Consider the following 144,179-nt stretch of genomic DNA (forward strand, 5'->3'; position numbering starts at 1 on the left):
AAAATCTTTATTTCAGAATATTAGAATAAGCAAAACAGATTTTTAGAGCTCAGATAGCTTACTCTTTCCATTTTACAAATAAAACTGAAATAAAAGAGAAACTTTATTAATACCTATAGAATTATAAAATGAAAATGTCAAATTCTTTTTTTTTTCTTTGTAATGTTAGTTCAGCTAAGACCCTGGAATCTAGGTTTCCAAATCATTGCAAGTGATAAGGGAAGTCAGTCTATATGCATAATGCTATGGTATTATCTATCTTCTTACCATGTTCATCTGAAAAAAAAAAAAAAAAGACTCAAATATTGTATCTCAAGCTTGCTACTCACCCTCATTCTTCAGACCATGATCCCTGAGTAGAAGTTGTACTTATCAAAACAAAGACCCAACATGAAGCCAACATGCCATTAAACGTATGAGTACTCATGAAAAAATAAAATAAAATAAATCCACTCACTTTTCCAAACTTACAGAGAAAAAATATATCTAAGCTCATAATCCAGATGCATTCACCTAACCAAGGCCCCTGCTTGTACAAGCCAGATATAAAAATGAAAACTCATGTACACATGCCTACATGCTTGCCTATAAATGAAGCAAGGTATTGGATCCCAACGCAATTGAAGTAAGTATTGTTGTTGTTGCTAAGTCATGTCCAACTCTTTGCAACCCCCATGAACTGCAGCACACCAGGTTTCTCTGTCCTTCGCTATCTGCTGGAGTTTGCTTAAACTCATATCCATTGAGTCAGTGATACCATCCAACCATCTCATCCTCTGTCTTGTCTCCCTCTTCTTCTCTTGCCTTCAATCTTTCCCAGCATCAGGGTCTTTTTCAATGAGTCAGCTCTTTGCATCAGGTGGCCACAGTATTACCAGTACCTATAAAGAAACTGTATGCATATAGTGAGGGGTTCTCTGGGAAAGTGCAAGTGTAGAAATATAAAGAGCAGTGTATGTCCCTCAAGAGCATCAGGCTGGAGGATCAAGAGAAGCATGATGCTCAGCTTTCTGCCATCTGACCAGGATCCTTCTTTCTCTGTGGAAACTCAGAAACTTGCTTCATTCATGATTGCTGCTGCTGCTGCTGCTAAGTCGCTTCAGTCGTGTCCGACTCTGTACGACACCATAGAGGCAGCCCACCAGGCTCTCCCATGCCTGGGATTCTCCAGGCAAGAACACTGGAGTGGGTTGCCATGTCCATGATTAGATATTAGTAATTTTTCTCAAATATGCAGCTGCCAAATTCTCCTGTGCTCATACCATTTCTCTGATCAATCTCTATGTCTGCAATTCCAGGTCTTTGTCCCCATTCTACTGGAAGGGAAGGAGGGAATAAGTTCAAAAAACAGGAGTCTGGGGCCAGGATGCAGCTCCCTCCCATGATGTCCTAGGCACCACTTCGTCTCCTGCCTCCTGCCCTTTGTATGTCCTGGCAGTAGACTCTCCCTTACCTCTATGTTCCAAGTTTTATCTGACTTCCTTAGAGATGGGCATTTCTCCCTTCCTTCTGGTTTGTGGGAAGTGGGGGAAAGTAGGAAACAGGGAGTAAGAGACAAGAAGGGAATAAGGATAGATGGAAGCAGTAAAGAGGAAATAACTCAAGTAGTGGAGGTAAATGTAGTAATTTTCAATAAGGAAAAGTCCAAATTATATGTTTCTGAGGTGAACATAAACCCCTAGTAAATTTCTAAAACAGGTGATTTACAGATGGCTTTGTGGTACAAAGAAAGGGAATCTTCTCAATTTTATTACAGAAGCTACCAACATTTACAGTCTACTATCTCAATCTGCAGCCCCATGAAGTTTGTTAGGAACTGTAGTATGGAGGGAATTTGAGAATGAGAGTAAGCATCATTCTCTAAGCAGAGCTAGTTAGGGATACCAAGCCAGGCCACTCCACCGTAGGCAAGGACAAAATACACTATAACTTCCTCCACACCACAGAGGAAGCAATGAGCTCTGTTAGTCAGTATTATTTATGGTTATATTATATTAATACAAATCAACTGACCGTTTCCTGAAAAGCTTGGGCCACTAAGTTTCAAAATCTGTTTTTGTTTTTTTTCTTTAATTTTAGAAGGAAAACATTGCATAAGTACTATATATTATACAATACACCAAATTTGATTTGGGTCTGTAACTCATAATCAGACATACTAATTTATTCTCTAGCAAAATATATATTCACACTAAGTGATATAAAAACCATGCATAGTCTCATTCAGGCTCAGGTCTAGTTTATCAAGCCATTTTGTCATGCATTTAAGAAAACTTTTGAGTTTGGGAGCCTTTTGGATCTTGTCATCAGAGATAAGATATTGTGAACCACATGTTTATTCTTCATATTCTTTGGAATAGATGTTGAAAAAAGGGATAAAGTAATACTGTATTACAGTTTCTTTAAAGGGAGATTATCCATCTTTAAGTATCTTTTCCTTAATGCTCCTCTCTATTATCTGTTGATAATAAAAATTAAATACAGCAATAAAATGATTTATCCTGGTTTATTCTAAGACAGAGAAACAGATGGTAAATTACATATACTTGGGCTACTTGGGTAAAGTTTTACTTCTATTCCTCACCAGTTTCACAACTTTAAGCAAGTTACTTCATCCATCCATTCTTCAGTTTAATCTTTTGGATAATGGGAATAAATATTAGCACCCATATCATGTGACTATCTGAAAATTAAATATATCACATAAGAACAATGCCTGTCATATGGTGAATGCCACAAAAGTGTTAGATATTGTCATTATTCAGCTCACAGTGCTTCTCAGCATGACATCAAAATAGTGGCCATTAAGATTCAGTCTTCACATGGCATTGAATGCCCTGGAATAATTTGAGGAAACTAAGGGCCTACTATTCCTAAGAGCATCTTTCCCACTAACTGTTGAAGACTTAAAGATTAAGCTCTTTCCTTACTATAACCCTTGCTAAAATGCATAAGCCTTGGAAGAGGTCAAATTTTGATGGAAATTAAAAAGCTAAAATTAAAATGTTGTAAGTGAAAAAAAAAAAAATTCTGCTGGACCGTTAGAGGCATGTCACCATCAAGGAGGGAGAATGAGAAAGTCAATTCTCAATTTTTCTCTCTGGATAGTTCTTCCTAAGACTAAAGGCTGAGCACATGAGCATCTCTGAACTCATTTTGTATAAGCATAAAACTGGCCTCACTTTCCAGGTGATGGCACTGGAACTAAGGATGTAAACTCACTATGCAAGGGACCTTGCTTTAGATTACTGTTATCTTACGTATACCTATTGCTTTCAGATTTACCTTGTTTTATCTTATCCAATTCATACAGTTAGTAAGTGCCAGTGGTAGAATTCTAACCCAAGTCTTCTAATTCTCGGTCCCATCTTCTACTCTTTACAACACAAATTTTCCACAACAAAGCTGCCTAAGCACCCAGTAAGGAATCCCTCTACTTGAGACCATAAGAAATATGAGCACAGGAATGGCAGGAAGTAATAGGTGAATAGGGACTTCATAGTCAAAAAGATCTGGGGTTGAAGGGTCATTGACAAAGTACTCACTATGGTTTATATGCCCATAATATTGGAATAAATAATAGCTGTTATGACAACTACATGAGTTAACATATGAAAAATATTGGCAGCATATACAACCGCTGGTTATAAAAAAAAATGAGTCTTTTCTCCTGCTCTGTCTTACCTATGTTCCTTTCCAAGCACCACTCAGAGTCTGGAAAATGTTGGGAATGGTTGCCAAGAAGAAAGACGTAAAGACAACATCAAAAGACAGCATGGCTACCATCCAGCAGAGAGTGCTGAGTCCTTTCACAGATAATAAACACAAGAAAACAAATAACCCCTGTCATTTTTGGAGGGCAGTGCCAAGGCTCATGAGGAAGCAGCTGGGAGCCTTCTGTACCACTAATGAGGACACCAGAGTTTCAGGGCTCTTTATTTGTAGAACAGCAGTGACAAGAAGCATTCCCTCTCTCCTCTATGCTCTGACCCTGTCAGGGATTTCTGTCTCTTTACAACACTCTCTATGGACTCCAGAAAAATGCTGTGACAGGGGAAGGAGGTTTGGAGTTCAGAGGAACCTTTGCTCATCACGGCTAAGCCCTAATCTGTCAAGGAAACTTCTTGGGCCCTGACAACATAGATGAGAGGATGTCCTTTCTCTGGGTAGTCTGCAGAGCTAGATTAGCTGCTGTTCAGTAATCTAAAGACGTAGCAGGAAAAATATCAAGAAAGATATTGCTCAAATACTTGGCAGGTGTCTGGTTGCTTTTCTTTATTAAAACCAATAACCGGGATTCAGCCTAGCCCTGATGTGTCATTTATCAGCCTGCTCTTTCCCTCATGCTATGCCACTGATATACTCCCGACCCACACACCCATGTAGCCTTTTTTGAACTGAGAACAGAATGGCCAGGACAGTAGCATAACACTGTCAAAATCACTGAAGTATATCTAACTTATCTTTCCCCATTAACTCTCTAAATAATTCATGACAAATGAGGGATGCTTATGATAACACAGACTGGTAATTAATTTGAAAATTTTGCTGACAAATTCTTACAAATGACTATTAACAGGCAAGTCAGAGACTCAGCAGGCAGGGCTCCTCTGCCTCTAAAGGTCGACAATTTATGAACACAAGGTGCTACTTTTATACAGGCAGATTAATAATAAGGATGTATAAAAAATTATCAAATGCAAATAGAGCAATGCTGAGAATCAAAACTGTAAATCCATAAAGGGTCAATCAGGTAAATAAACTTTTGAGTGCAAATAAACAGAAAATGACCAAAAAAAATCATATAAGAATTAGTTCTTTCTCATGAACAAGTGTTGTATAAAACTTAATTTTATTCCTTAAATACCTACCCATCTAATGCCATTGGCAATGATTTAAAGGCATATGCTTTACCACCATGATAAATAGAACCTACTAAACCAACCCTGGGCTTCCCTCATAGCTCAGTTAGTCAGTAAAGAATTCACCTGCAGTGCAAGAGACCTGGGTTTGATCCCTGGGTTATGAAGATCCCCTGGAGGAGGGCATGGCAACCCACTTCAGTATTTTTACTTGGAGAATTCCCATGGACAGAGGAACCTGGTGGGCTGCAGGCCATGGGGTTGCAAAGAGTTGGACATGACTGAGCAACTTAGCACAACACACAGCACACAAACCTACCTTAGCCCTGACTGACCTCTATTAAGTTACAATTCAGTTCAGTTCAGTTCAGTCACTCAGTCATGTCCAACTCTTTGAGACCCCATGAATCGCAGCACGCCAGGCCTCCCTGTCCATCACCAGCTCCCGGAGTTCACTCAGACCCGCATCCATCGAGTCAGTGATGCCATCCAGCCATCTCATCCTCTGTCATTCCCTTCTCCTCCTGCCCCCAATCCCTCCCAGCATCAGAGTCTTTTCCAATGAGTCAACTCTTCGCATGAGGTGGCCAAAGTACTGGAGTTTCAGCTTTAGCATCAGTCCTTCCAAAGAACACCCAGGGCTGATGATCTCCTTCAGAATGGACTGGTTGGATCTCCTTGCAGTCCAAGGGACTCTCAAGAGTCTTCTCCAACACCACAGTTCAAAAGCATCAATTCTTCAGCGCGCAGCTTTCTTCACAGTCCAACTCTCACATCCATACATGACCACTGGAAAAACCATAGTTACAATTAGGATACCCTTATGAGTGATAAAGATGGGCAGGGCCCAAATGCTATGCTGGTGCATATTCTTTCCCCACCTCCCTCATGGATATACTTCTATCAAAAGTGTTCTTCCTCTTCCACTTTGTGCACTGTTTCATAAAATATAAGGATGAACTAAAAATCTCATAGATTTTTCTTAAGGTGTCTGAAAGTAGGTTGCTGTTGTTCAGTCATTCAGTCATGTTTGACTCTTTGTGACCATATGAACTGGGGCACACCAGGCTTCCCTGTCCTTCCCTATCTCCCAGAGTTTGTTCAAACTCATGTCCTTTGAGTTGATGATACCATTGAACCATCTCATCCTCTGTATGCCATCCCCCCACCTCCGCCCCACCCCCTTCTCCTCCTGCCCTCAATCTTTCCCAGCATCAGGGTATTTTCCAATGAATCATCTCTTTGGATTATGTGGCCAAAGTATTGGAGCTTCAGCTTCAGTATCAGTCTTTCCAATGAATATTCAGGGTTTATTTCCTTTAGGGTTGACTGGCTTGATCTCCTTGCAGTCCAAGGGACTCTCAAGAGTCTTCTTCAGCATCACAGTTTGAAAGCATCAATTCTTCCATGCTCAACTTTCTCTATGGTCCAATTCTCACAACCATACATGAATACTGAAAAAAGATATCTTTAACTATATGGACCTGTATCAGCAAACTGATGCTTCTGCTTTTTAATATGCTTTCTAGGTTTGTCATTGCTTTTCTTCCAAAGGTAGAAGCATCTTTGAGTTTCATAGCTATAGTCATTGTCTGCAGTGATTTTGGAGCCCAAGAAAATAAATCAGTCACTTGCCAAAATAAATCTTCATTTTCCATGAAGTGATGGGACTGGATGCCATGATCTTAGTTTTTTGGATTTTAAGCCAGCTGCTCTTTCACCTTCATCAAAAGTCTCTTTAGTTCCTCTTCACTATCTGCCATTAGGGTACTATCTGCATATCTGAAGTTATTGATATTTCTCCTGGCAATCTTGATTGTAGCTTGAGTTTCATCCAGCCTGACATTTTGCATGATGTACTCTGCATATAAGTTAAATAATCAGGGTGACAATATGCAGCCTTGACATACTTCTTTCCCAATTTGAAACGAGTCTTGTTGTTCCATGTCTGGTTCTAACTGTTGCTTCTTGACCTGCATACAGATTTCTCGGGAGGCAGATAAGGTGGTCTGGTACTTCCATCTCTCAAAGAATTTTCCACAGTTTGCTGTGATCCACACAGTCAAAGGCTTTAGCATAGTCAATAAAACAGAAGTAGATGTTTTCCTGGAATTCCCTTGCTTTTACTCTGACCCAGCTGATGCTGGCAATTTGAACTCTGGTTCCTCTGCCTTTTCTAAATCCAGTCTGTTCATCTGGAATTTCTTGATTCACATACTGTTGAAACACAAAGTAATTCTTAAGGTCAAAATGAGAGAATACAGGACTTGAGGGAGAGAATAGGACTTTAGTGAAGAATATCTAAGAGCTCCAGGACTACCCCCAGTGTTGTCAAAATATGGCCCTTGGAGAAGACCCAAATATAACCATAAATTTTGCCTGGACATATAAGGGTAGAGTACCTAACATCAGTGACCTAGACACAGAATAATAGATCCTGGCCCTGGGAGACAAAAATCATTGTCTAAGGAAAGAAGGTGTTACTGGATGATACACAAGGACAGTGGTCAACTGTTCAAATCACTGTTCAAAGCATACATACTACTCACTGAACACTCTTGTCTTCTCAGGAAGCCTCTAACTTTTTTTCAGGCCTGCTATGATGACTGCTTGCTCCTTTCCTGATTAGAAAATAAATCCTGACTCTGGCTGTGACAAGTTCTGACATTTGGCCATCTGTTGAGATTAGGTCCTCCCAGAAGGTGACACAAAGCCAAGAGTTTAAGTGGGAGTGATATAGTAAGTAAGTGTTCCCAAGAGCAGACAGTAAATGAATGGGAGAATCAAGAAAAGAAAGAGGAAGAAGTCAAACACATCTCAGTCTAATCCTGATCCCATGGGCACCTCATTCAAAAGTGTAATTTCATGAACATTTATTCACTAAAACCATCAAGTTGTGCAGACAAAAAGGACAAATTTTAATATAGATAGGTATAAGTTGTGCCTCAATGAGAGAGAAATAGATAAACAGAAGAACAATTGGAGACAGAAAGTCTGGGCTACTCTTTAGAAAATGTTAACATGAATGAGGATGAGAAATAGATGCTCTATGAAGTGGTAAGTACAGTTTAAGTGAAAGCCACTTTAAGATGGAAGAAATAATGTCATTCTGTATGTTAGTTTAAATAACTCAGTACCATAGGAAGAAATTCTGATGCATGAATGAAAGGGGAGGATTGTCAAGTAATTAATCTAAAATGGCAACTATTCACTAAGCCCCTACAATATGTCAGTTGATAGATGACATATTACATATACTATTTCATGCACTCCCTAATTACTGCTTCCTTGGGAGATGGATTATTATATATCTTCAATTACTTGATAAGAAAAGTAAGGTTCAAAGAGGTTAAATACATTACCAAGGGACACACAGCCAGAAGGTATTAGAATTAGACTTCAAACTTATCTTTTACTCCAAAAATGCTGTTTCCCTAAGAGTCCAATCCATCTAACTTTGTTAATGACTTTAGTAATCCGCACAATTGACCTAGTGTACTGCCTAGGGCAGAATATGATCCAACCATAAAAAATCAATGACTTTCTTTAAGAAGCTAAGCCAGCAAGTGGTCTTCAGATCCCACCCAAACCAATCACTAAGGTACATCTAATATACATATGAAATATTTAAGCTGTAAAACTCTGAGATGAAATATTCAGAACAAGGGCTGAATTCTGTTTTTCAGAAAGTATAGCATTTTCAGATCCTAATGAAGATGCTAATCTGCTCCCCCCGCCCCCAGAAAGGAGGTGAATTTTAAACATTCCCACTGTCACAGATTATAAAATAAAACTAAATGCTGACTATCTTGGATGATTTGGTACCCCAACATAGAGCTTGCACTATAGGATAGAATCTCACATATAAAGAAAGAGCATTTGCTCTGCAACCAGTGGTAGGCATTTGCCGAGCTTGTGGAAATAACCAAGAGATCTCTAAAAATATCACTGGAAGGAACTCTATTCAGAAATTTTGGCAATTAGATTCACAAATTGTAATCTAGAATTTTATACCAAAAATTAAAGTTTCAGCATATTTTGGTATGGTAATCACAAAAACAGCTCCCCAGAGATGTCTACATTCTGATCCTCAGAACCTCTGAATATGGTACTTTAGATGATGAAAGACTTTTAATGTATGGTTACATTAAGGATCTTAAAATAGGGAATTTATTCTGTACTATATGGGTGTAATTAATGTAAACACACTCCCCTATAAGAAGAGTCTTTATAGGAGTGAGGCAAAAGGGTATTTTGCAGAAAGTTTCACTTTCATCTCAGGTTCAAGGATTTGTTAAAGTCATTCATTATATACAAATAAATAGTACCAATATTTATTAGAGAACTATCTAGCTTATTTTCAATATACTGACATTAACTGAAAAGGGAAATAGAAATAGCAGAGGCTACATTACCAAACTGGGTTTGAGCAACATCCAGACTTTAACAGTGGTTGGAAGTCCTGTGACACAGTACTTCTAGAGTCCCAATTGGGAAAATGTGCCAGACTGTGCATCCACTCCATTGGTGAGAGTTCAAAAATAGCAGTTCAGGGCTCCTGCTTATAATCCCAGGATACAAATTAATATGGTCATCAATCTGTGGGCAAATTGCAGCTCTGATTTCATGTTAATGCATAAAAATTGGAATGTTAAGCCCAGGACTTGGTTGGTCAGATCCCCTCCGGGGGCTCAATAATCAGTCCCCTATCATATCGATGGTGCCACAAGGCTTGCACTCAAAGAAGGCAGCCATGCATAATCACTCACAGTCAGGGTAGTGTCCAGGCAGGTTAGAAGCAAGGCCTGCTCTGCTTTGTCTCTGAAGTCTAAACAAGACTATCTTATTTCCCTAACAAAGGATCAGAGTTAAAGATTAGGAAATGTTATGCCATTGATTTTGAACATGAAGTTAGGAGCCATCAGCCCAAAAATGCAGGTAATAGATTCTCTCCTCAAGTCTCCAGAAGGGAATACAGCTCTGCCAACACACATTTTAGTGAGACACCTTTTGGGCTTCTGACCTCCTGAATTGTATGATATCAAATATCTGTTGGTTTGAACCAACTTGTTCTATGGTAATATGCTAAGGCATCAAGAAGAAACTAGGAGATGAATATCTGGAGGCCTAGAGAAAAAATATTGATGGATCTGAAGAGCTAATTTATATTAAAAAAAGAAATTATCTTGGCCCAAGCTGCAGAGATATTTAAAACTAATACCAAAGTCTAGAAGTCCCTTAGACACAGAGCCTCATGTAAAGATTGAGGGCAGGTGGTATACGTAGGAGATGACGACAGGAATAAAGAGTGAAAGAGCGGGCAAGAGTAAAACAGAAAAGGAAGAGGAAACAAAGAATGGTACATTATCAGTGTCACTGCTGAAGGCCATGGTAGCCACTGGTTCCTCTAAGAAGAATGCAACATGTTTCCCAGAATTGGACTTCCCTTGTGGCTCAGCTGGTAAAGAATCCATCTACAATGCAGAAGAGACCTGGGTTTGATCCCTGGGTTGGGAAGATCCCCTGGAGAAGGAAAAGGCTACCCACTCCAGTATTCTGGCCTGGAGAATTCCATGGACTCTATAGTCCATGTGGTTGCAGAGTCAGACACGACTGAGCGACTGTCATTTTCACTTACTTTTTTCCAGAATTAACCATCCAGTGTAGGGAGCCTAGAGCGTTACTCCATTGCCTCCAGTCCCCTACTGTATGAGGATTAACCCACATCATCCAACTAGACTGCAAGACTGGAGAATTCCCTAAAATGGGAAGCAGACATGATGGATATGTCAGAAAATATGACCTTGTACAGAACCCTTATCCACAGTTATGGATTAATCATAGGTAGGTCAAGAGTATGTGATGAAGGGCATCAAAAGAATTTGTTATAGTTAGTGTTTTATAAAAATAGTGACTCCGAAGAGATAAAAAAAAAAATCACAAACCCACCAAAAGGCAAAAGGAATAAAATATAGGTAGGCATTATGCCAAAGAATTAATACAAATTAACAATAGGCACACGAAAAATAGTAGCATTCATAAAGAGTGGTAAGTGCAAATGAAAGCAATGAATAACCTCTTGACTATCAAATTAATACTTCTACACTAATGAAGAGAGTGTAAACTATACCAGTTTCTCTGGGAGTTATTTTTGTCTTTTGTATTAAAGGAATGAAAACATGAATTTTCTTTTACTCATCATTCTCAGTTCTAATAATAAGGAAATTAATAACATATTTAATAATGTAAATATATTGTAACAGGAGACTGCTTAAACAAATCTTAGGATAAAAATATAATGAGATATTAGCCATTATTATATTGTAACTATTTTTAGATATGACAATATATTCATGACAACTTATTAAATATGTAAATAGGCACCCATAGGGTGATTCAGTTTTCTATAAAAATATTTTATATCTGAAACTATACAGTTCAGTTTTTTAAAAGTAATTATCTTTGGAGTTTGGTTTATTTGTCAATATTTCTACAAAGAGTATGTATTTCTTTTGTAATACACTTTAAATTAGGATTCCTCAAAAAGAACCCCACACTATAATAATAGTGGTCAGTTTTATCAAATAATTCTTTAACTGAATAGTAAAACTGCAGATAGTAGAATATAACTACTTGATATTCTCAAACGATTTGTCCTGAGACATTGGAGGATTCATTTTTTAAAAAATAGAATTCTAATCACTTGAATTTTCTCTTATAATACAGTAGAGTATTACACACCAAAAAATAAGTGAAATAAGGATTTCAGATCCTTAATAATCCTACAAGACTTTAAAATTAGTTCATGAAATTAAGATTTATCATGAGCAAAACAAGCCATATTGCATCAGCACTCTGATATTCAAAATATATGTTTATGATCAAAAAACTCAAGCAGAGATAACTTAGAGCATACAGTAGGACAAATTAGATTTCTGGAGTAGATCTAAGTTCACTCCAGTCTACTGTATACAAAAAAGAAAAAAGCCACCCATTTGCAATGAAATGCAGATAGTTGATGGTCAACTCTACTTTCTTAAATATGCATGCACACAAGACAAATTATCCATCCTATAAATTCATTCAAATGCATGCAAAAAATCCAGGTTATACTATAGTGTTCATAGATTAATTCATTCTCAACAAATAATGTTACTGTTTTCATTAGGTCCTAAAATAAAGCACCTGCCCTATATGTAGTGATCATGCCTTTAAAAAAAAAAAAAAATGGAGCACAGTTGCTTTACAATGTTGCATTAATTTCTCCTGTACAATGAAATGAATCAGCTATATGTATACATATATTCCATCCCTCTTGGACTTTCTTCCATCACCACCCCCATCCCACCCATCTAGGTTATCACAGAGCACAGAGCTGAGCTCCCCATGCTGTACAGCAGGTTCCCATTAGCTGTATAATTTACACACGGTAGTGTGTATACATCAATCCTAATCTCCCAGTTTGTCCCAGTCTTCCCTTATCCCCTGTGTCCACATGTCCATTCTCTATATCTACAACACTACCTGTGCTCTTCAAATAGGTTCATGAGTACTATTTTTCTAAATTCCACAGATATGCATTAATATATATTTGCTTTTCTCTTTCTGACTTACTTCAGTCTGTATGACAGATTTTAGATTTATCCACATCTCTATAAATTATGTGATTTCATTCCCTTTTATGGCTTAGTATTATTTCATTGTAAATATGTACCATATCTTATTTATCCAATCATCTGTTGATGGACATTTAGGTTGCTTCCATGTCCTGCACTATACTTTGCCACTCAGTCATGTCTGACTCTTTGTGACCCCATGGACTATAACCTGCCAGGTTCTTCTGTCCATGGTGATTCTCCAGGTAAGAATACTGGAGTAGATTGCCATGCCCTCCTTCAGGGCATCTTCCCAACCCAGGGAATGAACCCTGGTCTCTCGCATTGCAGGCAGATTCTTTACCATCTGAGCCACCAGAGAAGTCCAAGTCCATGTCCTGGCTATTGTAAATAGTGCTGCAATGAACACTGGGATACACATGTCTTTTTGTATTATGATTTTCTCAGGGTATATGGCCAGTAGTGGAATTTCTGGGTCATAGACAACCCTCAGAATAAGAGAAAATATTTGCAAGCAAAGCAACTTACAAGGCATTAATCTCCAAAATGTACAAACAGCTCAAGCAACTCAAAATCAAAACAAAAACAACCTAATAAAAAAAAATGGGCAGAATACCTTAACAGACATTACTCCAAATAAGAGATATAGATGACCAAGAGACACATGAAAAGATGCGCAACATCACTAATTATTAGAGAAATGCAAGTCAAAGCTATAATGACGTATCACTTCACACCAGTCAGAATGTCCACCACCAAAAGATCTACAAACAATAAAAGTTATAGAGGATATTGAGAAAAAGGAACACTCTTGCACTGTTGGTGGGACTGCAAATTGATACAGTCACTATGGAGAACAGTATGGAGGATCCTTAAAAAACTGAAAATAATCATGCATTTTTATTTTTTGTATTTTCTGATGTTTTGACATCTGGAACCCTGGTGATCCTGGAGAGACTGCTCCTTCTGGGGCTACCAGAGGTAGTAAACTGGCACTCAGAGCATGCTTTTAATATGCACACTATTCAATCCAGAGCTAGCACCATCTTCCTCTATGGGTTTCTTATATGCTAGACCAATATTTTCCCACTCTAGTCACCCTTGTGCCAGGTATCTGGCAATCAGGAGTATGTCCTATGCCCTAGAGTCAGATGAAATTATTTATTTAGTCAACCCTAAACAGTCAGCTTACCTGTCTCACTCATTCAGTTCAGTCACTCAGTCGTGTCCAATTCTTTGCGTCCCCATGAATTGCAGCACGCCAGGCCTCCCTGTCCATCACCAACTCCTGGAGTTCACTCAAACTCACGTCCATCGAGTTGGAGACGCCATCCAGCCATCTCATCCTCTGTCGTCCCCTTTTCCTCCTGCCCCCAATCCCTCCTAACATCAGAGTCTTTTCCAATGAGTCAACTCTTCGCATGAGGTGGCCAAAGTACTGGAGTTTCAGCTTTAGCATCATTCCTTCCAAACACCCGGGACTGGTCTCCTTTAGAGTGGACTGGTTGGATCTCCTTGCAGTCCAAGGGATTCTCAAGAGTCTTCTCCAACACCACAGTTCAAAAGCCTCAATTCCTCAGCGCTCAGCTTTCTTCACAGTCCAACTCTCACATCCATTTATGACCACTGGAAAAACCATAGCCTTGACTAGATGGACCTTTGTCGGCAAAGTAATGTCTCTGTTTTTCAATATGCTATCTAGCTTGGTCATAACTTTTCTTCCAAGGAGTAAACGTCTTTTAATTTCATGGCTGCAGTCACCATCTGCAGTGATTTTTGAGCCCCAAAAAATAAAGTCTGACACTGTTTCCAGTGTTTCCCCATCTATTTGCTATGAAGTGATGGGACTGGATGCCATGATCTTAGTTTTCTGAATGTTGAGCTTTAAGCCAACTTTTTCATGAGGCAGGTCAGGTGGTCTGGTATTCCCATCTCTTTCAGCATTTTCCACCGTTTATTGTGATCCACACAGTCAAAGGCTTTGGCATAGTCAATAAAGCAGAAATAGATGCTTTTTGGAACTTCCTTGCTTTTCCCATGATCCAGCGGATGTTGGCAATTTGGTCTCTGTTTCCTCTGCCTTTTCTAAAACCAGCTTGAACATCTGGAAGTTCACAGGTCACATACTGTTGAAACCTGGCTTGGAGAATTTTGAGCATTACTTTACTAGCATGTGAGATGAGTGCAATTGTGCAGTAGTTTGAGCATTCTTTGGCATTGCCTTTCTTGGGACTGGAATGAAAACTGACCTTTTCCAGTCCTGTGGCCACTGCTGAGGTTTCCAAATTTGCTGGCATATTGAGTGCACCACTTTCACAGCATCATCTTTCAGGATTTGAAATAGCTCAACTGGAATTCCATCACCTCCACTAGCTTTGTTCGTAGTGATGCTTTCTAAGGCCCACTTGACTTCACATTCCAGGATGTCTGGCTCTAGGTGAGTGAGCACACCATCGTGATTATTTTGGTCGTGAAGATCTTTTTTGTACAGTTCTTCTGTGTATTCTTGCCACCTATTCTTAATATCTTCTGCTTCTGTTAAGTCCATACCATTTCTGTCCTTCATCGAGCCCATCTTTGCATGAAATGTTTCCTTGGTATCTCTAATTTTCTTGAAAAGATCTCTAGTCTTTCCCATTCTGTTGTTTCCCTCTATTTCTTTGCATTGATCACTGAAGAAGGCTTTCTTATCTCTTCTTGCTATTCTTTGGAACTCTGCATTCAGATGCTTATATCTTTCCTTTTCTCCTTTGCCTTTCACTTCTCTTCTTTTCACAGCTATTTGTAAGGCCTCCTCAGACAGCCATTTTGCTTTTTTGCATTTCTTTTCCATGGGGATGGTCTTGATCCCTGTCTCCTGTACTATGTCACGAACCTCCGTCCATAGTTTATCAGGCACTCTATCCATCAGATCTAGTCCCTTAAATCTATTTCTCACTTCCACTGTATAATCATAAGCGATTTGATTTAGGTCATAACTGAATGGTATGACCTAAATCATTGCTTCTGTCATAAACCACTATGAAGACTCTTACCCACAGTTCCCCTGGCTTCCTCTACCTCTTGATCCATCCCAGTGCCACCTGTGTGGTATGATGTAACCCCTCCTCTTGGGAACTGTGAGTAACTGTCTTTCAATAGCAATTTTCTCCTGATCTGTTGGCTTCACCATACTAGAATAATAATAAGACCTATATTTTAAAACAATATATGACTGCTAATAGCACCTGTTAATGGGTCCAGTTTAGATATGATATATATAAATAGCAATGCCAAATACCACATTATCTATCTAGTTTTTGTCTGATGTGCTTCATATTTCATATGGACTTTATAACAGTTGTTTTTTTCAGTGTCTATAAGAGTGTATTTCAGATGCCAATGAGAATATCCAAGTAAAAGAAATAGTCCTCGCAAATCACCAAATTAAAGGAGGTTTCAATGTGCCTGGCAACTTTGTCCATCTGATTGATTCTGTCTCACTTTGGTGCATTTGTCTGTTCAGAGATTACTTCCAGTGCTGCAGGCTGCTTCACAGCACAGGAAGAAAGCAGGGCTGATACAGCTGGCTCTGTATCAGCAGCACTTCTGCCACCAGCTTTAGTTCTGCCCCACTTACCATCCTCAAGACTGCTGCTGCCCTGCATGTGCCAGCCTTTCATCATTTCCCATGATCTTGCCCAGAATTCCACAAAAATATAATACTTGTTCAAGCTGAAAATACCTCCCAAATGTTAACTGTGCCCTCTGAAGAAAAGATTGTGTTCTTTACTGTAAGTCTACCTGATTCCAGCCTCAAAAGAGAGAGGAAAGGGTGGTTAATTATGTTGCTCTGTTTTTGTGCTTACATCTGGTTTCTCCCTCTGGAATCCATCGTAACAGTATCAAATAGGTCCTATGGATCATACAGGTAATAGCAGCCTCTTGATAATCTATAGTCTTATTAAATATTCCTTTGACTCAGGGATCCTTTACAACAGATCTGCTAACCTCTTCAACCCTGGGAAGCTTGACTTCAGGATCAGGGCATAAAATTAAAACTTTTAATCATGTCTTCTCCATCCTCAAGTGACACCCCAGGGTGAGCTGTGTACCTAGGGACTGAACCATAACTTTCAAGTAAAAGTGCTTACTTTCCAGGACATTCATGAATTTTGTTTACATTTTGTTTACATGTAATTCATTCATGTGCCCATATGTGCTCTTCCTTTTTATTTAGAGAAAAAGTGGTTTAGTGTGTAGGGTCTGGAGCAGACTGCCTGACCCTAGATCTTGACTCTGACATTTACCAGCCATGTGACCTTGGGCAAGCTGCTTAGGTTCCCTATGCCTCAGTTTCTTTGTCTGCCAAATAGAGATAATAATAAAAGTACGTAACTGATATTCTTTAGGTAGGGAGTGCGATTAAGTGAGGTAATACTCTTAAATAATTAGAAACTATCTAGAATTCAATAAATTTTAACTGCTATTATATAACTCCAACCTGTCTTAAGGCCTAGCTCATATTGATTCTATTATATGAACAGCACCCAGGCTTTGTGTACATAATAAACACTTGAAGACTCTGTTTTTAAAGGCAGAGTCTTATGCCCCAGTCCAGAGGGAATGATTGAGTAGGGCTAGATGTGCCTTAGGAATCTACATTCTTAACAAGCATTTTAGGTGTTCTTATACAGGTAACTTGAACTGTATAAGATAGCACTGTTCTAAGTCATCTCTAATTACCTTTTGTCCACCTATTAACTTTGCTGTTCTAAATTTACATAGCAGTTGCCACTCGGCATTTGCTAACTTATGTTTCATGTTTGAGTTATATCATCAAGTAAGATTATAAATTACTCCAAGACAGGAATTTAATTTTCTTCATTTTGGTATTCTCCATAGCACAGAATATTGTCTTTCTTACACACCAATGTAGGATATAAATTAGTTTCTTGATAGGTTGATTATTGAAGCTTCCAGCTTCAAATGCACAAACCCAAGTCTTCTAACTGCATTTAGTTTTAAATAAGCAGCACTAGACTCTGCCCTTAAATGCAGTCTCAGGATATTACTTCAGTCTTTCTAAAAATGTAATTATTTAATATGCTATATCTGCATTTTGATTTTATGAGATGGTAGTGGGTTAAATTATGAATTTTATTAGACTCCAAATACTTTACAGAGAAAATTTTAAGGCACTGAGAAATTATGTAACATTCTCAAGATGATTTGTATAAGTTTGGATATGCCCAGAAGAAACTATAACTTGAAGAAGACCTTGGACAACCACTGTTATCCATAATCTAAATGTCATATTTTACTGTAGTATTTTGATTGAATTATGTGAAATTATAAATTCTCAGTAATGAAAAAAGAAAATTTCTTGACATTTTTCCAAACTTATCCACAAACAGTGGTCATATGGTTAGCTTCAATATAGCTCAGTAGCTACAGAGTAGAATCCCCTGGGAAAATTTAAAAAGTACTGATACCCAGAAAAAAAAATCCCAAACCAATGAAATGATAATCTCTAGAGGTATGACTAAAGGCTCAGCATCTATAAAGCTTCTCAAATGACTGCAATATGGAGCAAGTTTGAGGACCACTGGGACCACTTGATGAGAATCCATTCATTCAAGTTTAATAAGCATAAATGCCCAGATCTCAGTCCTAATAATATGCAAAAAGCAGAGAAATGTAAAAAGTCTCCAAAGTGATTCTGTTTCATAGTAAGCCATAAAAGACGCTCATCTAATTATGTTTTCTATTTTATAGGTGAGAACTGGGGACAAAGAAATATTGTTCTAGATCTCTCATTAGCTGGGAATTATGTCACAAGATACTATTTCCTGATGCTATTACCACTACAGTTGACCTAAAATATCCTCTCTACCCAACCTAAGTTTGAAAGAAGAGGATAAAATAAGTTCACTGGACTGCTGAGGCAGGAGATGAAGGATTTTTGAGGAATCAGAGATTAGATGAGTGAACCTACCAACAATGGGCAAAATTTATACTTTACTAAAGTTTCATTGAATAAATACATCTGATCCACTTACAACTGTACCTGCATATAAAAAGGACCACTTAAGTGTTTTCTATTTTAGAATGAATATGTGAAGAATACCTCTATCTGTAATATGCTCCAGGGAAAGAGATGCACTGATACAGTCAGATATACTCTAACACAAGAAAAATTAAAATACTTTCACAAAACAGCAAGTTAAAATGGCAGAAATCACAGACCCTTTCTTTTTTATGAGACTCCTAAGTAGACTATGACATATTTGAGGGTTACAATTTTATGAAGTTACTAAAAATGATGTTTCTTTAAGGTTAAAATAATACAAGAACATCCTTATGTTACAATGTTAAATGAAAAAGTCAGAATTAAACATGATGCAAAGTATGATCACAGCCATGTAAAACAAACAAACTACACATTTTCACAGGAAATCGCTAAAGAAAAACACATCAGAATGTGTTGGCTTTGAGTGAGAGAAACATGACTTTTTGTCTATTTTTAATGTAGCAAATGCTCTATCATAAGCAGGCATTATTTTTATAGTAAAATTAACTTGATTTTTTAAATATGGAATATAAATGAATTATGTTTGTATTTAAATCTGAGACTGATCATTTCTAGTACATATATGTTAGACATGGCACGTGTCCTCACAAACTACAATGGTACTACTACTACTAATGTGTTTATACATGTACAACTATTCAATGTACACAAAGGTTTTTTCAGACAATAGAGGAAGGTCAAGCCTGAAATCTGTGGGCATTAAGTAGCCCCAACATGGAGGGTATGGAGAAGGAAATGGCAACCTACTCCAGTATTCTTTCCGGAAGAATCCCATGAACAGAGGACCCTGGCAGGCTACAGTCCATGGGGTCACAAGAGTCAGACACGACTTAGCACCTAAACCACCACCACCACCACCACCACCACCACAATGGAGGGTGAAAGCTGAGGCAGACCTTGTCTTATTTAGTTCTTACTAAATAAAATATTTAAGGACTGCAACTGACAAAACTAGAATACAAAATCAGACCTTGTGGCAAATGTAGAGCACTACAAAATTCCACCACGATTAACCTATTCATAGCAACTTATTCCTCTCTCTTGATAACATAAAAAATCTAATGTTTAGTTAGTGAGGAGTTTTATGAAGTTCTGGGGATTCTCAACAAGGTGTAAGGTACATGTGGAGTTTCTTAAATTCTGTTTGCTCATATTTCTATAAAAATGTAAGTTATACCAACACCCCCAAATAATCCTTTAAGGCCCAGTATGAAGAGAAATCACAGTTAAGGCAAGCTGGGCCATTGTACTCTCTAAGTGCCCAAACATTGTGATGGACTTCCAGTGGGGTGATCTCGTGAGGCTTAATGGGCCAATCATGCTTCAGAGGAGCTGACAAGATTCAATACACTAATATATAGATTTCCCAAGAACTTGTTAGGCAATGTAGCATCTTACAAACTAGCTCTTTAAAAATATTTTTAAGAGATGAATTTTATCCTTCAAGTCCTACAGGTTTTCCTTCCAGGTCCCTCTCTCGTATCCCTGCCACACCGCTAGCCTTGTTCCTTGTCACCTTTGCTGCTCCAGGCAGTTAGTTGTCCCACCCACCAGCCTCAAGAACCTTGTTCTCAGCTGCTGCTAAAAAGAGCTTCCTGATATACCCCAAGAGGATTTGCCTCTTGCCTGGTGGGCTGCAGTCCATGGGGTCACGAAGAGTCAGACACGACTGAGCGACTTCACTTTCACTTTTCACTTTCCTGCATTGGAGAAGGAAATGGCAACCCACTCCAGTGTTCTTGCCTGGAGAATCCCAGGGATGGAGGAGCCTGGTGGGCTGCCGTCTATGGGGTCACACAGAGTCAGACACGACTGAAGCGACTTAGAAGCACCAGCAGAGGGATACTAAAGAGTATAAAAACACATCTATTATCATAATCTATCATCATGATCTCAAAATTCATCTTTATCTTTATTCGGCCTCACCTCTTTCCTTCCTGTGTCATCTCTATTTTCATAGCAGAACTATATTGCATTTCCTCAGGCATTCTGTTCCCCAAAGAACGCCGCCTATAATTCCTCCATTTCTTTCTAGAGGCCTTTTTTTCTTCCTTTAGCTAAAAACAAAACTTGTTGAATCACTATATTCAAATCATGCACAAGCTAGACTCTATCTGCTTTGTGAACTTCCCCTGCTCACCACCCCATTCTCTTTAATTTCCATCTCCACAAAGGACCATTCAACATTTACTGAATATTCCTTAATTGTGTCACATCTGCTGCTCTTGCCTTGATGATGTCTTCCAAGGGAATTGTCTTGCCTTGAACTCCCCACCCTTTTCCAAGGAGTCTTCTAATCTTTCCTAGGGAAAGTGAGCTAATTCTTCCTCTGTATGTGTGTTCTCAGTCACTCAGTAATGCCCTACTCTTTGCAACTCCATGTGCTGTAGCCTTCCAGGCTCCTCTGGCCATGGGAATTCTCCAGGCAAAAATACTGGAGTGGGTTGACATTTCCTACTCCAGGGGATCTTCCCAACCCAGAAATCAATCATGCATCTCCTGTTTCTCCTCCCTTAGCAGGTGGATTATTTACCTTCTGTACCACTGGAGAACCCTAATTCTTCATCTACACTACCATTATTATCATCACATAAATTTCTTGTAAAACTCATTGTATTCTATGATAAATGGAAATTTGTGTTTCTATGATGCTATCTGATTTGAGCTGCTCAATGTCAAGGTTTCTCTCTTATCCATGTTGTATGCTATTCCACTCTCACTGTATCAAATTACTGGTAAAGAATTGGGCACATACAATGACCAAAATAATAATTTAATTACTATGGAAAAATAAAAAAAAATTGCTAGCATTTAAGTCATCCTAAGAAGCAATGTAGGAGGGAATTTCTGGTTAGGTAACTAGAACTTCCTGGAAATTATATCAACCAGTTGCCTTGCTATGCAATTACAATTGCTACAAGAGAAGCCAATTGCACAATAAACACTTTCTCTCCCTTTTAAATTAAAATCAAACAGGCTTTCACTTTGAAGAACCAACTATAAAATTTAAGTGCTGTAATTAAACAAACATTACAACCAAATTAATTTGGACTAAGCAGAATACTTACCGGAATGTATTTAATAAGGCATTAATATTACTAGCAGATTATGTAGAGGAAAATAGAGCTCAGGAGTCTAAAACATTGCAATTTATCATATTTCAGATTTACCTTCTATGAGAGAAAATTATAAATATAGGAAATTTAACATGAAATTAAACAGGTGGAATATATTTTTTAAACAAGAAAGAGTTGCATCATAGTTAACAGTATGATTTGATCAAGTTAGAAAACTATGTGAATGTTTATTTATATCTCCACAGAAAATGTAAATATAACTAAATCCTATTTATTAACCTATGATAAATAGGTTGATAAATAGAAATTATGATGGGTATAAAGAAATATATATATATATGTGTATATATATATATATATGTGTGTGTCTGTGTGTGTGTGTGTGTACTCCTTACTCGTAACATTTACCAAGTCTCTAAATATAGTGGAGGGACAAGACACATGTTTCCTGACAATTCCAGACACTGATTAATGATGAAAATAAGTTATATGATCTAAAAGTCATTTAATAACCTTTTCTGTTTGAAAATTGTAATATTACTTTGTTTCCAATAGTTTTTTGTTTTGTTTTGTTTTTCCTAATTCAGTCTAAGAAACAACAGAACCATGAATCACTAGGCTGGACAAGGAGAGGATAAACAACATTGCTATGTTGCTGTGGTTGCTAGGTTGCTAAAGGCTTGAAAGTGGTAATTTTCCTTATTTGATATAGATAAGTTGCTAAATGAGTGTTAAGGCAATCGTTGATGCCTGGAGTAGTTGAAGTGACCGGCATATTGACCACCATGAGATCTCTTCCATTCTTCCCAAGAGTACAGTCTATTTCACTGTTCTCACTGCAGATTTTCATTACTCAAGCACATCCGATTTACTCATTTCAGTACCATTTTCATCAAACTATTTATCTGTTTAAGCAAAGGCACAAAATGGTTCCTAACCATCTAAAAATAAAGTTTATTCTCCAAAATATATCTTTCAAGTAATAGCACAATCTATCTACAATCATCTTTCTAGTATTATAGTAACAGGTCTCCTAAAACAACCCTGTGACCTGTACAAACTTACTTCTGATCATAGCGTCTATATTCACACGTCCATACTCAATCTACCCAATAGTTCCCATTTCTCTTTTCCTTACCATTCATTTTTTCCTCATTCTTTCTGACTTGTCCTGCTCTTTGTAATTATCCCAACCTCTTAATCAAATATCATGCATTCTCCAAAATGCTCAAAATACAGTAGATGGTCATATATAAAAACATGAAAATATAAAAATATGAAAATGTTGACTGCTGAATCAGAGTATAAGAATTTTAAGACAGAAAGCTTGTTGTACACTCCTTTTTGAAACTCCACACAATCTATTGGAACACTTTACATAGTAGATCCTTGGTAAATCCTTATTCTAACATCTAAGGTTTTAGGGTGAAATGTAAAAGACACCTTTCCTCAAAAGACATCTCTATTACTCCAGTCACGCCAGGCATTCTGGCCTTTATTTAAAGCACTTAAACATTCTCCTGTAGGTAATCCACTTTTTAAAATCTTTCTTATTTATACTAAGACAAATTCCATTTTACAGTACCTTCCAACTGAGGGCCTTAGTTTTGTTCTCTGAAGTGACACATACTAAGTCCAACTCATTTTAATTAATACTATTGCATTTACTTGAAGGCAGTTTACCATGGTTCTCTCTTAAAGGTGCTTTTCTCCCTAGTCAATAATTCTACACATTATTCTTCATGTAACATAGCTTCCAGAAATCCTAGTCATGCTTTTGGCCTCTTCCTGGACTCCAAAATATTTTTCAAATTTTCTGTTTAATGTGGTCATCAGACCAAAACATAAAACTTTAAATGTCATCTCACTGATGTACATTTCAGTGGAAGACCTGATTTGCTTAATCTTGACACTGAATTGCTAGTAGCAAAGTCTAAGTTAATGCTACTTATTTTAATATCACATAATAATCTTGGCTCAAATTAATGTTTATAAATATTTTTCATGCAAATTACCCTTTACTAAGGTGTTTGCATCTTGAACTTGCATGAATATTTGTTGCTGTTAAACTCCTAATCTTACAGTAAACTTTCAAAGGGGGAAATAGTGTTAGCTTGAAACAATTTTTCCTCCTTAGAGAAAACTTGTTGGAAAATTTGGATGTGGAAGTAATGATTTTCTTCTAATGATTGTAACCTGTCCTCATATATCTAAGACACTACCAGTTAGAAAAGAAACTAATCTGTGTATCTTCAGGTAACCAAATAAGCAATTAGTTGGATATAAATGGCAAAAACTTATTGTAAAGATAAATGAATTCTAGCAATTAAAACTGTCCAATAAAACGGGTTGCCCTCAAAAAGATTATCTCATCATTGATTGTTTTTAAGCCATCCCTTTTCTAAAACTTAAACTAGAGTGAAAATCTGTCAGGTGCAATGGGTTGTCAAGTGGAAGTCCCATGTAGAGCTCCCACAGCTCAGAATCTTGTAGTGCAAGAAGATTTGAAAGTAATTTGAAGTGATGCTCAATGTCAATAACCTCAGATATGCAGACGACACCACCCTTATGGTTTAAAGTAAAGAGGAACTAAAGAGCCTCTTGATGAAAGTGAAAGAGGAGAGTGAAAAGCTGGCTTAAAACTCAGCCTTCAAAAAAACTAAAATCATGGCATCCGGGCCCATCACTTCATGGCAAATAGATGGGGAAACAATGGAAACAGTGAGAGACTTTTTCTTGGGCTTCAAAATCACTGTGGATGGTGACTGGAGCCATGAAATTAAAAGATGATTACTCCTTGGAAGAAAAGCTATGACCAACCTAGATAGCATATTAAAAAGCAGGGACATTACTTTGCTGACAAAGGTCCATCTTGTCAAAGCTATGGTTTTTCCAGTAGTCATGTATGGATGTGAGAGTTGGACTATACAGAAAGCTGAGCACCGAAGAATTGATGCTTTTGAACTGTGGTGTTGGAGAAGACTCTTGAGAGTCCCTTGGACTGCAAGGAGATCCAACCAGTCCATCCTAAAGGAAATAAGTCCAGAATATTCATTGCAAGGACTGATGCTGAAGCTGAAATTCCAATACTTTGGCCACCTGATGCAATGAACTGACTCATTGGGAAAAACTCTGATGCTGGGAAAGATTGAAGGTGGGATGAGAAGGGGATGACAGAGGATGAGATGGTTGGATGGCATCACCAACTCGATGGTCATGAGTTTGAGCAAACTCCAGGAGTTGCTGATGGACAGGGAAGCCTGGCATGCTGCAATCCATGGGATTGCAAAGATGTGGACACTGAGCAATTGAACTGAACTGAACTTCACCAGACAAAAAGATGCTTACTGTGTAAACAGTGCCTGACAATCATTATAAATGGCCCATAGTAACTCACTTGACCTTGCTGGATATTGGCTGTCTTGGCTCTAAAATAAGAAAGACTCACCTGGAGACTTACCATGTCTCATTTTGAACAGAAGACTCTACAGTCTTCCTGAGTATATTCACATGATACATTAAAGAATTTGTTCTGAATATAGATGTGAGAGAGTTAATTCTTAGGTAGATTAATAAGGAGTCTGGAGCTCTGGAGGAGAAAGGGGTCTGGGGCCCTCAAAGAGGAGAAAAGGACAAACATTTTGTTTTGTTTTGTTTTGTTTTTTTACATTCCTTTAATCTTAGTCACATAAAATGTTTTGTTTTTTTTTTCTTTAAGCCCAGAGATAATGATTACACAAAAAGTAACTCATCTTAAACTCTATACCAATGCTTATATAACAATAATGTATCCTGCTTGAGGACATGTTTCTCCTTAGGAGCCTTCTGACTAATCCCTGTCATAATAAAGTGTATGTTGTGGGAGTGGGTCTGGTAAGATCTTTCTTTCTATTGTTAGTTCTACTCCTGTTAAAATGTAAATTTTGGGAGTGGGTCAGGTAAATTTTTTACAACTTTGAGATATTCTTTAATTTACTGTAATAACCAACTGAAAAAGTATATAGGTCCCTTGGTAAGACTAGCAAGTGGGGCACATTCTGTCTCCCTTCTGATGTCTATATCAGACGCTGTCTCTGTCCTTTTCACTGTAATAAAAATTCTGCCACACAAAAGCAATTGAATGATCAAGCATGGTCACTGGCCCTGAAGCTAAATCTTCTTTTTTGGAGATCATGAATCTGACACCATTCACTGTAAGCTATTAGATGGATATTGGTGTTAAATAAATCAGTCTAAGGTTTAAAATAGCCAAATTTTCCTCCATTGGGAAACTGGAGCACATTTTTTTTTTATATATTGTATTATGCAATGATGGAAAAGCTGAAATTGAATGTCTTTACGATGACCTACAAGGCGTTCTAGAACTAACACCAAAAAAAGATGTCCTTTCATCAGGGGGCCTGGAATGCAAAAGGAAGAAGTCAAGAGATACCTGGAATAATAGGCAAGTTTAGCCTTGGAATACAAAATGAAGCAGGGCAAAAGCTAACAGAGTTTTGCCAAGAGAACGTACTGGTGATAGCAAACACCCTCTTCCAACAACACAAGAGACACCTCTATAAATGGACATCACCAGATGGTCAATACTGAAATCAGATTGATTATATTCTTTGCAGCCAAAAATGGAGAAACTCTATACAGTCAGCAAAAACAAGACTAGGAGCTGACTGTGGCTCAGATCATCAACTTCTTATTGGAAAATTCAGACTGAAATTGAGGAAAATAAGGAAAACCACTAGACCATTCACGTATGACCTTAATCAAATCCCTTAAAGATTATACAGTGGAAGTGAGAAATAGATTCAAGGGATTAGAGCTGATAGAGTGCCTGAAGAACTATGGACAGAGGTTCCTGACATTGTATATAGGAGGCAGTGATCAAGATCATCCTCAAGAAAAAGGAATGCAAAAAAGCAAATTGGTTATCTGAGGAGGCCTTACAAACAGCTGAGAAAATAAGAAAAGCTAAAGGCAAAGGAGGAAAGGAAAGATTCACCCATATGAATGCAGAGTTTCAAAGAATATCAAGGAGAGAAAAGAAAACCCTCCTCAGTGATCAATGAAATATAGGAAAACAATAGAATGGGATAGACTAGAGATCTCTTTAAGAAAATTAGAGATACTAAGGGAACACTCCATGCAAAGATGGGCACAATTAAGGACAGAAATGGTATGGACCTAGCAGAAGCAGAAGATATTAAGAAAAGGTAGCAAGAAATACAAAGAACTGTACAAAAAAATAGATCTTAATGACCCAGATAACCATGATTATATGATCACTCACCTAGAGCCAGACCTCCTAGAATGTGAAGTCAAGTGGACATTAGGCAGCATCACTACAAATAAAGCCAGTGGAGGTGATGGAATTTCAGTTGAGCTAGTTCAAATCCTAAAAAATCATGCTGCAAAAATTCTGCCCTCAATATCCCAGTAAATATAGAAAAATCAGCATGGTCACAAAACTGAAAAAGATCAGTTTGCATTCCAATTTCAAAGAAAGACATTGCCAAAGAATCTTCAAACTACCGCCCAATTGCACTCATCAGACATGCAAGCAAAGTAATGCTCAAATTTCTCCAAGCAAGGTTTCAACAGTATGTAACCTGTGAACTTCCAGATGTTCAAGTTGGATTTTAAAAAGGCAGAGGAACCAGAGATCAAACTGCCAAAGTATCCAAATTGCCAATGGATCCAACATCCATTGGGCCATAGAAAAAGCAAGAGTTTCAGAAAATCATCTACTTCTGCTTCATTGATGATCCCAAAGTCTTTGACTGTGTGGATCACAACAAACTGTGGAAAATTCTGAAAGAGATGGGAATACCAGACCACCTGATCTACCCCCTGAGTTCTGTATCGAGGTCAAGGAACAACAGTTAGAACCAGACATAGAAAAACAGACTGGTTCCAAACTGGGAAAGGAGTATGACAAGGCTATATATTGTCACCCTGTTTATTTAACTTATATGCAGTGTTCATCATGCAAAATGCTGGGCTGGAAGAAGCATAAGCTGGAATCAAGATTGCCAGGAGAAATATAAAAAACCTCAAGTATGCAGATGACACCATCCTTATGGCTTAAAGTGAAAAGGGTCTAAGGAGCCTCTTAATGAAAGTGAAAGAGGAGAGTGAAAAAGCTGGCTTAAAACTCAACATTCAAAAAACTAAGATGGTGGCATCCAGTCTCATCACTTCATGGGAAATTGATGGGGAAACAATGGAAACAGTGAGAGACTATTTTCTTGGGCTCCAAAATCACTGCAGATGGTGACTGCAGCCATGAAATTAAAAGATTCTTGCTACTTGGAGGAAAATCCATGACCAACCTAGACAGCATATGAAAAAGCACAGACATTACTTCGCCAACAAAGGTCCATCTAGTCAAAGCTATTGTTTTTCCAGTAGTCATACATGGATGTGACAGTTGGACCATAAAGAAAGCTGAGCATGGAAGATTGATACTTTTGAACTGTGTTGCCTGAGAAGATTCTTGAGAGTCCCTTGGACTGCGAGGAGATCCAACCAGCCCATCCTAAAGGAAATCAGTCCTATATTCATTGGAAGGACTGATGCTGAAACTGAAACTCCAATACTTTGGCCACCTGAAACAAAGAACTGACTCATTGGAAAAGACCCTGGTGTTGTGGTAGATTGAAGGCAGGAGAAGAAGGTGATGACCAAGGATGAGATGGTTGAATGGCATCACTGATCTGATGGACATGAGTTTGAGCAAGCTCCAGAAGTTGATGATGGACAGGGAAGCCTGGCATGCTGCAGTCCATTGGGTTGCAAGGAGTTGGAAATGACTGATTGACTGAACTGACTGAATGATGATTTAACAATTAAATAATTTGAACAACAGCTTCTAAGATTAAAAAAAAAAAAGTCGATTTTTTAAACAAATTAATACCTAGCAAAACCATGAATATCTGCCTCAGTGTATCTTCTCTTAGCCATTCTGACTTTATATTCCTGAACCAAATTGTTCCAGGTCCCAGTCAAATTGACATAGAGTTATCTTTGTCTGTGTGTGTGTGTGTGTGTGTGTGTGTTTGCCAATGTGTATCTGTTCGTCAATCACATTTAATTATCAGAAAGCATGATTTCACTTTCCTGTCCCTATCTCAGTTCAGACTTTGGGTCTGTAAGTGACAAAGTGTTAACAACCAGCTGATGGACTAGACGGGCAGATGGGGCTCCAAAAAGCAGCTCAAAAGTGGTTAAAATTACCAAAGACGGCACACATTATTCCTCCTTTCAAAGGATGCTATATTTTTCTTAATGTTAAATCTGATTAAAATAGCAAAGCAAACAATAGAAGAGAAGCAATTCCTGTTATTCTCTCTCTCTCTCTTTTTTTTTTTTTTTAAGGAAGCCAAGGTAGTGGAAAATACTTCAAAATAGAATTTACAGAAACCACCCTCCAATGCTGGAGACATAAGAGATGTAGATTAGATTCCTGGGTTAAGAAGATCCCCTAGAGAAGCAAATGGCAACCCCATCTAGTACTCTTGCCTGGAGAATCCCATGGACAGAGGAACGTGGTAGGCTATATAGTTCATAGGGTCACAAATAGTCAGACACTACTGAAGTGACAATGCACATCATGACCTTCCCTAAAATATTGGGTTGTGTATTAAGATACTTTTCATTTTTACATAATTTTAGATCTGTCAACTCATTTGCACATATATTTGGGTATCTATGCCATTTTCTTATCTATGCACTTAGCATTGCTGGCTAAAAAAATTAATCACAGCCTGAAAGTAGAGAGATACTTTATTTGGTGGGAATGTAAAGGACTCTTAGCCCAGAAGACAGCATCTCAGTAGCCCTAAGAAAACTGCTCTGAGGAGGCAGGAAAGGGAGTCAGGCTATACACAAGTTTGCAACAAAGTGGGCAGGCAATCTGAACATCAAAGCTTATCATTAAGTAAGGAAAACCAGGTATCAAGTTAAGAAATTTAGCATTCTTCCATGTATGCAAGCCTCTGGGCGACCTGAATTCATTCCTTTGGTATGCACCACAGCTATCTGGGGCCAAATCTTATTTCGTGATTGCTTACATCCTTAATTCCTTGTTTACTGTAAGGAATGGCAGATGTGGTGAATGGCTGCTACAGCATTCTACTCCCCACCTGAGCTCCTCAGCATCACTGTAGGAGGTGGCGGTATCTGCTGGATCACAGGCCTTGTGTTCCCTTTTGGGAGCCTCACTCACATTTGGAGACCCAAAAATCCCTGGTGGCTGTGACATTTCTTGCCGAGGAAGATGGCAGGAAATATTTCATTTCACAACATGTATGTAGGAATCAGGACATTTTCTGACATTACAGTGAAGAGCAGTATAACCGCCCTAAATTTGCACTCTGACTGGACTATTAATAGTCACATCCACATGACTTTGCAATTCAGAACATCTGTTTTGGAATTTTGTACACTTATCTTAATAGCATTTTTCCTTTCTGCATTTCTGGGACATCTCCTTATCAATCTTGATAAATGTAAATATACTGATTCTGTTATTGGTCACAATTCCTCTCACCTTCTTTGCCCATTGGCAATACCTCAGTTCAGTTCAGTTCACTCAGTTGTGTCCGATTTTTTGTGACCCCATGGACTACAGCATGTCAAGCTTCCCTGTCCATCATGAAATCCTGCAGCTTGCTCAAACTCATGACCATCCAGTCAGTGATGCCATCCAACCATCTCATCCTCTGTTGGCCCTTCTCATCCTGCCCTCAACCTTTCCCAGCATCAGAGTCTTTTCCAATGAGTCAGTTCTTTGCATCAGATGGCCAAAGTATTGGAGTTTCAGTTTCAGCATCAGTCCTTCCAATGAATATTTAGGACTGATTTCCTTTAGGATGAACTGGCTGGATCTCCTTACAGTCCAGGGGACTCTCAACACCACAGTTCAAAAGTATCAATTCTTCCATGTTCAGATTTCTTTATAGTCCAACTCTCACATCCATACATGACTACTAGAAAAACCACAGCTTTGACTACACCTTTGCTGGCAAAGTAATGTCTCTGCTTTTTAATATGCTGTCTAAGTTGGTCATAGCTTTTCTTCCAAGCAGCAAGAATCTTTTAATTTCATGGCTGCAGTCACCATCTGCAGTGATTTTGGAGCCCAAGAAAATAAAGTCTCTCACTGTTTCCATTGTTTCCCCATCAATTTGCCATGAAGTGATGGGACCACATGCCATGATCTTAGTTTTTTTAGCATTGACTTTTAAGCCAACTTTTTCACTCTCCTCTTTCCCCTTCATCAAGAGGCTCTTCAGTTCCTCTTCACTTTCTGCAGTAAGGGTGGTGTCATCTGCATATCTGAGGTTATTGACATTTCTCCCGGCAATCCTGATTCCAGTTTGTGCTTCATTCAGCCTGGTATTTTGCATGGTGTACTCTGCATATACGTTAAATAAGCAGGGTGACAATGGAAATGCCTACATCCACTAAAATGCTGATAGCTTTCAAGCCCGGCAGCAGGGCTAGGGCATGTAACTCAATAATATCTAACAGGAATTCTGCTGGATATTCCTTGGAAATCTATTCCACTCTGATAGAGATTGAAATATATGGAGACCCTCTTCTTACTCTTCTTCCTAAAACCTAGATAAAATCATGTCTTGCAAAAACACTTCCTTACAACCCCATTCTACACCTCTCTGCTTTGAATTTCTGTGCTATTGGTGGACATTTAACCCAATGACCTTTCTCTGCCTCTGTGTGTGTGTGTGTGTGTGTGTGTATCTTCCCTCTTTATTCCATTCTGGAAGGGCAAAAACATTGAGTTGTGAATGTATAAGAATATTATATATATATATATATATATACACACACACAAACACTAAACGCTAAATTTTATTCATATAGAATGCAAGTTGGTATGTTTTGTTGCTACCATTACAATTTTTTCCAAATTAATTCTGGTAGCATAATCTGATCAAAAATGGAATTTTACCTTAGTGCTAGCAATACTCATCAAAGGATTGCAAAAACCTTGATCCTTTGTTGGGTTAGGGGAGGGGAATCTTAAAATGCCCATTCTAAGACATGTGAGGTGTCCACAGGAGAGATTCTGCACCACAGTAAAGTAGAATCATACTATGAAGACAACACTATTTCAAGTGCAATAAACAATATGCAAACCCAAGGCAGCCAGACAGTCTTACTATATGCTAACGGTAGAGACTAGACACGCTGACCTGGCTCCCGTGAAGCTCCCTCACTCAGATAGTTCTTACGTAGGCATATCTTACAGTTTCTGTTATAAAGAAGTGTTTGCGACCCCAAATTTATATGTTGAAGCCCCTAATGGGATGACATTTAGACGTTGGGCATTTGGAAAGTATTTAGATTGAGAAAGTCATGAAGGTAAGGCCCCCACAGAGGATTACACTGTGCAGTGTGCTTAGTTGCTCAGTCATGTCTGACTCTTTGTGACTCCATGGACTGTAGCCCACCAGGCTCCTCTGTTCATGGGAATTCTTCAGGCAAGAATACTGGAGTGGGTTGCCATGCCCTCCTCCAGGGAATCTTCCCAACCCAGGGATCAAATCCGGGTTTCATGTATTGTAGGCAAATTATTTACCAACTGAGCCCCCAGGGAAGCCCCACAGAGAACTAGTGCCCTTATAAAAGAGGTACCAGGAAAAGGAGAAAAAAAAAAAAGCAGGCACTAAAAGGTGCTTTCTTTCTCTCCCTACCATGTGAGGCACAGCAAGAAGATAGCTAAGTAGAGTTAAGAAAAGTGTCATCACCAGGAATTAAATCAACTGACACCTTGATCTTGGACTTCCCAGCCACCAGAACTGTAAGAAACATGCATCTGTTGTTAAAAATATTCCGTTTATGGTATATCATTATGGGATGCCAAGCTAAGGTAGATTTCTCAATCCCACCCCCTGCTATACATAACAATGCTGTTTTATTTTTACTTCAGTCTTGGTGCCTTTTTCTCTGGTAAATACTCATCTGAAGCTTTTCCTGTCATATTTAAGGCCCGAGATGGCTTATTTAATATAAAAGTATTGCAGCTGTGGATGTGACTGGTGATGGAAGTAAAGTCCAATGCTGTAAAGAACAATATTGCATAGGAACCTGGAATGTTAGGTCCATGAATCAAGGCAAATTGGAAGTGGTCAAATGGGAGATGGAAAGAGTGAACATTGGCATTTTATGAATCAGTGAACTAAAATGGACTGGAATGGGTGAATTTAACTCAGATGACCATTAAATCTACTCTGTGGGCAAGAATCCCTTAGAAGAAGAGAAGTAGCACTCATAGTCACCAAAAGAGTCCAAAATGCAGTATTTGGATGCAATCTCAAAAACGAAAGAATGATCTCCATTCGTTTTCAAGGCAAACCACTCAATATTACTGTAATCCAAGTCTATACCCCGACCAGTAATGCTGAAGAAGCTGAAGTTGAATGGTTCTGTGAAGACCTACAAGACCTTCTAGAACTAACACCCAAAAAAGATATCCTTTTCATTATAGGGGACTGGAAAGCAAAAGTAGGAAGTCACGAAACACCTGGAGTAATAGGCAAACTGGGCCTTGGAGTACAGAATGAAACAGGGAAAAGGCTAATAGAGTTTTGCCAAGAGAATGCACTGGCCATAGCAGACATCCTCTTCCAACAACGCAAGAGAAGACTCGACACATGGGCATCACCAAATGGTCAATATTGAAATCAGATTGATTACATTCTTTGGAGCCAATAATGGAGAATCTATACAGTCAACAAAAACAAGGCTGGGAGCTAACTGTGGCTCAGATCATGAACTCCTTATTGCCAAATTCAGATTTAAGTTGAAGAAAGTAAGGAAAACCTCTAGACCATTCAGGTATGACCTAAATCAAATCCCTTATACAGTTGAAGTGATAAATAGATTCAATGGATTAGATCTGATAGACAGAGTGCCTGAAGAACTATGGACAGAGGTTCATGACATTGTACAGGAGGCAGTTATCAACATCATCTCCAAGAAAAAGAAATGCTAAAAGGAAAAGTGGTCTTCTGAAGATGCCTTACAAATAGCTGAGAAAAGAAAAGAAACTAAAGGCAAAGGAGAAAAGGAAAGATATACTCATTTGAATGCCGAGTTCCAAAGAATAGCAAGGAGAGATAAGAAAGCCTTCCTCAGTGATCAATGCAAAGAAATAGAGGAAAACAATAGAATGGGAAAATCTAGAGATCTCTTTAAGAAAATTAGAGATACCAAGGGATCATTTCATGCAAAGATAGGCACAATTAAGGACAGAAATGTTATAGACCTAATAGAAGCAGAAGATACTAAGAAGAGCTGGCAGGAATACACAGCAGAATTACACAAAAAAGATTTTCATGACCCAGAAAACCAAGATAGTGTGATCACTCACCTAGAGCCAAACATCCTTGGATGCAAAGTCAAGTGGGCCTTAGGAAGCATCACTACGAACAAAGCTGGTGGAAGTGATTGGAATTCCAGTTGAGCTATTTCAAATCCTAAAAGATGATGCCGTGAAAGTGCTTCACTCAACATGCCAGCAAATTTGGAAAACTCATCAGTGGCCACAGGATTGGAAAAGGTCAGCTTTCATTCCAACCCCAAAGAAAGAGAATGCCAAAGAATGTTCAAACTGCCACACGATTGCACTCATCTCACATGCTAGCAAAGTAATGCTCAAATCTCCAAGCCAGGCTTCAATAGTAGGTGAACTGTGAACTTCCAGATGTTCAAGCTGGATTTAGAAAAGGCAGAGGAGCCAGAGATCAAATTGCCAACATCTGTTGGATCATCAAAAAGGCAAGAGAGTTCCAGAAAAACATCTACTTTTGCTTTATTGACTATGGCAAAGTCTTTGACTGTGTGGATCACAACACATTATGGAAAATTATTAAACTGAAAGTCGCTCAGTCATAGCCAACTCTTTGCAACCCCAAGGACTTAGTCCATGTAATTCTCCAGGCCAGAATACTGGAAGTGGGTAGCCTTTCCTTTCTCTAGGGGGTCTTTTCAACCCAGGGATTGAACCCAGTTATCCCACATTGCAGGTGGATTCTTTACCAGGTTAGCCCAAGGAAAGCCCAAGAATACTGGAGTGGGTAACCTAACCCTTCTCCTGGGGATCTTTCTGACCCAGGAATTGAGCCAGGGTCTCCTGCAATGCAGGTGGCTTCTTTACCAACTGAGCTATGATTGAAGCCTGAAAATTCTTATAGAGATGGGAATACCAGACCACCTGACCTGTCTCCTGAGAAATCTGTATGAAAGTCAAGAAGCAACAGTTAGAACTGGACATGGAACAACAGACTGGTTCCAAATAGGAAAAGGAGTACGTCAAGGCTGTATATTGTCACCCTGCTTATTTAACTTAATTGCAGAGAACATCATGGGAAATGCCGGACAGGATGAACTACAAGCTGGAAGCAAGATTGGTGGAAGAAATATCAATAACCTCAGATATGCAGATAACACCACCCTTATGGCAGAAAGTGAAGAGGAACTAAAGAGCCTCTTGATGAAAGTGAAAGAGGAGAGTAAAACATTGGCTTAAAAGTCAACATTCAGAAAACTAAAATCATGGCATCCAGTCCCATCACTTCATGGCAAATAGATGGGAAAATAATGGAAACAGTGAGAGACTTTATTTTTTTGGATTCCAAAATCACTGCAGATGGTGACTATGCTTGCTCCTTGGAAGAAAAGCTATGACCAACTTAGACAGCATATTAAAAAGCAGAGACATTACTTTACCAGCAAAGGTCCATCTAGTCAAAGCTATAGTTTCTCCAGGAGTCATGTATGGATGTGAGAGTTGGATTATAAAGAAAGCTGAGCACCAAAGAATTGATGCTTTTGAACTGTGGTGTTGGAGAAGACTCTTGAGAGTCCCTTGGACTGCAAGGATATCATACCAGTCCATCCTAAAGGAAATTAGTCCTGAATATTCATTGGAAGGACTGATGCTGAAGCTGAAAATCCAATACTTTGGCCATCTGATGTAAAGAACCGACTCATTGGAAAAGACCCTGATGCTGGGAAAGATTGAAGGCAGGGGGAGAAGGGGACAACAGAGGGTGAGATGGTTGGATGGCATCACCAACACAATTGACATGAGTCTGAGTCAGCTCCAGGAGTTGGTGATGCTCAGGGAAGCCTGGCGTGCTGCAGTCCACGGGGTCGCAAAGGGTTGGACACGACTGAGCAACAGAACTGAACTGAACTGATTTACAGCTCTTGTTTATAGTTTATAGAGGGTAACAGAGGTCTAACAACTTGGTCTGGTGTATAAAAGAGAATTTCAGGAGATGCTAATGAAAAGGTAGAGAGGGAGTAAGGAACACTTAGAAATGTTATTTTATCCCACATGTTTTATCTCCCATCACACTGAGTACTTATTTAATGATGCATTTGGATACACTCTTGAACTTTAATGGTGAGCATAAGAACAGATGCAAGCCCATAAATGAGTTAACAGCCTGAGAGTTTAAGTCCTTTGTTCCCTCCCCTACTCTACTCTAGGAGATTTGATTTGTTGATTAATGCAGTTTTAATTGTAGAATTTGCTTCTTTTCAAGAGACACTGAGAAAGTTTTCAGAAACAAACAAACAAAACATAAGATGATGCAATGTCAAAAAATGTCAAAAAATAAATAATTGGGAACTTCCATTTTTGGTAATAGTGGATCAGATAATTTTTACCAATCCTATCTCTGAGGACAATTGGAAAAACTAAACACTTAAAATTTGCAAACATTTCCCAAAAGGTTTTGAAAAGCTAAGACAGTAAAGAATTATTAGGACCAAATGCAAAGCCTGATATTTATGGCCACTTTTCCCCTGAGTGGCTGAGGGCTGAGTAAAGCAAAAGAAAATGAAAAGATAAGATATATCAATAAAAAAAAAAAAGATAGTATGGTATCAATAAGGCCATATATGGTTCTTTGAAAAGACCAACAAATTTGATAGAATCCTAGTGACTAAAGGGCAAAAATAACCAGTGTTAGAATTGTAGAGACATTTTTTATTACTAATATAATAAAAGGGTTCTTATGAATTGCTTAGCTAATAAAATTAAAAATTTTAATAAAGTGAAAACATTGCTTAAATAGTAACATTTGACAAAAGTGATGCAAAAAGAATAAAAAGTATGAATATTCATACAAATATTAAAGAAATTGAATCTGTAATTGAAAATATTCCCATATAAAAAGTTAAAATAATTTGAGAAAGGTCATTAGGTTAAATGCCCATCACTAACACATAAGTTCAGGGATTTCCCTGGTGGTCCAGTGGATTAAGAATCTGCCTTTTAATGAACATGATGTGGGCAAGGCAGGTAAGCTCACGCACTCTAGAACCCACATGCCCACATCTAGAGGGCCAAAGTGCTCTAGAGCCCACAAACTAGAACTAGAGAAAGCCCAACTGCCATCAACAAAGACCCAGCATAGCAAAATAAAAATAAATTGATTAATTTTTAAAATAGCACATAAATTCAAAGCAGATAGTTATGGACTGGAGTTATAATCAAGTGTCTTTCCAAGACATAAAATTACCTAGATCTTAGAGAATGAGTAGGTTATACAAATATGGGAACGTAAGCCAGAAGGAAAAACATAAATACAGTATACTAACGCATATATATGGAATTTAGAAAGATGGTAACAATAACCCGGTGTACGAGACAGCAAAAGAGACACTGATGTATAGAACAGTCTTATGGACTCTGTGAGAGAGGGAGAGGGTGGGAAGATTTGGGAGAATGACATTGAAACATGTAAAATATCATGTAAGAAACGAGTTGCCAGTCCAGGTTCGATACACGATACTGGATGCTTGGGGCTAGTGCACTGGGACGACCCAGAGGGATGGTATGGGGAGGGAGGAGGGAGGAGGGTTCAGGATGGGGAACACATGTATACCTGTGGCGGATTCATTTTGATATTTGGCAAAACTAATACAATTATGTAAAGTTTAAAAATAAAATAAAATTAAAGATTAAAAAAAAAAAGAAACAAATATGGGAACGCGATATTTAAGAGCTCAAAAGAAGATCAGCATTTTAATGTTTACTTCATAAACAATTACCTTTTATTCCAAAATAGATTGTGTCTTTTGTTTTACCATAAATATGATTCTGCTGCTGCTGCTAAGTCACTTCAGTCGTGTTTGACTCTGTGCGACCCCATAGACAGCAGCCCACCAGGCTCCCCCGTCCCTGGGATTCTCCAGGCAAGAACACTGGAGTGGGTTGCCATTTCCTTCTCCAAGGCATGAAAGTGAAAAGTGAAAGTGAAGTCATTCAGTCGTGCCCAACTCTCAGCGACCCCATGGACTGCAGCCTACCAGGCTCCTCCATCCATGGGATTTTCCAGGCAAGAACACTGGAGTAGGTTGCCACAGCCTTGTCTGAAGTATGGTTCTAACTCGTCACAATTAGAAACAAAGTGAACTCATGCATCTCAGTTTATATCTTTCCTTGCAAGCAAGAAGCATTTAACAGCAAGTTCTTCCAAACATTTAAGAAAGGAAAAATGGCAAAAAATACTAATTCTTCAGTGTAATACAAAAAGAAGAAACATTTCCCAATTGCTTAAGAAAAGCATCACAACTTTCATAAAAGAACTTGAGCTAAATTAAGAGAAAAAAAATAGTCTCATATAGAATACAAATGCAAAACTCCTAAACTAATATGAGCAAAATGAACTCTGTAATATTTAGTAGCCAAAACAAGGCAGGTTTATTCCAGGAATGCAAGGTTAGTTGGAGCATTTAAAAATTAATCAATGTAGCTCACCACATTGACAGAGAAAATGAGAAAAAATCATACCATTATCACTGTCATTTCAATGTGTTAGTCACTCAGTAGTGCCTGACTCTTTGCAGCCTCATGGATTATAGCCCACCAGGCTCCTCTGTCCATGGGATTTTCCAGGCAAGAATATTGGAGTGGGTTGCCGTTCCCTTCTCCAAGGGATTTCCTGATCCAGGAATTTGAACCCAGGTCTCCTACATTGTAGGCGGATTCTTTACCATGTGAGCTACCAGGGAAGCCCTATTATCATATTAGATGAAGGAAATATTTGATATAATTTAATATCCATTTGTGATTTAAAAAAAAAAATCATGGGTAGAAGATCAGATCAGATCAGTCACTCAGTCGTGTCCGACTCTTTGCGACCCCATGAATCGCAGCACAACAGGCCTCCCTGTCCATCACCAACTCCCGGAGTTCACTCAGACTCATGTCCATCGAGTCAGTGATGCCATCCAGCCATCTTATCCTCTGTCATCCCCTTCTCTGAGAGCTTCCTTAATTTGATCAAGGGTATTTATACTAAATCTATTATAAATATAGCAAACATTGTAGTGAATGCTAAAATAGTAAAAGCCTTCTTTTTGAGACTGAGATCCATGCAAGAATAACTACTATCATTTCTTCTATCTAATATGGACTAGAGATTCTAGCTAGTATGCTCAAGCAAGAGGAAGAAATTCTATAAGAGTTAGAAAGTTTGTAAGTGCTATGGTACTTTGTCTATACCATCTCACTTCTAGCACTTCAGTGAACACCAGCCTATTACTAGCACTTTCATTCCTCTGTTTTCTTGCACTGTTGGGGTTATTTGATCTGCTCAGGTGGTAGGCTAAAAGTAATTTGCTCCTAGAAATTAATTTATCCCTGGGAGTTATCTCAAGCACAGGTGTACAGAATTTTTTAAAAATACTTTTATTTACTTACTCTTTGGATGTGATAGCTCTAATGCATACTTTCTACACTGATTCATTAATTCCTTGGTGAGATTAAACTTTCAAGGGAACTTGACTGATAGGAAACTTCTGATTAGCGTCTTATTTCACTTTTTCACTCCTGATATAAACTCTAAAATAAACCACTTGCACTTGAACCCTTGTCTAAAGTCCTGCATATAGGGATCTCTAAACTTCAACAGGCAAGGTGAGTAGTGATAGATAATGTCAGAAACCTTTAAAAGATGGAAAATGTGTCTGCCCACTGGGAGAATATATTTGTAACATATATATCTGAAGAAAGGTTCATATTCAGAATACAAATAGTACTGCTACAAATCAATAAGAAAAATAGAATCAATAGAAAAATAGGCAAGAGACTTGAATAGGTTCAGCCTCTATTTCAGCAGTCAAAGGTATTCAGCCTCCTCCATAATCAGAGAAACATCAATTAAAACCACAGTGAAATTCAACAGCACACTCACCAGGATGGAAAAACTTAAACATTAACAGTGTTAGTATTAGCAAGGATTTGAAGCAAAGGAAATTTTATACTGCTGGTGGAAAGTAAATTTGTACAACCACTTTGATGTACTATTTGGCAGTAACCACCAAAGTTTAACATGTGAATAATCCATCACATCACAATTTCACTTTAGTTATATGCCCAAGAAAATTGTGAAAACATACATAAAAAGTCATAAGAACAATAGTATTTCTAATAGTCAAAAATGGAAAACAACCAAAATGTCCATCAACATTCAAATGCATATATAGGGTACAGATTCTACTGCAATGAAAATGAGGAAATTACAACTATATTTAAGAGCATGGGTGAATCTTACAAAATGATTCTGAATGACAGAATGCAGACATAAAACCATATACTTCATTATCCCAATGATATGCCAAAACAAAACAACAAAAATCATGTGAAAACTATAAAGAAAGGCAAGAAAGTGATACTTATAAATTCAGAATAGATGTTGGTCATGTTCTTGTTCTTGATCCAGATGTCCATACATCAGTGCTGCTCCAAGTATAACCTGAAAAGCAGTGCAAGTCTATGAACTGTTTGATATGTTACACTGTGAAGTTTAATTCCAGTAAGTTTGGAATTGGCCTGTTTTGCTAATATACTTGCAAGGCACTTGACCATTGGCAAAGAAATGAAATGTACTGACTAATAGTAGTGCTTTGTCAGGACTAATCTGCAAATATACAAGAGGCTCATGTATCTCAGCATCAGAGAAACAAACAACCCGATCAAATAATCAGCAGAAGACCTAAACAGACATTTCTGTTAAAAAAAAAAATTACTATAATTGTTCAGAATTTAAATCATGTTTGACTTTGTGAACCCATAAAATGCAGCACTCCAGTTTGCAGGGAAGGAAGTCTCACCTATCCTTCACTATCTTCCACAGTTTGCTCAAACTCATGTCCATTGAGTCCATGATACCATCCAACCATCTCATCTTTGGTCACCCCCTTCTCCTACCACCCTCAATCTTTCCCAGCATCAGGGTCTTTTCCAATGAATTGGCTCTTCCCATCATATGGCCAAAGTATTAGAGCTTTAGCTTCAGCATCAGTGCTTCCAATGAGTATTCAGGATTGATTTTTTTTTTAAGGATTGATTGGTTTGATCTCCTTGCAGTCCGACTCTTGCAACCCCATGGACTGAACCCACCAGGCTCCTCTGTCCATGAGATTTTCCAGGCAAGAATACTGAAGAGAGTAGCTATTTACTTCCCCAGGGGATCTTCCCAACCCAGGGATTGAACCTGGGTCTCCTGCAATGCAGGCAGATTCTTTACTAATTGAGCTAAAGGGAAGAACCCCCCTACCCCCCCCCCAAAAAAATATTCTCCAGACAAGAATACTGGAGTCGGTTGCCATGCCCTCCTCCAGGAGATATTTCCAACCCAGGTCTCCCACATTGCAGGTGAAATATTTACCATCTGAACCACCAGGGAAGCCTAAGAATACTGGAGTGGGTAGCCTATCCCTATCCAGGGGATCTTCATGAAATAAGAATTGAACTGCGCTCTCTGGCATTGCAGGTGGATTCTTTACCAGTGGAGCTACCAGGGAAGTCCCCTTGCAGTCCAAGGAACTCTTGGAGTCTTCTCTAGCAACATGACTCAAAAGCATCAATTCTTCAGCACTCAGCCTTCATTATGGTTCAACTCTCACATCTGTACATGACTATAGGAAGAACCAGAGCTTTGCCTAGATGGGACTTTGTCAGCAAAATGATGTCTCTGCTTTTTAATACACAGTCTAGGTTTGTAATAGCTTTTCTTGCAAGGTACAAGTGTCTTTTAATTTCATGGCTGCAGTCACCATCTACAGTGATTTTGGAGCCCAAGAAAATAAAATTTGTCATTATTTCCACAATTTCCCTATTTGCCATGAAGTGATGGGACTAGATGCCATGATCATAGTTTTTTGAATGCTGAATTGTAAACCAACTTTTTCATTCTCTTATTTCACCTTTATCAAGAGGCTCCCTGATTCTTCTTTGCTTTCTGCCATTAGAGTGATATCATCTGCATATCTGGGGTTGTTGATATTTTCTCCTGGCAATCTTGAATCCAGCTTGTAATTATCCAACCTGGTATTTTACCTGATGTACTCTGCATATGAGTTAAATAAGCAGGGTGGCAATACATGGCCTTGACATACTCCTTTCCCAATTTTGAACCAGTCCGTTGTTCCATGTCCAGTTCTAGCAGTGGCTTCTTGACTTGCATACAGGTTTCTCAGGAGACAAGTAAGCTAGTCTGTATTCCCAACACTTCAAGAATTTTTCACAGTTTGTTATGACACATACAGTCAAAAGTTTTAGCATAGTCAATGAAGCAGAAGCTTTTCTGGAATCCCCTTGCTTTTTCTATGATCCAATGGATGCTGGCAATTTAATCTCTGGATCCTCTACCTTTTCTAAACCCAGCTTATATATCTGGAAGTTCTCAGTTCATGTAATGTTGAACCCTAGCTTGAAGGATTTTGAGCATTACCTTGCTAGCATGTGAAATAAACACAATTGTACAGTAGTTTGAACGTTTTTTGACTGTGACTTCTTTGGGATTGGAATGAAAACTGATCTTGTCCAGTCCTGTGGTCACTGCTGCTGCTTATTTGCTTAAGTCATGTCAGACTCTGTGTGACCCTGTGGACTGCACACCATCAGGTTCCTCTCTCCATGGGATTCTCTAACAATAGTACCATAGTGGGTTACCATGCCCTTTTCCAGGGGATTTTCCCAACCCAAGGATCGAACCCAGGTTTCCTGCATTGCAGGCAGTCTTTACTGCTGAGCCACCAGGGAAGCCTGGTGCGTTTTCCAAATTTTCTGGCATATTGAGTTGAGCACTTTAAGAGCATCATCTTTTAAGATTTGAAATAGCTCAGCTGGAATTCCATCATCTCCACTAGCTTTGTTCATAGTGATACTTTCTATGGCCCACTTGACTTTACACTCCTGGATGTCTGGCTCTAGGTGAGTGACTACACCATTACAGTTATCCAGATTATTAATGCCTTTTTTGTATAATTCTTCTGTGTATTCTTGCCACTCCTTCTTAATCTCTTCTACTTCTGTTAGGTCCTTTCAGTTTCTCTCCTTTATTGTGCCCATCTTTTCATGAAATATTCCCTTCAGTTCAGTTCAGTTCAGTCACTCAGTCATGTCCAATTCTTTGAGACTCCGTGGACTGCAACACGCCAGGTTTCCCTGTCCATCACCAACTCCCAAAGCTTGTTCAAACTTATGTCCATTGAGTTGGTGATAGCATCCAACCATCTCATCCTCTGTTGTCCCCTTCTCATCCTGCCTTCAATCTTTCCCAGCATCAGGGTCTTTTCCAATGAGTCAATTATTTGCATCAGGTGGCCAAAAGTACTGGAGTTTCAGCTTCAGCATCAGTCCTTCCAATGAATATCTGGACTGGTTTCCTTTGGGATGGACTGGTTGGATCTCCTTGCAGTCCAAAGGACTCTCAAGAGTCTTCTCCAACACCACAGTTCAAAAGTATCAATTCTTTGATGTCCAGTTTTCTATATCGTCCAACTCTCACATCCATACATGACTACTGGAAAAGTCATAGCTTTGACTAGATGGACTTTTGTTGGCAAAGTAATGTATCTGCTTTTTAGTATGCTGTCTGGGTTGGTTATAGCTTTTCTTCCAAAGAGCAAGAATCTTTTAATTTCATGGCTGGAGTCAGTATCTGCAGTGATTTGGTACCTCCAATTTTCTTGAAGAGATCTCTAGGCTTTCCCTTTCTATTGTTTTCCTTATTTGTCTGCATTACTCATTTAAGAAGGCTTTCTGAGCTCTCTTGCTAGTCTTTGGAACTCTGCATTCAGTTGGTATATCTTTCCCTTTCTCCTTTGCCTTTTGCTTCTCTTCTTTTATCGGCTATTTGTAAGGCCTCCTCCGACAACCACTTTGCCTTCTTGCATTTCTTTTTCTTGGAGATAGTTTGGTCACCACTTCCCATACAATGTTACAAACCTCCGCCCATAGTTCTTAAGCACTCTGTCTACCAGATCTAATCCCTTGAATCTATTTGTTACTTCCACTGTATAATCATAAGGGATTTCATTTAGTTCATACCTGACTGGTCCAATGGTTTTCCCTAATTTCTTCATTTCAAGCTTGAATTTTCCAATAAGAAGCTTATGATCTGAGCCACAGTCAGATCCAGGTCTTGTTTTTGCTGACTGTATACACCTTCTCCATCTTCACCTGCAAAGAATATAATCAGCCTGATTTTGGTGTTGGCCATCTTGTGATGCCCATGTATAGAGACATATCCTGTGTTGTTGGAAGAGAGTGTTTTCTATGACCAGTACGTTCTCTTCAGAAAACAAAGCTAGCCTTTGCTCTTCATTTTGTTCTCCAAAGAAAAACTTTCTTGTTACTCCAGTTATCTCTTGACTTCCTATTTTTGCATTCCAGTCCCCTATAATGAAAAAGACTTTTTTTTTTTTTTTGGTGGGGGTGAGGGGCGGGTATTAGTTCTAAAAAGTCTTATAGGTCTTCATAGAACCATTCAACTTCAGTTTCTTAGGTTAGGACATAGACCTGATTACTGTGATATTGAATAGTTACTTTGCCTTGCTAACAAACAGATTATTCTGTCATTTTTTGAGATTGTATCCAAGTATCACATTTTGGACTCCCTTGTTGACTGTGAGTGCTACTCCTTTTCTTCTAAGGGTTTCTTGCCCACAGTGGTAGATATAATGATCATCTGAATTAAATTCACCTATTGTCGTCCATTTTTGTTCACTGATGCCTAAAATATCAATGTTCACTCTTGCCATCTCCTGCTTGACCATGTCCAATTTACCTTGATGCATGGACCTAATAGTCTGGGTTTGTGTGCAATATTGTTCTTTACATCCTCGAACTTTACTTTTACCACCAGACACATTCACAATGGAGCATCATTTCCCCATAGGTCCAGCCTCTTCATTCTTTCTGGAGCTATTTCTCTGCTCTTCTCCAGCAGCATTCTAGACACCTACCTACCTGAGGGGCTCATTTTGTAGTGTCATATCTTTCTGCCTTTTCATAGTGCCAGTAGCACTACCATGCCTCCTGTAGACTCCAAGTCTTGATTGCCTTAGGCCAAACAACTAATAGGGAGGAAGAGCAGCCCCACCCATCAGAAGACAATTGTATTAAAGATTTACTGAGCATGGCGCTCTGCACCAGAGCATGACTTTGTTTCCCCCCATAACCAGTCTCTCCCATCAGAAAGCTTGCACAAGCCTCTTATCCTCATCCTTCAGGGAGCAACCAGAAGAAGGAAGAATTACAATCCCACAGCCTCCAAAACAAAAATCACAATCACAGAAGGCTAACCCAAATGATTATATGAATTACAGCTTTGTATAAGTCAATGAAGCTATGAGCCATGCCATGCAGGACCAGCCAAGATGGACAGGTCATGATGAAGTGTTCTGACAAAACATGGTCCACTGGAGGAAGGAATGGCAAACCACTTCAGTATTCTTTCCTTGAGAACCCCGTGAACAGTGTGAAAAGAAGACATACAGGTGGCCAATATATACATAAAAAATGCTAAACATCGCTCATTACTAAAGAAATGCAAATCAAAACTACAGTGAGGTATCACCTCATATAAGTCAGAATGGCCATCATCAAAATGCTGGAGAGGATGTGGAGAAAAGGGAACCCTCATGCACTGTTGGTGGGAACATAAATTGATATGGTCACTATGGCGAACAGTATGGAGATTCCTATAAAAACTAAGAATAATGCTACCATATGACCCTGCAATCCTACTATGGGGTATATAATTGAGATAACCATAATTCAAGAAGATACACGTACCCCAACGTTCATTGCAACACTATTTACTCCTGGTACTCCTTAGACACTCCCTGGACTACAAAGAGATCAAATCAGTCAATTCTAAAGGAAATCAACCCTAAATATTCATTGGAGGACTGATGCTGAAGCTCCAATACTTTGGACATCTGATGTGAAGAGCCAACTCCTTGGAAAAGACCCTGATGCTGGGAAAGATGAAAGGCAAAAGAAAAGGGCAGCAGAGGATGAGATGGTTAGATAGCATTATTGACTCAATAGACATGAATCTGGAGCATCAGAGACTCCTGGACATGAATCTGGGAGATAATAAAGGACAAAGAAGACTGGCATGCTTTAGTCCATGGGGTTGCAAAGAGTCAGACATGATTAAGTGACTGAACAACAGCAACAACCCCAATGTTCATTGCAGTACTATTTGCAACAGAGGTCATGGAAGCAATCTAGAGGTCCACTGATAGATGAAATGATAAAGAAGTTCTGGTACATATATACAATGGAATATTACTCAACCACAAAAAGGAATCAATTTGAGTAAGTTGAGCTGAAATGGATGAACCTAGAGGCTGTTATACAGTGAAATCAAAAAGAGAAAAACAAATTTTGTATATTAATGCAAAAATATAGAATCTAGAAAAATGGTACTGATAAACCTATATGCAAGGCAGGAGTAAAGACACAGATGTAGAGAATGGACTTGTGGACACAGCAGTGGAAGGAGAGGATGGGACAAACTGAGAGAGTAACATTGAAAAATATACATTACCACGTATAAAATACATAGCAAGTGGAAAGTTGCTATATAACACAGGGAGCTCAACCTGGTGCTATATGATGACCTTAAGGGGTGGAACGGGAGGCAGAGTGGTAGGGACGTTCAAGAGGGAGAGGATATATGTATACTTACGGCTAATCCACATCATCGTACAGCTGTGCTGTGCTTAGTCACTCAGTCATGTCCAACTCTTTCTGACCCCATGGACTATAGTCTGCCAGGCTCCTCTGTCCAAGAGATTCTCCAGGCAAGAATACTGGAGTGGGCTGACATTTCCATCTCCAGGGGATCTTCCCAACCCAGGGATCAAACCCAGGTCTCCCACATTGCAGGTAGATTCTTTATCATCTGAGCCACTAGGCTAGGGATACAGCTGAAACTAACACAACATTGTAAAGCATCTATACTCTATGAAAAAGGAATTTAAAAAATAATAGTGCTTTGTCAACATGGGTTTGAGGAATTTAGAGGTAGTTTATACCATCTTGTCAGTCTTACATTTTATAATATTGAGATCGATGATTTGTACCTGATCTCAGTGTGATACCTGGAATTCTCTGCCACTGGGGAAGATTGTATAGCAAGAATACAGCTACACAACTAGCCAGTATAAGAAGCACCAGATGAAACTCCATTTTGGCCTCTCTGATTCAAAATTTGTTGTTGCTCAGTCACTAAGTCATGTCCATCTCTTTGTGACCATATGGACTGCAGTATGCTGGGCTTCCCTGTTGTTCACTGTCTCCTGGAGTTTGCTCAAACTCATGTTTTTTGAGTTGGTAATGCTATCCAATAATCTGTGTATGTATTGATGGTTCAAAAGAGAAAGTATGTCCAATAAGGCTCTGCACTGATAAAACAACTGGAGCCTGTATCTGACCTCTCTGGATGCCTTGCTGGGAAAGAACTTTACTTTGAAGCTGCTGTTGTATTATATCCTTGTATTCTTTTCTCTAACAGAATGTATATTTGCAAGCATTGTGATTTGGGGTCCTATGATTTTTTTTTCAGTACTTGAACTCTAATTGCCAACATTAGTGTTTGAATCCAAGTGAGACAAGTAGAGACATTGAGAATAAACTTTCAAAATCTTTATTTGACCAGAAAATGTTTATGATTTTTGAAGGGGATCAAAAGAGGCAAATTTCCAGTTATAAAATAAATAGCCATGGAGATGCTATGGTGGCTATAGTTAATGCTATATTACATATTTGAAAATTACTGAGAGTAGATCCTAAAAGTTGTAATCACAAAAAAAAAAAAAAAAGGAATTATGTATGGTAACAGATGTTACCTAGACTAATTATAGTGATCATTTCATAATATATATGCATATTAAATCAATATTGTATACCTGAAACTAACATATGTAAATCATACATCAATAAAAAATTAAAAAGCAACAACAACAACAAAAAACCCCAAATTCTTAATTCCTTCCTACCTAAGAATAAATAAATTCAGTTGATGCTTGAAGAATGGGTTCGAACTGCATGAATCCCCTTACACCTAGATTTTTTCAATAAATACATACTACAGTACTACACCATTCAAAGTTGGTTGACTACATGCATGCAGAACTTTTAGTGTGGAGGACTGACTATGAAGTTATATTGGGATTTTTGACTATACAGATGTTAGTGCCCCTAGCCCCCTTAATTGTTCAAGGGTAAACCATAAATATAATTTTAACAAACAGATGGGGATTTTATTCTTTTTTCTTACTATTCAATAATCCATTTTTAGTGGTTCCCCAAACCATTTTATAAATCTGCATTTTTACCATTCCTTTTTAGTATTTTACTTTAAATAAATAAATTAAATTATGTTACTTTATGACATAAAAAGAAAACAGTCCACCACAGATAGCTTGAGAAGCATTGCTTTACCTTGAATGTTCAATTTGTGATAAGCCATTATGTGATACATCTTTGTTCTACACAATTTTAAGTGTATTATATTACACATAAAAACATTTATAATAAAATTTAACAATTCCATGCAACTTGTTTTGCTTCAAGGTTGAGAGCACCTGTCTCCCAACACAAGACTTCTAACCGCAACTTCAAGGAGTTACGGTACAGCTACAAAGTTAGAGGAAAGAGACCATGCAAGATCACTCTCACTTCTGAGAGCAATTGGAGGTTCAGAGATTGCAGATTATATTCCCAATTATATTTTATTATAGGGAAAGTATACAGATTCAAACTATCCAAAGGAAGAGATGCATAAGGCAAAGTCTATGAGGGTTCTAAAAGCAAAGTTTCTATTATTCTCAGGTTGCTTTACTCTCCTGGCATCAATATGCAGAGTATTTCCAATCTGAGAAGCTCACTCGAGCTTTAGTGTCCAGAATTTGTATTGTATCTTTGATATGCAGACATGATCAGTTGATTGCCCATGTGATTGTTGCACATGGATTGATAATACCCTATGACCTGAAGTCCCATCCTAAATTACACAGTAGATCTTTTATAGCGCAGCCAGCTCTTGCCCTAAACAGAAACATTCCTATCAGGTATGACATCCCTGGATTTGGAAGGTCTGCTGGAGGAGGGCATGGCAACCCACTCCAGTATTCTTGCCTTGAGAATCCCCATGGACAGAGGAGCCTGGCAGGCTACAGTTCACGGGGTCACAAAGAGTTTGACATAACTGAGCGATAAAGCACACATCAGGTATTGTTGCAGGAAAGGGGACCCCTTCCAGAGCCCGAAACTGGGCTCTTGTCTAACACTCTGAAATGAATTGTCCGAAGAGACACATGTACTGACAAAGCAAGATATTTTATTAGGAAATGACACCCGGGCAGAGAGCAGTAGGGTAAAGGAACCCAGGAAAACTGTTCTGCCTTGTGGCTAGAAGTCTCCGGCTTCATGGTGATGGGATTAGTCTCCGGGTTGTCTTTAGCCAATCATCTGACTCAGAGTCCTTCCTGGTGGTGCACACCTCATTCAGCCAAGATGGATGACAATGAGAAGGATTCTGAGAGGTGGTCGGACATGTGGTGTCTCCTTTTGACCTTTCCTGAACTCTTCTGGTTGGTGGAGGCTTGCTAGTTCCATGTTTCTTACCAGGACCTCCTGTTGTAAAACAATTCATGCAAATGGTTACTGTGGTGCCTGGCCAGGGTAGGTGGCTTCAGTCAGTCTGCTTCCCATAACAACTCCCTTCTGAGAGACTTCATACTCAAGATACTTCTTGGGAATGGGGGCAGATGTCTCTTTGTTCTGTAACTTCTTCCTGCTGTGCATGGGCCTAGGCCTGCCTAGCAGAGCAGAAGTCTCTCTCTACCTGATCTAAGTCGAGGTATTCTTTGCGTGAAACCAGCATTCACCCTTGTAATAAAAGCAATTTAGCTTGAAACTGTTGGTCCCTGTCAGAGATGAAATAGGGCCAAACAGGAGGCCTAAACAGATGGTCATCACCATGCCCCCTGAAACAGAAGGTGACATTTGGGGTGAGGGCTGCAGGGTGTGTGACTTTTTCTGATTGGTTGGTGGTGAGGCAACAGAGCAGTGCTCCAGCAATCTTGTGTTCAGCCTGAAGTTACCATCCTCCACCTGGGTGTGGGTCCCAGTTCTGTAGAAGAACTCAAAGACATTGCTATGCATTTTTTTTTTTTTTTTTTTGAGTAGGAACCAGAACCCTGTCTCAAGGCTGTACCACCATTTGATTGTTCCTCTGTTTCTGTATCCCCTCCCTTCCCTGATTAGCAACTGTTTGAATCTGCTCTTTGAGACAATAGGGGCTTCCCTTGTGGCTCAGCTGGTAAAGAATCCACCTGCAATGCAGGAGACCTGGGTTCAACCCCTGGATTGGGAAGATCCCCTGGAGAAGGGAATGGCTACCCACTCCAGAATTCCGGCCTGAAGAATTCCATGTATAGTCCATGGGGTAGCAAAGAGTTGAACACGACTAAATGACTTTCACTTCACTTCACTTTGGGACTCAGGGAAGGTCAAGGAGGCTGAATGAATGTTTTTATCGTAAGAATAAGAAACAGAGAACACAGAAGAGATCTGTACTCCAGAACCCCATGGAGTCCTGCTCAGTTTTTATTTAAGGAACTGTGCAATTATGACTTTGATAACTTCCTGTCAAAATGGGGCATAGGACTGCCTCAGTTTGGAGAATAGACACTGAATTTCAAGTATTTCTGAGTTCCAAGTCCTAGATCTGAGTCTTGTATGATTAAAATTTCAATGCCTTGGTCTGACATTTTAGTGTAACAGGCCCAATTAGAAGTAGTTGGAGGAGTGACCACTGAAATTTTAATAGACAAAATAAATCTCATTTATTTTTTAGAAGAATAGGCCCGAAACCCAGTCTGGACCTGGCACTTTGGGGAGACTTGTAGCCAGGTAGCCAGTTTTCTAGTTTTATAAAAAGTAAAGTTGTAGTTGTTAGCTGCCAGCAGACAATGTTTTGAGAATGTCTGGTGGCATCCAAGCCTGACACAACTTAGAAAACTCAAGTGTTTAGAAATACAATATCTAGCCTGAAATTACATCCATAGTATCCCCTAGTTATTTTCCTGGATATCTGAACCATAGCTATTCTATTTTGACTTTTAATTGTAAAATTCTCCTTAATAGCCAAAGCAGATGTCACCATTAACAATGTCAGTATTTCTCTAGGTATGAGAAGATGCAAGAATTGGGACTCATAAAATCTTTTCCTGAAAAGATCTAACTACCTGAAGGCCTGTTCTGCCAGTTTTGCCCAGAGCACAGAGTGCCTTATTCCTGATTTCCATCCTGAATCCCTTTCAAGGATGTTGAAGATTAGCAGCTGCAGTGGCCATGATTTAATCTTTGTAGAGGTAGATGGCAAGTGTCAGGTTTTAGTTGGCAGAGCCACTTCTTGGTCATAAACTTGACCATGATTTTGAGAGGACATTTCATGATCATTTTATCCCATGGTGCTGAGAATGTCCATTCTCAGGTTCTGGCAAAGATTTTGTTAACAGGACACTCAATGTGCTGTTACTGGACTAGGCCATAAAACAGTATACAAAATTCTCTGGACCACCTGTCTTACTAGCCTCTTGGTCCAGGAAAATATTCCCTCTTGTTGCTTCTTCCCATATTTAGAGTTACACTGTTACCATCATCATCTCATATGGAATTATATATTATTTTATCAGAGGCCTCAGTCACACATTTGGTAGTGTAAAAAAGAGCAAGTTTATAAGCAGGTGAAATACAAATAACACAGTCAGCAGTATCAGTAAAATCATAAGTAAGACTTAAGAGCTTCCATTAGACGTAGCCCAGTATATCCCAGGTCATCGAACTTAGTCTACTCTGTATGAATCTTTATCTTCCAGGGAAATTATGTATTGGCACAGTCTATAAGGCACACAGCCCAGTTTTCTAGTGTTACTAAATTGATTATCCTTTGTCTGATTTTATTGTTTCCAACATAGAGGAGACTTTAAACCTAAATTATCATAGCCTGGTGTTATCTATATAAATCCATCCCATAATCGTGGGAGATTTTTTTCCTTTGCTAAAACTTTGCTTGTTGCTCTGATTGAGCTTTAGTAATAGAAGAAAACTCAAATTTATGGCCAGAGTCAGAGCAGGCATTATTAAGTGGCTGGGTGAGGGGATCCCATCTAGTAATATCAATAGTGATTTGAATATGACTGTAATTTTTTTTTAAGTAAATTTTCTCAGGGCCAACCAGTTAGTCTCGGAGTAGAGAAAGTAACCCAGAACTAGGCACAGGTAATTGGCCACAAACCCAACACTTGGATTGATTTCTAAAACTAGCATAGGATCAGGCCTATCATCAGGCATTTGATTTATATGCAAAGGTCTATGAAGTCAAGAAAACATTTTAAATGATCATATGAATCAGGTCCAGCATCTTGGGCAAGCTGTTTACCTCTGATGTCATCTTCTTCTTGTCCTGGTGTAGTGTAGTTTCTTCTCTGTTTGAGCATCATTTTAAGGTGAGATGAGGTCAGCTGTCCTCTCTATAGACCAATCCAGTGTAGGAGCCTTTGGAAGTGGGAATCTAAGTCGGTTTCCCTTCAGTTTCACAGTGCATGAGCCAGTTAAGAATACCTGATAAAAAGGTCCTTCCATCCAGGTTGGAGACAGTCCCTTAAATTATGTCTTTTTCCAGTCCTGGTTGCAGCTCATGAGGCATCTGATCTTTATCCAAAGATAGATGACTGAGATGTGCTTCAAAAACAAACTTAGAGTGTTCTTTAAGAATTCGATTAAATTTTACATTAATATCACAAAACAGCAAAGAACTATCCAAGTAATGAGTCTTACTAGAAGCAGACTTCCATTAATAAGCTGGGATTTAACATTTAATGAAACACCTTTTTCTCCCTAAAATTACCTTCATTTTTATCAAATATAACCAAATTAAGGCTAGTTTGCTTGCAAAATAGGTCTGTTCTCAGTAATTTTGGCCTGGTGATTTATATAAACATAATTGATCATAGACTTTTTGCTTTGCTGAAACATTTATAGAGTCTCAGACTGAAATTTTAAAATAAAACAGGGCTGGGAAATTCACCAAAGGCTTATCACAGATTTAGCCTAACAAATCTAGGTGAATTCTTCCCTTTCCAAGGTCTCAGAAATTCCTTAAGATTTTTGTACCTGTTTGTGAGATAACCTTCCTAACTCATCTGATAAAGTTACTGGAAACCTAAGAGTTTCCAATCTCTGGAGGAGTTGATAGAGAGAAAATGTAATTGTTTTGTTTATAACGTATAATTTCACCAAATTACTGTCATAATTAGTTTGAGAGGAAGGTTTTCCCTACTCCCAGAAAACACAAGATTCAAACCTGTAATTTTTCATATAGAAATCATAAAAGTTATAAGCATATTTGCTGGTTCAATCAGTCCTTTTTTTAACTTTTTGAAGTCATCAGGTTTTCCATTAGAATACCAGGACATAACAGAATGTTAAGAATTCCATAGAATTTCTAGGATACCTATATTGGTAATATTTACCATACATTATAACATGAGAGGATTTATTACTCATTTGATAATATTTTTAATGTAATTTAACCAACCAAATAAACACAATTAGTTTAATATCTCTGTTTTGAATGTTTCAGAGGCCCTCTGAAGCACCCCAAAGTTAGCTAGGGGTCAAAGGGACTTCAGCAGAATTCGACTTAGGAAGTTTTGTCAAAAAAAAAAAATCAATTCAAAGGGTTTAGAAGAGGAAACCAGAATTGAAAGAGACATGTGTACCCCGATATTCATTGTAGCACTGTTTACAATAGCCAGGACATGAAAGCAACCTAGAGGTCCATCAGCAGATGAATGGATAAGAAAGCTGTGGTACATATACACAATGGAATATTACTCAGCTATTAAAAAGAATGCATTTGAATCAATTCTAATAATGTGAATGAAACTGGAGCCTATTATACAGAATGAAGTAGTCAGAAAGGAAAACACCAATACAGTATATTAATTCATATATATGGAATTTAGAAAGAGGGTAACAATAACTCTATATGTGAGACAGAAAAAAAGACATAGATGTAAAGAATAGACTTTTGGACTCTGTGGGAGAAGGTGAGGGTGGGATGATTTGAGAGAATAGCATTGAAACATGTATATTATCATATGTGAAATAGATCACCAGTCCAGGTTTGATGCATGAGACAGGGTGCTCAGGGCTGGTGCACTGGGGTGTCCCTAAGGGATGAAATGGGGAGGGAAGTGGGAGGGGGTTTCAGGATGGGGAACACATGTACACCCATGGCTGATTCATGTGAATGTATGGCAAAAATCACTGCAATATTGTAAAGTAATTAGCCTCCAATTAAAATAAATAAATTTTAAAAAATCTATTTTATCTGATATTAAAAAATAATAATAAATAAATAAAAGGGTTTAGAACATTTGGTCAGATTTGGTCAATGCTGATGGTTGTATCATTTAGCTTGTTGATACATCACAATGGTCCTATACATCGAGGCTCAAGGTCTAGTGAAAGTCAACTCTGCCATCTTAGACCCAGCTGGCTCTAACCAGTTTTCCTATGGCTGTGTCAATCTTAACAAAATCCATTTATCTAACTAATTGTAATCCAATTTTAGAAAATCCTGATCATGCATAACTCTTTTTAGTATTTTTTCGTACCTTCTTTTACTGAAAACAATCTTCCTACTTTCCTTAAGCAGCCAAGAACTAATTTTTATATTAGCATTTTATAGATTGGTGAGCATAAATATGTGTGTGTTTTATACTCTGTGTTCTGTGTAGAGATTTGTGATGGCCATTTTGCTTTGTCTGGCCACCATTTGGTTTAGACCTGCCATCATTTTGTTAGAACTTGATTTTCTTTCCCTATACCTTGAGACCAGGGCTCTCAGAAACACTTATCTAGACCATCTCTAACTCCCAAGGCTGAGAAAAAAACAGGAAATTTTTATCTATTTTTTTAAATTTAAATTAAAAAAAATTTGTTTATTTTAAATTTTATTTATTTAAAAATTTTATTTATAAACTAGTGAATTTTATATTGTTATATCTAATTCATGACTAAGCTTTGAAAATGAAGCTAGATCTTGTGTTGTGTCTGTCTGAATATGCCTCCATATGTCTTTGTCTCGCATAATATTTTTGAGATTAATTTGTAAATGAGCTCTATTTAATTGGCTTAAAAAAAAGTAAGCACTTACAAATGAAATCATTCTAAATTGAATAATGAATTCCAGGTTCATGTGAACTGGGAAATATTCAATATTAAATACCTGATATTAATGTTTGTTTGTTGAACTATTAATATAGACATGTCTTAGAGTAATTAACATTAAGTAGAATATTCTCATTGTACCTAAGTTAAATATGTTAAATATTATTGTATCTGTTACAAGTTTGTCAACAAGGAAATTATATCGAGTGAAGAAACTTCTAAAAATTGTAAATGAGATATGATCTTTTAGATAAGCTCTATTAAGAATAATTATGTTTTAGGAATGTCTGTCTAAAATAGTGTCTCCATATTGGAGTAACTTAAATATCTAAGGGTTGTGCTAAACTAAGTGTTGAAAGTCTATTGAATAGCTAGGTCATTTCCAAATAAAATGATATTTTGAAACATTTACTACTAAACACTAATTTCCCTTTACAAAGAAACTAAAGGGATTTGGGAGTATAAATGAATAATGTTTAATGCCATCCTAAAATGTTCAAAGAAAGCAAAGGTTTTAGAAAAAATCACTAGTATTTATGCTCTGCTGCTGCTGCTGCTAAGTCGCTTCAGTCGTGTCTGACTCTGTGCGACCCCATAGATGGCAGCCCACCAGGCTTCCCCGTCCCTGGGATTCTCCAGGCAAGAACACTGGAGTGGGTTGCCATTTCCTTCTCCAATGCAGGAAAGTGAAAAGTGAAAATGAAGTCGCTCAGTCGTGTCTGACTCTAGCAACCCCATGGACTGCAGCCTACCAGGCTCCTCCGTCCATGGGATTTTCCAGGCAAAAGTACTGGAGTGGGGTTCAGGAAATACGCTTATACCCAGTTACAAATATGGGCTTCCCCAGTAGCTCAGCTCTAAAGAATCTGCCTGCAATGCAAGAGATACAGGTTTGATCCTCAGGTCGGGAAAATTCCCCTGGAGAAGGAAATGACAACCCACTGCAATATTCTTGCCTGGAGAATCCCATGGACAGAGGAGTCTAGCAGGTTACAGTCCACAGGATTGCAAAGAGTCAGACAAGATGGAAGCGACTGAACACACAAACACAAATATATAACTTGTTTTGTGTCTTTCTTCAGCCAAAATAACCTCAGCTAGAATATGGGCATAACACAATTCCCCTACCTAAAATGGGAAACCATATAAGAAAGTAGTTTGACACCTTAAGTAATGCATGGCTGTGAAATCATGGTATAGTACTAGTAGGGATCTCGGGGCTATAGCAACTACAGAAAGACTTGATTTTGAGTTATAGCCAATCTGTTTTTATCAGTATCTTTAATATGCAGGCCCCGTGCCAGATAATGGGAACATGATGATATTGAGGGTAATGATCTGATTGATACAGACCTCTGAGGAAGCCCTTCTCTCTCACCAAAACATCCTAAAAGCCTTTTGCTCAAACTGTACCAAAACCATGGAGTTTTGCTGTAATTCTCCATTTATGCACGAAATATCTGGTTTTTCCTAATTCAACAGCTTGTATTATTTTGCTCCAAATATATAAAAACACCGTAAACTTGAAAAATCAGTTTAGGCTGCTTAGACTTCCAGCTCACATCCTGAACCCTCTATATCTTCCAGGGGCTTTCTTGTTATGCACACTGGGTACTAGGCATTATTGACAGTGCCATATTAGTGTTAAATGTGATTCAGACCCGCTTCCTGATGGATTGAGGTTGAGAAAGAAAACACCAAAAGTCTGAAGCTCACCACATAAATCAGAAACTGCTTCATGTTGTGACCATGATAAATAGATCTGAAAATATCTACCAGGAAAAGTTAAGTCTTGGGACTTTGTGTTATACCTGAATTAACAAGCAGTTTTGCAAAAAAAATGAACTTTTCTCAAGGCCAGTATGCTTGTTGTTTTATGTTTATAAATGGAATATAGCAAAAACTCTATAAGGCATTAAAGCAATCTTGCAGTTCAAACCCAGGATGCATTTTGCTAAGGGGTGGCCATTGTGTTAGGCAGAAGGAAAAGATGGGTTATTTTTCTTAGAGCTAATAGATAAAGGCCCTGAGTGTCTGTCAACTTCTTGCTTTCATGAACTTTGCCAATTTTCTTTTTTCTTTTCATTTTGACTGATATCCCTTCTCTGTCAGATTCCAATAATAACCTACTAAGGATTATTACTCAGTATTATTCAATATCTGGAAGTTTAAACATTGTATTCTTCGAAATTATTTGGAAGTGCCAAGATCCTTGGAATAGGTTCTGACAACCTAAAATTATGATGACAAAAAAACAGGTTAACTAAAATGACATAATAGTTGAATTTCACTGTCACAAAATCATAGGTCTGTTTCTCCATCAATATTATTTTGAAATCATTTCATATTTTGGTTTCAAATTGGTCACTTTTTTAGATAAGCTGAATTCATTGTGTTCTTCAAATTACTCATTTTAACTTCATGGATGGACCTGGTAGGTTAGGATGTCTGTAAAGAACAAAATAGTTCCTTCTGTGATAACAGAGAAAGAATGTATCATGTTAGAAACACACATATCCTGGACTGTAAACATTTCCTTACCAAACTTAAGGAGTATTTTTAACTCTCTTATTTGTTAATACTAGCATAACAGTAATAGAAAAAAACACAGGCCTTCAGACAATGAAGTTATGTTCTTAATTACCATGCAGTACTGACTCAGCTTCCTGTACATAAAAAGTGGAGCTGTGCTATTTTGAATTCTTTGAAAATAAGGTTAGTAACTAAATAGAAACTCTTACAAGTATAGCAATGTGGCTAAAAGGTCCAGCTATGGAGTCAATGTAATCAAGGCTAAGCTCTTTCAACTTACTAATCCTCTTTCTTTTCTGGAAACAGAGATGCAAATAGGAATTTTTTCAATATGGTTTTAGGAGTCAAATAATGTATATAAAATTATTTTAATTCTTTGTATAATGTTAGAGCTCAGAAAGTGGCATATTACATTAACATTATTATAGCATGTACAGCATGTAGAAAAAAAGGTAAAAGCATAACACAGAAGGGTCAAGTTAATACTCAATGGTGGCATGATTGAAGACTCTCACTCATCCTTTCTGGTTCTAGCTCCTGAAAACATTGAGAAGAATGTGCCATTCTATAGTTGGGAAAACGCCAAAGCAAAACTGAGAAGTCAAGCAGTCTGAAGGTAGATGCCAAGAAATTACACCTCCTGTCTATTAGGTGTTAATTACAACACACACACACACACACACGCACATACTGAAAAACATTTAATAAAATAAAATTTTACACAAATTGCTTAAATAATTCAGAGACTTTTAATGTTTATGTCACTTTGGGGCAAGGAGAGACACATCAAGATAGAAAATCAAGACAAGGGAATGCCTAAATTTGTGAGAAGACTTGAATTCAAGATGCACGATTACAGAGGAGAAAACGTATCTTGACTAAGCGAATTAAAAAGCACAAATTTGCTCCAAAAGACAGGTGCAAATGCAGGTAATGTTAGGCAATAAACTAAATTCACTTGGAAAAGTGTTGGAAAATTAAAATATTTTTTAAATATAAACACTTCAATGTTGTTTAATTTTGTTTATTCTGTATATGTGCTTGGAGAAACACCCTATCCTTCCCAACACACTACCACTACCGTACTATCTTCATTCCTATTGAATTTTGAAAAGAAAAGCCTCAAAAAATCATGATGCTAAGGGTTTGAGCTCTGTTTTAATTGGTTATTAACTGTCTTTGAAGTCATTTGACATCACTTGTGGAATAAAGACAGATGCTAGTCTTGAGTGAAAAGATCCAGAAGTCTGGAAACCAATCCAGGAGAGTTTTCCTGGGATAAAGTCCACAGCTTGGTAAGTGCCTAGACAAGTAGATGGAGTGGATGTCACTTATACTGCTACTATTGTTAAGTCATGTCAGTCATGTCTGACTCTGTGTGACCCCATAGACCGCAGCCCACCAGGCTCCTCCATCCCTGGGATTCTCCAGGCAAGAACACTGGAGTGGGTTGCCATTTCCTTCTCCAATGCCTGAAAGTGAAAAGTGAAAGTGAAGTCGCTCAGTCACGTCCGACTCTTAGAGATCCCATGGACTGCAGCCTACCAGGCTCCTCTGTCCATGGGATTTTCCAGGCAAGAGTACTGGAGTGGGTCACCAGTGCATTCCCCATGTCACATATGAGGGACATTTTAAAAGTGCCCATGGAAGGGATCAAATTGAGGACAGCTTGCTAGCCAGTACGGCCATTTTCACTTAGGTGGGAATTAGTGCCTCCACCCAGAATTTTCCCGAGTCAGCCAAGAGTCCCATTTCGGTGGGAGTAAGAAAAGTGCCTACTCCGACCTGAATTGTTTCTTACCACCTTATTTCATCATATAATGAAGATGTTTCCTCACAGAGCCCCAAAGTTACATGTTAAATAGCTGGGAAAATTGTTAATTAAAAATAAAATTTTCTCCCAACCCAGAAAACCTCTCCAGAATAGTTACAGAGAAAGAAAATAGCTTATTGAATAATCATTAAACCAGACTGTCATGGACATCACAGGCAGTCCACTGTGAGACTGCAAAACAGAAAGAAGTCTTATCCATTTATAACCAGGTAGATAATACCCACTACCTACATGTTCTCTAAATAAACAGTAGTTAGTCCTCAAATAGGAGAAAGCAATGACTACATTGACTATGCCAAAGCCTTTGACTGTGTGGATCACAATAAACTGTGGAAAATTCTGAAAGAGATAGGAATACCAGACCACCTGGCCTGCCTCTTGAGAAACCTGTATGCAAGTCAGGAAGTAACAGTTAGAACTGGACATGGAACAACAGACTGGTTCCAAATAGGAAAAGGAGTACATCAAGGCTGCATATTGTCACCCTGCTTATTTAACTTCTATGCAGAGTACATCATGAGAAACACTGGGCTGGAACAAGCACAAGCTGGAATCAAGATTGCCAGGAGAAATATCAATAACCTCAGATATGCAGATGACACTGCCCTTATGGCAGAAAGTGAAGAGGAACTCAAAAGCCTCTTGATGAAAGTGAAAGAGAAGAGTGGAAAAGTTGGCTTAAAGCTCAACATTCAGAAAACGAAGATCATGGCATCTGGTCCCATCACTTCATGGGAAATAGATGGGGAAACAGTGGAAACAGTGGCAGACTTCATTTTAGGGGGCTCCAAAATCACTGCAGATGGTGATTGCGGCCATGAAATTAAAAGACGCTTATTCCTTGGAAGAAAAGTTATGATCAACCTAGATAGCATATTCAAAAGCAGAGACATTACTTTGCCAACAAAGGTCCGTCTAGTCAAGGCTATGGTTTTTCCAGTGGTCATGTATGGATGTGAGAGTTGGGACTGTGAAGAAAGCTGAGCGCCGAAGAATTGATGCTTTTAAACTGTGGTGTTGGAGAAGACTTGAGAGTCCCTTGGACTGCAAGGAGATCCAACCAGTCCTTTTTAAAGGAGACCAGTCCTGGGTGTTCTTGGGAAGGACTGATGCTAAAGCTGAAACTTCAGTACTTTGGCCACCTCATGTGAAGAGTTGACTCATTGGAAAAGACTCTGATTCTGGGAGGGATTGGGGGCAGGAGGAGAAGGGGATGACAGAGGATGAGATGTCTGGATGGCATCACTGACTCGATGGATGTGAGTCTGAGTGAACTCCAGGAGCTGGTGATGGACAGGGAGGCCTGGCATGCTGTGATTCATGGGGTCGCAAAGAGTCGGACACAACTGAGCGACTGAACTGAACTGAATGGCAACCCACTTCAGTACTCTTGCCTGGAAAATCCCATGTACGGAGGAGCCTGGTAGGCTGCTGTCCATGGGGTTGCACAGAGTCGGACACAACTGAAGCAACTTAGCAGCAGCAGTCCTCAAATAAGAGAACACAATAGCACCATTTATTACACACATGCTTACCGTATATTTACCTGGTAATTGGAGTGACCATCCATGTTATTTAATTGGTTTATACAAAGGAAAAGCAAATTTCTCATATCTTTTGGGCAAGAGGTATTTTTTCAACTTGGAGCCAGGTACCCACTGAAGTTAGGCTCTTACTGTTCCACAAAAATTGCAAAATAGGAATACTATTTCAATTGATGTTTACTTTTCAAAGAGATATCTCCCAGACCCTTAAGAAAAGCATCCCTAAGTTATAAAGCTGGAAAGAGGCTTATTTAGTTTTACTTTTTAAAGAGAAAGTGAAAGAACTTCAAGTTTTCTAAAGTAAATATTCTAATAAAAGAGAAGAATGAGAAGACTCTTATTTACAACAGGGAGAATAAAGCCTCTTTAAAAAAAAAAGAAAAGTATTTAAATGGGGCCTTGGACTCCAGTGCAGTGGTGGAGAGGTGTCCCCATGCTGTTTGCTGTGAGTGAAATGATCTGCCAATGCAGGGCTCTCCCACTTGGAAGTGCAGCACGGCAGTGGCCATTTCAGTGAGGAGAGTATTAACTATAATAATTACCAAAGTGTTGTTGAAAAATGATAACATAAAGAAAACCTAACATGTAACTTAAAGAAGAAGACATGTATAACTCATTTTAATGCCCAAATGCCATTGTTCTAGGTCACTTAGAATGGTAATGCTGTAACTATTTCTCTCTGACTAGCCAAAACATGCCTTTTTCTCACCTGGTGGATGTTTAAACACTTCTTTCTTGTCTATGCTGAATTTAGAGACTCTTTTTTTGTTTATTTGTTTGATTTTTCACCAGTGCATGGGAATTATAACTGTATCCCACAGTACCTCAAGTTATCTTATAAAATCTCATGAAAGCAAGGATGGGAAAATGCTCCTAAAGTTAGAATGAAATATTGTCATTGTTGGAAGTTAAATGACTTGGAATAAATCAAAGAATGGTCACTCCAAAAGACATATTAGGCTTTTGAATATATTATACAGAACTTGTATTTAAACTGAATATCTGAATAAGTTCCCTGAAAATGATTTTTGTATGAGGCACGAGGGAAGAAAGCAGGAGAAGAATTTCCTGTTGTAAGGCCTCTCTCTTCCTTATTGCTAATATACAAAACAACAATTCTTTTCATTGGTTTCTGTCTTTGGAAAAAATTATGTTTATTATCTTTCATAAACACATGTGACCATCAAAGAATACAGTTTCTCATATTTTGTTGTAGGGCTTCCAAATCATCTATATCTTAAGATAAACCCGAATTTTTCTCACAGCAATATATCTACTTGAACTAGAGTTGAGATATCTGATTTTGTTCTTATATAACTTAGCTTTTACAATCAAGTCCCAAACTTGATCTGACAAATGCATTAAGGGAAATAGAAAACTTTCAGAATATGTCGTAAAATAAATAAATACAACCCAACTCCCATAACTTTCTTATTTCTATCTAATAGTCTGTGTAATTAAATTTATCCTTAGAATGATCCTAAAGCTTTGGAAAAGTCTTCAGATTGCTAAACATGTTAATGATATTCCATAGCATTTTAGTATTTTAGTGGACATTGATTTTAGTGGACATTGATTTCAGAACTGATAATCTAAGTATAAAATGGTTAATTTTGATTAAGCAGACTATTCATGTGATTGTAGACAACATATGTAGGGGTCTTGTTTTTGTATCCATTCAGCCAGTCTTTGTCTTTTGGTTGGGGCATTCAACCCATTTACGTTTAAGGTAATTACTGATAAGTATGATCCCATTGCCATTTACTTTATTGTTTTGGGTTTGAGTTTATACACTGTTTTTGTCTATTCATGTGATTGGACTATTGCTTTGTAAACACATTTCTGGAAAAATAGAGATTGACTATTCTTAATATGCTTTTGTTAAAATAAGAAAATATATAGATGTTGATGGCTGACTCTTCATCAAACTGATGTCTGGGCATCATATGGGTGGATCCAAAAAGGTCCCTAGGGCCCAGACACTATACATAAATGCTAAAGTGCTGTGATTACACTCAGTTTGGCTATTGCATACAAACTGTAAATACTTATATATCAGCCACCAGGAGCAACTTAAATATTTTTTCTATTGATTCTTTACACCAAATGTTTACCAAAATTATTATTACCCAAAATGTTTCATAAAAATAATCAAGAAAAGATATATATATATATATATTATTATTATTATTAAAATATATACGGTGATAAAGAATGTATGAGGTAGTTTGTAAACACATTGGCAGTGATCCTTCTTCTAACAGATGGTGCAAACTGGGCTGTACTTAGCTCCATTTTAATAATAAGCTCTTTGAAAACAGAAGGCTGGCTTCAGAAAGGAGCAGCTGGCAAAGGCAAAAGAAATAGAATATATTCAAGGTTGGCCTAAATAGGTTTTCTAGAGCATTACTGCATGAATTGCTTTGTGGATTCCCACTAGACCTTATCCCACAGATAAACTGTAATGTTTCACATAATCCATCACATTCCTGAGATGAATGCATAGACAATGTCCTGGGAATAAAAGTCCTCTTGTGACAGCTGCCCTTTCCAACTTATGTTTCAAATATGAAGGGGAAAAAAATAAATGCATTCCACTGAATATTGTATTCATTCCTTGTTAACAAAAATATGCTCAGAAGAGAAAGGCACTTGTCTTAATTCAGGAAGGGCTCCTGTGGAAAAAGAATGATATTCAGGCTCATGATTATTTTTAAATAAGCTTATTGTATACCTGTTATCAACTGCCAACTTAAAAAAAAATGCACAATGTGAGAGTTGAGAGTTAAGTTTTATTTGAGAGCAGAATGAGAACTATTGCCCAAGAGACAGCATTTCAGTTAATTCTAAGAAACTGTTCCAAGGAGGAAAGGTAAGCATATCTGTGAATTTGGTGAAGGGGGAGTACATGCAATTAAACATATATTTTTCCAGAAGATTTCTGCTATTCATGAGGAACAGTCATCACTATGAAGGATTTTATTGTTTTTCTGGATATGAGGAGATAAAAAAATTGGACTCATAAAATCAGTTCATAAAAATATATATCTGAAGACCTGTCCTGCCAATTTTCCCCAGAGCACAAAGTGCCTCATTTCTGCTCTCCATCCTGAACTCCTTTCAGGGTTTGTTGAAAATCAGCAGCTGCAGCAGCATGTGATTTAATCCATGTAGAAGTAGATGGCAAGTGCCAATGGCAAGTGCCAATTTGAAGTTGACAGATAACAGTGCTTTTATGTTTAGTTTACTTTTGATATTCAATTTAAATGTAAACATAAGCAGATTGATCAAGTCAAATGTCACTGGGAGAATTATGGAGCAATCCCTGTAATGTTTCTACTGATACCTGGGAGTGCTACAATCCTAGATATCAACTCTAACTAAAGATCAGACAACACTGGTAAAGAAAGAGATTCCTACACCTACTTTGATGTTTTTTCCTCTAAAGAATGCTACGTCTTAATGAAAGGCTGTTGTTGAATCACACAAAGACGCTGGGATCCTTGGCCTCCAGAGGAGAAGAATTCAATCCAGGGCCAGAGATGAGGCTTGATTGCTCAGAGCTTTTGTGTAATAAAGTTTTATTAAAGTATAAAGGAGATAGAGAAAGCTTCTGACATAGACATCAGAAAGAGGTAGAAAGAGTCCCTCTTGCTAGTGTTAGCAATGGAGTTATATACTCTCCAATGAATTCAAAGAAAGTCTGGAGGTTTTAAAGATCTCACCAGACCTACTCTCATAATTTACATTTTAAGATAACAGAATTAGCCAGAAAGTTTAATCCAGAGACTGCTTTCATGCAGGATACATTATTGTTATATAATCCTTGTAAACTGAAAGTGAAGTCGCTCAGTCGTGTCTCTTTGTGACCCCATGGACTGTAGCCCACCAATCTCCTCCATCCATGGGATTCTCCAGGCAAGAATACTAGAGTGGGTGGCCATTTCCTTCTCCAGGGGATCTTCCTGACCCAGGGATTGAACCCAGGTCTCCCACATTGCAGGCAGAAGCTTTAACCTCAGAGCCACCAGGGAAGCCCCTTGTAAAGATCAGACCTACTCCCATAATTGGGAAAGACTAGAGATTTCTTCACTTTCTACCATAAAAGATCTCTTCAAGAAAATAAGAGATATCAAGGGAACATTTCATGCAAAGATGGGCTCGATAAAGGACAGAAATGGTATGGACCTAACAGAAGCAGAAGATATTAAGAAGAGGTGGCAAGAATATACAGAAGAACTGTACAAAAAAAGATCTTCACAACCAAGATAATCATGATGGAATGATCACTCATCTAGAGCCAGACATTCTGGAATGTGAAGTCAAGTGGGCCTTAGAAAGCATCACTAAAAACAAAGCCAGTGGAGGTAGTGAAATTCCAGTTGAGCTATTTCAAATCCTGAAAGATGATGCTGTGAAAGTGCTGCACTCAATATGCCAGCAAATTTGGAAAACTCAGCAGTGGCCACAGGACTGGAAAAAGTCAGTTTTCATTCCAATCCCAAAGAAAGGCAATGCCAAAGAATGCTCAAACTACCGCACAATTGCCCTCATCTCACATGCTAGTAAAGTAATGTTCAAAATTCTCCAAGCCAGGCTTCAGCAATACGTGAACCGTGAAATTCCTGATGTTCAAGCTGGTTTTAGAAAAGGCAGAGGAACCAGAGATCAAATTGCCAACATCTGCTGGATCATCAAAAAAGCAAGAGAGTTCCAGAAAAACATCTATTTCTGCTTTATTGACTATGCCAAAGCCTTTGACTGTGTGGATCACAATAAACTGTGGAAAATTCTGAAAGAGATGGGAATACCAGACCATCTGACCTGCCTCTTGAGAAATCCGTAAGCAGGTCAGGAAGCAACAGTTAGAACTGGACATGGAACAACAGACTGTTTCCAAATAGGAAAACAAGTACATCGAGGCTGTATATTGTCACTCTGCTTATTGAACTTATATGTAGAGTACATCATGAGAAATGCTGGACTGGAAGAAACACAAGCTGGAATTGCCAGGAGAAATATCAATAACCTCAGATATGCAGATGACACCACCCTTATGGCAGAAAGTGAAGAGGAACTCAAAAGGCTCTTGATGAAAGTGAAAGTGGAGAGTGAAAAAGTTGGCTTAAAGCTCAACATTCAGAAAACAAAAATCATGGCATCTGGTTCCATCACTTCATGAGAAGTAGATGGGGAAACAGTGGAAACAGTGTCAGACTTTATTTTTTTGGGCTCCAAAATCACTGCAGATGGTGACTGTAGCCATGAAATTTAAAGACACTTACTCCTTGGAAGGAAAGTTATGACCACCCTAGATAGCATATTCAAAAGCAGAGACATTACTTTGCCAACAAAAGTCCATCTAGTCAAGACTATGGTTTTTCCAGTGGTCATGTATGGATGTGAGAGTTGGATTGTGAAGAAGGCTGAGCGCCGAAGAATTGATGCTTTTGAACTGTGGTGTTGGAGAAGACTCTTGAGAGTCCCTTGGACTGCAAGGAGATCCAACCAGTCCATTCTGAAGGAGATCAGCCCTGGGATTTCTTTGGAAGCACTGATGCTAAAGCTGAAACTCCAGTACTCCAGCCATCTCATGTGAAGAGTTGACTCATTGGAAAAGACTCTGATGCTGAGAGGGATTGGGGGCAGGAGGAGAAGGGGACGACAGAGGATGAGATGGCTGGATGGCATCACTGACTCGATGCACATGAGTCTGAGTGAACTCCGGGTGTTGGTGATGGACAGGGAGGCCTGGCATGCTGCGATTTATGGGGTCGCAAAGAGTTGGACATGACTGAGCAACTGAACTGAACTGAACTGAACATACTGCTAGAGAATGGAAGCTTGTTCAGTGAATTAAAAGCCTATTGTGTCCAAGGGAACTGCATGTGAATCCTAGCCACATACTAGATGGCTAATGCTGCATAAATAATTAGTATGACTGAGCCACAAATTTTTTCATTTGTGAGATTGCTATAGTAATTATAATTATGTTCATGATTAACATTTCAATGAATTTATGATGTGACCACATCTTTATATACTGTATCCTCCAGAAATGTGGGAATACTTACTATTATTATGCAAATATTTTAAAAGGAGAGTCTAGAGTTAGAAATAGCTGTGAAAAAAACGTAAAGAAACCTTGAACCATTGGGGCCTGAATAACATTTATATTGTATATTCATTTACTGTCACAGAAAAGAGGGGATGTTACTGAGTCCCAGCTCCCTCTGCTTACCACACAACAGGCCAATGAATCCGAGACAAGGTCCTGAGGCCAGGAATTTGACTTTATTCAAAGTCAGCTGACTGAGAAAATGGCAGACTGGTGTCTCAGAGTAACCATCTTGTCAGAGTCTGGATTCCAAGTTCTTTTGTAGAGTCGGAAAGAAGCAATGAGGAACTAAAGTCAAAAGGCAGAATAGAGAGTAGAGGCAATGGAGGAAATACAGTAAAAGAATCTTCAATCTTGCAAAACATCTCTAAGGGAATGGCCAGCCTTGGGAAGGTGTGTGTTAATCTCTTGTATTCACAGGTGGGCAGGGTCACATTATCTCTCTATGAACTGAACAAAAGCACTTTAGTTTACAGTCAGGCAGAGGAGTAGGGTCCTCTGAGTCAAGTTATTAAGTATGATTATAATAACAAAAGCAATGAAAAGCAAGTCAAACAGTTTCCAACATGGAGTCAGAATTGGTTTCTTCTCTCCAATGGGGATAGTCACTCCTGCTGTTATTTCCACTTCATAGAAAGGCTGCTTAGAAACAAAGAGTTCTCAAGTCAACTATTCCACAAGTTAGGGATATTTGCTTTTGCCTGCTTCCAAATTACTACCATTGTAAAACATCTTACCATGAGTCAATTATTTAACATTTTAACAGGGCAATTAAATGTCATTATGATAAAATCTCTTTAGCTCTTAACCCTGAGACATCTGGAATAAATGAGGACAACAATGAGAAAGAATTGGTCAATTTTAAGGCAAGAGTGAAGATTCTAGGGTTGATGTTTTTAGTAGTATTTTCCTCTATAATAAATCCATTTTACTAGATAGTTCTGTGAGATCTGCTTTCCAAAATAGTTTTAGAAAAAAATCTATAAAAGCACCTTGGTGTTTTTATTTCTCTCATTATCCTCAGAAAAATAATCAGAAAATCCTGAGCCTGTAGTGGCCTGCTACTAAATCCAACTTTATCTACTGATGATAGTTTCTTCTTTATTTTCATCGTTTTTTTTAATTTTATTTTTTTAACACCAAAAACATTTTGCATTGGGGTATAGGAGATTAACAATATTGTAGTAGCTTCAGGTGAACAGTGAAGGTACTCAGCCATACATATACATGTAACCATCTCCCCCAAGGAGCCCTCCCATTCAGACAGACACTTAACATTAAGCAGAGTTCCAGGTGCTACACAATAGGTCTTTGTTGGCTATCCATTTTAAATACAGAAGTGTGTATATCACCTGAGGGCTTCCCTGGTGGCTCAAATGGTAAAGAATCCACCTGCAAAGGAGGAGCTTCAGGAGGTAACAGCTTAAATCCCTGTATCAGGAAGATCCCCTGGAGGAGGGCACAGCAATCCACTCCAGTATTCTTCCTAGAGAATCCCATGGACAGAGGAGCCTGATGAGTTACAGTCCATGGGGTTGCAAAGAGTCGAACATGGCTGAAGCAACTTGGCAAGCATGGCACATACATCACCTTCCTGAAGTCCCTAACTATCCCTTCCCCCTGGCAATGATAAGTTTTCTAAGTCTGTGAGTATCTTTCTGCTTTGTAATATCAATTGTATCCTTTCTTTTTAGATTTCATATATAAGGAATGTCATATAAATTTCTTCTTCTCTGTCTGACTTATTCACTCAGTATGACACTCTATGGATCCATCTGTGTTGCTGCAAATGGCATTACTTAATTCTTTTTAATGGCTGAGTAACATTCCATTGTATTTAAGTACCATATCTCCCTTATCTATTCCTCTGTTGATGGACATTTAGGATGCTTCGATGTCTTAGCTACTGTAAACAATGCTGTGATGAACATTGGGGTGCATGGATCTTTTTGGACTGTCGGGAGCCACGTTAGGCATTACTGACAAAATGGAGGCACAGCCCCAACCCTCTCTCCTCATCTCGCAGGCACAGCCCCAGGATGAAGGAGTTAAGCCTTGTGATTCTGATTTGTTCTTTCCTTTCTTCGGTTGAGTTGGCTGGAAAGAATGTTAAGGTGCTTGAGAGAAGCATGAGAAAGCACAAAGCCTTCTGCAGTTGTGCCCAGAAAATAATCTATAGAATAACCATTGACAGTTTTTCAAGGATCTTTACAAAGAATGTCCCAGGACGAGCACATAGACCACAGCTTGAGGCCATGGGAAGGATTGTTATCTGAGACCTGTTTGCGGGGGAAATATTTATAGCAAAAGCAGTTTGCTGAGTTTAGGGTTTAGGAATAATTAAGAATAGCTAGCAATGGCACCCCACTCCAGTACTCTTGCCTGGAAAATCCCATGGACAGGGGAGCCTGATAGGCTGCAGTCCATGGGGTCGCTAAGAGTCAGACACGACTGAACGACTTCCCTTTGACTTTTCACTTTCATGCATTGGAGAAGGAAATGGCAACCCACTCCAGTGTTCTTGCCTGGAGAATCCCAGGGATGGGGGAGCCTGGTGGGCTTCTATCTATGGGGTCACACAGAGTCAGACATGACTGAAGCGACTTAGCAGCAACAGCAGCAGAAGCCTTTTTAGGAGATAGTGACCTTAAGATGCTAGGGGCAAACAGGATTTAGAAAGATAAGAAATAAACTGAGGAATGTAGCATGAGTTATAATGTAATCACAAGTATAGAACACATAAGAGAAAGTAGATAATAGATAGTAAAGCCGATTCTGAAAGAATCGCTGAAGCAGGAACTCTATTTGAAGGACAGCAATGATTTTTGGAGACAGTAAATCTGGGTGGGGGAAACAAAAAATGTCAAACCTCTGACCTAATCCTTTTGTCAAAGTATAAAAGAAAACCTGAAGCTTGAAACAAACATGTAGTTCTGCACTGAGTTAGAGGCTACATCATGCTCCGCTGACACCGCTCACCTCTTCAGGCTGATTCCCTGGCTGCTGGAGCTGGACTCTGGCATTGGACCATATTTTTCTCTGGATATATGCACAGGAGTATGATTGCAGGGTTATATGGTAGCTCTATTTTAGCCTTTTAAGGAACCCCCATATTGTTCCCCATTAAGTTTGGTCTTGGAATACAAAATGAAGCAGGGCAAAGGTTAACAGTTTTCCCAAGAGAATGAGCTTGTCATAGCAAACACTGTGTTCCAATGACACAAGAGATGACTCTACACATGGACATCACCATATGGTCAATGCTAGAATCAGACTGATTATATTCTTTGCCACCAGAGATGGAGAAGCTCTATACAGTCAGCATAAACTAGACTGGGAGCTGACTGTGGCTCAGATCATGAACTCCTTAGTGCAAAATTCTGACTTAAATTGAAGAAATTAGGGGAAACCACTAGGTAATTCAGGCATGACCTAAATCAAACCCCTAAATCAAAGCCCATGGGGTCCAAAGAGTCATAGACAACTTCCTAATTGAACAATATACTGTTCTCCATAGTGGCTGTACCAATCTACATTCCTACCAACAATGCAAGAGGATTCCATTCTTTCCACACCCTCTCCAGCATTTGTTGTTTGTGGATTTTTTGATGATAGCCATTCTGACCGGTGTGAGTTGATATCTCATTGTAGTGTGATTTGCATTTCTCTAATAACTAGTGATGTTGAACATCTTTTCATGTGCCTATTGGCCATCTGCCCATTTTTTGAGTGAGCTGTTTGTTTTGATGTTATTAAACATCACAAGCTGTTTGTAAATTTTGGAGACTAATCCCTTATTGGTCATATCATTTACAAATATTTTCCCCCAATCTCTGGGTTGTCTTTTAGATTTGTTTATTGTTTTCTTTGCTGTGCAAAAACTTTGAGTTGGAGTGAATGACTGAGTGAAGTCGCTCAGTCGTGTCTGACTCTTTGCAACACCATGGACTGTAGTCTATCAGGCTCCTCCATCCACCGGATTTTCCAGGCAATAGTACTGGAATGGGTTGCCATTTCCTTCTCCAGGGTACCTTCCCAACCCAGGGATCGAACCTGGATCTCCCTCATTGTAGACAGATGCTTTACCATCTGAGCCAACAGGGAAGTCCTTGAAATAGGTCTATTTATTTATTTTTTCCTTTATTTCCATTATTCTTGGAGATGAATCCAAAAAAATGTTGGTGTGATTTACATCAGAGAGGGTTCTGCCTATGTTTTCCTCTAGGAGTTTTCTATTGTCCAGTCCCACTTGTAGGTCTTGAATCAATTTTGAGCTTGTTTTTGTGTATGGAGTTAAGGAATAATCTAATTTCATGTTTTTTGTATGTGGCTGTCCAGTTTTCCCACTACCATTTGTTGAAGAGACTGTCTTTCCAACATTGTGTAGTCTTGCCTCCTTAGTCATAGATTACTTGACCATAGATGCATGGGTTTATTTATGGGTTTTATATTCTGCTCCATTGATCTATATTTCTGTATGAGTACCATGCTGTTTTGATGACTGTAGCTTTGAAGCATAGTCTGAAGTCAGGGAGCCTGATCCCTCCAGTTCTGTTTTTCTTTTTCAAATTGCTTTGCTTGTACAGGGTTTTTTGTGTCTCCATAGAAATTTTAAGTTTGTTTTTTTTTTCTTGTTGTTGTTCTTGTTATGTGAAAAAGTATTGGTAATTAGATAAGAATTGCATTGAATTTGTAGATTGACTTGGATAGTAAAGTCATTTTGACAATATTGATTCTTTGAACCACAAACATAGTATACCTTTCCATCTGTTTATATCTTCTTCAATTTCTTTCATTAATATCTTATAGTTTTCAGAGTACAGCTCTTTGTCTCCTTCAGTTCAGTTCAGTTCAGCTGCTCAGTTGTGTCCGACTCTTTGCAACCCCATGAAGTGCAGCACTCCAGGCCTCCCTGCCCATCACCAACTCCCGGAGTTCACTCAGACTCATGTGCATCGAGTCAGTTATGCCATCCAGCCATCTCATCCTCTGTCATCCCCTTCTCCTCCTGCCCCCAATCCCTCCCAGCATCAGAGTCTTTTCCAATGAGTTAACTCTTCGCATGAGGTAGCCAAACTACTGGAGTTTCAGCTTTAGCATCATTCCTTCCAAAGAAATCCCAGGGCTGATCTCCTTCAGAATGGACTGGTTGGATCTCCTTGCAGTCCAAGGGACTCTCAAGAGTCTTCTCCAACACCACAGTTCAAAAGCATCAATTCTTTGGTGCTCAGCTTTCTTCACAGTCCAACTCTCACATCCATACATGACCACTGGAAAAACCATAGCCTTGACTAAAGAGACCTTTGTTGGCAAAGTAATGTCTCTGCTTTTCAATATGCTATATAGGTTGGTCATAACTTTTCTTCCAAGGAGTAAGCGTCTTTTAATTTCATGGCTGCAATCATCATCTGCAGTGATTTTGGAGGCCAAAAAAAAATAAAGTCTGACACTGTTTCCCCATCTATTTCCCATGAAGTGATGGGACCAGATGCCATGATCTTCATTTTCTGAATGCTGAACTTTAAGTCAACTTTTTCACTCTCCTCTTTCACCTTCATCAAGAGGCTTTCTAGTTCTTCTTTACTTTCTGCCATAAGGGTGGTGTCATCTGCATATCTGAGGTTATTGATATTTCTCCCGGCAATCTTGATTCCAGCTTGTGCTTCTTCCAGCCCAGTGTTTCTCATGATGTACTCTGCATAGAAGTTAAATAAGCAGGGTGACAATATATAGCCTTGACATACTCCTTTTCCAATTGGAACCAGTCCGTTTGTCTCCTTAGGTAGGTTAATTTCTAGGTATTTTATTTATCACCATGCAATGGTAAATGGAATTGCTTCTTAAATTTCTCTTTCTAATCTTTCATTGTTAGTGTACAGAAATCCAACCGATTTCTGTGTATTCATTTTGCAACCTGTACCTTTACAAAATTCATTGATGAGTTCTCTGGTGGCATCTTCAGGTTCTTCCATGTGTGGTATCATGTCATATTCAGTCAATGGCAGCTTGACTTCTTCTTCTCCAGTTTGAATTTGCTTTACTTCTGTTTCTTCTCTGATTGCTGTAGCTAGGACTTCCAAAACTATGTTGAATAAAAGTGTGAGAGTAGATATATTATCCTGTTCTAGGTCTTACAGGAAATGCTTTCAGCTTTTCATCAGTGAGCATGATGCTAGTTGTAGGTCTGTCATATATGTTCCTTATTAGGTTTAGGTGAAGCTGAGAGGACCCCATGCCCAAGGGACGGCAGCCAAGAGGAGCAACCCCACGTCTGAGATCAGGGACAGCGGCCGAGAGTGCCAGGCTGCGACAGCACAGGAACGGCCAAGAGGAGCCATGCCATGCCCGAGGCCAGGGGCGGTGGTCAAGAGGAGCAACCCCACGTCCAAGGAGCGGTGGCTGTGCGGGCGCAGGAGGGCCTAGAGGAGCTACTCCACGTTCAAGGTCAGGAGGGGCAGCCATGAGGAGATACCCCTTGTCCAAGGTAAGGAGCAGTGGCTGCGCTTTGCTGGAACAGCTGTGAAGAGATACCCCACGTCCAAGGTAAAGAAACCCAAGTAAGATGGTAGGTGTTCAGAGGGCAGACACAGTGAAACCATACTTACAGAAAACTAGTTAATCTAATTACACTAGGACCACAGCCTTGTCTAACTCAATGAAACTAAGCCATGCCCTGTGGGGCCACGCAAGACGGGCGGGCATGGTGGACAGGTCTGACACATGTGGTTCACTAGAGAAGGAAATGGCAAACCACTTCAGTATTCTTGCCTTGAGAACCCCATGAACAGTATGAAAAGGCAAAATGATAGGATACTGAAAGAGGAACTCCCCAGGTCAGTGGGTGCCCAATAAGCTATTGGAGATCAATGGAGAAATAATTCCAGAAAAAATGAAGGGATGGAGCCAAAGCAAAAACAATACGCAGTTGTGGATGTGACTGGTGATAGAAGCAAGGTCAGATGCTATAAAGAGCAATATTGCATAGGAATCTGGAATGTCAGGTCCATGAATCAAGGCAAATTGGAATTGGTCAAACAGGAGATGGCAAGAGTGAACGTCAATGTTCTAGGAATCAGCGAACTGCAATGGACTGGAATGGGTGAATTTAACTCAGATGACCATTATATCTACTACTGCGGGCAGGAATCCCTCAGAAGAAATGGAGTAGCCATCAAGGTCAACAAAAGAGTTCGAAATGCAGTACTTGGATGCAATCTCAAAAACGACAGAATGATCTCTGTTTGTTTCCAAGGCAAACCATTCAATATCACAGTAATCCAAGTCTATGCCCCAATCAGTAACACTGAAGAAGTTTAAGTTGAACGGTTCTATGAAGACCTACAAGACCTTTTAGAACTAACACCCAAAAAAGATGCCCTTTCCCTTAGAGGGGGCTAGAATGCAAAAGTAGGAAGTCAAGAAACACCTGGAGTAACGGGCAAATTTGCCCTTGGAATATGGAATGAAGCAGGGCAAAAGCTAATAGAATTTTGCCAGGAGAACGCACTGATCATGGCAAACACCCTCTTCCAACAACACAAGAGAAGACTCTACACATGGACATCACCATATTGTCAACACCGAAATCAGATTGATTATATTCTTTGCAGCCAAAGATGGAGAAGTTCTATAGAGTCAGCACAAACAAGACCAGGAGTTGACTGTGGCTCAGATCATGAGCTCCTTACTGCCAAATTCAGACTTAAATTGAAGAAAGTAGGGAAAACCACAAGACCATTCAGGTATGAATGAAATCAAATCCCTTATGATTATACAGTAGAAGTGAGAACTAGATTTACGGGACTAAATCTGATAGAGTGCCTGATGAACTATGGATGGAGGTTCGTGACATTGTACAGGAGACAGGGATCAAGACCATCTCCAAGGGAAAAAAATGCAAAGAGGCAAAATGGCTGTTTGGGGAGGCCTTACAAACAGCTGTGAAAAGAAGAGAAGTGAAAAGCAAAGGAGAAAAAAAAAAAGATATAAGCATCTGAATGCAGAGTTCCAAAGAATAGTAAGAAGAGATAAGAAAGCCTTCCTCAGCGATCAATGCAAAGAAATAGAGGAAAACAACAGAATGGGAAAGACTAGAGATCTCTCCAAGAAAATTAGAGATACTAAGGGAATATTTCATGCAAAGATGGACTTGATAAAGGACAGAATTGGTATGGACCTAACAGAAGCAGAAGATATTAAGAAGAGGTGACAAGAATACACAAAAGACCTGTACAAAAAATATCTTCATGACCAAGATAATCATGATGGTATGATCACTCATCTAGAGCCAGACATCCTGGAATGTGAAGACAAGTGGGCCTTAGAAAACATCACTACAAACAAAGCTAGAAGAGGTGATGGCATTCCAGTTAAGCCATTTCAAATCCTGAAAGAGGATGCTGTTGAAAGTGCTGCACTCAATATGCCAGCAACTTTGGAAAACTGAGCAGTGGCCACAGGACTGGAAAAGGTCAGTTTTCATTCTGATCCCAAAGAAAGGCAATGACAAAGAATGCTCAAACTACTGCACAATTGCACTCATCTCACACGCCTGTAAAGTAATGCTCAAAATTCTCCAAGCCAGGCCTCAGCAATACATGAACTGTGAACTTCCAGATGTTCAAGCTGGTTCTAGAAAGGCAGAGGAACCAGAGATCAAATTGCCAACATCCACTGGATCATGGAAAAAAGCAAAAGAGTTCCAGAAAAACATCTATTTCTGCTTTATTGACTATGCCAAAGCCTTTGACTGTGTGGATCACAATAAACTGTGGAAAATTCTGAAAGAGATGGGAATACCAGACCACCTGACCTACCTCTTGAGAAACCTGTATGCAAGTCAGGAAGCAACAGTTAGAACTGAACATGGAACAACAGACTGGTTCCAAATAGGAAAAGGAATACATCAAGGCTGTATATTGTCACCCTGCTCATTTAACTTATACGCAGAGTACATCATGGGAAACCCTGGGCTGGAGGAAGTACAAGCTGGAATCAAGATTGCTGGGAGAAATATCAATAACCTCAGATATGCAGATGACACCAACCTTATGGCAGAAAGTGAAGAGGAACTCAAAAGCCTCTTGATGAAAGTGAAAGAGGAGAGTGAAAAAGGTGGCTTAAAGCTCAACATTCAGAAAACGAAGATCATGGCATCTGGTCCCATCACTTCATGGGAAATAGTTGGAGAAACAGTGGAAACAGTGTCAGACTTTATCTTTTTGGGCTCCAAAATCACTGCAGATGGTGACTGCAGCCATGAAATTAAAAGACGCTTACTCCTTGGAAGAAAAGTTTTGACCAACCTATATAGCATATTGAAAAGCAGAGACATTACTTTGCCAACAAAGGTCTCTTTAGTCAAGGCTATGGTTTTTCCAGTGGTCATGTATGGAAGTGAGAGTTGAACTGTGAAGAAAGCTGAGTGCCGAAGAATTGATGCTTTTGAACTGTGGTGTTGGATAAGACTCTTGAGAGTCTCTGAGTTTGAGTGAACTCCGGGAGATGGTGATGGACAGGGAGGCCTGGCATGCCTGGGGTCACAGAGTTGGACACGACTGAGAGATTGAACTAAACTGAACTAATGTACCCTCTTTGCTCATTTTCCGAAGAGCTTTTTTTTTTTTTTCCCATCAATGGGCTCTATATTTTATTAAAAGCTTTTTCTGTATCTATTGAAATGATCATATGGTTTTTATTCTTAAATTTGTTGATATGGTATATCACATTTATTGATTTGTATATATTGAAGCATCCTTGGGATGAGTCTCACTTGATCATGGTGTGTGATCTTTCTAATATATTCCTAGGTATGGAATAGTGGTATTTTGTTGAAGATTTTTGCATCTATGTTCATTAGTGATATTGGCTTGTATTTTTTTTGTGTGTGTGGACTGGTTTTGGTGTCAGCGTGATGGTGGCCTCATAAAATGAATTGGGAAGTTGTCCTTCCTCTGTGACATTTTGAAACAGTTTCAGAAGAATAGGCACTAACTCTTTCTCTAAATGTTCAGTAAAATTCACCTTTGAAGTCTTCAAGTCCTGGAGTTTTGTTTGTTGGGAGATTTTTAGTCAAGATTTCAATTTCAGTGTTTGTGTTTGATCTGTACATATTTTCTTTTCTTCCTACTTCAGTCTAGGGAGATTGTACCTTTCTATGAATTGCTTTGAGGTTGCCCATTTTATTGTTATACAGTTGTTCATTGTAATCTCTTATGATTATTGGTACTTTGGTGAGGTCAGTTGTAACTTCTCTTTTTTCATTTCTAATTTTACTGATTTGAGTCCTCTCCCTTATTTCTTGATGAGTCTGGCTAAAGGTTTATCAGTTTTGTTTATCTTTCCAAAGAACCAGTTTTTAGTTTCCTTGATCTTTGTCATTGTTTTCTTTGTTTCTTGTTCATTTATTTCTGCTCCGATCTTTATGATTTCTTTCCTTCTACTGACTTTAGGTTTTGTTTGTTCTTTCTCTGGTTGTTTTAGTGTAAGGTAAGGTGGTTTATTTGAGATTTTTCTTGTTTCTTGAGGTAAGATTGTATTGTTCTAAACTTCCCTCTTAGAACTGCTTTTTCTGCATACCATAAGTTTTGGACCATTGTGCTTTCATTTTCATTTGCCTCTAGGTATATTTTTTTTCTTCTTTGATTTCTTCAATGATCCAATGGTTGTTTAGTAGCATACTGTTTAGCTGTCAAATGTTTGGGTTTCCAAAAATATTTTCCTTGTTGCTTATATCTAATCTCATAGATTTGAGGCCAAGTTTCTTCTGTTTTACAATAGAAGAGAGAGCTTTGATGATCATGATCACACAGTACAAACATAAAGGCCACATGCTGTCTCCTGCCACACTCAGGAGTTCATTTTTTCATAGCTGACATCTTTGCAACATCTGATTATTTCAACTATTGGCAGTGATTCTCAGACAGAGGTGTTCTTCTATTAACATCTGAAGGAAGTAGCTTGCTGATAAGCTCCATCCATATATCAATCATAATGATCCAGATATCTTTTCAAAAGCATTCCTGCAGTGAGAATTCATTCACGTGTCAAAGCACAGTTGTAATTAAAAAGTTGATTTTTACCCCAGTGGTTTTCAAATCTAAGAATTAAACTTGGTTATCCAGATCCTAATAAAATGTAAAAGGTCAGAATGTTTCATGAATTGTAGAGCAATCCCCTAGATGGGCTGGGAGTTGGGGTAGTGTCTAACATATTAGAAGATCCCCAAGTCAGTCATAAAAGAATCTTAAAAAAATCCTTGATACACTGTCAGGGAACGTTTAATTTTAAGGAATCCTATATGTTGTTTTCTGTTTCTCAAAGGCCCTCTGTTCCTTATCAGTTCCTGGAAAACAGGAACAAGCTGAGCTGCAGGCAGTTCTCAGGACTGAGGTCATGAGACAAAACGCATACGTGGATTCCTTTCAATAACCTTTTACTTTTCTGTAAAACTACTTAGTCATGTTCCTATTTCTCAAGATATGGATTGTCTTCTGGCCCCGTGACGTTATTCCCCTAGTTATTGTTGTTATGGCCATAAGACGATTGTTATTTCCTTAGTTACTGTAGTTATGAGTCTGGTTTCGGTGTTTTTGCTCAACTTTATTTTCTGCCTAAAGCTTCCTTGTATAACAATATATAAGCACACGCTGCCTAAAATAAAGCATCCTTGTTTCACTCGAGACTTGGTTCCCCTGCATCCTTCTTTTCGTTGCTTTCTCTTCATTGACTCTCGTCCCCAGGTCCTGGTTTGCAAAGACCATAACAATACACTTTCAAAGAGAGGGATTAGAGAATTAATTATAGGGAATGTGGCTGACAATAACAGTAGAATTGTCCTCTGTACCCCCAAGAATGATAAGTATGGAGCCCTATACCAAGGTCACTTTTTCACTCTCCTCTTTCACTTTCATCAAGAGGCTTTTTAGTTCCTCTTCACTTTCTGCCACAAGGTTGGTGTCATCTGCATATCTGAGGTTATTGATATTTCTCCCGGCAATCTTGATTCCAGCTTGTGCTTCCTCCAGCCCAGGGTTCCCCATGATGTACTCTGCATATAAGTTAAATAAGCAGGGTGACAATATACAGCCTTGATGTACTCCTTTTCCTATTTGGAACCAGTCTGTTGTTCCATGTCCAGTTCTAACTGTTGCTTCCTGATTTGCATACAGGTTTCTCAAGAGGCAGGTCAGGTGGTCTGGTATTCCCATCTCTTTCAGAATTTTCCACAGTTCTTGTGATCCACACAGTCAAAGGCTTTGGCATATTCAATAAAGCAGAAATAGATGTTTTTCTGGAACTCCTTTGCTTTTTCCATGATCCAGCAGATGTTGACAATTTGATCTCTGGTTCCTCTGCCTTTTCTAAAACCAGCTTGAACATCTGGAAGTTTACGGTTCATGTATATTTAAGATGGAGAAAAACAGGATACGGGCCCTAGATAGTTAAGATGCTTTGACCAATGACAATTTGTGAACATTTTGCTCAGTTGCCCAGTCATATCCAGCTTTTTGTGGCCCCATGAACTCTAGCCCACTAGGCTCCTCTATCCATGAAATTTTCCAAGCAATAATTCTGGAGTAGAGTGCCATGCCCTACTCCAGGGGATCCTCTGACCCAGGGATAAAACCCACATCTCTTGTGTCTCCTGCATTAGCTTTACTACTAGTCCTAGTTAAGATGCATATCAAAAGAATAATTTCAATGAGCCCAGGATCTTGGATCTTCCTATGCATAGAAAACCACTAAAATTATGAAGTTGAGATGTTTATTGTTTTGATTAGCAGTATTAATTTCATGTTTGACTTTTTTTTTTCCCAGTAAATTCCTATATATCCTGATATCTCCCATACATCTTTGGAAGAATTCCTCAGAGGTATCTGAGAAGCTGGGCTATGGTCCTCAGTAAAGTCCAGGAATAAACATAACTCTCAACTTTAAGATTACACTTTGTTGTCTGGTGAATTGTTTTGGTGGCCAACATAGAGATGCAGAGCAGACTTTTCTCCTTCAGCTGAACTCTACAAGGAACCAGACCTTTGGTACCAGCAGAGGCTTCTTGTGCCTGTCCACCTTCTTGGATAGTGGATAGTCCACTCATTTGGGTGAGTGTCTTCTGGGTCTTGGATCTCCCATTACTGGCAGATAATCCTAAATTTTATTTGGTTATGTTAAACTACTCTTTTGAGGAGTGATTTTCCTTGAAACATACTTTCAAGAAGAGCTGCTTGGGTTTTCCTCAGTTGAAAGACACTGGAAAGATTTTGTTCAGTTGAAAGACATTCTGTTAGGGGAACCACTGACCAAAACTTCCCTCTCTGGCCAGGTAAGATAGCAATCACTTGAATGATTTATCTTATGACTCGAGTCCTGGTAAGGAACATAGAACTAAAAACCTACCACAAACTAGAAGAATTTGAGAAAGGTCAAAATGAAAGAGGGGCTTCCCAGGTGGCTCAGTGGTAAGAATCTACCTGCCAATGCAGGGCACCTTGGTTGGGGAGATCCCATGGAGCAGGAAATGGCAAGCCAATCCAGTATTCGTCCCTGGAAAATTCCATGGACAGAGAAGCCTGGTGGGCTAGTCCATGGGGTTGCAAAGAGTCATAAATGACTGAGCACATATGCATGCAAAATGAGAGATGAAATGCCATTCCATATGTCCTACCAACCTTCCAGAATCCTCACTGGAATCCATCTTGACTGCATGATGTGTGCACCATCAGGAAGGATCCTGAGTCAGAATGATTGTCCAGAGACAATCTGGAAACTAATCCCATTATGATAAAACTTGCAAGCCACTTGGCAAAGCATTTCCTAGATTCACTTACTCTGCTGCTTTCTGCCTGGGCACCCCTTCCCAGTGCAGCAACAAAAATAAAAATGAGCTTTAAAAAAAAAAAAAAAAACTAGGAAAATAAAAGGAACAATGAACAGGCTAGAGAAGAAACATAAACTGGCCTAAAAGAAGAGCTAAGCAATCCTAGTTTTACTTTAACTGTTACTAGTCTGTAATGTCTATCCTTCACAAAGCTTACCTATCACCCTCTACTACTGTGTAAATTACCTCCTGAACCAGGTATTTACTCTCCCTGCACTCTTTTATAGCATATCATCCCTTATAGCTGCTTGCATTTCAGAAAGAAGCTCAAAGGCCAATAACTCAGAAATGAGTGGACCCAATTACTGAGCTGTTGGACCCACTCCTGCCTGATGCCAGCAGTGACTTTTATGATAATGCAAGCAGGAGAAAAATGCAAATCCTTCACCACTTTGATCCTCATCATTTACTCTGGACTATGCATTTCACTTATAAAACACCCCATAGTTCCCCAAGAAATGGGGTACAGTTCTTAAGGATTTAGTCTACTGTGTTTCCTTTTTGCCAAGAAAATAAAGCTACTATTTTCTATTTTCTCCAAACTCTGTCTGTGTATTTCCATTTGACATCAGTAGACAAGGATCTAAGATTTTTAGCAGTACCAATAAAGTCTCTAGCTGCATCAGCATGTATATCTCCATGGACAATTCATTTCTGAGTGATAGATAAGAGCCCAGTCTTGGTCCCCTTCCTGCAACAACTCAGTGGTTTATTCTTAGTTGAAAGACACAAAGAAGAGAGTTTGGGGGAATAAATTTTATATTGATAGATCTTGTGAAGGCTATATTCTTCATACTATCTTGTGGGAACACCTCTTGTGTCTTCTTGGTTTGATTTACTATTAAGATACTACTCACCAATAGCCAGACAAATCCTTTAAATTAGAGAAACTTTTAAATTGGTAAATTTTTAGAGAACTCTCATTGTTAACAGGCTTCTCTGGTGGCTCATTTGTAAAGAATTTGCCTGACAAAGCAGGAGATGCGGGTTCAATTCTTGGGTCAGGAAGATTCCCCTAGATGAAGAAATGGGAACCCACTCTAGTATCTTGCCTGAAAAATCCCATGGACAGAGTAGCCTGGAAGGCTTACAGTCTGTGGAGTCACAAAGAGTCAGACATGACTGAGAGACTGAACACACATACACATTATTAAAAACTGTTTTATTGGTACTTATTAAAAAACCAAAATAGTAATAGAGTGTGGATATATATATATATATATATATGAACTCTCTTAGTTTAAAACAAGCAAATGAAACATGGATTGAGAAGGCTTATTTGTGATCATCGTTTCCCTCAATGGGTTTTACACATCATAATAAAACATTAGATTGTTAATTAGGTTGACTGGTTTTTCCAGTGGTCATGTATGGATGTGAGAGGTGGACTGTGAAGAAAGCTGAGCACCAAAGAATTGATGCTTTTAAACTGTGGTGTTGGAGAAGACTCTTGAGAGTCCCTTGGACTGCAAGGAGATCCAAGCAGTCCATTCTGAAGGAGATCAGCCCTGGGATTTCTTTGGAAGGACTGATGCTAAAGCTGAAACTCCAGTACTTTGGCCACCTCATGCGAAGAGTTGACTCATTGGAAAAGACTCTGATGCTGAGAGGGATTGGGGGAAGGAGGAGAAGGGGATGACAGAGGATGAGATGGCTGGATGGCATCACTGACTCGATGGACGTGAGTCTGAGTGAACTCCGGGAGTTGGTGATGGACAGGGAGGCCTGGTGTGCTGCGATTCATGGGGTCGCAAAGAGTTGGACACGACTGAGAGACTGAACTGAACTGAACTGAAGAAAAAGCTGAGGGAAAAATCAAGAAACGTCTTCCCAAAAAGGTAAAAATTTTAGAGACTCATGTCAACTGGATAGAAATCTTTAGATAATTATTAAGAAATGAAATGAATAAAACCGATATTAACAGGAGTAAAACAAAAGGTTTTGATGGAATACTACATAAGGTTGGATGGGCTAAAGGGATTCCCTTATCAATCCATAACATTAAAGGACCTCAAACAAGTCTGCTCTATGTATCCCATTATATGTGTTTCTGTATATATATAATTTGACATTATATATATAGTCAATTACATAAAAGACATTATATATATATATAAAATCTACATATGTTAAGCTGGAAGAAAATTATACTAAAGTACCTAACCAGAAGTGGTTTGGGGAAACAGTTAGGCCAATTAAACAACTTGAAAGATTTAGCAAAAGGCCTGGGTTCCTTGGCTCAAACCCTCACTGAGGACCCCAAAGCATTTATACAAAAAATAGATAAAATGGTGGGGGAATACAAAGGAAATATTCTGGGACTTCTTAACATGAAGCCATGATGAGGAGGTTCTAAAGGGAAGGAAAGTTAAAGGTATAAAGGTTGATAGAATTGAGATTAAAGTCTATAAACATTGGTATATTTAAATGGACTTTTTGTAAGATGGCTATATCATTTTTGCCTAATTATACTGTGAAATAGACATAGCTCACTGGGGAATGTTTGTGTGCCTGGTATTATAAGACAGAGTATATAAATCTGCCCCTCAGGAAATGTTAATTCAATATACTAAAAGAATGATCAGAATGATGTCAGTTCATTTCCAAGGCAAAGCATTCAACAACACAGTAATCCATGTCTATGCCCCAAACACTAATGCCAAAAAAGCTGGAGCTGTACAGGTCTATGAAGACCTACAAGAACTTCTAGAACTAACACCGAAAAAAAAAAGATGTCCTTTTCATTATACAGGATTGGAATGCAAAAGTAGGAAGTCAAGAGATACCTAGAGTAAGACAAGATTGGCCTTGAGTATAAAATGAAGCAGGACAAAGGCTAACAAAGTTCTGCCAAGAGAATGCATTGGTCATGGTATGGTCATCCATTTCCAATAACACAAGAGATGACTCTACGCATAGACATCACCAACTGGTCAACACCGAAATCTGACTGATTATATTCTTCACAGCCAAAGATGGAGAAGCTTTATACAGTCAGAAAAAAATAAGACCTGGAGCTGACTGTGGCTCAGACCCTGAGAGCCTTACTGTAAAATTCATGATTAAGTGGAAGAAAGTAGGAAAAACCACTAGGCCATTCAGGTATGATACAAACCAAATCCCTTATGATACAGTGGAGGTGATGAATAGATTCATGGGATTAGATCAGAGGCCTGAAGAACTATGGACAGAGATTCGTAACATGCAGGAGATGGTGACCAAAATTATTCCAAAGAAAAAGAAATGCAAAGTGGTTGTCTGAAGAGGCCTTACAAATAGCTGAGAAATGAAGAGAAGCAAAAAGAAAAGGAAAAAAAGAAAGATACACACAACTGAATGCAGAGTTCCAGAAAATAGCAAGAAGAGATAAGAAAGCCTTCTTAAGTGAATGATGCAAAAAATAGAGGAAAACAATAGAATGGGATAGAGATAGAAAGATTAGAGATCTCTTCTAGAAAATTAGACATACCAAGGGAATATTTCATGCAAAGATGGTCATAATAAAGGACAGAAAAAGCAAGGACCTATCAGAAGCAGACGAGACTAAGAAGAGGTGGCAAGAATACACAGAAGAGCTATACAAAAAATGTCTTAATGACCCAGATAACCATAATGGTATGGTCACTCACCTAGAGCCATACATCCTGGAGTGTGAAGTCAAGTGGGCCTTAGGAAGCATTACTATGAACAAAGTAAGTGGAGGTGGTCCTAAAAAATGACACTGTGGAAGTGCTGCACTCAATATGTCAACAAATTTGCAAAACTAACAGTGGCCAAAGGACTGGGAAAAGTCAGTTTTCATTTCAATCCCAAAGAAGGGCAATGCCAAGGAAAGTTCAAACTACTTCACAATTGCACTCATTTCACGTGCTAGCAAAGCAATGTTCAAAATCTTTCAAGATAGGCTTCAACAATTCAGCTGAGAATTTCCAGATGTACAAGCTGGATTTAGAAAAGGCAGAGGAACCAGAAATCAAATTGCCAACATCTATTGGATCATAGAAAACACAAGGGAATTCCAGAAAAATATCTAGTTTTGCCTCATTGACCATGCTAAAGCCTTTGAGTGGATCACAGCAAACTGGAAAATTCTTCAAGAGGTGGGACCACCAGACCACCTTACCTGCCTCCTGAGAAACCTGTATGCAGGTCAAGAAGCATCAGTTAGAATCGGACATGGAACAGTGGACTTATTCACAATGGGGAAAGGAGTACATCATGGCTTTATATTATCATCCTGCTTATTTAACTATGTATAGTACATCATGTGAAATGCTGGACAGATGACTTGCGAGCTGGAATCAAGATTGTTGGGAGAAATATCAACAACCTCAGTTATGAAGATTATACCACTTTAATGGCAGAAAGTGAAGAGGAGGAACTAAAAGAGCCTCTTGATGAAGGTGAAAGGGGAGGGTGAAAAAGTTGGCTTAAAACTTAACATTCAAAACACTAAGATTGATTTGTGGGAGAAGCTGGCAGAGGAATAAGAGACGGAACTCGCTTGCCTGCCCACAAATATACCAAAGACTCATCAAAATACAGAATAATTCCAACAGAGCTATTTCTAAATGACAGAAGAAAACCCAGGAATCCAAAAAGGTAAGCTAATCTTCCTCAAATGATATAGGACAAAGATAAGGACGTTAAAAAAAAAAATACAGCAGACTTCAGAAAGCAAGTTTGTGCACAAACAGGGAGGGAGTAATGAAGGAGGAAAAGGTTGTGGGCACTAGGAAACCCTCTCACATGCGGGACCAAGGGGTAGTTGTGGAGCCTCAGACTACACTGCAACAGTGGGGACTCAGAAGGTGATATACAGAGAAAGCTCTGGAACAGCACTTCTCAGTCCATAAGTAGCTCACAAACCTCAGCCAAGACCAGAGGGTGTGGGTGGGGAGGGAAGCAAAGTGGCTACAAGCCCCAGCCTGTCCAGAAGGAGAGGACAAGAAGCTGAGGAAAGCAGCACATAAGCCTCCATCAAGCAGAGGCTGGGACTAGGCGCTGAGAGAAGCAGCTAGAAGTGACAGTCTGGCCCAGAAAGAGGGGACAGGGAGCCAGGAAAAGTGGCACACAAGCATCCACCCCAGCAGTGTGGGCACATGGAACTGAGAGAAGTGAGTATTAAGATTCAGCCTGCAGTAGAGGAAGTGATCTGGGGGCAGAGGGTCCAGCAAAGATCCTAGGGACAGGTAGGGGGCTGGCGGCTATGCGGATGTGCTGAGAGGCCTCTTCCACAGGGCTGCAGAAATAGACATGACTACCACTAGTGGAGGTGACGGAATTCCAGTTGAGCTATTTCAAATCCTAAAAGATGATGCTGTGAAAGTGCTGCACTCAATATGTCAGTGAATTTGGAAAACTCAGCAGTGGCCACAGGACTGGAAAATGTCAGTTTTCATTCCAATCCCAAAGAAAGGCAATGCCAAAGAATGCTCAAACTACCGCACAATTGCATTCATCTCACATGCTAGTAAAGTAATGCTCAAAAGTCTCCAAGCCAGGCTTCAGCAATACATGAACCGTGAAATTCCAGATGTTCAAGCTGGTTTTAGAAAAGGCAGAGGAACCAGAGATCAAATTGCCAACATCCACTGAATCATCGAAAAAGCAAAAGAGTTCCAGAAAAACATCTATTTCTGCTTTATTGACTATGCCAAAGCCTTTGACTGTGTGGATCACAATAAACTGTGGAAAATACTTCAAGAGATGGGCATACCAGAGCACCTGACCTGTCTCTTGAGAAACCTGTATGCAGGTCAGGAGGCAACAGTTGGAACTGGACATGGAACAACAAACTGGTTCCAAATAGGAAAAGGAGTACGTCAAGGCTGTATATTGTCACCCTGCTTATTTAACTTATATGCAGAGTACATCATGAGAAATGCTGGGCTGGAAGAAGCACAAGCTGGATTCAAGATTGCTGGGAGAAATATTGATCACCTCAGATATGCAGATGACACCACCCTTATGGCAGAAAGGGAAGAAGAACTAAAGAGCCTCTTGATGAAAATGAAAGAGGAGAGTGAAAATGTTGGCTTAAAGCTCAACATTCAGAGAACTAGGATCATGGCATCTGGTCCCATCAGTTCATGGGAAATAGATGGGGAAACAGTGGAAACTGTGTCAGAGTTTATTTTAGGGGGGCTCCAAAATCACTGCAGATGTTGACTGCAGCCATGAAATTAAAAGATGCTTACTCCTTGGAAGGAAAGTTATGACCAACCTAGATGGCATATTCAAAAGCAGAGACATTACTTTGCCAACAAAGGTCCGTCTAGTCAAGGCTATGGTTTTTCCAGTGGTCATGTATGGATGTGAGAGTTGGACTGTGAAGAAAGCTGAGCACCAAAGAATTGATGCTTTTGAACTGTGGTGTTCGAGAAGACTCTTGAAAGCCCCTTGGACTGCAAGGAGTTCCAACCAGTCCATTCTAAAGGAGATCAGTCCTGACTGTTCATTGGAAGGACTGATGCTAAAGCTGAAACTCCAGTACTCTGGCCACCTCATGCGAAGAGTTGACTCATTGGAAAAGATTCTAGTGCTTGGAGGGATTGGGGGTAGGCGGAGAAGGGGATGACAGAGGTTGATGTGGCTAGATGGCATCACCAACTCGATGGACATGTGTTTGAGTAATCTCCGGGAGTTGGCGATGAACAGGGAAGCCTGGTGTGCTGCAATTCATGGGGTCGCAAAGAGTCGGACACGACTGAGTGACTGAACTGAACTGAACTGCTAGGCAGAAAACACAAGAGAAGAAAAAGATCTCAAAACAAACCCCAAACAAATAAGAAAATGGTAACAGAATCATACATATGAATAATTACTTTAAATGTAAATGGATCAAATGCTCCACCCAAAAGATACAGACTGGCTAAATGGATACAAAAACAAGATCCCATATACATGCTGTCTACAAGAGACCCACTTCAGATCTACCCACTACGAGAGACACATGCAGGCTGAAAGTAAAAGAATGGAAAAAGATATTCCATGCAAATGGAAATCAAAGGAAAGCCAGAAAGGCCATTCTCATTCCAGACAAAATAGACTATTAAATAAAGAATATTACAGTAGATAAGAAGGATAGTACATAATGAGCAAGGGATCAATCCAAGAAGATATAATAATTGTAAATATATATGCACCAAGCATAAGAACACCTCAATACAAAAGGCAAGCACTAACAAACATAAAAGGGGAAACTGACACTAACACAATAATGATGGGGGACTTTAGTACCACATTTACACCAATGGACAGATCATCAAAACAGAAAAGTAATTAGGAAACACAAACCTTAAATGACATATTAGATCAGATGGACATGATTGATATCTTCAGGACTTTCCACCCAAATGCAGAAGAATACACTTTCTTCTCAAGTGCACATGGAACATTCTCCAGGATAGACCATGTCTTAGGTCACAAATCAAGCCTCAGTAAAGTTAAGAAAATTGAAATCATATCAAGCACGTTTTCTGACCAAAGCACTATAAGAGTAGATATCAATATAGGAAGAAAATGTAAAATATACAATCACATAGGGATTAAACAATACATTTCTAAGTAATGAAAATATTATTGAAGAAATAAGAAGGAAATCAAAAATTTCCTAGAGACAAATGACAACAAAAACACAACAACCAAAACCTATGAGAAGCAGTTCTATGAGGGAAGTTTACAGCATTACAATTCTACCTCAAGAAACAGTAATCAAATAGACAACCTAACTGTACACCTAAAACAGCTGGAAATAGAAGAACAAAAACCCCCAAAGTTAGTAGAAGGAAAGAAGTCATAAAGTTCAGAGCAGAAATAAATTAAAAAGAAATAAAGGAAACAATTACAAGGTTAAAAAACTGAAAACTGGTTATTTGAGAAAATAAACAAAATGACAAACCATTAGCCAAACTCATAAAGAAAAAAAAGGGGGGGGGAGGGGGGAGAAAAATCAAACAAATTAGGAATGAGAAAGGAGAGGTTACAACAGACAACACAGAAATACAAAGGATTGTAAGAGACTATTACAAGCAACTATCTGTTAATAAAAAGGACAACCTAGAGGAAGCGAACATATTTTTAGAAAAGTTCAACCTTCCAAGAATAAATCAGAAAGAAATAGAAATTATGAACAACCCAATTACAAACAATGAAATTACAAATGTGATTAAAAAAAAAAAAAGCCCAGGGCAAGACGGCTTCACAAGTGAATTCTACCAAATATTTGGAGAAGAGCTAATGCCTATCCTTCTGAAACATTTACCAAAAACATTGGCAGAGGAAGGAACACTTCCAAACTCATTCTAGGGAGCCATCACCACCCTGACACGAAAACCAGACAAAGGCAACACACACAAAAAAAGAAAATTTCAGGTCAATATAACTGATGAACACAGATGTGAAATCCTCAAAAAAATTTCAGCAAATTGATTTCAACAGCACATTGAAAAGATCATACACCATAATCAAGTCAGGTGTATCTCAGGAATGTAAGATTTCTTCAATACACATAAATCAATCTGTTTGATACATCATATTAACAAATTGAAAGATAAAAACCATATAATCATCTCAATAGAGGCAGAAAAATCTTTTGACAAAATTCAATACCCATTTATGATAAAACTCTTCACAAAGTGGTCATAGAAGGAACCTACCTTAACATAATAATGACCATGTACAACAAACCCACAGCAAACATTATTCTCACTTGTGAGAATTTGAAAGAATCCCCTCTAAGATCAGGAATAATAAAAGGGTGCCCATTCTCACCATTATTCAACATAGTTTTGGAAGTTTTAGCTATGGCAGAGAGAAAAAAAAAAAAAAGAAAGAAAGAAAGGAAGAAAAGGAATCCAGATTGGAAAAGATGCAATAAAAATCTCACTGTTACAGATGACATGACACTATACATTGAAATGGAGAAGGCAATGGCACCCCACCCCAGTACTCTTGCCTGGAAAATCCGATGGACGGAGGAGCCTCATAGGCTCCAGTCCATGGGATCACTAAGAGTTGGGCACGACTAAGCGATTTCACTTTCACTTTTCACTTTCATGCATTGGAGAAGGAAATGGCAACCCACTCCAGTGTTCTTGCCTGGAGAATCCCAGGGACAGAGGAGCCTAGTGGGCTGCTGTCTATGGGGTTGCACAGAGTCGGACATGACTGAAGCAACTTAGCAGCAGCAGCAGCAGCAGCATACATTGAAAACCCTAAAGATATTATCAGAAAATTACTAGAGCTAATCAGTGAATTTAGTAAAGTTGCAAGATACAAAATCAAGACACAGAAATCACTTGCATTCCTATACACTAACAATGAAAAATCATAAATGCAAATTAAAGGAAAAAAACAGAATATGAACCTAAGATGAACATACAGCCTTTTATACAGAGTGAAGTAAGTCAGAAAGAGAAAGATAAATATGGAATACTAACATAAATATATGGAATCTGGAAAGATGGTACCGAAGAATTTATTTGCAGGGCAGCAATGGAGAAGCAGACATAGATTATAGACATATGGACATGGGGAGAGAGGAGGAAAGGGTGAGATGTATGGAGAGAATAACATGGAAACTTATATTACCATATGTAAAATAGAAACCCAGGAAATTCAAACAGGGGTTCTGTATCAACTTAGAGGGGTGGGATGGGAGGGAGATGGGAGGCAGGTTCAAGAGGGAAGGGATAAACGTATACCTATGACTGATTCATGCTGAGGTTTGACAGAAAACAACAAAATTCTGTAAAGCAAATATCCGTCAATTTAAAAAAACAAACCTAGGAATAAACCTAGCTAAGAGACAAAAGTTTTGTATACAGAAAACTATAAGACACTGATGAAATAAATCAAAGATGACATAAACAGATGGAGAGATATTCCATGCTCCTGGGTTGGCAGAATCAATATTGTGAAAATGACTATATTACCAAAGGCAATCTACAGATTCAATGCAATGTCTATCAAATTACCACTGCATTTTTTTTTTCCCACAGAACTAGAAAAAAAAAAAAAAAACCTCAAATTTGTATGGAAACACAGAAAATCCCAAATAGCCAAAGCAATCTTGGAAAAGAAGATTGCAGCTGGAAGAATCAACTTACCTGATTAAATACTATACTACAAAACTGCAGTCTTCCAGACAATATAGTACTTGCACAAAAACAGAAATATAGACCAATGGAGCAAGACAGAAAGCCCAGAGATAAATACACACACCAGTGGGCACCCTATCTTTCAAAAAGGAGGCAAGCATATACAATGGGGCAAGGACAATCTCTTTAATAAGTGGTGCTGGGAGAACTGCACAACCGTGTGTAAAAGAATAAAATCAGAACACTTCCTAATCCCACACACAAAGATAAATTCAAAATGGATTAAAGACCTAAAAGTAAGACCAGAAACTATGAAAGTTAGAAGAACACATAGTCAGAACATAGAAGAGAACATATAAATCTTGGAAAAATCCTCTATGATCCACCTCCTGGAATAATGGAAATAAAACCAAAAATAAACAAGTGGAACCTAATTAAACTTAAAAGCTTTTACACAGCAAAGGAAACTATAAACACTGTGAAAAGGCAGAACTCTGAATGGGAGAAAATAACAACATAACAAATGAAACAACCAACCAAGGGTTCATTTCCAAAATATATAGTCAGCTCATACAACACAATACCAGAAAAACAAACAACCCAATCAAAAAGTGGTCAAAGACCCAAACAGATATTTCTCAAAAAAAGACATCAATTCAGTTCAGTTCAGTCATGTCTGGCTCTTTGTGACCCCCATGGACTGCAGCACCCCAGGCTTCCCTTGTCCTTCACCATCTCCTGGAGCTTGCTTAAACACATGTCCACTGAGTCAGTGATACCATTCCATCTCATCCTAGGTCATCTGCTTCTCCTCCTGCCTTCAATCTTTCCCAGAATCAGGGTCTTTTCAAATGAGTCTGTTCTTCGCAGCAGGTGGCCAAAGTACTGGAACTTCAGCTTCAGAATCAGTTTTTCCAATGAATATTTAGGGTTGATTTCCTTTAGGGTTGACTGGCTTGATCTCCTTGCAGCCCAAGGGACTCTCAAGAGTCTTCTCCAACACCACAGTTCAAAAGCATCAATTCTTTGGCGTTCAGCTTTCTTCACAGTCCAACTCTCACATCCAAACATGACTACTGAAAAAGCCATAGCTTTGACCATACGCAACTTTGTTGATAAACTAATGTTTGCTTTTAATATGCTGTCTAGTTTGGTCATAACTTTTCTTCCAAGGAGCAAGCATCTTTTAATTTTATGGCTGCAATCACCATCTGCAGTGATTCTGAAGCTCAAGTCTGTTGCTGTTTCCATTGTTTCCCCATCTATTTGCCATGAAGTGATGGGGCTGGATGTCATGGTCTTAGGTTTTTGAATGTTGAGCTTTGAGCCAACTTTTTCACTCTCCTTTTACACTATAATCAAGAGGCTCTTTAGTTTTTATTTGCTTTAGGCCATAACGGTATCATCTGAGTATCTGAGGTTATTGATATTTCTCCGTGCAACCTTGATTCCAGCCTGTGCTTCATGAAGTCTGTCATTTCACATGATATACTCTGCATATAAGTTAAATAAGCAAGGTGAATTGCCAAATTCAGACTTAAAGAAAATAGGAAAAACTACTAGACCATTCAGTTGTGACCTAAATCAAATCCCTTATGACTCTACAGTTGAAGTGACAAATAGATTCAAGGGATTAGATCTGGTAGAGAGCCTGAAGAACTATGGATGGAAGTTCAAAACATTGTACAGGAGGCAGTGATCAACCATCCCAAGAAAAATATTGGCAAAAAGCCAAAAATGGTTGTCTGAGGAAGCCTTACAAATAGCTGATTTAAAAAAAAAGAGAGAGAGAAGCTAAAAGCAAGGAGAAAAGGAGATATATACTCATCTGAATGCAGAGTTCCAAGGAAGAGCAAAGAGAGATAAGAAAGCCTTCATCAGTGATTAATGCAAAGACATAGTAGAAAACAATAGAATGGGAAAGACTAAAGATCTCATCAAGAAAATTATATATATCAAGGACTGATGCTGAAGCTGAAACTCCAATACTTGGCCACCTAATGCAAATAACTGAATCATTGGGAAAGACCCTGATGCTGGGAAAGAGTGAAGGCAGGAGAAGGGGACAACAGAGGATGAGATGGTTGAATGGCATCACCAACTCTATGACCATGAGTTTGAGCAAGCTCAAGGAGCTCATGATGGACAGGGAAACCTGGCATGCTACAGTCCATGGGGTCAGACACAACTGAGCCACTGAACTGAATTGAACTGAAGGAAACATTTCATGCAAAGATGGGTAAAATAAAGGACAGAAATGGTATGGACCTAACAGAAGCAGAAGATATTAAGAAGAGGTGGCAAGAAGATACAGAAGAACTATACAAAAAAAAATACATTCATAACCCAGATAACCACGATGGTGTGATCACTCACCTAGAGCCAGATATCCTGGAATGTGAATTTGAGTGAGCCTTAGAAAGCATCACTACAAAAAAAAAAGCTAGTGGAGGTAATGGAATTCCAGTTGAGCTGTTTCAAATTCTAAACGATGATGCTGTGAAAGTGCTGCACTCAATACTCAGAAAATTTGGAAAACTGAGCAGTGGCCACAGTACTGGAAACTGTAAGTTTTCATTCCAATCCCAAAGAAAGGCAATGTCAATGAATGTTTAAACTACCGCACAATTGCACTCATCTCACATGCTAGCAAAGTAATGCTCAAAATTCTCCAACCCAGGCTTCAACAGTATGTGAAGTATGAACTTCTAAATGTCCAAGCTGGATTTAGAAAAGCCAGAGGAACCACAGAACAAATTGCCAATGTGCATTGGATCATAGAAAAAGCAAGAGAGTTCCAGAAAAACATCTATTTCTGCTTTATTGACTATGCCAAAGTTTGACAGTGTTGATCACAACAAACTGTAGAAACTTCTTCAAGAGATGGCAATACCAGGACACCTTACCTGCCTCCTGAGAAATCTGTTTTCAGGTCAAGAAGCAGCAGTTACAACTGGGCATGGAACAACAGACTGGTTTTAAATTGGGAAAGGAGTAGATCAAGGTTGGGTATTGTCACCCTATTTAACTTATACACAGAGTACATCATGAGAAATGCTGGGCTGGATGAAGGACAAGCTGGAAACCAGATTGCTGGGAGAAATAATAAACTCAGATTCGCAGATGACACCAGCCTTATGGCAGAAAGTGAAGAAGAACTAAAGAACTTCTTGATGAAAGTGAAAGAGGAGAGTGAAAAAGTTGGTTTAAAGCTCAACATTCAGAAAACTGAGATCATGGCATCCAGTCCCATCACTTCAAGGCAAATAGATAGGGAAACAATGGAAACATTGAGAGCCTTTCTATTTTTGAGCTACAAAATCACTGCAAATGGTGACCAAAGCCATGATATTAAGAGACCCTTGCTCTTTGGAACAAAAGTTATGACCAACCTAGACAGAATATTAAAAAGCAGAGATATTACTTTGCCAACAAAGGTTCATCTAGTCAGCTATGATTTTTCCAGTGGTCATGTATAGATGTGAGTGTTGGACTAAAAAGAAAGCTGAGCGCCAAAGAATTGATGCTTTTGAACTGTGGTGTTGGAGAAGACTCTTGAGAGTCCCTTGGACTGCAAGGAGATCCAACCAGTCCATTCTGAAGGAGATCAGTCCTGGGTGTTCATTGGAAGGACTGACGCTGAAGCTGAAACTCCAATACTTTGGCCACCTCATGTGAAGAGTTGACTCATTGGAAAAGACCCTGAGGCTCAGAGGGATTGGGGTCAGGAGGAGAATGGGACGACAGAGGATGAGATGGCTGGATGTCATCACTGACTGGATGGACATGAGTTTGAGTGAACTCCAGGAGTTGGTGATGGACAGGGAGGCCTGGCCTGCTGTGATTCATGGGGCTGCAAAGAGTCAGATACGACTTAGAGACTGAACTGAACTGATGCAATATTGTTCTTTACAGCGTTGGACTTTTCTTTCATTACCAGTCACATCCACAACTGGGCATTAAGTTTTGTTTTTGCTCTACCTCTTCATTCTTTCTGGAGCTATTTCTCCATTCTTCTCAGTAGCATATTGGGCATCTACCAAGGAGATCCAACCAGTCCATTCTAAAGGAGATCAGTCCTGGGTGTTCTTTGGAAGGAATGATGCTGAAGCTGAAACTCCAGTACTTTGGCCACCTCATGCGAAGAGTTGACTCTTTGGAAAAGACTCTGATGCTGGGAGGGATTGGGGGCAGGAGGAAAAGGGGACGACAAGAGGATGAGATGGCTGGATGGCATCACCGACTCAATGGACGTGAGTTTGAGTGAACTCCGGGAGTTGCTGATGGACAGGGAAGCCTGGCGTGCTGCAATTCATGGGGTCGCAAAGAGTCAGACACAACTGAGCGACTGAACTGAACCAACCTGGGGAGTTCATCTTTCAGTGTTATATCTTTTTGATATAAGTTTGGACATGAATTTGTTCAAATTCTGGGAGATAGCGAAGGACAGTTTAGCCTGGATTACTGCATTCAATGGGGTCACCAACAGTTGGACACCACTGAGCAACTGAACAGCCACCTGGGAAGAAAAGATATGACAAACCTAGACAGAGTATTAAAAAGCAGAGACATCACTTGGCTGACAAATGTCTGTTTAGCCAAAGCTGTGTTTTGTTTTGTTTTGTTTTGTTTTAGTAGTCATGTAAGGATGTGATAGTTGGGCCATAAAGAAAACTGAGCATTGAATAACTGATGCTCTCAAATTGTGGTGCTGGAGAAGTCTCTTGAGAATCCCTTGGACAGCAAGGTGATCAAGCCCATCAATCCAATATGAAATCAACACTGAATATTCACTGGAAGGACAGATGCTGAAGCTGAAGTTCCATTACTTTGCCTACTTGATGTAAAAGGCCAATTCTCTGAATATACCCTGATACTAGGAAAAACTTAGGGCAGGAGGAGAAGGTGGCAACAAAGGATGAGATGGTTGAATGGTATCATAAACTCAATGGACATGAGTTTGAGCAAAATCTGGGAAAATGTAAACTATAGGGAAGTCTGGTATGCTGCAGTCCATGGGGTCACAAAGAGTAGGGCATAACTTAACTGAGCAACAAAGGAAAACAATAGGTTCAAATAAGCCCCAAAACATGAAATACAACCTGGGAGCTAATATTCAGGAATGATAAAACAAAACAAAGATTTTTCTGCACCTCCAGAAAGAGGGCCTCTATGGAATGACTTTTGCTATGTGTTGAAAGTGAATGTCGCTAAGTCGTGTCCAACTCTTTGCATCCTAATGGACTATACAGTTCATGGAATTCTCCAGGCCAGAAAACTGGAGTGGGCAGCCTGTCCCTTCTCCAGTGGATCTTCCCAACTCAGGAATTGAACCAGGGTCTCCTGTATTGCATGCTGATTCTTTACCAACTGAGCTATCAGGGAAGCCCACTAAGTTTTGAAGGTGTGATAAATTGAACCCTAAGGTTCTAGAATCTAGAACTGTTGATTTTTAGTTTAGTTGCAAATCTTCTCACTGATGCAAAAGAACAAATTAAAGAAAATGTAGGTGAGCAGATCAATCTTTTAATCTTATTTAGTCAGCAAATCATTTATTTGGGGAATTAAAAGCATTTGTCTTGTCTTGCAAATCTCTACGTATCAGAAATATAAATATCACTCACAATACCTGAGATTTAGCTAAATCTAAACCTAATTAGCTAAATCTGTTCCAACCTGAAACAAAAGGAAATAAAGAGAGGTGGGACTTTTTAAGTAGAAACCCTGGTAAGGGTCCCTCACCGAAAATCTAATTCAATACCTCTTTAAGAGTTTATCAAGAACAAGCAGAAAACTTAAAAGACTTTCCCACAAGTAATAAAGTGTTTAGTCATCTGAGCAAATGAATATAACTTATTCCCATGTTATTTATAAACTAGTATTAAGTATTTATATTATAATATTTAAGTTTTAAGTGAAGCTACAAGATCTCTAGTTATGTATGTTTTATGTCTGCATGAACATTATACATATGATATGGCTCTACATTCAGATAGATGTAAATTATTTTTAATTTTAGTTTTGAATTAAATTATAAAACAGCTTTATTTAATTGACTTAAATAAAGAAATAAACACTTACAAATAAAATATTAATAATTATAAACTGGCCAGAATGAATTTCAGGTTTACATGATCTGGAAATTTATATTTGGTATTAAACTTAGCTTAGACTTCAGCTCGATTTCCCAGTTTGTCTAGTGATAAAGAGCATGCCTGCCAACACCAGAGACATAAGAAACACGGGTTCGATCCTTGGGTTGAGAAGATCCCCTGGAGAAGGTAATGACGACCCACTCACTCCAGTATTCTTCCTGGAGGATCCCATGGACGGAGGAGCCTGGTGGTTTACAGTCCATAGGGTTGCAAAGAGTCAGACACAACTGAAGCGACTTGACATGCACATACGGTTAGGATGTGTCTTTGGAGTCATCAATATTATGTTATCTGTATTATACCTAGGTTTACTGAAGGTCGATAAGTTAATATTATTTCTGTTGCAGAATTCATCAGTGGAAAAAAATTGTTATGATTATATTCCCATAAGTTATAAAAACAGGATACTGGCCCTAGATAGTTAAGATGAACATCAAAGGAATAATTTCAGTGAACCCAGATTCTTATATCTTCTCACACAAGGAAAAGAACTAAATGAAGTTGAGATTTCTGTATTTTGTCATTGTTCTTGTTGTTGATTAGTCACTAAATTGTGTTGGACTCTTTGTGACACCATGGACTGCAGCAGGCCAGGCTTCTCTGCCTTTCACTGTCTCCTGCAGTTTGCTTAAACTCCTGTCCATTGAGTTGGTGATGCTATCCAAACATCTCATTCTCTGTCACCTCCTTCTCCTCTTGGCCTCGTCTTTCCCAGCATCAGGCCTTTTCCAATGTCAGTTTTGTTTTCAACAAAAATTCCTATATATCCTGACTCCTCACTTACTTCTTTGGAATAGTTCCTAAGAGATATCTGAAAGGCTTTCTCCCAGGCCATAGTCATAGTAAGGTCCCCAAATAAAACATAAATTTCAACATATGTGTTCTTTACTTTTTCTTTAGTAGATACTTTTGTCTGAAGACAAAGGGATACAGAGAAAAATCTGAACAAACAGGCCTTGCTAAGTTTCCCTGAGTGTATTACACTTGCTCATACACTTTGCCCTATTATATCTTTTTACAACTTTCCACTATTCCTCAAACCTAACATAAAACACACATGTTTAACCATTTCTTTGGGTCTTCATTTCCTTATGAAGTCTCTTGTGTTAATGTAAAACATATATTATAAATGTTCATGCATTTGTTCTTGTAAATCTGTCCTTATCAGTTTAATTTTCAGACCCAGTTAGGAACTGTAAGCAGATCAGAGTAAAGAAAACCTTTCCCTCCTTTCATGATCATCTTCCCTATCAACTCCCTAGCCCCTGTGACCACTCCCTGATTTCTGCTATAATCCCGAGCACTGCTTGTTGCTTCCTAGCTAAATAGGTCACTTCATACTCTGCCTTTTGAGTCACAATAGTCCCCCAGTTCTACATCTCTGGCATATTTTATGCTACCCTTCTTCCCTTAGCAAACTATTTTTTAAGCTTCCACACACAAATTTACCAACATCTCCTTACACCTGAACACCATGGTTAGATCTCTGTGCATAGCCAATAAAACAGAAGTAAATGTTTTTCTGGAACTCTCTAGCTTTTTCAATAATCCAACAGATGTTGGCAATTTGATCTCTGGCTCCCCTGCCTTTTCTAAATCCAGCAGAAGTTCACAGTTCATGTTCTGTTGAAACCTTGCTTGGAGAATTTTGAGTGTTACTTTGCTAACATGAGATGAGTGCAATTGTGCAGTAGTTTGAACATTCTTTGGCATTGCCTTTCTTTGAGATTTGAATGAAAAAGGACCTTTATGAGTCCTGTGGCCACTGCTGAGTTTTCCAAATTTGCTGGCATATTGAGTGTAGCACTTTCACAGTATCATCTTTTAGGATTTGAAATAGCTCAACTGGAATTCCATCACTTCCACTAGCGTTGTTCATAGTGATGCTTCCTAAGGCCCACTTGACTTTGCATTCCAGGATGTATGGCTTTAGGTGAGTGATCACACCATCATGGTTATCTGGGCCATGAAGATATTTTTTGTACAATTCTTCTATGTATTCTTAATATCTTCTTCTGTTAGGTCCATAACATTTCTGCCCTTTATTGTGGCCATCTTTGCATGAAATGTTCCTTTTGTATCTCTAATTTTCTTGAAGAAATCTCTAGTCTTTCCCATTCTACTGTTTTCCTCTATTTCTTTGCACTGATCACTGAGGAAGGCTCTCTTATCTCTCATTGCTATTCTTTGGAACTCTGCATTCAAATGGGTATACCTTTCCTTTTCTCCTTTGTCTTCAGCTTCTCTTCTTTTATGGACACTTATTTTTCCACAAACCCTTTCTAATACAACTTGGGAACTGTGTCAGGGGCAACGTGGTTACTGTCCATAGAAATGCCCGCCAAGACTGGCTTCTGGTTCGTGAAGCCAGCCCAACTGCTTGCTAAGCATTTGTGTGCACTACAGTTAGTGATTTCTATGAATAGTATTTAGGTTTATTTTAAATATATTTTAAATTATACTGCTTGGAATTCTTGGGATGATGATATTGTCACATCTAAACACATCATTTGTTCAAGTACAAGCACATGTACACACACAAGCTCAGGCTACTTATGTATAATACTACTCTGTGTGCACCATATCACCAGATACTGATGTGATTATTGGTTACAATGTAAGAAGTGAAAACATTTTTTAAAAGTCTTCATGAAAGTGACAGTTTTTTGATGAGCCTTGAGGTAAGCACTCTCCAGAAAAATGAGGGGAAAGTGTTGGTAGAACTGCAAGAAATGTAACATAGAAAGAATAACACACTGGAGGACAAAGATAATAAAGGTAAAAACTAGAAAGTGTGGTGAGAATCAGATACTGAAGACCCTTTAATTAAAGCTGCTAAGAATTTGGACTTTAACCTGTGGATAACTGAAGCCTTTTAAACAGAAGTTACATAAAGACTAATATTATTGTAGCAAGGTATATATTTTAGAGTATAAGGAAACTGCAAACAGAGTTGACCAACTTAAGAAAATCAATATTTAAACTACAGTGGTAACAATGGGAACACCAGAGGGAGGAGAGTGGAGAACAGCTCTAAACTGTACCGGCCATTCTAGCAAACATTAAAGAGCTGGCTAACTCTTCTGTGCAACACAGTCTGGGGCAGGGATTGTTTGCTAACTTTTCCTTTAATTTCCACAGCTAGCACAAGATCGATCACAAAAGAGATGCTCCATAAATAACTATCGATTGGTTAACATGAAAAGAAACTCTCCTGTATTAGCCTTTTCAATGAGCAACAACAAAGAATTCCCTGAATCCACCCAAGTCAGAGAATGGGCTAGAGCCACAGTCTCATTTGTCACATCAAGAGTCAGAACCAAAAACGTCCCTCCATGAAAAATCCAAAGCAGTGGCCCATGTAAACAGCATCCATTACCCCTGCTTCCTCCTCTGTGTGAAAGTAGAATGTCAGGATTGTCTGCAGCATAGAAAACTTCTAAATTAACTTTCAGAGCAAACTATGGTATCCCATTCATGACTGTCCTCACATAGCACCAACATTTTCAGATATCCCATGAACAACTTGCAAGAGGAAGAATTTCATCTCTGAATTATTGAAAATACTGCTTTAGGCCACATTTGTGAAAGTGATTCTAGCCTGAGCTTCCATGAAAATATGCAATAACCCCACTTCATGTTCATTTCCTCTTTGGGTTTCATTACTCTCCTGAAATATGATTTGTAAACCCATTTTATAGATTTTCCTTACAAGATAAAAACATTGCTAAAGGTTTCAGGAAAATTTGCTGTGAAAGACAAGACTACACTGAGGGAAGTTTTAAAGACTGTCAAAATCTAGTGTTCACAGTGTCATAGGAATGGTATCATAAATTGATACAGCTTTTCAGGAGGTAATACAATATTATTTATCAATGTTACTTATGAACTTATTATTTGACCCTGAAATTCTACTTCTAGAAATCTACCAAAATACTTGTACATATACCCAAAGACAAATGTGTGAGAATGTCCATTACCGCATTGTTTGTTGAGCTCAATGGTTTAAATCATGTTTCATCTGCACTATGTAATATTACCCATTTTTAATGGAGAAAAGATAGTAACTTTTTTATTGTATATATCTTTTCAGTAGCTTATTTTCTTATAATGAGTATGTATTCATATATTAATTAAAAAATTTTAATGTAAAAAGAATCTGGGCTACAATCCCAAACTCTGTACTCATAGTGCCTACTGTCTGTCACCCATAAGATGAATAAGATACTATCCTTTTTTTTTTTTTTTTATTCTTCCAATTTTATTTTATTTTTAAACTTTACATAATTGTATTAGTTTTGCCAAATATCAAAATGAATCCGCCACAGGTATACATGTGTTCCCCATCCCGAACCCTCCTCCCTCCTCCCTCCCCATACCCTCCCTCTGGGCCGTCCCAGTGCACCAGCCCCAAGCATCCAGCATCATGCATTCAACCTGGACTGGCAGGTTTCCTACATGATATTTTACATGTTTCATTGCCATTCTCCCAAATCTTCCCACCCTCTCCCTCTCCCACAGAGTCCATAAGACTGTTCTATACATCAGTGTCTCTTTTGCTGTCTCGTACACCGGGTTATTGTTACCATCTTTCTAAGTTCCATATATGGCGTTAGTATACTGTATTTATGTTTTTCCTTCTGGCTTACTTCACTCTGTATAATTCCAGTTTCATCCACCTCATTAAATTCAAATGTATTCTTTTTAATGGCTGAGTAATACTCCATTGTGTATATGTACCACTGCTTTCTTATCCATTCATCTGCTGATGGACATCTAGGTTGCTTCCATGTCTTGGCTATTATAAACAGTTGCTGCGATGAACATTGAATACACGTGTCTCTTTCCCTTCTGGTTTCCTCAGTGTGTGCCCAGCAGTGGGGTTGTTGGATCATAAGGCAGTTCTATTTCCAGTTTTTAAGGAATCTCACACTGTTCTCCATAGTGGCTGTACTAGTTTGCATTCCCACCAACAGTGTAAGAGGGTTCCCTTTTCTCCACACCCTCTCCAGCATTTATTATTTGTAGACTTTTGGATCGCAGCCATTCTGACTGGTGTGAAATGGTACCTCATAGTGGTTTGTCTTTTCCTTTTTTCTCTGGGGAACATGGAACAGGATATAGCATTGAATAAGCAATTATTCAATGAAGGCAGTGATAGGAGCCTATGTTTCCTTTCCTTCCATCATGGTCCCCAGACCGATTTCAGTTATAAATTGACAGTCTATACCTGTACAAAGGCAGAAGACATGTGACAGAATAAGAAGCTAGTCTGGGGAATCAGAAGCTGGGTACACTAGGCAGTTTCCAATGATGTACCTATTTAATTTCTGAGACTCAATTTCTTTATTGCTATTTATAAGGAAACATTCTGCCTCCCACAGTGATTTTATTCAGAGAAAATAGTCACTATACTTGAGGCTTCCCCAATGGCTCAGCAAGTAAAGAATCCATCTGTAATGAAGGAGACACAGGAGATGTGGGTTCAATCCCTGGGTCAGGAAGATCCCTGGAGAGGGAAATGTCAATCCATTCCAGTATTGTTACCTAGGAAACCCCAGGGATAGAGGAGGCTGGTGGGCTACAGTCCTTGGATTGCAAAGTATAGGACACAACTAACAGACTAAACAACAAAACAGTGAATCTCTTTCCAAATCCCTATGTCATTTGCTTGCTCTGCCCTCTGTATTCTCTGATGTTCAGGCATAACTTCTACCATTCTGGGTCATGTGTATGTGTATGTGTGTGTGTTTAGTAGCTTCAGTCATGTCTGACTCTTTGTGACCCTATGGACTGTAGCCCACCAGGCTCCTCTGTCCATGTGATTTTCCAGGCAAGAATGCTAGAGTGGGTCGCCATTCCCTTCTCCAGGGGATCTATTACTTCTTAATCTGGATGTGACAATAGTCCAATGGGTTGCAAAGAGTTGGACATGACTGAGCCACTAAGTACTTACTAGCACTAGTCACTATACTATACATGAAAGCACTGTGTAAGCTAGAAGTTATATATATATAAATAAATTCATTTAAATAAAGTCTTTTTCTGTGGTTTAGAGGACTATGTGAAAAAAATCTTCAAGTTGTACAGACTTTCGCTTCCTCTGCCATGACACATTTTAAGGATGCCACCTCTGAGTCAAGAGTGCAATAGAAATAACACAGAGTAATATATGTAGAATTTTAAGATGTAAAACTATTTGTGTTATTAGTCAGAATCTGTTTATTACATGTAACTATGTGTGTGCATCTCTGAAATAAGGATCACCTCTATAAACAACCAAAATTACATAAGAAGATGCTAGCCAAAATGTTAAGCTGAGATTAGACCCCAAGACAAAATTATCTGTGGTATTAAATACAAACTACCTGTGAATTCAAAGAACCCATAACACCAACCAAAAAGAATGAAGATGGGTCTTCAAAGACAGATGGGAGAAGGAAAAGCACCTGGTCAGGCTTTGTCAGCTGGAAGTGATCATTCAAGCTCCTGGTTATTGCTTTATACAGCGATCAACACTAAGAGGAGGAGATAAAGTTTTCAGCAAGCCACTCAGATGGAACACCACAAAAGAGACTTTCTCTCTTTTTGAGCCCCCAAATATCTTCTTGTTTCTGCCTATTATATTATCAGTTCAATAATCAAAATTACAAGTGACACAACACTGCCTCCTCCTCCCAATCTCTGTTGCCCTGTTCTAGATAAAAAGAGCAGAAATAACCATCTGGAAGTTTTTTTCTGTCTCTTGTTACTGGAAACTATGTACTATAGGGGGAAAAACTATCCATATTAATAAAACTGAAAATTAAAAAATAAAATTAAACAAAAATTTCAGTGCTTTAAAATCCAAACCTAAGATATTTCCAAAGCTGAGATCATATGACCTACAACACATTCTAGAACTAACACCAAAAAAATGTGTCCTTTTCACTATAGGGGACTGGAATGAAAAAGTAGGAAATCAAGAGATACCTGGAGTAACAGGCAAATTTGGCCTTGAACTACAAAATGAAGCAGGTTAAATGCTAACAGAGTTTTATCAAAAGAACACACATAACACATAACAAACACCCTCTTCAAACACACAAGAGAAGACTCTACACATAAACATCACCAGATGGTCAATATAGAAATCAGACTGATTATATTCTTTGCAGACAAAAATAGAGCTCTATACAGTCAGCACAAAGAAGACCAGGAGCTGACTGTGACTAAGCTCATGAATTCCTTATTGCCAAATTCAGACTTAAATTGAAAAAAAAGTAGGGAAAACCACTAGAAAATTTAGGTATGACCTAAATCAAATCCCTTATGATTATACAGTGGAAGTGACAAATAGATTCAAGGGATTAGATCTCATAGACAGTGCCTGAAGAACTATGGATGGAAGTTTGAGACATTGTACAAGAGGCAGGGATCAAGACCATACCTAAGAAAAAGAAGTGGAAAAAGGCAAAATGGTGGTCTGAAGAGGCCTTACAAACACCTGAGAAAAGAAGATAAGTGAAAAGCAAAGGGAAAAAGAAAAGATATAAGCATCTGAATACAGTTAAGAGATAAGAAAGCCTTCCTCAGTGATCAATGCAAAGAAATAGAGGAAAACAGTAGAATGGGAAAGACTAGAGATCGCTTAAAGAAAATCAGAAATACTAAGGGAACATTTCATGAAAAGATGGGCACAATAAAGAGCAAAAATGTTATGGATCTAACAGAAGCAGATATTAAGAAGAGGTGGCAAAAATACACAGAAGAATTATACAAAAAAAGATCTTCATGACCCAGATAACCATGATGGTGCAATCACTCACCTAGAGCCAGACATCCTGAAATGCAAAGTCAAGTGGATCTTCCGAAGCATCCCTATGAACAAAGCTAGTGGAGGTGATGGAATTCCAGTTGAGCTCTTTCAAATCCTAGAAGATTTTAAATAACTGGTTATTTGAATAACTCAAATAACCAGCAAATTTGGAAAACTCAGCAGTGGCCACAGGACTGGAAAAGGCCAGTTTTCATTCCAGTCCCAAAGAAAGCTAATGTCAAAGAATGTTCAAACTTCCACAAAATCACACTCATCTCACACACTAGCAAAGTATTGCTCAAAATTCTCCAAGCCAGACTTCAACAGTACGTGAATCTCCAGATATTTGAGCTGGATTTAGAAAAAGCAGAGGAACAAGAGATCAAATTGCCAGCATCTGGTGGATCATAAAAAAAGCAAGAGAGTTCCAGAAAAACACCTACTTCTGCTTTAATGACTACGTCAAAGCCTTTGACTGTGTGGATCACAACAAACTTTGGAAACTTCTTCAAGCGATGGGAATACCAGACCACATTACCTGCCTCCTGAGAAATCTGTATGCAGGTCAAGAAGCAACAGTTAGAACTGGACATGAAACAACAGACTGGTTCCAATTTGGAAAGTACATCAAGGCTGTATATTGTCACCCTGCTTATTTAACTAATATGCAGAGTACATCATTAGAAATGCCAGACTAGATGAAGCACAAGATGGAATCAAGATTGCCAGGAGAAATACCAATAACCTCAGATATGCAGATGATACCACCCTTATGGCAGAAAGTGAAGAGGAACTAAAGAGCCTTTTGATGAAAATGAAAGAAGAGAGTGAAAATGTTGGCTTAACACTCAACATTCAGAAAACTAAGATCATGGCACCTGTTCCCATCACTTCATGGCAAATAGATGGGGAAACAATGGAAACAGTGATAGACTTTATTTTGGGGGGCTCCAAAATGACTGCATATGATGACTACAGCAATGAAATTAAAAGGCACTTGCTCCTTGGAAGAAAAGCTATGACCAACCTAGAGAGCATATTAAAAAGCAGAGACATAACTTTGCCAACAAAAATCCGTCTAGTCAAAGCTATGCTTTTTCCAGTAGTCATGTATGGATGTGAGAGTTGGACTATAAAGAAAGTTGAGTACTGAAAAATTTATCCTTTTGTACTGTTGTGTTGTAGAAGACTCTTTAGAGTCCCTCGGCCTGCAAGGAGATCAAACCAGTCAATCCTAAACCAATGAATATTGATTGGAAGGAGTGATGCTGAAGCTGAAACTCCAGGACTTTGGCCACCTGATGGAAAGAACTGACTCATTGGAAAAGACTCTGATACTAGGAAAGATTGAAGGCAGGAGAAGAGGGTGACAGAGGTTTAGATGGTTGGATGGCATCACTGACTCAATGGACATGAGTTTGAGTAAGCTGTGGGATTTGGTGATGGACATGGAAGCCTGAAGAGCTGCAGTCCATGGGGTCTCACAGAGTCAGACACAACTGAGAGACTGAACTGATGATGCATTTCCTTTGTCCTGCCATGAGAAAGGTGTATTAAGGAGTCGGAGGAAGCCCTGCAGATGTGTCTGCAGCCCTACAACACCTCAGAGAGGTCCCCTTCCTCTCTGCTTCTGGAACTGGTACAGTGACCATCCCCAGAGCACCATGTCCTTGCTCTTCAAAACCTAGAGTCAATCTTGATGATCCTTCAGTTTAAAATAGAGAACAAAGACATACATACAAATTAAGCACAAATCCCTCATCACCATATGAATTTGATTTTACCTACATAAGTTATATTGTTTTATTTGCTTATTTATCTTATGGATTTTCTTTTCTTTTTCTTAAGCATAGGAAGCTGAAGGAACTCTGTCTCCTGATAAGAAAGAAGTATACCATAAACGCATTAATTTCCAGTCAGGCTGCCCAAGGCTGTCTCTCTTCTTAGAGGAAAAGACAATGAAAGCAGATTTCCATTTATCATGTAATGAACTAGAGACAGGACAGGGTGCTGGGTTTCGTACTTCAAGAGAATGAGCAGATGTGTGCTTCAGGGCTGGCTGTGAGGTACTCCACTGCCATCACTTTATTTTCTCAGTAGGAGAACTCTTGGAAGCCTGAGGTAACAGTTCAATATTTGAAGAAGAAATATCACACTGAGTGACTGTCACTTCTTCAAAGAGTGAAGCTGTTTTGTCTTCTTTTTAAACCTAGGAGATGCAACTGACCTAAAGGCTGAAGTGATCACAGAGTGATGTTACCTGCACAAGGGATGAGGCAGAGTGAAGGAATAGAATAATTTACAGATTCTGTGTTTATCTATTGATTTATTACTTTAAATGTTTTAATTGAAATATAGTTTAGATATCAGGTGCACTACATAATAATTTGATACTTACATAATGAAGTGATTACCAAGTCTGGTGATCATCTGTCCACATCCAGAGTTATTACAATATTATTGACCATATTCTTTATGCTATATATTATATCCCTGTGATTTATTAATTGTATACCTAGAGGTGTATACCTCTTAATCCCCTCAACTTACTTCCATCATTTCTCAGCCCCTTCTTCTGGAAACCACCAATTTGTTCTCTATGAGTGTGTTTTCATTTAGTTTTGTTTGTTTTTAGATTTCACATATAAGTGCGATCATACAGTATTTTTCTTTTTCTGACTTTTCCCCTTAGCATAAATTCCATCCAGTGTGTCATGAATGACAAGGTCTCATTCTTTTTTTTATATACATGAGTAATACTCCATTGCATGTTTAATAACACAACTTTACCATACTAGCAAAGTAATGATAATCCCCCAAACTAGGCTTTAACATTACATGAACTGAGAACTTCCAGATGTACAAGCTGGATTTAGAAAAGGCAGAGGGACCAGTGATCAAATAGCCAACAACTATTGGATCAAAGAAACAGTGAAAGAATTTCAGAAAAATATCTACTTCTGCTTCATTGACTATGCTAAAGCTTTTGACTGTGTGGATCACAACAAATTGTGGAAAATTCTTCAAGAGATGGGTGTACCAGACCACCTTTCCTGCCTCCTCAGAAACTTGTATGTAGGTCAAGAAGCAACAGTTAGAACCAGACTTGAAACAAGGAACAGATTCAAAACGGGGAAAGGAGTACATCAAGGCTGTATACTGTCACCCTGCTAATTTAAATTCTATGAAGAGTACATCATGCAAAATGCCGGGCTGGATGAAGCAGAAGCTGGAATCAAGATTGCTGGGAGAAATATCAATAACCTCAGATATGCAGTAGATACCACCATAATGACAGAAATGGAAGAAGAACTAAAGACTCTCTTGATGAAGGCGAAAGAGGAGATTGGAACAGCTGGCTTAAAACTCAACATTCAAAAAACTAAGATCATGGCATCTGGTCCCATCACTTCATGACAAACAGATGTGGGAAAAATGGAAACAGTGTGAGACTATTTTCTTGGGTTCCAAAATCACTACAGATGGTGACTGCAGCTGACGTTGTCTGCTTTTTGTGTTAGGGCAGTGCTTTCTTAATGCAATGAATTTAGAAGCTAGAAGCATTCCTTGAAAAGGATATGTTAACTTTTAAAAAAATATTTGGTAGTATTCATGTATGAAGGCTTCTTTTCCTGGACTTTTGCTTGTTGGGAATTATCATTATTATTGTTATTATTATTATATTACTGATTGCATTTCATTATTGGTAACCTATCTGTTTATATGTCCTATTTCTGATTCAATCTTGGAAGACTATACATTTCTTGGATTTATCCATCTCTTCCAGGTTGTTCATTTTGTTGGCATATAATTGTTTGTAGTCCTTTGTGTTTCTGGGACACCATTTGTAACTTCTCATCTTTCATTTCTGATTTTATTTATTTGGGTCTCTTTTTTCTTGATGAATCTGGCTAAAGTTTTATCAATTTTGCTCATCTTATCAAAAACCAGCTTAGTTTCACTGATTTTTTCTGCTGTTTTGTTTGGCTAAGCATTTATTTAGTTTATTTCTGCTCTGATCTTTTTTCATTTCTTTCCTTGTACTAACTTTGATCATCCTTATTTTTTTCCCTAGTTTCTTCAAGTTAAGGTTAGGTGGTTTGAGATTTCTTTTGTTTCCTGAGATAAGCTTATACTGTTCTAAACTTCTTCTTACAACTGCTTTTGCTATGTCCCGTAGATTTTCGGAACATTGTGCTTCCATTTTCATTTTTCTCTAAGTGTTTTTTATTTTTTATTTGATTTCTTTGGTGATCTGTTGGTTGGTTAGCATGTTGTTTACCCTCCATGTGTTTGTGTTTTGGACAGTTTATTTTCTCCTTGTAGTTGATTTGTAGTTTCATACCATTTTAGTCAGAAAAGATGTTTGATATTTTATCTTCTTTATTCTATTGAGTGTTGCTTGTGGCCTAATATGTGTCTTATCCTAGGAAATGTTTCACATGTACTTTAAAAGAATGTGTATTCTACTCCTTTGGGATGGAATGTTCCTTATATGTCTATTAAGTTCACATGATCTAATGTGTTATTTAGAGCCAGTGTCTCCTTATGGATTTTCTGTTTGGATGACCTGCCAGTTTATACACATGGGTGTTAAAATGCCCTATTTTGTTATGTTGCTGTCAATTTTTCTCTTATGTTTCTTAACATTTGCTTTATGTATTTATTTGTTGCCATATTGGATGCATGTGCATGCATGCTCATTCACTCAGTGGTGTCAGACTCCGCTGCATATGGAGTGGTGCATCCCCATGGACTGTAGCCCACCAGGCTTCTCCATCTGTGGAATTTTCCATGCAAGAAAACTGGAGTGGATTTCCATTTCCTCCTACAGGGAATCATCCTGACTCAGGAATCATATCCACACCTCCTGCTTCTCCTGCATTGGCAGGCAGATTCTTTACCACTTAGCCACCTGGGAAGCCATTGGGTGCATATACATTTAAAACTATCACATATTCTTGCTGAATTAATATGTTTATCATTATATAATATCCTTTTTTGTCACTTATTCTTTCCTCTTGCATTAAAGACTTTTTTTTCCATCCCCTCACTTTCACTTTGTGTGTGTATTTATATCTGAAGTGAGTCTCTTGTAGACAGCATACATATGGATCTTGTTTTTGTATCCATTCATCCACTTCGAACCTTTTAATTGGAGCATTTAGTCATAACTACATTTCAAGTAATTATTGATAGGTATGTACTTATTGCCATTCTGAATTGCCAAATTGCCAGATATTCTTATTTTTTTTTTTGTTTTTCTTTTTACTTTCAACACTTTGAATATATCAATATATCATGACACTCCTGGTCTGCAAAGTTTCTGAGGAAAAGTCCACTCCTAATCTTTTGGGAGTTCCTTAATATATAACCAGTTGCTTTTCCCTGCAGCTTTTAAGAGTCTTTACCTTTAATTGTTGCTATTTTAATTATGGGCTTCCCTGATAGCTCAGTTGGTAAAGAATCCACCTGCAATGCAAGAGACCCCAGTTTGCTTCCTGGGTCAGGAAGATCAGAAGAAGGGATAGGCTACACTGCAGTATTCTTGAGCTTCCCATGTGTCTCAGCTGATAAAGAATCCATTTGTAATGCGGGAGACCTGGGTTCGATCCCTAGGTTGGGAATATCCCCTGGAGAAGGGAAAGGCATTTTAATTATAATGTGTCTTGGTGTGGACCTCTTTCAGTCAGTTCAGTTCAATCTCTCAGTCATGTCTGACTCTTTGCAACCCCATGAATCGCAGCACGCCAGGCCTCCCTGTCCATCACCAACTCCCGGAGTTCACTCAAACTTATGTCCATTGAGTCGGTGATGCCATTCAGCCGTCTCATCCTCTGTCTTCCCCTTCTCCTCCTGCCCCCAATCCCTCCCAGCATCAGAGTCTTTTCCAATGAGTCAACCCTTCACATGAGGTGGCCAAAGTACTGGAGTTTCAGCTTTAGCATCAATCCTTCCAAAGAACACCCAGGGCTGATCTCCTTTAGAATTGACTGGTTGGATCTCCTTGCAGTCCAAGGGACTCTCAAGAGTCTTCTCCAACACCACAGTTCAAAAGCATCAATTCTTCAGCGCTCAGCTTTCTTCATAGTCCAACTCTCACATCTATACATGACTACTGGAAAAACCATAGCTTTGACTAGATGGACCTTTGTTGGCAAAGTAATGTCTCTGCTTTTGAATATGCTATCTAGGTTGGTCATAACTTTCCTTCCAAGGAATAAGCGTCTTTTAATTTCATGGCTGCAATCACCATCTGCGGTGATTTTGGAGCCCAAACAAATAAACTCTGACACTATTTCCACTGTTTCCCCATCTATTTCCCATGAAGTGATGGGACCAGATGCCATGATCTTAGTTTTCTGAATGTTGAGCTTTAAGCCAACTTTTTCACTCTCCTCTTTCACTTTCATCGTCTTATTTATGACCATGCTTCCTGGAAATGGGTGGCTGTTTCCTTCTTAGAAATGGATTCCTTTCCTTTCTCAGTTCTTATTTCTTCAAATAACTTCTCAGCCCCATTCTCGTTCTCTCTCTTTTCCTTCTTGGACCCCTATTATGTAAATGTTAGTGTTCTTGGTATTGTCTCAGAGGACTGAAATTATCCTAATTAAAAAAAAAAATTTTTTTTTCTATTTCTGTTCAACTTGGATGATTTCCACTACTCTGGTCTCCAGCCTACTGATCTATTTCATTGTATAATATAATCTACTGCCAATTTCTTCTAGTATATTTTTTATTTTGAGTTGAAGTTATTCTTCAGATCTGTTTGGTTACTCTTTATATTGCCCTAAATTTCTCACTGTGTTTGTCTATTCTTCTTCCAAATTTGTTGAGGATATTTATGATCATTACTTTGAACTCTTTATTGGGCAAATTGCTTATCTCCACTTCACATAGTTCTTTTGGGGTTTTGTCTCATTCCCTTATTTGGAATATATTTCTCTGCTTCTTCATTTTGCCTAATTTTCTGTGTTTATTTATTTGTATTTGATATATTAGTTATTCTTCCTAATCTTGAAGAAATGGCCTTTATGTTGGAATTATCCTATGGTGCTCAGAGCACTCATCCCCTAAACTATATGCTTTAGGGTACTCTCTATCTAAGATTGGGTCCTTCTGTTGTGGTGGGGCTGACTACTATGGGAACACCAGTAGGTGGAGTCAGGTCTCTGCCCGGCTGACTGCCATAGCAGTGGATGCCTGGTGGTGGATAGGGATGGGTCCTGGATTGGTTAGTTGCAGGGTCCCATGATTGGTGCCAGTCTGCTGGTAGCTGTGAAAGCCTTCAGAATTAGTAAGCTATAGGAAGGACTTTCATAACGGGAATTTTCCAGCACCAATGACTTTATGATAGAAGTAGCCTGCCAAAATGGCTGTTATGGTATCTATGCCCCTAAGGGGATTCTTAGTTACTTGCTGCTTCTCCAGGAAGCTCTCCAAGATCAGAAAATTGGTCTCACCTAGGCTCTTTTCAGATCATCGCCTCTGTACTAGGACCTGGAGTGTGTGAACCTCTTAAGATCAGACTCTCTGTTGTCACATTCCTCCAGCTCTGCCACATGTACATCCCACTAGCTTTCAAAGCAAGATGTTTTGGGGTCTTGTCTTCCTGGTTCAGGATCCCTGGGAAAGGAACCTAGTGAAATGGACTTCTCACTCCTGCAATTGTGATTATTCTCTTGTTTGTGTTTCACCTGCCCAGAGGTGTCAGTCTTGACTATACTGTGTTTCTGCCTCTCCAACCCATCTTGTTGTGCTATCTTCTTCATATCTTTAACTATGGAAAATCTTTTATTACAGTCTTTGGGTTTTTCTTATAGATAGTTACATAAATAGCTGTGACTTTTGTGTGCTCATGGGAGGAAGTGAACTCAGGGTCCTCTTATTCCACCATTGAATCAACACCTTCTGCCTGTGGATATCTTTAAAAATGGACTTCTTATAAGTCTCTAGCAAAAACAAAATAAAACACTTATGAAGCATAAGCTTGGCTGTTGTTCAGTCGCGTTTGACTCCTTGTGACCACATGGACTGCAGTACACCAGGCTTCTTTGCCGGGGTCCAGCCCTGGCTGATCCAGGGTATTCGAAGCGGGGATGGCATTGGCGAGGATCAGGATACAATAGCTTCAATTAGATATTAATTAGAGATATAAAGAGTAATAGAATGAGGATAGCTCAGTAGGAAAATTCAGTGGAGAAAAGAGGCTGAGTAGCTTGGTTTACGCGGGAGACCAATAAAACTTCAAGACAAGAAGTTTGCACCACTTACGTAGGCCGCAGGCGTCCTTCAGTTCTCCCGAAGGAGAGGAGACACTGAGGCCTCCCCGGTCGGATCTTAGAAGCCCAGGCATAATTAGTAAGCATGGCGGGTTCCGTGCTCCAGATGGAGACTCAGCCAGAGTGAGAGAGAGCACGACATGGGGAGACCAGTATTTCGAGAAACTGATCCCAATTCTTTATTTTCCATGGTCTACTTTTATACACTGAGATGTTATGCAAAAGTCATGTGGGGTCAGCAGTCCTGACTTTTATCAAAGTCAGGTGCTTCATACAAATGTATACAGAGGTCTTAGGGGTGTTACATCATCTTCTGGCCAGGGGGCCTGCTGACAATTTATGACCCTCTCCTTGTGACAGCAGTCAGTCAACCAGGACACTTATTTCTCCAGGGGTGATTATTCTTAAAACAGATGCCACCCAAATAAAGTTACATTCCTATAGGGTGAGGGTGTAGTGGGTTTTAGTTAAGGAAAGAATTTACTTAGCCTAAGGTCTAATGTGATTAATATCAAAGGTTAATACTTATTTCTTCTATATAGTCATTAATGTGTGTAAGGGCAGGGGATATGGAGACTTAGCAACAAACATTGGCTCAACAAATGAAAAACCCTTCACCAATACAATTTCTAATCAGCCCATTATACTTATACTAATAGTTTTCTAACTTTTCTAAAGAACCTGTTTTTAGAAGGTTTAAAGCATCTCATGCCTCTCACGATTGGGAGGCTGTGAGCAATCACATGTGGCCGGACAAGCCTGTCAGGCAGGCTAGAGAAGCTTCAGAGGAGTTTGTAAGTTAAAACACTCTTGTCACGCCCAGGAGTTTTTATTAACTGGAGCTCTAGGTTAACTCCTTCTCCGAAAGAGATGGTGGGGGATAGCCCCCCGTAAAGTCAGAGGTGTAGGTGAGAGCACAAAGTAGTAAAGTAGGCAGGCTCTGGTTATGGGGGTAGATGCTCGAGGATTTCCAGGGGGATTCCTGAGGCTCGATCCCGCCTTTGCGTATGTCGAGCCTCCTTCCTCATGACCTTTGCCACGGGCGGAGTGCCTCACTCCAGTCCCCAACACTTCTTTGTCCTTCACTATCTTCTGAAGTTTCTTCAAGCTCAGGTCCATTGAGTCAGTGATGCCATCCAACCATCTCATCCTCTCTCACCCGCTTTTCCACCTGCCTTCAAGCTTTCCTAGCATCAAGGCCTTTTCCAATGAGTCAACTCTCTTCATTATGTGGCCTAAGTATCGGACCTTCAGTTTCAGTGTCAGTCACTCTAATGAATACTTAGGGTTTATTTCCTTTAGCTTAGACTGGTTTGACCTCTTTGCTGTCCAAAGGACTCTCAGAAGTCTTCTCAAACATTACAGTTAGAAAGAATCAGTTTCTCATTGCTCAACCTTCTTTATGGTTGAACTCTCACATCTGTACATGACTACTGGAAAAACCATAGCATTTACTATACGGAATTTGCCAGCAAAGTGATGTCTCTACTTTTTATACACTGTCTAGGTTTGTCATAGAATGTCTCCCAAGGAACAAGTATCCTTTAATTTCATGGCTGCAGTCACTGTTCACAGTGATTTTTGGAGCCCAAGAAAATAAAGTCTGTCACTATTTCCATTGTTTCCCTATCTATTTGCCAAGAAGTGATGGGACCAGATGCCATGATCTTAGTTTTTGGAATTCTGAGTTTTAAGCCAGCTTTTCCAATCTCCTCTTTCACCTTCATCAAGAGAGTCTTCAGTTCCTCTTCCATTTCTGTCATTATGGTGGTATCATCTGCATATCTCAAATGTTGATCTCAGATGTTGATATTTCCCCCAGAAATCCTGATTCATACTTGTGCTTCATCCAGCCTGGCATTTCACATGATGTACTCTGCATATAAGTTAAACAAGCAAAGGGGAAATATACTGCCTTGAGGTACCCATTTCCAAACTTTGAACAAGTCCATTGTTCCATGTCCTGTTGTAACTGTTACATCTTGACCTGCATACAAGTTTCTCAGGAGACAGATAAAGTGGTCCGCCATTCCCAAATCTTTAAGAATTTTCCACACTTTGTTGTGATTCACAGTCAAATCATTTAGCATACTCCATGAATCAGAAGGAGATGTTTTTCTGGAATTCCCTTCTTTTTCTATGATCCAGCAGATGTTGGCAATTTGATCTCTGGTTCCTCTGCCTTTTTAAAATCCACTTGTACATCTGGAAGTTCTTGGTTCATGTACTATTGAAACCTCGCTTGAAGGATTTTGAGAATTACCTTACTAGCATATGACATGAGTGCAATTGTGTGGTAGTTTGAACATTCTTAGGCATTACCCTTCTTTGGGATTGGAATGAAAAATGGCCTTTCCAGTACTGTGGCCATTACTGACTTTTTCAAATTTGCTAGTGTATTGAGTACAGCACTTTCAGAACATGACCTTTTAGGGTTTTAGATAACTCAGCTGGAATTCCATCACTTCCACTAGCTTATTCATAGTAATGCTTCCTAAAACCCACTGGACTTCACACTCCAGGAAGTCTGGCTGTAGGTGAATGACCACATCATTCTGGTTATCTGGGTCATTAAGACCTCTTTTGTGCAGTTCTTCTGTGTATTCTTGCCACCTCTTCTTAATCTCTTCTGCTTCTATTAGGTCTTTGCCTTTTCTGTCCTTTATTGTACCCATCTTTGCATGAAATGTTTAGTCTTTCCTAGTCTATTTTTTTCCCTCTGTTTCTTTGCATTGTTTGCTCAACAAGGCTTTCTTTCCTCTCCTTGCTATCTTCAGAAACTGCATTCAGTTGCATATATCTTTCTCTTTCTCATTTGCCTATCACTTCTCTTTTCTCAGCTATTTGAAAGGCCTCTTCAGACACCATTTTAGCTTCTTTCAATCTTTTTTTTTTAAATGAACCAGTCCATTGTTCCATGTAAATTTCTAACTGTTGCTTTTTGACCCATATATGGATTTCTCTGGAGACAGGTAAAATGGCCTAGTAATCCCATATGTTTACAGGTTTTCCACAGTTTGTCATGACCTACACAGTTAAAGGCTTTAGTGTAGCCAATGAGGCAGAAGTCTTTTCTGGAATCCCCTTGCTTTCTCCATGATCCAAAAAATATTGGCAATTTGTTGTTCCTTGTTCCTCTGCCTCTTCAAAATACAATTTGTATATCTAGAAGTTTTCAGTTCACATACTTCTAAGGCCTAGTTTGAAGAACTTTGAGCATTACCTTAATTGAGAATTACCTCACTGGAGAGGGAATGGCAAACCACTTCAGTATTCTTGCCTTGAGAACCCCATGAACAGTATGAAAAGGCAAAAATATAGGACACTGAAAGATGAACTCCCCAGGTTGGTAGGTGCCCAATATGCTACTGGAGATCAGTGGAGAAATAACTCCAGAAAGAATGAAGAGACAGAGCCAAAGCAAAAACAATGCACAGTTGTAGATGTGATTGGTGATGAAAGTAAAGTCTGATGCTATAAAGAGCAATATTGCATAGGAAACTGGAATGTAAGGTCCATGAATCAAGGCAGATTGGAAGTGGTCAAACAGGAGATGGCAAGAGTGAACAACATTTCAATATTTCAGGAATCAGCAAACTAAGATGGACTGGGATGGGTGAATTTAACTCAGATGACCATTGTATCTACTATTGTGGCAAGAATACCTTAGAAGAAATGGAGTAGCCATCATAGTCAACAAAAGAGTCAAAAATGCAGTACTTGGATGCAATCTCAAAAACAACAGAATGATCTCTGTTCATTTCCAAGGCAAACCATTCAATATCACAGTAATCCAAGTCTAATGCCCCAACCAATAATCTGAAGAATCTGAAGTTGAATGGATACTTGAAGAGCTATGAAGATCTTCAAGACCTTTTAGAACTAGCACCCAAAACAAGATGTCCTTTTCATTATAGGGGACTGGAATGCAAAAGTAGGAAGTCAAGAAACACCTGGAATAACAGGCAAATTTAGCCTTGGAGTACAGAATGAAGCAGAGCAAAGGTTAATAGAGTTTTGCCAAGGGAACACATTGGTCATAGCAAACATCCTCTTCTAACAACACAAGAGAAGACTCTACACATGGACATCACCAGATGGTCAATACCAAAATCAGATTGATTACATTCTTTGCAGCCAAAGTTGGGCAAGCGCTATGCAGTCAACAACACAAGACCTGGAGCTGACTGTGGCTCAGATCATGAACTTCTTATTGCCAAATTCAGACTTAAGTTGAAGAAAGTAGGGAAAACCACTGGACAATTCAGGTATGACCTAAATCAAATTCCTTATGATTATACAGTGGAAGTGACAAATAGATTCAAGGGATTGGATCTGATAGAATGCCTGAAGAACTATGGATGGAAGTTCATGACATTATACAGGAGGAAGGGATCAAGATCATACCCAAGAAAAAGAAATGCAAAAAGACAAAATGGTTGTCTGAGGAAGCCTTACAAATAGCTGTGAAAAGAAGAGAAGAAAAAGGCAAAGGAGAAAAGGAAAGATGTACCAATTTAAATACAGAGTTCCAAAGAATAGCAAGGAGAGATAAGAAACCCTTTCTCAGTGATCAATGCAAAGAAATAGAGGAAAACAATAGAATGGGAAAGACTAGAAATCTCTTCAAGAAAATTAGAGATACCAAGGGTTCATTTCATGCAAAGATGGGCACAATAAAGGACAGAAATGGTATGGATGTAACAGAAGCAGAAGATATTAAGAAGAGGTGGCAAGAATACACAGAAGAATTATTCAAAAAAGATCTTCATGACCCAGGTAATCACGATGGTGTGATTAGACTCACTTAGACCCAGACATCCTTGAATGCAAAGTCAAGTGGACCTTAGGAAGCATCACTATGAACGAGGGTCATAGAGGTGATGGAATTCCAGTTGAGCTCTTTCAAATCCTAAAAGATGATACTGTGAAAGTGCTGCACTCAATATGCTAGAAAATATGGAAAACTCATCAGTGGCCACAGGACTGGAAAAGGTCAGTGTTCATTCCAACCCCAAAGAAAGGCAATGCCAAAGAATGCCCAAACTACCACACAATTGCACTCATCTCACATGCCAGTAAAGTAATACTCAAAAATCTCCAAGCCACGCTTCAGCAGTACATGAACCATGAACTTCCAGATGTTCAAGTTGCATTTAGAAAGGCAGAGGAAACAGAGATCAAATTGCCAATATCCTCTGGATCATCAAAAATGCAAGAGAGTTCCAGAAAAACACCTACTTCTGCTTTATTGACTATACCAAAGCCTTTGACTGTGTGGACCACAACAGACTGGAAAATTCTTAAAGAGATGGAAATACCAGACCACCTGACCTGCCTCCTGAGAAATCTGTATACAGGTAAAGAAGCAATAGTTAGAACTGGAAAGGGAACAACAGATTGGTTCTAAACTGGGAAAGGAGTATGTCAGGGCTATATATTGTCACCCTGATTATTTAACTTATATGCAGAGTACATCATGGGAAATGTGAGGCTGGATGAAGCACAAGCTAGAATCAAGATCACCAGGAGAAATAACAATAACCTCAGATATGCAGATGACACCACATTCATGGCAGAAAATGAAGAAGAATTAAAGAGCTTCTTGATGAAAGTGAAAGAGGAGATTGAAAATGTTGGCTTAAAACTCGGCATTCAGAAAACTAAGATCATGGCATCTGGTCCCATCACTTCATGGAAAATAGGTGGGAAACAATGGAACCAATTTCAGACATTTTTTGGGCTCCAAAATCACTGCAGATGGTGACTGTAGCCATGAAATTAAAAGATGCTTGCTCCTTGGAAGAAAAGTTATGAGCAACCTAGACTGCATATTAAAAAGCAGAGACATTACTTTGGCAGCAAAGGTCTATCTAGTCAAAGCTATGGTTTTTCCAGTAGTCATGTATGGATGTGAGAGTTGAACTAAAAGAAAGCTGAGAGCAGAAGAATTGATGCTTTTGAACTGTGGTGTTGGAGAAGACTCTTGAGAGTCCCTTGGACTGCATGGAGATCCAACCAACCCATCCTAACAGAAATCATTCCTGAATATTCTTTGTAAGGACTGATGCTGAAGCTTAAACTCCAATACTTTGGACACCTCCTGAGAAGAACAGACTCATTTGAAAAGACCCTGGTTCTGGGAAAGAGTGAAGGCAGGAGGAGAAGATGATGACAGAGGATGAGATGGTTGAATGGCATTACCGACTCCATGGACATGAGTTAGAGTAATGGAGTTGGTGATGGTTAGGGGAGCCTGGCATGCTTCAGTCCATGGGGTTGCAAAGAATCAGACATAACTGAGTGACTGAACTGAACATTAATGACATGTGAAATAAGAGCAAACGAATGGTAATTTGAACATTTTTTGGCATTGCCCTTGTTTTAGAAAGAAAATTATCTTTTTCCAGTCTTGTGGGTGGTGCTGTTTTTCAAGTTTGCTGGCACACTGATGGCAACACTTTAATAGCATCATCTCTAAGACTTTAAATAGCTCAGCTGGAATTCAGTCCTCTCCAAAAGCTTTGTTTGAAGTAATATTTCCTAAGGCCCATTTGACTTCACATTCTAGGATATCTGGCTCCAGGTGAGTGATTGCACCATTGTGGTTATCCAGGTCATTAACACCTTTTTTGTATACTTCTGTGTATTCTTGACACCTCTTTTTGATCTCTTCTGCTTCTGCTAAATCCCTATCATTTCTGTCTTTTATGGTGCCCATCCTTGCATGAAATATTTCCTTGATACCCCTAATTTTCTTGAAGAGATCTATAATCTTTCCCATTCTATTGTTTTCCTCTATTTATTTTTATTGTTCATTTAAGAAGACCTTCTTATATCTCCTTGCTATTCTCTGGAACTTTGTATTCAGTTGGGTATATCTTTGTCTTTCTTACTTGCCTTTTGTTTTTCTTACGTCCTCAGCTACTTCTACAGCCTCTTCAAACAAACACTTTTTCTTCTTGCACATCTTTTTATTGGAGATGATTTTTGTCTTTGCCTCCTGTACAATGTTATGAACCTCTGCTCATATTTCTTCAGGCACTCTCTCTACCAGATATAATCTCTTGAATATATTTTTCACCTCCACTGAATAATCATAAGGGATTTGATTGAGTTCATACCTGAAAGGTCTAGTGGTTTTTCCTACTTTTCTCAATTTAAGCCTGAGTTTTACAATAATGCACTTATGATCAGAGCCACAATCAGCTCCAGGTTTTGTTTTTACTTATTGTGCAGAGCTTCTTCATCTTTTGTTGCAAAGAACATAAGCAATCTGATTTGGTATTGATCATCTGGTGATGTCCATGTGTGGAATTTTCTCTTGTGCTGTTTAGAAAGAGTGTTTGCTATGACCAGCATGATCTCTTGACAAAGCTGTGTTAGCCTTTGCTCTGTTTCATTTTGTACTCCAAGGTCTAAGTTGCCTGTTTTTCTAGGTATCTCTTGATTTTCCCCTATGATGAAAAGGACAGCTTTTTTTGGTCTTTTTCTAGCAATGTTACAGGTCTTCATAAAACCAGTCAACTTCAGCCTCTTTGGCATCAGAGGTTGGGGCACAGACTTTGATTACTGTGATGGTGAATGTTTTGCCTTGGGAACAAACAGATCATTCTCTCATTTTTGAGGCTGCACCCAAGTACTACATTTTAGACTCTGTTATTGACTGTTAGGGCTACTTCATTTATTTTAAGGAATTCTTGCTCACATTAGTAGATCTAACAATTATTTAAATTAAATTTTCCCATTCTTGTTTATTTTAAATCACTGATTCTTAAGATATCAATGCTCAATCTTGCCATCTCCTGATTGACTACATCCAATTTATCATGATTCATGGACTTCACATTCCAGGTTCCTATGCAAAATTGTTCTTTACAGCATGGGACTTTACTTTCACCACCAGACGCATCCAAACTGAGCATCATTTCCACTTTCATCCAGTCACAAGGTAACATTAATTTCTAGATTCTGCCAATCTTCATGATTGCAGTGTTTTCAAAGGAGCATTTCAGGAGGGTTGGCTCTAGTACTCAGTGGAGAGTCAAGGTCATGCTCTTGAAGACAAAGAAGACCAGCTGAACAGGAAACAACCTCCTGTTACTGAAGTAAGGGAAGACACACATCACAATATTTAGTCCTGTTCAACAGATGACCCAACCAATGCCCTCAGGGAAGAATATAGATCCACTGGCATTGCGAAGTGAGAAGTCTCACTGAACATCACAAATCACATTTAATGATTAGGAACACTGAATTGCAATGAACGATCAGTAATCAGCCATTGATGTCACTGCACAATAGCAGCTGAAGTAAGCCAGGTCTTGTTCCAAATTCTTCTTCCATTTCCATCCTATTAAATTGGCTCAGGCAGTAAAGAATCCAGTATTTCTGGTCTCCCTGGAGGCTGTGCTGGTGTATGCAAAGAACCGACTCATTAGAAAAAACCTTGGTACTGGGAAAGATTGAAGGCAGGAGGAGAAGAGGATGACAGAGGATGAGATGGTTGGATGGCATCACTGACTCAATGGACGTGAGTTTGAGCAAGCTCCAGGAGCTGGTGGTGGACAGGGAAGCCTGGCATGCTGTATTTCATGGAGTGGCAAAGAGTTGGACATGACTGAGTGATTGAACTGAAATGAACTGATCTAGAACAAAGAATCCACCTACAATGCAGAAGACCTGGGTTCTATCCCTGGGTTGGGAAGATCCCCTGGAGAAGTGCATGGCAACCCACTCCAGTATTCTTGCCTGGAGAATCCCATGGACAGAGGGGCCTGGCCATCTACAGTCCATAGGGTTGCAAAGAGTCAGACATGATTGAGCAACTGAGGACATATGCACACAGAAAAACTCAAACTATACTAATTTTAAAATTAATTTTCAAGTTTTTCTTTTTACAATAACTTCATAAGGGCTTTCCTGGTGACATAGATGGTAAAGAAATTGCCTGCAATGCAGGAAACCTTGGTTCTATCCCTGAGTTGGGAAGATCTCCTGGAGGAGGATATGGCAACCCCCTCAAGTATTCTTGCCTGGAGAATCCCCATGGACAGAGGAGCCTGGCAGGCTACAGTCCACGGGGTCACAAAGAGTCCAACACGACTGAGTGACTAAGCACAACACAGCACATTAAACTGAAACTAACACTTATATATGACGAATACAGCCTTAATCCACCAAACAAATGAAAATTGTATTGTGTCCCAGAAGAGAGAGTTAACTGGTAGTTTATATAGCTATATCTCCATTGTTTGGAATTTTTTCTTTCATTAGACCAATAGTGCATATTTTTAAGTAAGTAGATAAGGACTTGGAAATAATTCTTTTGTGAGAAAAAAAAAAAAAAACAAGAAAATCAAACCCAAGGCATTGGTCTAATTCAGTTCAGTTCAGTTCAGTTGCTCAGTTGTGTTCAACTCTTCACGACCCCATGGACCACAGCACGCCAGGCATCCCTGTCCATCACCAACTCCCGGAGTTTACTCAACTCATCTCCATTGAGTCAGTGATGCCATCTAATCATCTCATCATCTGTCATCCCCCTCTCCTCCCACCTTCAATCTTTCCCAGCATCAGGGTCTTTTCAAATGAGTCAATTCTTCACATCAGGTGGCCAAAATATTGGAGTTTCAGCTTCAACATCAGTCCTTCCAATGAACACTCAGGACTATTCTCTATTAGGGTGGACTGGTTGGATCTCTTTTCAGTCCAAGGGACTCGCAAGAGTCTTCTCCAACACCACAGTTCAAAAGCATCAATTCTTCAGTGCTCAGCTTTCTTTATAGTCCAGCTCTCACATCCATATATGACTACTGGAAAAACCATAGCCTTGACGAGATGTACCTTTGTTGGCAAAGAAACGTCTCTGCTTTTTAAAATGCTGTCTAGGTTGGTCATAACTTTCCTTCCAAGGAGTAAGCATCTTTTAATTTCATGGCTGAAGTCACCATCTGCAGTGATTTTGGAGCCACAAAAAATAAAGTCTGACACTGTTTCTACTGTCTCCTCATCTGTTTCTCATGAAGTGATGGGACCAGATGCCATGATCTTAGTTTTCTGAGTGTTGAGTTTTAAGCCAAGCTTTTCATTCTCCTCTTTCACTTTCATCAAGAAGCATTTTAGTTCCTCTTCACTTTCTGCCATAAGGGTGGTGTCATCTGCATATCTGAGGTTATTGATATTTCTCCCAGAAATCTTGATTCCCGCTTGTGCTTCATCCAGCCCAGCGTTTCTCATGATTCACTCTGCATATAAGAAATACCTGGAGGAACAGGGAAATTTGGCCTTGGAATACAGAATGATGCAGGGTAACGGCTAATAGAGTTTTGCCAAGAGAATGCACTGGTCATAGCAAACACCGTCTTCCAACAACACAGGAGGACTCTACACATGGACATCACCAGATGGTCAACACCAAAATCAGATTGATTACATTCTTTGCATCCAAAGATGGAGACACTCTATACAGTCAGCAAAAATAAGACCTGGAGCTGACTGTGGCTCAGATCATGAGCTCCTTATTGGTCTAATTATCCTTACTGAATAAGCCACACACATTGCATCTAACTGAGTTAACCAGTTCATACAGGGACTGGTCATTAGGAAGGCCCCAGGGAGTAGCTGATTGACCTCCTGAAATATTTCCAGTGGGTGGATTTGTAATCTGACAGGATTCCAAGACACATGTGGAAAGCCCTCGGATGCAGCAACAATTCTAAAAAGCCACGTCTAAACACTAAGGTAAATATAGCTTTCTCTTTCTATAAAATATCACTTCACATTTTACCATGGTCAAATATTCAAATGCCTGTGTTGCATTCAGTGCTAACATCAGCCATCTTAGACATTTTGACATCTTCTGTAGTTTCTGGATTAATGTGCAAATAGGCTACTTTTTATTTTTTTATTATTTTTTTAATTTTATTTTATTTTAAACTTTACATAATTGCATTTAAAGCCAAACACTACTTTTTTAGATTGCATTAAAGAACACTCAGAAGTATGTAAAGGACAGCCAGTGTTATCTATTAATGCATAGGAAAGGAGGGAGGGAAAAGAGGGAGGGAGATGGAATAAGATAGGACATCCAGCCTGTCACAGGAAATAGCAGTGGCTGAGAATATTGGGAGAAATACTGAAAATCAATTTTAAGTGTTCACTAGATGTAAAAATCAAAAGTAGGACATTTCATTCATCACTACTGACCTGATTCTTTCATTCCTTGCCTGTCATTTGACTTTATGATTGTTTTTCTCTTTTTTGTCAGATTGTTTCCTTCTTGACTAAAATAGAGGGAAAAAAGCTGACTGGAAGTGGATTCCAGCCAGAAATTTTTCTGTGGAAGAATCTCACAGGTTGTGGATTTATCAGGAATCCCAGGACCAGGCAGATATTAATACATGTATATAGAAAGTATTGTGTCTGAGTTACAAGGATGTTGAGTGTGAAGGGGATCAAGCAATTAATCGAGGACATGTTCTTTCTGTTCTCTGTGGAGGATCATTGAAATGTAATTTTTTACAATTTAGAATTCATTTTTCACAGCAATTTTAGTTTCACAACAACAATGAGCAGAAAATAGAGAATTTCCGTATTATCTCTTTTCCCACATGTGCACAACCTCACCAATTATCAACATCCCCCATCTGAGCAGTGTATTTGTTACAATTAATGAACCTACATTGAAGAAGGCAATGGCACACCACTCCAGTACTCTTGCCTGGAAAATCCCAGAGACGGAGGAGCCTGGTAGGCTGTAGTCCACGGGGTCGCTAAGAGTCAGACACGACTGAGCGACTTCACTTTCACTTTTCACTTTCATGAAGTGAGAGAGAAGGAAATGGCAACCCACTCCAGTGTTCTTGCCTGGAGAATCCCAGGGACGGAGGAGCCTGGTGGGCTGCTGTCTATGGGGTCACACAGAGTCAGACACAACTGAAGTGACTTAGCAGAAGTAGCAGCAATGAACCTACATTAACACAGCACTATCATATAAAGTGCACAGTTAAACATTCAGGTTCACTCTTGGTGTTATACATTCAGTGGGTTCTGACAAACTTACAATGGCATGGATCCATTATTAGTATCACAGAGTATTTTCGCTTCTCTAAAATTTTTTTGCACTCTGCCTAGTCATCCTTTCTCCCCCTCAGTTCCTGGCTACCACTGATCTATTTACTGTCTTCATCATTTTGCCTTTTCCACAATGTAATATAGTCAGAATCATGAAAAATGTAGCCTTTTCAGACTGGCTTCTTTTACTTAGTAAAATGTATTTAAATTTCTTGCATGTCTTTTCATTGATGGATATCTCATTTCTTATTAGTTCTAAATAATATCCCATTGTCTGGGCTATCCATTCTCCAACTCAAAGACATTGTGATTGCTTCCAAGTTTTGGCAATCATTAACAAAACTACTATAAACACCTGTGTATAATGTGTAGACATAAGTTTTTAATTTGTTTGGGCAAATATCAGAAGAGTAATTGCTAGATCATATGCTAAGAGTATGTATAGTTTTGTAAGAAACAGCCATGTGGCTGTACCATTTTGCAGCAATGCATTAAAGTTCCTTCCTCTTCATGTTGTCACCAGCATTTTATGTTGCCAACTGTTTTGGCCATTCTAATAGGTGTGTAGTAGTTTCTCATTGTTTTAATTTCCATTTCTCTGATGACATAAGATGTGGAACACCTTTTCATATGCTTATTTGCAATCTCTATATCTTCTCTTGTGAGATTTCTATTAAAGTTTTTGGCTCAATTTTTAAATCAGGTTGTCAATATTTTTGGTTTCTGAGTTTTAAGAATTCTTTTATATTTTGCATAATAGTCCTTTAACAAATATATATTTTGCAAATGTTTTCTCCCAAAATGTGGCCTGTCTTTTTATTCTCTTGACAGTGTCTTTGGCAGAATAGAAGTTTTAAATTTCATTGAATTCCAGCCTATCAATTATTTCTTTCATGGATCATGCCTTTGGTGTTATATCTAAAAAATCACTGCTACATACGAGGTCATCTAGATATTCTCCTGTCATACTCTATGAATTTTTAATTTTTTGTTTTATTAGGTCTATAATCCATTCTGAGTTAATATTTGTGAAGAAAGTAGAGTATGTGTCTACATTCCTTGTTTTGTATGTGTATGTTCCACTTTTCCAGAACTATTTGTTGAAGAGACTATTTTTTTTCTACTGTATTATCTTTACTTTGTCAAATTTCCATTGGCTATGAGTGAAAGTCATTCGTTCAAGTCTGACTCTTTGCAACTCCATGGACAGTAGACTCCAAGCTCCTCTGTCCATGGGGATACTCCAGGCAAGGATACAAGAGGGGATTGCCATACCCTCTTCCATAGGCTCTTCCTGACCCAGGGATCAAACCCAGGTCTCCTGCATTGCAGGCAGAGTTTTTACGAACTGAGTCACCAGGGAAGCCCATTGACTTTCACTGACTATAAGTGGGCCTATTTCTGGGTACTCTATTTTGTTCCATTGATTTGTCTACTCTTTTTTGCCAATACAGTACTGTATTGATTACTGTTGTTGTTCAGTTGCTCAGTCGTGTCTGACTCTGCAACCCCATGGACTGCAGCGTGCCAGGCTTCTCTGTCCTTCACTATCTTCCAGTTTGCTCAAACTCATGTCCATTTAGTCAGTGATGCTATCCAACCATCTCATCCTTAGTCCTCCCCTTCTCCTCCTGCCTTTAATCTCTGCCTTCAATCTTCCCCAACATCAGGGTATTTTCCAATGAGTCAGGTTTTCACATCAGGTGGCCAAAGTATTGGAGCTTCTGCTTCAGCATCAGTCCTTCCAATGAATATTTAGGGTTGATTTCATTCAGGATTGACTGGTTGGATCTCCTTGATGTCCAAGGGACTCTCAAAAGTCTTCTCCAGCACCACAGTTTGAAAGCATCAATTCTTTGGTGCTCAGCCTTCATTACTATCCAACTCTCAGATCCATACATGAATACTGGGAAAACCATAGCTTTGACTAGTGTCTCTGCTTTTTAATACACTGTCTAGTTTGGTCATAGCTTTTCTTCCAAGAAACAAGCATCTTTTAATTTCATGGCTGCAGTCACTGTCCTCAGTGATTCTGGAGCCCAAGAAAGTAAAGTCTGTCACTGGTTCCATTTTTTCCCCATCTATTTGCCGTAAATTGATGCCATGATCTTATTTGTGAAGAGTGTAGAGTATAGTAAGTGGTTAAGTTGAGAAGTGTCAGTCTGTCAGTTTTGTTCTATTTCAATATCATCTCAACTGTTCTGAGTCTTTTGCCTCTCCATACAAACTTTAAAATCAGTTTGCTGAAATCTGCAAAATAACCTTCTGGAATTTTGATTGAGATTGCAATGAATCTAAAAATCAAGCTTATTACAGAATATAAAGATCAAACATTATAATTTGCATACTTATCTAAAACTATTCTCATTTTACAAGATTATATGACTTACTTTCAGAGAAGGCAATGGCACCCCACTCTGGTACTCTTGCCTGGAAAATCCCATGGATGGAGGAGCCTGGTAGGCTGCAGTCCATAGGGTCACTAAGAGTCGGACATGACTGAACCACTTCACTTTCACTTTTCACTTTCATGCATTGGAGAAGGAAATGGCAACCCACTCCAGTGTTCTTGCCTGGAGAATCCCAGGAATGGGAGAGCCTAATAGGAGTCTGTCTATGGGGTCACACAGAGTCAGACACGACTGAAGTGACTTAGCAGCAGTAGCAGCACATGCTAGCACAGTAATGCTCAAAATTCTCCAAGCTAGGTTTCAACAGTATATGAACTGAGAACATCCGGATATACAAACTGAATTTAGAAAAGGCAGAGAAACCAGAGATCAAATTGCCAACAGCTGCTGTATCATAGAAATAGCAAGGGAATTTCAATAAAACATCCTACTTCTACTTCATTGAGTATGCTAAAGCCTTTGACTGTGGGGATCACAACAAACTCTAGAAAATTCTGAAAGAGATGGGAATACCAGATCACCTCACCTGCCTCTTGAGTAACCCGTGTGCTGGTCAAGAAGCAACAGTTAGAACCGGAACAGTTAGAACATGGAACAAAAGACTGGTTCTAAATTAGGAAAGGAGTACATCAAGGCTGTATATTGTCACCCTGCTTATTCAACTTATATGCAGAATAACTCATGAGAAATGCCAGGATGGATGAATCACAAGCTGGAATCAAGTTTGCCAGGAGAAATATCAATAACCTCCAATATACAGATCACACCACTCTAATGGCAGAAAGTGAAGAGGAACTAAAGAAGTTCTGGATGAAGATGAAAAAAGAGGGTGAAAAATCTGGCTTAAAACTCAACATTCAAAAAGATAAGATCATGGCATCCGGGCCCATCAATTCATGGCAAATAGTTGGGGGAAAAATGGAAACAGTGACAGACTATTTTCTTGGGCTCCAAAATCACTGCAGATGGTGACAGCAGCCATGAAATTAAAAGACAATTGCACCTTGGAAGAAAATCTATGACAAATGTAGACAGCATGCTAAAAAGTAGAGACATTACTTTGCTGACTAAGGTCCACATATTCAAAGCTATGATTTTTCCAGTAGTCATGTGTGGATGTGAGAGTTGGACTATAAAGAAGGCTAAGCACTGAAGAACTGATGCTTTCAAACTGTTGTGTTGGAGAAGACTTCTGAGAGTCCCTTGGACTGCAAGGAGATCAAACCAGTCAATCCTAAAGGAAATCAGTCCTGAATATTCATTGGAAGGACTGATATGAAGCTGAAGCTCTAATACTTTGGCCACCTGATGCAAATAACTGATTCATTAGAAAAGACCCTGATGCTGGTAAAGTTTGAAGCCAGGTGGAGAAGAGGACAACCGAGGATTGCATGACATCACTGATTCAATGGACATGAATTTTAGTAAACTCTGGGAGATAGTGAAGGACAGGGAAGCCTGGTGTGCTGTAGTCCATGGGGTCTCAAAGGGTTGGACATGACTGCTTGATTGAACAACAACAAAGACAGGGCCTACAGAAAGTTGTCCCTACTGCCCAAGAGAAGGTGAAGGAATTAAAGAAGTTTAAGAGTAGGAACACCTACTAACATCTGTAAATATTATCATAATATATGTGATAAAATACATTTTGGTCATTAAAACAACACAAGCTGTCACACTGTCTACACAGACATATCCCAGGATTACCTGTTCACAACTGTCCTCTAACCCCTATTGCTTTTATACCTCCTCCATGGCTTTTTAACATTTTCATTGTTATCTCATAAACACCACAGCTTCCTGGTACATGTACTCAGGAAGAAAAATATCTATTAATAATTTTCTGTGTAATTCTAGATTTTTTAGATAATGTCAAATTTATCAGTGTCACAAAATGTTAGATAAAGAGTAGATCTCTAGATTTTGTTGGAGGGTTGGTTTAAAAGCTGAGAAAGCCACTGATATTTAACTGATATTTCTTTTAAGAGTGGTCAATGTGATAGACAGCTTTAGTTATTTCCATCTATAATGACTTTTTTCTGTCATTTTAGAGAAGAAGGGAGGTCATGAAGGAATTAAAAAACATATACTTCAGACTTAGATATCATGTTCTGCTTATTGCTGCTGCTGCTAATTCACTTCAGTCGTGTCCGACTCTGTGCAACCCCATAGACGGCAGCCCACCAGGCTCCCCCATCACTGGGATTCTCCAGGCAAGAACACTGGAATGGGTTGCCATTTCCTTCTCCAATGCATGAAAGTGAAAAGTGAAAATGAAGTTGCTCAGTCTTGTCCAACTCTTTGTGACCCCTGAAGTTGCTCAGTCATGTCCAACTCTTTGCGACCCCATGGACTGCAGCCTACCAGGCTCCTCCATCCATGGGATTTTCCAGGCAAGAGTACTGGAGTGGAGTGCCATTGCCTTCTCCTTATTAGGGTGCTGTAAATGAGCATAATTTTGCAAAATTATGTAAATCATAACATTTTATTATTATATTGTCCTCTCAGACCAGGATTTAAACTCCTCTTCATCAAAATCCATTTTCTCTCTTGAGGTATGCATATATGTGCTCTTGCTTAATAGGAAACTGGTATGCACATATGTGCTCTTGCCTAATAGGAAACTGGGAAATACCATAGTAAGGCAGAGCAGGTTTCCCAGGTTGCTCAGTGGTTAAGAATTTGCCTGTGATGCTTAAGATACAGAAAACACCACAGGACTGATCCCTGGGTTGGGAAGATCCCCTGGAGGAGGGCATAACAACCCAATCCAGTGTTCTTGCCTTGGTTAGCCCATGACAGAGGATCCTTGCAGGCTACAGTCCATAGGGCTCACAGAGTCAGACACAACTGAAGGACTGGGCCCAAGTTAACCTTGAAGTGAACTTCTAGCATTCTGCTTATGGGGTGATCCAGAATTTTGGAAGGACTGATGCTGGAGTCAAAACTCCAATGTTTTGGCTACCTAATGCAAAGAGCTGACCCATTGGAAAAGACCCTGATTTTGAGAAAGGTTAAGAGCAAGAGGAGAAGGGGGCAACAGAAGATGAGATGGTTGAATGGCATCACTGACTCAATGGATATGAGTTTGAGCAAACTACAGGAGAGAGTGAAGGACAGCAAAGCCTCGCATGCTTCATGGGGTCACAGAGAGTCAGATATGATGTAGCAACTGAACAAGAACTCTGAAAACTGTAGAAGCTAGAAATGATCCAGTTGGGTGGGGAAGGGGCAATTAAGTAGGTAGACATACCACCTCTGGAGGGGAATAAAAAAGGACATTCCTTTCTTTGGCTTTAGAGAATTCAGTTCAAGGTTTTGAGAAGAACCTTGTTCAAAAGCTACGTACTGGATGTTAGTCCCTACAGTAAGCCAGAGATAAGGAGAAGAGACTCATTGGAGATTCCACTGAAGCGGTCCATAGCTAATGGACTTTGAGAAGAACCATATCATTTTCCAGATTTTAGTTTCTGCATGGTTCCTTTAGTTTTTGTAAGTGTTATAAGCACTAGAAGCTATCTTCATCCATTACTGTATGGAATTATGGGCAAGGCCTGGCATACACTTTAAGTTAAAAGTGCAAAGGAAATAGCAGTTGTCTAAAAAGAAGTGGATTCCTAGTGGTAGAAATGACTACAGAATAACAGTACAGCGGTCTGAAGCCACTAGTAGCTGCAGCTGACTACCACAACAAGAAGGGATCCATGGAACTAAGCCTTTCAGCCTTCCTGAACACATCAAAAGACATTTGAGGAGAAGGACATGGTAACAGTCTGAGCTTTCACAGGCTTGCAGCATGGAGAATTGTCATAATGATTTAAATGTCAAAAGGAGACATGACTTTAGTCACAGTCTGCAGAAGTTTGAGATATCTGAGTTCTAGCAACAATAATCCTTTTTCATACTAGGGTTAAAAGTCCACCTAAGATTCTGAAATAATCCCAATCTGATTTGTGACTACTCTGGCCCCAGTGCAAGCACCTCCTAGATATTCCCACAATCCAACAACTAAAGTGTCCACATCTGACAAAATTGAGGGTCTCTCTAGCCTGTTCCATTGCCACAACACACTGATTATTAGGTTATCTGGCTATTTTCTTTGCCTACATGGAGCTGAGCTTAACTGTAAGGGACAGAAGAAGATATTTTAAAATGGTATTGTTCTTAAAGAGTTTATTTGAGAGAAAAATAAAGACCAACTCACTTAGGCTAAGGAACACTGTCGTAAATGCCTTATGAATACAGAGCCAAGGGGAAGTGTAAAAGCTGGAGCAAGCGGTTAGGCGGAGGGAGGTCAGGTGAAGGAAAAACATCATTTTCTTAAAGGAGTGTTGGCTTCTGTCCTAGACTGGTTTAATGCGTGTATATTACCCTCCCTCTAACAATATATATCTTTTGCCACATGATAAAATGCAATTGTCTCTGGGCTGTTCAATTCAACGTTCCTTGTTATTTGCTAAACTCTCAGGAGACACAGGTTTGATCCCTGGGTCAGGAAGATTGCTTGGAGAAGGAAATGGCAACCCACTCCAGTATTCTTGCCTGGGAAATCCCATGGACAAAGGAGCCTAGTGGGCAGTCCACAGGGTCACAAAACAGTCAGACGTGATTTTTCTATTACCATGCCGATTTTTCTATGAAGTAGTAATTAAAGAAATCATTAGGATGCAACATAAAGACAATGACAATGGCACTCCACTCCACTACTTTTGCCTGGAAAATCCCATGGGCGGAGGAGCCGGGTGGGCTGCAGTCCATGGGGTCGCTGGGAGTCGGACATGACTGAGTGACTTCACTTTCACTTTTCACTTTCATGCATTGGAAAAGGAAATGGCAACCCACTCCAGTATTCTTGCCTAGAGAATCCCAGGGACAGGGGAGCCTGGTGGGCTGCCGTCTCTGGGGTTGCAGAGTTGGACACGCCTGAAGCAACTTAGCAGCAGCAACATAAAGACAGAAAAAAATGGTCCATCTCTTCTCCTAAGTTATGGAGATGCCAAAATTATTAGGGCCAAATCTTTAATTATGTTATTCTCAATAAAATTTGGAATCAAATGTATATAAATAATGACCCAATTAATTCATTTAAATGAATTTACTAGTGTAAAATGAATTGTGATCAAGTGTTAGGAGCAGCATCTTGTATATTAATTCCATACATGTGTATATTTAACTCATAATGAATGCAGCAAAAAGCAAAGCCATGAAATATAGAATATATGGGAATAAAACTAGAGAGTGTAAGAAAACCCAATCATGTATTACATTTTTTAAAAGCTTAATGGTTTCTAAAATTTAGTGTTATCATCCCAGTATTTAAAAAAAAAAATCATCAGATTAATAATACCACTTGTCAAATAACTGATGAAAACGAGTTATAATGGAAGAAAAATAAGCAAGTTTTTACATTGTCTTCAGTGGACCAAACCAAAATATTTGCTTAATTGGGTACCACAGTTGAACCTTTCAGTATTTTACTGCCCTATAAATAAGAGCTATTTTCGAAAGTCAGATAATTGTCAGAGCACGTCAAATACGCAAGAGAAAAACACTAAGAATCCCCCCTGTATTCCCCCTCCATGAAACCACAGATAATTTTCTTGAAGGAAAATGTCCTCTAGAAAGTATTTTGAAGCATGTCTTAGGAATAAGGGCATAGCTGTGTTAGTGAAAATTTGGGCAGAATTTTTTAAATTGAATAAAAAGATGAATTCCAGGAAAAGTGAGGCTTCTGGTAACACATGACTCACAGGAAAGACTTTGGACATTTTCTATCAACCATTATAGTCTTTACAATGTGTGAATTTCTGCAGGCTCCTCATTACCCTACTATGATCTCATGCCCATGAATGGTGCAATGAAATGTTAATCAGACCTTTCTGTGATGGCATTAAGGGGACACTAGCAACAAGAGCCTCCTCTCTTCTATTCTAGTAGTAAAGGTGTTGTACGAAAACCTTTCTTCCTGAATTCCTAATAGTCCAAGATAGCACCCTAATCTTCAAGCTGGGTGAGTACAATAGCTTTATGACTCAAATATATTTTTCCTTCCATTTTTCTACCCCCGCCACCCATCCAGTGTTTACAGTTACTTTTAAGCTTGCTTCTAGAATCTAGCCATGCTAAAATCTTTAGCTCCTTTTGAATAAGTGCTGCTGACATGGCTGCTTAGTAAACCCCCTGCTTTCCTTCCAGTTTCCAGGGTCTTTGCAAAAAGGGAGTGCTGACTCACATCTTTGCTAAAACCTCATTTCACCAAAAGTCTTTCTTTAGACCCCTATCTGGGTTAGTCCTCATCATCCCACAGACACTCCCACAAAACCCAGAGCTTCCTTATATATCACAGATTGTTGATACTAATCTCCCACACTGGACCACGAGATAGTTGTCAGAGCTGAGTCCCTGCTTAACCACAGTCTCAGACAAGTGCCTGGACATAGAGTGCCTGTATGTGTGCTAAGTGTCAGATACAGTATATCCTTTATTACACACTTTTAAATGTTATTTAATATATGCAAGTTATATCACATTACTTCATATGTTTTTATATATTTCATAAGTTATATAATATACTTTATACCTTAATTTCAGCTATCACAGGAAATTTCTAATCAGATTTCTATCCTGGAAATATTTATTTTTCTATCTGAAACTTTCTTCTCCAGAAAAACTTAAAATCACAAAAGAAATACTTGGTTTTTAATATAAACAATTTAAAGCTAAGACCATAAATTTTTAAAAATAAATATTTCATTCCCCCTCATTTCACTGTATTCTAAGCACTGAAATCTGTTTTAAGAACTAAAGAAACTGCTAGGTTGTGGAGCCATGACAGGCTATAGAAAGGTTCTCTGCACAGTGGGGTCATCACGTGTAAGGATGATGTTCCTGAGAAAAGCTATGCCCTCCCTCACATTACTTTCATCTCTAGAAGCTCTCCAAGGACAAGGATGTGGAACCTGTCCTTCCACTAAGACTTTATCACTGGTTTAAAAGATTTATTGAGTCACATCTGCTTATTCATTAGCTTCACTCTGGAAAGAATATATTTGAAAGCAGGGAGAGAGAGAGAGGGCATAAAATAGTTCACATGGGGTAGAAAGTGTGCAGTGTGAAGAGAATAAATTTCTCTAGCACAGCCCAAGTTTTGCAAGACTTCATGACACCTAGGAATTTTTCCATTTAATAAATTCTGCTCAAGCTTGCAGTTTGTAGCACCATCCTAAATTCATTTTCACCAGATAAGAACTGACAGAAACCTTTCCAACACTTAGGAGGCTGTATTGTCCAGGAGTAAGCCCTGCATGATGCTCTAATGAGGTTAAGACAGAGCCTGTTTGTTCAGTCAACCAGACCAGCATTTACTCTGCTGACTCCTAATGATGATTAAGGAAACAAGATTTACCTCAGAATCTGTGCTTCTTGACAAAAGATATCCTAGAGAGGTTGGTACTCATTATTTCTGTCTGAGGCTCAAGGAGTTTCTTTTTTTTTTTTTCTCACTACGAAGAAAAAAATGTAGAACTAATGATTATAAACTGAGAATTAGAGCTTGTAATAGTCATAATCCCAGAGAATTTGATGATTAAGATAGATAATGACCAGTTTGTTAGCACATTAATGGCTCTTAGCTCCATCCTGGGCTACAGAATTGTCAAGCCAGTCATTAAATACTAGTAATGACTAGTTATTCCAGAATTAAAAGCTTAAATACAAATAAAAATGAGATTGATGCTCTTTAATAGATTTGTGTATCTTCTCTTTACCATGGTTATACCGTATGTTATATTCTTATGAACGGTGTTATTTCTAGAGGGGACATGGCTGTTTCTAAGTGAGATTCTATTTACTTCTGTAGCAGTTATTTAGTCTACCACATATTGGCTATTGTTTTATAAATCCCCACACTTCCTTTTAATGAAATCTCCTTAACTCACATATTCCTGAAGTCTTTGGGAGGTTATTTTGAGGTCTTCAGGTTTGTATTCTTCTGTTGCTGTGTTTTTTACTTTGCCCTCACACTCTAACTTTAGAACTTTATTCTTCACTAGCCCCAGGATAACACATACACAGACATCTTTGCTGCATTGTCAATATCATTATTGTCGACCAAAATCAATTCCGCATTAGCTTGGTCCATGGCTGTCTCAATAAGAAACAAGATTTACCTCAGAATCTGTGCTTCTTGACAAAAGATATCCTGGAAAGGTTGGCACTCATTGTTTCTGTCTGAGGCTCAAGGAGTTTTTGTTTTTTTTTTTTTTTTTCCCTGTATTACCTTTGGATAGAATCTTATTATATGAAAGTGATTTTTAGGTCCGGTTGTGAAATGTGAATTCATATGTCTTTTCTGATTCAGAAAGCACATCTGAAACAGAAGCAGAGAAATGTATACAGGCCCTATTTTATTTTTAATGAGAAAGCCAAGGCAAAGGGAGGCCACAGAAACTGCCTGCGGCTTACACAGCAGGTTTATGTCAGAGCAAGAGTTGAGAGTAAGTGGTGGGGTGGAAGGAGCCCAAGGCTGGGATCAGGGGACCTTATTGTTTTCCTAGTTCTGTCAAGCTGGAAATAGGTGTAAACTTTGAGAACTCCGACTTTCTAGATTGCAGCTTTCTTGTGAGTAAAATGAGGTTTTAAACTTGATATGCTTTGAAGCTTCTTGCAGTTCTGGCCTCTTAATTCAAAGATCTGCCTGATATTACACAAAAAGGCAATTTAACTTAAAAAATACATTAGGGTGAACTGAATTACTTAGGGGAAAGATTATAAGGACAAGAAAACATGACCTATGTCCTAAAAGACAGGTCTGGGGAGCAGAAAATTTTAACAAAGAATGTTAAAATATGGTGATGGAAACAGGACAAATTCTGAACATATAAGCAAGACAACTATATTTTTTGTGAAGTTGCTCAGTCGTGTCTGACTCTTTGCAATCCCGTGGACTGTAGCCTACCAGCCTCCTCCATCCATGGAATTTTCCAGGCAAGAGTACTGGAGTGGGTTGCCATTTCCTTCTCCAGGGGAATCTTCCTGACCCAGGGATCGAACCCAGGTCTCCCACATTGCAGGCAGACTCTTTACCATCTGAGCCACCAGGGAAGCCCAGACAATTATTTAAGGTGATGAAAAAAGATCAAAATTATATTTCAGTAGTTTAAATTCTGGGAGGCTTCAGAAAAAGGAGGCATCAGCAGTAGTTTCTTTGATAGCCTCTGGTATTTTCTTTTTGTCCATCTTGGTTTGAGTGAATATCTCTTTCAATGTTTCCCTCTCCCTTCCTTCTCTGTTGGGATCTCAGCAAAGCAATCTAAAGCTTTGAGCCCTATTACTGATTTCAAGCCAAACTGATTATTTAAATAAAGTTTCTATGGTCTTCCAGTATGCCACACACTCATAAACTCTGCCCACTGGAGTCATATGCATACACATAGACACACGTTCTTTTCCTTATTTTCTCAGGGAAATTCAGGATATAAGTACACAGGCAAAATAAAGTTCAGTTGACATTTTGTAACCAAGAGTGGGACCTGGATGCTTGTTGTTCAAAAGCCAATCAAGAGGCAGTGGTGGTGGAAAATTTGCTTTATTTTGGATGCTGGCAACTGGGTAGAGGGAGGGCAGGTACCTGTCCAAAGGCCAATCCTAGCCACTGAAAATCAGTGGGCAACAGATTTTATAGGCCAAGGAAGAGGGTTATATACAAAAACAGCACGGTCAGCTCTGACAGTCATCTTCAAATTAGTCACCCATGGTCTGGTCAGCAACATCTTGATTTTTTTAAGTAAAATTAGTTTTCAGTTCCATAGAGGAGGTAATAGAAGCAGTGACAGATTTGATTTTATTGGGTTCCCAGATCACTGTGGACAGTGACTGCAGCCATGAAATTAAACGACACTTGCTCCTTGGAAGGAAAGCTATGACAAATCTTGTTGTTCAGTCAAGCAACCATGTCCAACTCTTTTCAACCCCATGGACTGTAGCAATCCAGGTTTCCCTGTCCTTCACCATCTCCCAGAGCTTGCTCAAACTCATGCGCATTGAGTCAGTGATACATCCAACCATCTCATCCTCTGTCATCCCCTTCTCCTCCTGCCTTCAATCTTTCCCAGCATCAGGGCCTTTTCTAATGAGTTGGTTCTTTGAATCAGGTGGCCAAAGTATTGGAGCTTCAACTTCAGCATCAATCCTTCTAATGAATATTCAGGTCTGATTTCCTTTAGGATTGACTCCTTGCAGTCCAAGGGACTCTCAAGAGTCTTCTCCAACACCACAGTTCAAAAGCATCCATTCTTCAGTGCTCAGCCTTCTTTATGGTCCAACTCTGCTGCTGCTGCTGCTAAGTCACTTCAGTCATATCCGACTCTGTGCAACCCATAGACCACAGCCCACCAGGCTCCCCCGTCCCTGGGATTCTCCAGGCAAGAACACTAGAGTGGGTTGCCATTTCCTTCTCCAATGCATGAAAGTGAAAAGTGAAAGGGAAGTCACTGAGTTGTGTCGCTCTTAGTGACCTCATGGACTGCAGCCTACCAGGCTCCTCCATCTATGGGATTTAACTGTAGACAGTGTATTAAAAAGCAGAGACATCACTTTGCTGGCAAAGGACCATCTAGTCAAAACTACAGTTTTTCAAGTAGTCATGTATTGATGTAAGAGTTGGACCATAAAGAAAGCTGAGTGCTGAAGAATTTGTGCTTTCAAATTGTGGTGCTAGAGCAGACACTTGAGAGTCCCTTGGACTGCAAGATCAAACCAATCTATCCTAAAGGAAATCCACCCTGAGTATTCATTAGAAGGACTGATGCTGAAGCTGAAGCTCCAATATTTGGCCACCTGATGTGAAGAGCCAGCTCCTTAGAAAAAACCCTGCTGCTGGGAAAGATTGAAGGCAAAAAGAGAAGGGGATGGCAGAGGATGTCATGTCCAACTCAATGGACATGAATCTAGGTAAACTCCAGGAAACAACAGAGGACACAGAAGCCTTGCATGCTATAGTCTTTGGAGTCACAAAGAACTAGACACCACTTACCAACTGAACAATAGCAACAAAAGTCTTCAGTTCCAGGGTCAGTTTGTTCCCATTTCCTTGAGGCCAATTTTGGGATTGTGGTAGCTTTTGTCATGGCAATAGTTTCATTATTGTGTAGTTAACTTCCTCCACCTGATTGGAGTTGCGGTATCAATAAGATAGTTTATAGGCTATAGCTCAAAATATGATCTATAACCCTTGTGTGTATGCATGCATGCTCAGTCACTCAGTCATGTCTGACTATTTGTGACTCTATGGACAGTAGCCCACCAGGCTCCTCCATCCATGAGATTTTCCAGGCAAAAATACTAGAGTGGGTTGCTCCTTCTTAAGGTCCCTACTATAGACCTTAAGAAGGAACTAAATGTCCTCGACTATGCTTAATGTCTAAACTATTATTGTTTGATCTCCTTTGACAGTTTTCCTTTGTTTCTGAATGTTCTCACATCTGTGATTAATCTTATCCTTTGGCTAAAGTTTTTCCACAGACAAAAGGCAGGCTGAGGACCTGAAGGCAGGGAGGACCACAGGTGCTTGCTCCATTTCAGTATGAGAACAGCCCCTGGGCTCAACAGGTTGAGAACATTACCAAGAAATGAGAGAAACGCAATCATTTCTAAGTTGTCTGGAAAATACTGACAAATTATTCCCTATACTTCAGTTCATCTTGGTCACCAGTATTAGCCATGATGCATTCCTAAAATGCATTATGCCTTTTAAAGCTTTTTTTTTCATCTAGGTATTATTAAATAAATACAAAGCCCTATGAGGTTCATAGATTTGGGATCATGCCTCTGTTTATAGATAAACTTCTCAAAAACAAGAAGAGTTGGATGCTGTATTAGAGATACACATATGTGTTCTTCTCATCACTGATATAGAAGGAATCCAGTCAAAAAGGTTATTTACTGAACTTTCAATAAATATAAACTTATACTTTAAGTGTCGCTCAGTTGTGTCCTGCTCTTTGTGACTCCATGGACTATAGCCCACCAGGCTCCTCTTGTACCTTTAGCCAAACTAAAAAAAATAATAATAATAATAAATGTTTGAGTAGGTTTTCAGTGAGGCCGTTCTGACTAAACCTAACCAAACCTATAACTTTTTTAAACTGTTGAACTAGAATAAAACTGAAATATTGTAATACTGTTGAATCTGAACTCAAAAGGGTACTGAGAATCTACGTTTGTAATAATCCACTCTAATGTTGTGATTATTATGATTTTGGTCTTGGAAACGAAATAAAGTAGTTTTGGTCATGCGTGGGAAGGGAGATAGTTGCTGAAACTAATGAGATGAAATGAGGGCAGTGTAAAGGCAATAATAATAAATGATAAACTGGGAAAATAAAATAAATAATAAAAATAAATAAATAAAATAAATAATAAAAATAAATAAAATAAAAATAAATAAATAATAAATGATGAACTGGGAAAATATAGCTGCAACTAATATAGCAGAAAAATAATTAAAGTCCTTGATATATTAATAAGTTCTAAAGTCCAACAACCCTACAGTAAAAATGGACTGTAGAAGTGAACATATAGCCAAACTAATAGAAATTCAAGGAGTCCTTAGCTAAATAAAAAGTTGCTCACAGTAAGAGAAATGCAAATGGAAAATACACACCATCACTTCTTATATATATTAGGTTAACAAAACACCAAAGTTGACATCATACATGTAGGGGAAGCTCTGGGAAAACAAGTACTCTCCTACACTTTTGGTGGGAAGAAAAAAATAGCAAAACCAGGACAGATTTTGCCAAAATACTCATTAACCTTTTGACCTAGCAATTCCAATTTTCTAATCTATTTGTAATAAAAAGAAACTAGACACTATATGCAAGGCAACGGTCTATCAGTAGGAGATTGGTTGAATAAACTTTCAAATACCCAGTCACATGATGGAGTAATTGTTGCTCTGAAAAGAAATGATAATTATCTCTATGTTCTACTATGTAATGATATCCAGGTAATATTGTAAATAAAGAAAAAAGGGGAGGAAAAGTATGATTTAATTTATATAAGAAAGAGTTGACACAAATATTAAATTATATACATGTATATGTCTGCATGTGTATATACATATAAGCTCAAAATGATATGCTTTTTAAAAAGCTCATTAGAATCCATTAGAAGACAACAGTAGTTTTGAATCACTTTGAAAACTAGTCAATAAAGGGAAAGAGTTAAACATCTATCCTGACTTTCTTATACATACTGAACCACTGGGCTACCAAATAGTTGAAAGAGAAATTCCTCCTTTTAGAAGTATCCTGTATAGTAAATGAAAAGAAAATATAGAATATTATTATTATGAAAGCCCCAATGAATTAATGAATCAAAATGATTGCTGACATCATAAAAAGAGACAAATAGTAAATGTTAAAAAAAAAAAATAGTAAATGTTTTCTGATGGAAGAAAAAAATCACCCTCGGTGAGTTTATTCACAAAAAAACAAAAAATAAAATAAACTGAATCTGATCAAATCTCCTTCACATCTACCAATTTCAAGAAAAACAGGAAGAGGAAGATGTTAAATGACATCACAGTGTTACAATCAGCAAAACCTTGACTGTGGAAAGCTCTACAAAGCAAATGACCAAATTTCTCCCACAAATGATATGCAAAGGAAATAGAAAAAGAACTTATAAACTAAAAGGGAGCTCATGAGATATAGCTATCAATAACAACTGCATGAACCTTGGAAAAGTGAAAGTCACTCAGTGGTGTTGGACTTTTTGAGACCCCATGGACTGTACAGTCCGTGGAAATCTCCAGGCTAGAACACTGGAGTGGGTAGGCTTTCCTTCTCCAGGGGATCTTCCCAACCCAGGAATTGAACCAGGGTCTCCTGCATTGCAGGAAGTTCCTTACCAACTGAGCTATCAGGGAAGCCCAATAACAATGCATGGACTTTATGTAAATCTAATTCAAAGAAATAAACTGGGGGAAAAAAAAATAAAGGTATAAATTTGAATACTTATTTTAACTTCTTTTATATATGATAATAATAGTGTGGTTATGTTTTCTGAAAGTTATTATATCTTAGAGATGAATAATAAAATATTTACAGAGGAGATAATATGATTTCTCTGGAAGAAGTAAGTCAAGACACAGATGAAACAAGATTGTCCATGAGTCTATACATTTTGAACCAAAGTGATATATGCAAGAATATTCATTATACTATTTCTGTGCATTTGGGAATGTGTTTTAAACTTCCATAATAGAATACTTTTCAAAATGTGGGGGATGAGAAGGTGTACAGAGTAGATTTTTTGTGGTTAATAAAATATCTACCATTTCACTGATCAATGAAGTGATTTGTGGTCATGGGGACACAATCCTAGGTTCTTATAAGATGGAATCTTCATAAAATACAAATATCTGAGCTTTTCATGCTTCTATATAAATCACATAGCTTTCAGCCAAAAACTAGTAGAAAATACACAAATAAACCTCTGTACTTTCATGTAGTTTCCTAAGCCTCACACTTGAAATACTCTAAAAAGTATAGCTGCAACCGCAAGGTCTCCTACAGCCATTGCTGAACTTTGTTTAGAATTCCCAGTAAAAGGATTTCCACAAAGAAGGTCTTGATAACATTGAACTTGAGAGCATATTTGATTTCTCTTTCTTTTTTTTTAACCAGTGGACCCATAACACCTACCACCTAAGTGTCTAATAAACATCTGTTGAATGAATGATTGAATGACAGACCTCATGGTACAGTGATAAGAGTATGTTATATTTAGACTGTGGTTTTTTATATTTTTTTATTTAGGCTTATGATTTCATGATTTACCTAGCATATTTAGATTATGGTTGTTTGAATCTGAGCTGTGCTATTAGTAGGTAATAAAATAATTCTCTTGAATCAGTTCTGAGAGCAGTATTGCATGATGAAATACATGTAGGACGCTAGTACAGTCTGGCACATAGTGAACATTCAGTAAATAACAGCGATACAGATGTTTCAGAAAATATCCAGTGCAACAAGATAAATAGCTATAAATATATATAGGTATATATATATATATATGCATACATATATATGCATGAACGGATAGATGGACAACTTGGACAATATCATAATAAGATCTAACTTGCACACTGGGCAGAGAACTAGATTAGAACTTGACCCTGTCATTGAATTACAAGTTTGCTATCAGGCAAAGCACTTAACCTCACTGAGCCTGACAAAGTTAAAAGCACAATAACAGGGTTTATTTAAATACCATGGCTCATTCAGCAGTTCAGTCTTTTGATATGAAATAATTAGCATAAGGCAGATATAGATCACTAGAGCATGGGAAAATAGCTACTATTTATGTCTTTCCTTACTCCCTGGAAGAAAAGTTATGACCAACCTAGATAGCATATTCAAAAGCAGAGACCTTACTTTGCCAACAAAGGTCCGTCTAGTCAAGGCTATGGTTTTTCTAGTGGTCACGAATGGATGTGAGAGTTGGACTGTGAAGAAAGCTGAGAGATGAAGAATTGATGCTTTTGAACTGTGATGTTGGAGAAGACTCCTGAGAGTCCCTTGGACTGCAAGGAGATCCAACCAGTCCATTCTAAAGGAGATCAGTCCTGGGTGTTATTTGGAAGGACTGATGCTAAAGCTGAAACTCCAGTACTTTGGCCACCTCATGCAAAGAGTTGACTCATTGGAAAAGTCTCTGATGCTAGGAAGGATTGGGGGCAGGAGGAGAGGGGGACAACAGAGGATGAGATGGCTGAATGGCATCACCGATTCGATGGGTGTGAGTTTGAGTGAACTCCGGGAGTTGGTGATGGACAGGGAGGCTTGCTGCTGCTGCTGCTGCTAAGTCGCTTCAGTCGTATCCGACTCTGTGCTGGTGTGCTGCAATTCACGGGGTCACAAAGAGTCGGACACAACTAAGCGACTGAACTGAACTGAACTGAAGCAGTAAAAATACACAGTTAGTGACAGATGTGGAACTAGAATCTCCTAACTCCAGTTTATACTTTTCTGAGTGAGATGTTCCTTTCCTATGAATCATTAGGCCAGCTGACCTACCTACCATGCATGTTAGCTCCTGTATTGCAATGAGCCTAAAGACTGCAGAAAAATATAAATTCATTAGCATCTGAAAGGCAAGGTGGGATGGACAGAAATATTTACCATAGAAGTCAAGAATAATCCAGGACTGTGATTGCCTCAGC

Source organism: Bos mutus, chromosome 24 (assembly GCF_027580195.1).
Source record: "Bos mutus isolate GX-2022 chromosome 24, NWIPB_WYAK_1.1, whole genome shotgun sequence".
NCBI lineage: Eukaryota > Metazoa > Chordata > Mammalia > Artiodactyla > Bovidae > Bos > Bos mutus.